The sequence below is a fragment of the Microtus pennsylvanicus genome, chromosome 3, assembly GCF_037038515.1.
Source record: "Microtus pennsylvanicus isolate mMicPen1 chromosome 3, mMicPen1.hap1, whole genome shotgun sequence".
In the NCBI taxonomy this organism is placed as follows: Eukaryota; Metazoa; Chordata; class Mammalia; order Rodentia; family Cricetidae; genus Microtus; species Microtus pennsylvanicus.
Window position 1 is genome coordinate 81,325,374 of NC_134581.1, and position 109,997 is coordinate 81,435,370.

The 109,997-nt window shown below is 38.2% G+C and overlaps 6 protein-coding genes across 8 annotated transcripts; 3 read left to right on the forward strand and 3 right to left on the reverse strand.

Annotated features, from left to right (window-relative positions):
• Positions 1–1,025: 1,025 nt before the first annotated feature.
• LOC142847115 (olfactory receptor 8G50) lies at positions 1,026–1,967 on the reverse strand. The gene has a single exon (XM_075967843.1). The coding sequence runs from the start codon at positions 1,962–1,964 to the stop codon at positions 1,026–1,028; it is 939 nt and encodes a 312-aa protein (XP_075823958.1). The 5' UTR covers positions 1,965–1,967.
• A 14,167-nt stretch (positions 1,968–16,134) lies between these two features.
• Positions 16,135–17,073, reverse strand: LOC142847116 (olfactory receptor 8G50-like). Its single transcript, XM_075967844.1, has one exon. The coding sequence runs from the start codon at positions 17,071–17,073 to the stop codon at positions 16,135–16,137; it is 939 nt and encodes a 312-aa protein (XP_075823959.1).
• Positions 17,074–25,521: 8,448 nt separating this feature from the next.
• LOC142846202 (von Willebrand factor A domain-containing protein 5A-like) lies at positions 25,522–58,866 on the forward strand. Of its 3 annotated transcripts, none has more exons than XM_075966315.1 (20): positions 25,522–25,554; positions 34,710–34,767; positions 34,876–35,078; positions 35,367–35,589; positions 35,701–35,876; positions 36,155–36,269; positions 38,811–38,977; positions 39,232–39,320; positions 39,511–39,655; positions 40,081–40,160; positions 45,542–45,656; positions 47,641–47,805; positions 48,075–48,175; positions 48,869–49,077; positions 50,692–50,751; positions 50,846–50,959; positions 51,075–51,191; positions 51,595–51,725; positions 57,929–58,055; positions 58,540–58,750. In XM_075966315.1, exons 2-20 carry the CDS (start codon positions 34,725–34,727, stop codon positions 58,617–58,619), a joined length of 2,460 nt encoding a protein of 819 aa, XP_075822430.1. In that variant the 5' UTR covers positions 25,522–25,554; positions 34,710–34,724; the 3' UTR covers positions 58,620–58,750. The 3 variants fall into 3 exon arrangements, with proteins under 3 accessions (XP_075822430.1, XP_075822429.1, XP_075822427.1); XM_075966314.1 differs by lacking the exon at positions 25,522–25,554 and adding an exon at positions 31,548–31,673 and having other exon boundaries at positions 58,540–58,866; XM_075966312.1 differs by lacking the exon at positions 25,522–25,554 and adding an exon at positions 33,624–33,720.
• Positions 58,867–70,376: 11,510 nt separating this feature from the next.
• Positions 70,377–71,312, forward strand: LOC142847117 (olfactory receptor 10D1B). The gene has a single exon (XM_075967846.1). It carries the CDS (start codon positions 70,377–70,379, stop codon positions 71,310–71,312), a length of 936 nt encoding a protein of 311 aa, XP_075823961.1.
• An 11,074-nt stretch (positions 71,313–82,386) lies between these two features.
• On the forward strand, positions 82,387–83,304 carry LOC142847118 (olfactory receptor 10N1-like). Its single transcript, XM_075967847.1, has one exon. It carries the CDS (start codon positions 82,387–82,389, stop codon positions 83,302–83,304), a length of 918 nt encoding a protein of 305 aa, XP_075823962.1.
• A 9,263-nt stretch (positions 83,305–92,567) lies between these two features.
• Positions 92,568–93,506, reverse strand: LOC142847119 (putative olfactory receptor 10D4). Its single transcript, XM_075967848.1, has one exon. The coding sequence runs from the start codon at positions 93,501–93,503 to the stop codon at positions 92,568–92,570; it is 936 nt and encodes a 311-aa protein (XP_075823963.1). The 5' UTR covers positions 93,504–93,506.
• Positions 93,507–109,997: the final 16,491 nt, after the last annotated feature.

The following is a 109,997-nucleotide window of genomic DNA, read 5'->3' on the forward strand; positions in this document are numbered from 1 at the left end:
ATCAGGAAACAGATTTTTGATTGAAAAAACATTTTTTCATACTATATATTCTGATCAGGCTTTTCTCCTCCTCATCCACTCCCCAGACCTTTCCCACCTCCCCATGCTTTCAATCTCACACCTTTTCTCTCCATGTCTATGAAAAAAAACAGTGAAATAAAACAAAGAAACTAACCAGAACAGAACAAAAACAAAGAAAAGACATAGCAGGAGAAACATTTTTGGAGACACACATAAATACACATATAAAAACTCCTTAAAATCACAAAATAGGAAATGATAATATACAAACAAATGTCAGTAAGGTAAAAAAAATGCCTAAACAAAGCAATCTGAGACAAAAGATTTCCAAAAATATCATAGAGTTTGCGTTGTGTTGGCCATTTATTTATCCTAGCATCAAACTTGTATTGAGGAATCTGGACAAATATGTGTCAATTTATCCAGCTAGTAATATGTAATGTGAGTCTGTCACACTTATATTATTTAATTCTCACTAAGAAAAATTACATACCTTTATTTTCCTATAATTTCTAATATAGATCTAAACAACTAATAAGACTAAAGTATCAAGCCTTGTGTTTTTGTTAAAATTATTTATTATAGTTATCAAACTTTCAGTGGTTGGGCAGTACACTTCACTGAAAAATTTTAGATAGTCAAGATATTGAGAATATAAAAAGAAATGACCAAATGAATTTATTCACAAAATAAAGAATCTTAGCTAAAAGAACACATTCTATACATATAAAGCAAAATGAACCATAAAATGCTTTGATGGATTAAAAATATATTTATAGGTCTTAAAGGTTACTCTCTGTAGGTGAACTATGTAACATTCAAGAATTGCCTTTTCCATGTGTAAGGAGTTATAAATCCATTTCTCCCTGAATCATCTTCTTTTTCATATCCAAACAATCACATACTAACAGTACACTCATGGATAGACACATGTTATTGTCTCTGGACTCCTTTCTGAGCAAAACTCCTAGATATGGTATGTTTTTGTTATGATGAATATTTCTTCATACGTGGAACTTCTTTTTTTGAAATAACTTATTTAGAGCAACTTTGACATCCCTGTTCCTCAGGCTGTAGATCATGGGATTCAGCATGGGCACAACAGTCGTATAAAACACAGAGGACACTTTGCCTTTGTCTTTGGAGCTGACTGAGAAGGGCTGTAGGTACATGAATGCCAGGGAACCAAAGAAGACAGCAACAGCAGAGAAGTGGGAGCTGCAGGTGCTGAAGGCTTTGAATCTGCCCTCAGTGGATTTGATACGGAGGATGCTAACTATGATGAAGATGTAAGAACCCAAGATGGTCAGGGTTGGAATAAAGATATTGAAAGCACTGAGACATAGAAGTACTACTTCATTGACAAAAGTACTGGTGCAGGCAATCTCCATCAATGGGAAAAGATCACAAAAGTAATGGTTTATTATATTAGTGTTACAGAAAACCACTCTTAGCATGCAGAGAGTATGAACTGCTGCACCGATGAAGCCCATACCATACACTCCACCAACTATCCAGGAACAGACTTGGTAAGACATAGTGACATTGTAGAGCAAGGGATTACAAATGGCAACATAGCGGTCATATGCCATGGCAGCTAACATGTGACATTCAGAAATAACAAAAGCAATAAAGAAATAGAGCTGAGTCATACATTCCTGGTAGGAGATGACATTCTTCTTTGCCACAAAGTTCACCAGCATTTTGGGGGTGATGATAGTGGAGTAGCAGAGATCAATGAAGGACAGACTGCTGAGGAAGAAGTACATGGGGGTGTGCAGGTGGGAGCTGAGCACAATCAGGATGATCATCCCCAGGTTCCCCAGCACTGTGAGCAGGTAGATTCCAAGGAACAGGAGGAACAGGGGAACTTGCAGCTCTGGTTTGTCTGTTAACCCAGCAAGGATGAACTCTGTCACTATGGATTGATTGCCTTCTGCCATTTTTTTTTCCTGAGAGTTCTATTTAAGAAGTGAAAAAAAAGGAATTATGTATTTGTTGTTTTTCCATACATTGAAATGTAATATAGAATTTAAATCTTTTGGGACAGATATTTCAATTTCTCTGACAAATCTTGTGCATGTTGGATGGCAAAAAAAAGTTTGTGACTTCAAAAATATGGAACAGGCAAACAAACAGCAGGTAGACATCTACATCCATCATTGCTGTATCACAGAACAGTATGTTTATAATTGGTCCCAAATCTCTGGAGAATATGTATGATTACTTTGATTTTATTTCCTCTGTACTCTATATACCTTACTAATATCATGCTCTATTGTATGGAGCTTTCATATTCAGATATGTATAACATCCACAAGAGAACCTAACTAATACAGCTAGAAGTCTGCCATGGTAACATATACAAGTAAAATAAAAGCTTTTTGTACTTTCATTTAGCATTGATTCAGAAGTTTTATTTCTGGCAATTAATCAGGAAATAGAAAGAAGACCCTTTTATGTGGAAATCAAATATGAAGTTGCATATTCTTATTAACAATGATGTCCTATACAGACAATTCTAACCCAGTAATATTTCTATTGAACTGGTGTATGAAGTCAATGATGTTGTAGAAGACAAGATTAATATGAAAACTCAAGAATTATAGAACTATCATAAACCTGTAAAATTCTTATGAATAAGTGAGAGGGATTTAGAGGAATTAAACAGCTAAGTAAATGAAATTCAAAGATTCAACATTGTAAAAAATGGAAAAACAATTCTAAAATGTCATATAAATTCAGTGCAATACTTGTAAAATCAAAACTGTGTTATTGTAGATACTGACATACAGACAATAGAATGCCTACAGAATATATGTGGCCCAGGAAAATCAGAGAGACTTTGAAAGACAGGAATAAAATGGGAGATTTTACTTTTTCCTAATTAGAAATTTTTTTAAGTGTTACAATATCAAGGTAGTATCATACTGACTTAAACACAGGTGCACTATGAAATGAAATTACTGGTCTCAAAATGAACATCTTTTAAAAAAATAGTTTAGTATAACTATTTTATGACATTTAAGCAGAAATAGTAATTTTATTTCAACATATGGCACCGAAATAATACATAACTCCTTTTAATCAATAAATTTATTTAAAAATGTGTACTGGAATAAATATAACAGCCAAATTTATAGCAATTATAACAATAATAATAAAAAAACACAAGCCAAAATTTTGCAAGGTTAGAATTGATGATAGTTCTTAAATAAAATGGCAAAGCAAAAACAATCATATAAAATTAATAAGCTGAGAATTATTAAAAATTAAAAGGTGCTTTGAAAGACATAACATATAACTTGACACATGAAATGCAAAGAAGTTCAAGGATTACATTTTAAGAAGTTATAGGTAGTGTACACAAAGAACTCACACAACATAACTATTAAAATGACAAATGATGTTATTTGTATTGCTCAGAAGATATTAAGATCCTCTATGCGATGCACACATGGCCAATAACCACCTGAAAAATCTCTGTGTTATCACTGCTTGTTAAGGAACTTCAAATCAAAACCATAATGGAAAAAATATTTCACACCAATTGGAAAATTTACAATAAAAAGATAGTAAGTGTAGTTGAGGGAGTAAAAATAATAATCATTCTTACACATTTCTCTTGGAATTTAAAAAAATGATGCACAGTATTTAGAAAGTGGCATTGCTTTAAAAAAACCTGTTGAATTAACGTGTACATAATAATTTCAGTGCTAAATACATACCCTCATGAACTAAAAATTTTCTGACATAAAAATTTGTATATTAGTATATAGAAAAGTGCTTATGAGAGTCCATGGTTGGAATCCATTCAAGTGTCATTCAACAATGAATGGACAGGTATGGTGTACTTTGACTATAAAATGGGGCACTCAGTTAATATGCCTGAAATCATGAGAGTTGTCTCATTGTGAGACTAAAGCATGCTACTTGAAATTAACCAGGCATGGGTAACCAAATATTATAGGACACAATTATCAGTGTCAAGAATAGGTTATTCACATGGATTGAAAGAGCTGTCTGCCAGGTGCTATGGGAAAGGAGACTGTCATGACCACTTTCGATAATGAGGCCTTAGTTGGGATGATAATAAAAAATGTTCTGTCATGGAACATGGTAATACCTGTATAGCTCCTTGATAATACTAAACACATTGACTTGTACAGTGGAAAATATGTATTTAATAGATACATGATACATATATGCATCATAATGTATGTATTATAATAGTGAGGTAGCAATTTGACACTGACTTATACTGTCTACTATAGCCTGCTGCTTTGTTACCCTCCTGGAAGCTATTTCCATCAAGACTTTGCCTCATGTCAAATATACCCATTTAAGTTTTCTCTAGGCTGTGACATCCCTCTCCCGTAAGTAACTAAAAGTGCTTTGATGATTCATATGCTAGCACAATCGCTGAGTATTTTGTTCTTTCTAAAATATAAAGAAGAAAACATAAGCTCTTGTGTTAATCTCTCTCTGTGTCTGTCTGTCTGTCTGTCTGTCTGTCTGTCTGTCTGTCTGTCTGTCTCTCTCTCTGTGTGTGTGTGTGTGTGTGTGTGTGCGTGCAGGCATGTGTAGGTCATAATGTGCTTATAGAGCTCAATCTTTAGACATGGTTCCTTGCCTTTCTCAAGACAAGGTCTCTTTGGCTAGACCATCCAAGGCTAACTGGTCCCATTAGCCTCTGTAGTTTCTTCTTTCTCTGTCTCCTTTTTTTTTCCCCAATGAGATGTTGCAATTGGCTATTATTATTTAAGGATGTTTTTTAGTGGGTTCTTGGGATCCTTACTCAATTCTTTAGGCTTATGTAGCAAGTTCGTCTACCCACTACAGAGTACTCTCAAACCCAGGCCTTTGAAACTATTAACTGATAATGAGTTCAAGACACAGGACACAAGATACATAATTTAAAATGTTTCTCCTATGGTATTTTATGAGAGGGGCAAAAAAGGACAAAAGCAAAACAAAACAGAGGAACTATTAAGTGGGTCCAGTAACAAAGATAGCTGAAGAGATTGTCAAAAAAAATTCAGATGAGGTCCTCAATAACTTACCTCACATCTATTCTTTTCTAACTGCCTGAATGACCATCTACTGCCAATGATTACCATCTCCAATGTTAGCTTGAAGAATGTCTAGAAATTAATGTTATTGGTTCATAAAAGCTTAATGTTCTAAGTGGTGTGTTGTCTTCATTCATGAACCTTTACCAGTTTTAATAATCAGATGGGTTTACCTCTATAAAAGAGCTTACATACACACACATAGGTATGCATTGAACATGTCCCCAAAGTTCTGTTAGGAATTTAATCTCTAATGCAACAGTGTGAAGAAGTGGAACCTTAGAGGAGACTTTACAAGATCATTTCTTAATAAGATGAAAGTAAGTTAGTTGTCATATTATAGGTGCCTAACATAAGAATGAGTTTGGACTCTAGTGCTATAGTGTATGTATCACTTTTCTTCCTTGTCTTCCACAACAGGAGGATCCCTCTGACACTGGACTTCCAAGCATCCAGGGATTAGAGATAAATGAATTTCTAATCATTACCAATTGCCTATTTTAATAGAATGTGGTACTGTGTTAATCAGCAGACAAGATACTGAAACATATCATTATACAATTCTGAGGATTTCACAAGCCAGATCAGTGCTTTTTCTGCCACCCCTGCCTCTCATAAGCTGTCTCAGCAAACACTAGTCCTCATCACAAGATCTGCATTTTCTCTTGCAAAGTCTTTGTGTCTTTGGCAGCAGTCAGGAATCCTGACTCCTAACAGTTAACTAAGTTAACTTGAGTCTGTTTCTTATATAATATTTTAGTCCCGTCCTGCAGCTTTGTGTTCTACTCTGCTAATGCCATCTGTCCAGTTGCATGCCTTGGAACTTGACAGAGAACCATCCTCCACTGAATCAGTCGATTAGTCTAACCTGAAACGATCCACTTTAGAGATGACTAGGTCATCAGCAAAATGCCTTAATGGTTTAATGAAATGAAATGTTAGTTATATTATCTTAATACTATTGAGTAGTGAATAGTGACTATATAATATACGTAATTTAATGCTTATAACAGTCTTGCAACACTGTCACAACAATTTTGGTAATCATATACATATCCTCTACCAAATTTTTACACGCATGCCTTTTTTCCATTCTCTCTCTCTCTCTCTCTCTCTCTCTCTCTCTCTCTCTCTCTCTGTCTCTCTCTCTGTCTCTCTCTGTCTCTCTGTCTCTGTCTCTCTGTCTCTCTCTCTCTCTCTTTCTCTCTTTCTCTCTCTCTCACCCTCTCTCTCTTTTTCTTCTGGCTGTTCAAGACAGGCTGTCATGGAACTCACTCTGTAGACCAGGCTGGTCTCAAACCCCAGAAATCTGCTTGCCTCTGCCTCTTGAAGGCTGGGATTAAGGCATTCACCACTACCTCCTGGTTGTTTGCTTTCTTTAAATGTGTTTAGAATGCTTATTAAGAGGAAATCTGCCTTAGGTTCTAAGTGTAATACATTACTATAAACTACCAGAAGTATATTATACAGAGAATCATACTGTATTCATGTAAAATTAGTAAGATTTAGTACTAATTGCACATGCCCTCCCTATGTGCCCCACATATCATTTCAGGAATCACCTTTATGTTATTTTCTTTGGATTTGACGTTTGTGCTTACCTTACATAAGTAAATAACTCCTCATTTCTTCTTTTTTACTGGATTATTTCACTTTGCATGGTGTCTTCTGAGTTTATCCATGCCATTTCAAATAAAATTACCTTTGGAAAATAAACATTGTGTTATTTTTCTCTCATGACAAACACGTGATTGGTAAGACATATTCAGTTCTTTGTTTCACTATGGTCTTGCTAGGTTAATGCAGTAAAAGGTTTAAACAATTCTGCAATATATTATTCAGTAGTTGATAAATCTACTTAGTACTGAATATGTACTAATGTACATGGCACAGTTGTATCTGTCCATAGAAATAAAAAACAGCATCTCCTAGTTATATGAACCTTGGAAACATCTAAAACTGTGTCTTAGGGTTAGAAAATATGAGTTATTATTAGGTAAGAATTTATATCTAAGTTTGCCTTGAAAATACATTTTATTAACAACTTAGCTGATATCATTCACAAATTTTATTATGAAATTTATAGACTATGATAACGAACACCTAATTACTATTTTAAGAAGTATTACTTGGGTATGAATGTGAACTGACACTAAAATAATTTAATGGTGATAAGCAGAAATGCTGTTCTGAGAATTCAGGCTGGAAATATATTGGTGGCATATGCTCCTCAAAATGTTCTAATATAGAAGTTTGAGGGGAAGCAGGAAGTCAGTACACCATGATGGCAGGTCCAAAGCAGTGTGGCTGCTAAGGTCTGCCTAGAAGGGGTTCAGTGGATGCTTTTCAAATGGAAACGAAGCTAGAAGGATTACCAGTAGACTAGGTCGACACAATTTTCAGGGATAACAAGTGTAAGAGGGTTTTGAGTTAATGCATATATTTATAAGAATAGCATGGAAAATAAATTAATCATTTCAAATGATTTATTTAAAGAAATAGGAGATCCAACATGACAAAAATAATAGGTACACAAGTTAAACAGCACTGGATGAACCATATTGTTTCATATGTGTATTTAATAACAGTTCTTTATAAATTGAAATTGTCCAGTAAAACCAGTCAAATAGATGTAACTTGTAACTTGTATCTATATATCAGTCACAAATTATTGTTACATTTATTGTATGTTACTTTGAATGCTATTTTGCTAACATTAAAGTTCATACAAATGGAATAAGTATAGGTAGAAAGGTGAAGATGGTCAGGTCATTCCTATATATCTGTGTGTTACTGGGAAATATGAGTGATCACCATCCGACAGCATGAAGAAATTGTGACATCTGTGATCTAGAGTTCATGGTGGGCCTCTGAAATTCTGAGCTAAACTGGAGTGAGGAGAACGCAATGTACATGTTCACCTTTCTTCACTTGGAAACCTGTCTCACTGTGAAATGTGAACTGGAGGCTCCGTTCTTTTTTGTGAATTTGCTCTTCATTTGGTGATGCTGATAATCCAAAGTAAAAGCATAAGTTTTCTACTTTTAAGGGATCAGAATACAAATCGCTAATTCTGAGTATTTCACATGCTCATACAAATCCACCATCCTGATTGCCCCACAGCTTCCCAAGGCACTTACCTGAATGATGTTATTGTCACATAGCATCTCATAGTGAGTTTTCATTAAAATATATGTAAAGGAAATTCTCTCAAGATTTCTTTCCACAAGGGATAAGTTGTTGTGAGACAAAAACAATTAAAGTTTCCTTTAGCATCCTTTTTATAACATTCCCATTGATTCCCATGTGTACAGTTCTTTCTTTTTTGTTGAAGTTGAAAAACAATTAAGGACTAGAACCTAAGGTCTTGAGATATGGTTGTCCGAGACTTTTACAACAATCTGAAAATAGTTTCTGAAATACAGGAGAACCAGAATCTAGTCTTTTTCAGTTTTATTAAGGTTTGGAGAAATACACAATGATTTGTGATTGTTATTAAATGTTGCTAACTAGGGGCTGGTGAATGACTCAGCAGCTAAGACAGCATACTGCTCTTGCAGAGGAACTGAGTTCACTTCCTAGCACCCATGTCAGGCACCTCACAGCTGCCTCTCACTCAAGCTCCAGAAAATCTCATGTCCTCTTCTGGCCTCTTTGGATATCCATACATTAATGTAGTGCACACAGAGATATAGAAACATAGTTGAAGTAAAATAAAATCTTAAAAAAACATTTTAAAAACATTATATATTGTTACTCACATATTTTCTTATTTTTTGACATTTAAAAAATATAACCACAGAGAAAGTGCAAGAAATAAACATGCTAATGTAAGCTGGAATGAGTATCAAGTGTAGGATTAAAGTAAAATCACTATAGATAATAGTTGAAAGGGTTGTTTTCATAAGGATACTGTTTGAAACATCGGTAACTAATGTACTATAACTGAAAACTAGACAGTAGACAGGAGCACAGGATGCTATGGAAATTAACTTCTATTAAATAACTAGGAGAAAATTTTCAAGAACAAAAATTTTCATGCGAAAACTTAATAGAAACTACATAAAGCATAGGGCCAAAATTACAATAATAAACAATAAAGTTAATATTGGCTGTTTGGGTTTTTAAAGGTATTTTGTTGATCTTTTGGTATTTTCATGCATCGTATTTGTAAATATTAATTTCTCTTTCCAAGCTCCTCTTAATCCACTTCGCTATGCCATCCTCACTCAACTTTGTGACCTCATTCAGATTTTACAATTCATTGAGTGCAATTTGTGCTACTTGTATGGTCACTCTTGTTTGTGGACCAACCACAGAAGCATGGCTGATTCTAAAGAAAAATCTCCCTCTCCAGCAACCAACAATTGCAATAGCTGCTCAGCTAGGGGTAGGATTCTGTGTACTCTCCACCAGTGCTGGGATTTTCTGTGACTTGAGCTTGTGTAGGTGTTGTACAAGCTGTCATAATTTCTATGGCTTCCTATATACAAATGTCCTTCAAAGGCTGTTTCCTTACAGTCATTCACCACATCTGGCTCTTTTACTCTTACCATGTTTTTTCTGATGTGATAGCTGAACATTTGGAGGGATTTTCACTATTGTGTGTGGTGATACTTTCTTTCTTTGTTATCTAGCAGCAAATAAAGCTTGACTGGAGATCAGAGAGCAGAGCTAAGCCACTAGGTTAGCCATAGAAGCAAGGCAGAGATGGCACACATTTTTAATCCCAGCACTTGGGAGATGGAGACAGAGGCGGGAATCTCTTTGAGTTCAAGGTCACCTTGTGCTACAAAAGAGGTGTCCCCAACTAGGTCCTTGGGCAGCTGAGGAGAGAGAGCCTGAAATGGCCCTATCCTATAGTCATACTAATGAATATCTTGCATATCACCATAGAACCTTCACCTGGCGATGGATGGAGATAGAGACAGGACCCACATTGGAACAATGGACTGAGCTCCCAAGCTCCAGAAATGAGGAACAGAAGGAGGGAGAACATGAGCAAGGAAGTCAAGACCGCGAGGGGGCACCCACCCACTGAGATGGTGGGGCTGATCAATTGGGAGCTCACCAAGGCCAGCTGGACTGGGACTGAAAAGGAATGGGATAAAACTGGACTCACTGAATATGGTGGACAATGAGGACTACTGAGAAGCCAAGGACAATGGCACTGAGTTTTGATCCTACCGCATGTATTGGCTTTGTTGGAGCCTAGCCTGTTTGGATGCTCACCTTCCTAAACCTGGATGGAAGGGGGAGGACCTTGGACTTTCCACAGGGCAGGGAACCCTGACTGCTCTTTGGACAGGAGAGGGAAGGGGAGGGGAACAGGGAGTGGGGAGTGGGAGGAGAGGGAGGGAAAAGGGAGGCAGAAGGAGGCAGAAACAATTCTTAGTTAAGGGAGCCACTTTAGGGTGGGCAAGAGACTTGACCCTAGAGGGGCTCCCAGGTGCCCAAGCTGAGGTCCCCAGTTAGTTCCTTGGGCAGCTGAGGATAGGGAACCTGAAATGACCCTATCCTATAGCAATACTGACGAATATCTTGCATATCATCATAGAACCTTCATCTGGTGATGGATGGAGATAGAGACAGAGACCCACACTGGAGCAATGGACTGAGATCCCAAGGTCCCAATGAGGAGCAGAAGGAGGGAGAACATGAGCAAGGAAGTCAGCACCACGAGGGGTGCACCCACCCACTGAGACAGTGGAGCTGATCTACTGGGAGCTCACCAAGGCCAGCTGGACTGTTACTGAAATAGCATGGGATAAAACTGGACTCTCTGAACATGGCGAACAATGAGGGCTGATGAGACGCCAAGGACAATGGCACGGGGTTTTGATCCTACTTCATGTGCTGGCTTGGTGGGAGCCTAGCCAGTTTGGATGTTCACCTTCCTTGATATGGGCGGAGGGGGGAGGACCTAGGACTTACCACTGGGCAGGGAACCCTGACTGCTCTTTGGACTGGAGAGGGAGGGGGAGAGGAGTGGGGGGAGGGGGAGAAGAGTGGGAGGAGGGGGAGAAGAGTGGGAGGAGGGGGAGGGAAATGGGAGGCTCGGAGGAGGTGGAATTTTTTTTTTATTCTCCTTTTATCAATAAAAAAAAGAAAAAAATTAAAAAAAAGATTGATCCAGTCTAAAAGAGAAACAGAGCCAGGCAGTGATCTCTCATGACTTTAATCCCAGCACAAGGAAGGTGGAGACAGGAAGGAATATGGCTGGGTGGAGAGAGTTTTATGAGGTGGGAGGACACATGAGCTCAAGCAATTTGTCTGAGGATTTGTGAAGACAGGATTTTGCTCCCTTTGGTTGAGGATTCAGTAGAGGTAAAAAAAAAGTCGCTATGGATTTTTATTATGAGGATCAATTAGAATTCATGCTATAGTTGTTCTATTTAGGGCTGAGGACTCTGCAATCACTTACTTTCTACACCCCAACTACTGTCAGTCTCGGTGTGCTTCAACATCTACTGCATCTGATGCTGAGAGATACACCAATTAATGGATTCTTAGCTTTGATAAGTGTGGCATTTAGGTGGTAGCAAGAGTTAAGACAGGGTATCATGTACATAGGAGATATCTTAATATTATTGTCCATACGTATAAAAATATTCTGAAATAAAATTGAATACCAGAACATTTGGCCTTTTTTCTTGAAGGGAAGGAAGAAAGGAAGAAATGAAATAACAAAGGAAAGAAGGAAGGAGGAAAAGAAGAAAAAGTCTTAGACCATTATTCCATATTTTCTGTGCCTCTACAACTATAGATAATTCTTTTTAATCATTATGCTTTTTATTGGCCCATAATTGAATAATTTAATTATTTATAGCACATTTATAATCCATTTGCAAATTAACAACAAATTTATATATATTATAATTTCTCTCAAGCACGCAGATGTCAAAAATGTGTATTTCTTCTCATTTTCTTCTATGAATGTATGTATTGTATTGATATGTGTTTATATCTGTGGGCATGTGTACACACCCATACATGCACTTGTAGAGGTCAGAGGGCACCAATGACTTCTATTGCTGTCTTCCATTTCCTTAAGTCAGGATCTCTCACTGAATCTGAAGCTTGGGATTGTATAAGAGTTTGGCTAGGCTGACTGGATATTTAGCCCTGGTGGTCCTCCTGTCTCTCTTCTCCCTGCATCAGAATTACAGTTGTACTGCCGCTCTCACGTTTTCTAAAATTGGGTGATGAACTCAGATCTACTCGCCTGTCCATCAATTCCTCTTATCGATTGCGGTATCTCAAGCCCCTCTGAAATTTCAATGTTTTACTGAAAATGATCACAAACTAAAGAAATTTGTGATTGGTCCTGGAGACACATGCCTCTAAGATGTCCTATTAGAAGGATGAATAACGGGTGCTGTGCACATGGAAACAGTCTGGAGTAGAGAAGTAGTTTACAGGATGCCTAGAAATAAACTAAGACTTTTTCTTAAAATAAAACTGTTGTCAAAATGTTTCTATAATCAGTCTACCAAAAGAATTCAGACACACAATTTGTAAATTGAAATATTTGCAGTATTCTACCTATCGAGCTTAAGATTTTTGTAGCTCAATAGTGTATGAAAATCACTTCTACTTTCAAGGTCATAAACACGGTTGCATTTTAGAAGATGAGGCTGAGATCACTTCACTGTACACAGAACATCCATTGTTTTTATGTAGAGCTTGGTGTTTTAGATTTGCCTTGCTGAATGGCATCCCTCTTTCTTCCCAATATATGTGAAAGGAACAATCATCACAGGTACAATTTTTATTATGGATTATGATTTTAATTGGAAATGTCTCCTACAGCTAATATCCTGATTAAGTTGTCATGGTCACTGCTTGTTTTGTGAGGTTCTGGAAATTTTGGAAGGAGGGGTGCAGCTGGAGGTAATAGGTCATAGCAGAATGGTCCTTTGGGACTGTATTGTTCCTATTCACTTTTTGTCTTGCTTTTTGCCTTCAGGAAGGCTCTGATACTGACCCATTTTGCTAGTGTAATGTCAAGAAATTTTGTATCAAAATGACAAACTCTGCATGAGTTTATTACCCCAAATTACCACAGTGTTTCATGATAGGATGTTAGGCTCCTTTTAATCATTAGTACTTTGATATTTATTATTCTGTAACTATATTTAATTGCACATATATGTTTATGATATATCTATCCCTCTATATCTATATTTATTTATAAATATATAATAAATACTCATAGACATATAAATCTTAATTTGTATAATTTGGTGGGATAAGAGAGGGGTATAAGAGGAAGAGCTAATTTTTGTATAGAAAATCAGGAAGGGTACTTCTTCTAATGTTCAAATAGGGGAATAAACTATTTTGTGTCATTACAATTTTTGATGGTGTACAGTGAAGCAAAGATGACACAACATGTCCCCATTATGTATTTGAAGCAAACTAAGCAGAAGTCAAGTACTGCTCTATACCTGTTAATAAACTAGAGTGAAGCTGGGTAACGAGGGAAAAGGAGGCCAACGCTGTGTTGTGGACACAGTGCAACACAGGGTAAGCATGGTGCTACTTGGAGAAGCCTCTATTTTCATCCATGATTCTTTAGACTTCGAAGCCTAAAGAAGTTAGCAGGGATATCATTTGAATGTAGCTTTAATATAATACAGAAATATACAGCTACCTTTATGACCAACTTACAAACCACATTCTCTAAAGGCAGATGCTTCCTGGTTTCTGCTAACTGCCTATGTGTTTGCATGATTTTGGCATGATAGGGAATTTCAAGAATTGTTTCTTGTATATTAATCACTGATGCCTCTTAGAGATGGAGTCTCATCAGCAAAATGCCAAATAATTTCATGGAATGAACTTTTATTTGATGATCTCTTAATATTAAAGTTAAAACGCTATAAAGTGGGTGGTAAATATTTATTATCTACAATATGATCAATTCATATGTGGTAAGTGACCCACATGCCATGTAATATATACAAACAAGTACGATAGGGATACAAAGAGACTTTTGTGGGATAACGGAAGAGACAAGATGAATAGAAGTCAAGGGTAAGAGGAAACCAAGGACCTTTATTCTGATTTTCAAAATAGAATGTTCTCTTGTTTCTACTTTTGTTGTTATACTATGAGGAGACATGATAGGAGGTGTCTTGTCACATATTTGAAGGAAAGCTGAAGATAAACCCACCAGTGTTCAGTGCCTACTACATGATTCAACTGAAATAACAAATGGAAGGCAATAGGTTTAAAAAGCCAATGCTGGGAATAAAAATAAAAGTTCCAGTGCTGTGCTTCTGGACACAAATTACAGTGAGCAGGGTACCATGTGCTATTTGGAAATCTCTGTGCTTGTCCTTGTAATGCAACATGTTTAAAGGCTTTGGTGCTCCCAGGAATCATGAAGTATAGAGGTTTCTAAATCAATAAGTAAGTGAATAGAATAAATGGGAATCTATTCTAGGCATACAAGAAAAGCCATGCTGCTGCTCCTGACATCTCCAGGAGATGTGAAAGATGAAGGCAACCAGGAGATACTGACACTTTCTGATGTGGGTGATGCCATCTGACACAGAAGCAAAGTTTATTGTTTGGATCTTAATTGGATAATGGTTGAAAAATAAAACTTATTGGTTAAAAGTTTCTTTCATGCAGGTCAGGAACTGATAGGAATAGTTAGCTGTGGGGGTATGAATACTATATGTTGTTAGACCAAAAAATTTCAAATTTTAATTTTTTCTATATGAAAAATAGCACAACAATGCACTTGTTAGAGACATCACTTCTGAAACGGATATTCTAAAATGCAGTCTTAGGAAAGTACAGTAGTTATTTCAATTAGAAAACAATACATTAAAATTTCAGAAAAACAAAGAAGCTGGCAAAGTCCTAAAACTGGATCAATAACTATGTCAAGAGTATTTGAACAGTTGCATAGTTTTATTCAATGTTTTTAGTATTATTTCATTGACAGTAGGAGCAATATTATTTTTAATATGTTTTATATTCCATAATACAGTTCTACATGCTAAGGAAGATTTAGAAGTGATAGTTTGAGTCATTTTTGCTTAGTCCACTTATTTTAGAGATCACTCTTTCAGATATAGTTGGTAATACACTTAATTGAGAAGGGTTTGATATACAAAAACCAAATAATAGAATCTTTTCTACTATATGTATTTATTCCCTTCAGTGAGAGACATTAATATCACCCCAAAAGAGCCATGTTCCACACACATAAAGCATAATGAACTATAAGAAGACTTTGGGATTGTTTTGAAACATAATTAGAGGTGTGGCTAGTTAACTACATGTTGATAGGCTCCACGGAATTCCAAAATGCTTCTTTCACTTATCTAAATAACTTGGGTCCAATAATTCCTGATATTTTTTCTCTCCCAAAGTTCAGGTGAAGAGAGGCAGAAGTGAGAATACAAGCAAAGAGATCATGACCGTGATGGGGATACCCACTGAAACAGATTACCTGAGCTAACGGGAACCTTTCAACTCCAGGCTGACAGAGAAGGAACCAGCATAGGATCAAGTAGACCCTCTAACTGTGGATGAATTTGTATGGCTGGGGAAGACTGCGGGGCCACTTGCAGTGAGACCAGGATTTATATATACTGCTTGTTCTGGATTTCTGGAACTCATTTCCTCTGGAAGGATACCTTATTCAATCTATGTATAGTGGGGAGGGCCATGGTACTTCCTCAAAGCAATGTCTTAAACTTTTTTGACTTCTCACGGGAAGCCTTACCCTTTCTTACGCATGGTTGGGGGATGGGATGGGGGTGAGAGGGGGCAATGTGAAGGGAGCGTGAGGAAGGAGGGAGTGGAAAATGGATTTGACATTTTGATAGTAAAATGAGAAAATATATTTTTTAAAAATAAATTTTTAAGAAAGAAAGAAAAAATAAAAGATGAAATAAAAAAAAGAAAATAACCATGTACTAATAAAAATTTCAGGATTTGACATGCATTGTTGTCTCAAGGTATTATTTCTTATCAAAACTATAGATATAAGGAATTTTTGCTAATGCAAAATATTATTTTACATCTGAATTGCCTTCTTTTGAAGCAACTTATTTAAAGCAAGCTTGACATCCTTATTCCTCAGGCTGTAGATTAGCGGGTTCAGCATGGGCACAACTGTGGTATAAAACAGAGAGAACACTTTCCCTTGCTCTTTGGAGCTGACTGATGATGGCTGAAAGTACACAACTGCTAAGGAGCCAAAGAAGACAGTCACAGCAGAGAAGTGGGAGCTGCAGGTGCTGAAGGCTTTGAACCTGCTCTCAGTGGATTTCATGCAGATGATCCGAGCAATGATAAAACTGTAAGAGCTCAAGATGGCCAGGGTTGGAACACAGAAATTGAACGTACTGAGGCACAGAATTACTACCTCATTGACAAATGTACTAGAGCAAGAAAGTTGCAGCAATGGAATAATATCACAGAAGAAATGATTTACTACATTAACCTTGCAGAAAAGCACCCGCAGCATGCAAACAGTGTGAATTGTGGCTTCGATAACACCTATACCATACACCCCACCTATCATCCAGGAACAGATTTGGTAGGACATGGTGACATTGTACATCAAGGGATTACAGATGGCAACATAGCGGTCATATGCCATGGCAGACAACATGTAACACTCAGATATAACAAAGATTAAGAAGAAGTAGAGCTGAATCATGCATTCAGGGTAGGTTATAACATTCCTTACTGTCACAAAGTTCACCAGCATTTTGGGAGTGATGACAGTGGAGTAACAGAGGTCAATGAAGGACAGACTGCTGAGGAAGAAGTACATGGGGCTGTGCAGGTGGGAGCTGAGCAAGATCAGGATGATCATCCCCAGGTTCCCCAGCACTGTGAGCAGGTAGATTCCAAGGAACAGGAGGAACAGGGGCAGCTGCAGCTCTGGTTGATCTGTTAAGCCCTTCAGAATGAACTCAGCCACTCTGGAGTGATTGCCTTCAGACATTTCCTCCTGGAAGTTCTTTGTAGGAGGTTAGAAAAAGGTTGTTTATCACTGTGCACTGGAGTGTGACATTGAATTCAAGTCTTTTTGCTCTGGTGTCTCCCATTTCTAACAGCTCTTCATGCGTGTTTTTATTTAAAGACTTTAACGTGAAATAAATATCTAGTATATTCATATCTACCTGTATTCCATGAATACCCCCAAAACTGATATAACAAATTCTATGGAGCTGTCCAATTTAGCATATCTATCTTGTAAGTATTGTTTCTTTATTCCTTTATTCTTATTTTATGTGCAATTGCATTTTGTCATGGCTGTCAAGTCCCCTAGAATTGGAATTACGGACAGTTGTGAGCTGCCATGTAGATGCTGGGAATTGAATCTGGGCCCTCTGGAAGAACACTCAGTGCTCTTAACCACCGAGCCATCTGTTCAGCCCATAAATACTGTTTTATATTAAAATATCAGCATCATTCTGGAAAACTCTCAAACAATACCTTTGAAAAACTTTTGCTATAAGTTAATAAGTAAATGAATCTTAAAATATTTATTTAATATTGTAAAATAGATTCTAGGTACAATAAGTTAAACAAGACACTGAATATAGTGTACCTCTAATTATAAAGGAAGAAATTAGACTTTCTCTACTGGTTAATAACATAAAGCTCTGTATAGGAATCTTAGTTAATATATGAAGAAATTTCAAGAAGTATTTAAATGATCAGCATACAGCAGTATAGAAAATGTAAAGGAAGCAACCACTAAACTCATTAGTAATTTAATAAATATTATAGTTTACTAATACATACATTGAATGAAAGAAATATAAAACATTTCACTGAGACTTGCAAAGATGTGTGGAAGGAATTTAAAGATATACAGAAAAAAATTTATTTTTAATAAGTCAGTGAAAATAACCTTGTGACAGTGGATACACTTTCCAGATTTAAACTTGACAATGTCCCTATCAATTTCATGATTTTAATTTAATTTACTTGCAGAGGTATCATTATACCTCTGTGAAATAATTGACTAAAAAAAAATCATAACATACTTAAAACAAGAGAATGAAACCCTAAACCTCCCTGTCTTGAATCTCACTATAATATTGTAATATTTTGCTTCATGTAGTACTTATTATAGAAAGATGTGGCAATTAGTGGAATGAGTTTGACATTCCAGAAGCAAGCTTATATCTATAAGCTGTGGATATAAGGGTTTATTACCAATCAAATTAAAATACCTTTTTATCATATGGTACTAGGATAATTAGATAGATCCTTGTTATTAATACTTAGATAGATACTTTCACACACCATTCAATCAGACTCAATTCAAAATGTGCTATTGCAACTAAATATAGCAGGCAAAGCTATATCAATACTGATGGAAAACACAACCACATTTTGAGCCAAATAAACTTCTGCGGCCTATGCACTAATGATTATACAATGTGGTTCTGTCATTGCTGCATGACACACATTAAGTCATGTCCTAAAACAAATGACTCAGGCTGTTTTCATTGGCCATGTGACCAGTCTTCCTCTGTTCCCTGCCTCTGGCAGTGTGTGCTGGAAAGCAAAGGTTCTTATCACACAAGCTCCTGCGTCATTGTAGACTTGATATTAGTCATGAGTGTTTGGTCCATCCCAACTGACTAATTGCCCTGAAGCCTACCACGTTCTCATAAATTCTGCTGCTTCCTGATCCTCTAATGCTACCTTTATGTTTTAATTCCTGTGACCATGGGGGAGGATCATAAACACTGTCCCCTATCAGTTGTCTTAGCCTCACTTTATCTGATACATTTTAGCAATGTGTGAGTCACCAGCATTGCTTGTATCTTAGTGTTACTGAAGCAGAAATGACATACAACAAGCTTAAAGTATTTAATTTGTTCAGATTGTACACATTCAAACACTCATGACACTATAATATTCAAGGTAATGAATATATGCAGCATTTCCAAATGGTTCTTTGTATGTTTTTATAGTTTATGGTGTTTAATTTGAGACCTACCCACTCAAGGTTTGATTGTGCAAATGTCAAATTGTTAACCCCAGGCATTGCATTAACAAAATGCATTTATAATTTACCTTCCCAACTTTAGTAAGACTTTTACATTAATTTTCCTGTCTCTCTGTCATCCATTCTATAGTAGATTTTTTGTATGCTTTTCTATGGATTTTACTGTAATCCTTACCGTATTTAAGTAGAATAATTTAATGCTTTTCCTTTTGTGCCTGGCTTAGTTCAGTTTGTACAGTATCTTCCTCATTTGTCCATGTTCATTCCAATGTAAGAATTCTTTTGGAGATTAAAACAAAATTATCTTATTTAAAAGTATTAAGTAATGCTGCACAACAACAATATAATCACTAAACTACATCTGCACATTAAATTTTTACTATATTTCAACAAATTCATCTAGAAAAAAAATGTTTCCATAGTTCTGCATTAACTTGACGAAATCTGTGTAATCTCTGTAGTCATCCTGGCTGCACTAACCACTTATGCTTTGTGTCTGAGAACAGAGGAAAACACATCACAGTTGTAGGGACCCAGGGAACTTCGAGAATTTGATCTAGAGTTGGAAGCTTTTCTTGAACAAAAGCATTTTATCACAATGGTAGATGATAGCCATCTGGGAACTATTATAAAAATTTATAGAAAATAAATATGAATACTATGAGGATGATGCTGCCTCAAGAAGATATTGTCACATTCAAAAGTGACAAACAGAAATGATGTTTCCAGTACTTAGTACAGAGAAAGGCATGACAAAGAGCCCTGCTCCTCCTCAGAATTCTACAGTCTAGAAGGGGAGAGAGGGAGTCAGTCTGATTGCTTAATATTGAAGTGTTGAAACTGCACTTTTCATGTTCAAAATATATGGTTCTATTGAGTCAGGCAGGAGTGGCTAATGCTTTTAATCCCAACACTTGGGAGGCAGAGGCTGATGGATCTCTGAGTTCAAGGCCAGCCTGGTCTACAAGAGCTAGTTCCAGGACAGGCTCCAAAGCTACAGAGAAACCCTGTTTCCAAAAACAAAAACAAAAAAGCATAAAAAGTGGTTCTATAAAAACATCAAAGTGTATAAAGAATTTACATGTTTGATTGATGAAAACAAGGTGTGTAAACAAGGGAAGAGCTAGAAATATAAAATATAGATTTTCTTAGTACCTTGTGCTAATTTTCAGGGGTGTTTTAGATAGAGCATTATTTGTTAAACATATCGAGGCAAATAGAATGCTTATTTTAAAGTTAGTTACAACTAGTATCTACCTGACCAGTAGCACAAAGAGGCTTGCATTTATTATGTTCCTTCCAAAGATATAGTACAGCTATTTAAATACATTTTTTGTTAACATAAAAACAAAGTCGACCACTAACCATAGATGGAAAGTTTTAGGTTTAAAGGTCTTGTTTTTGCTCTCTTCTGATATGTCTCATCAAAATATGAGTGACCATTTTCAGCTACTTCCTATAGTGTTTAGAGATTGGATTTCAGAAAATCTGTCTTGTTCCGATGTGAAACGGTGCTAGGAAACTTTAAATTCAGGTGCTCACCTTTTTCCTACATGGAAACTTCTGTCTCAGTCTGCTTTAGAGCCAGTGAACGTCACATGAAATAGCTCTGTAGTAGGTGATAATAATTCAAAATAACCCCCCCCCCACTCTCGTTTTTGTAGGGGATCAGGGCACAGCGTTCAAGTTCTAAACAATTCACACATTATAAATCAAGTGCCATGATTCATGCCCTATCTTCCCAAACCTCTGATTCGAATAAAGTTAAGGTAGTTTTGACATATAATAGGTGTCAGATAAGTAAATACAGATATCATAAATATATGACACACACATACACACAAATCCATAACACAAAGAAACTCTCTCAAGACTTTCTATCATTAGGATGAGCTGTGTAGGTAATGGGTGAGGTAAGAGCAATTAAAATTTCCTATTCTATCCCCATGTGGCACTCTTATTATCTCCCCCGTGTGCCATTTTCTCTGCTGTGAAATAGTAGCAATATTTTGGTTAACGCTAGAAACTAAGCCCTAGTGGACATGTCTGTATAAAGCACACATAACACTGACTTTCAAACTGAAAACAGTTTCTGAAATAATTGAAGGCATGTTGGTGTGTCTCTGCTTGGGGAAATATGACATAATTTTTTTTAAACTCTGTTTCTTTCATGTCTATTTATGTTTTTAAGGTTAAAGGAGCTCAGTGAAGGATTAAGTGAACATGCTGATTTTAGTAAATCTGGAAATAAATGGAGATTCAGGAATAAATACACAATGAGTTTTTGAAATTATTTTAGGGTACATGATAAATTACTTTCCACAATGGTACAGGATGAAGATTCTGAATGCTCTATAAGCAGAGACTATAAATGCACCAAGAAAACAATACACAATGAAGAATGGTAACTAGTTTTTTGAATTGGAGAGTTAAGGATAAGCAATGTGGCTTGTGAAGTAAATTGTACAGTAGTAAATAAGCATAGAAAATGTCTGTGTGAATTGTGTTTAGCTTGTTATCAACACAGAAATGAATTATTGATACGTGATTTAAAATGTGTCTGTAGAAAATGTTGCCTCATGTAGGGACTAGACAGTTGCAGGTCACTGGTGTCCTCAATAACCTAGCCAGAGGAAAGGCATCCATGCCCCCCTCCATCGCTGCAGTTCTGCTAAAGAAGGGGCAAGCAAGCCACAGGTCAACCAACTTTCTCGAGGCGATGGCTGGTGGGAAGAAATCCACGTCCTCTCTCCCATGCATTTCTGCCCGGTGCCTTGTGGTGTAGGTAGATGGGTCCCATGATGATGAGCAAATATGTGGATGAAAAATGGGAGAGAAAAAGAAGCAGAGTGGTTCACGTGCTGTCGAAAGACGGAGAAATGAGAAAATAAAGGCAGTGAAAAGTAGGCTGATGTTGGAGGCATACATGCCAAGTGGGGTCATACTGCTAAGTGCCTTGTCTGGGTCCCTGGTCCTACAGCAACTAAGAGAAGCAAAAAGGATTTATTTTTCTGGTTAGACTTTCAAAAAGAAAAAAAGAAAAAGAAGAAGTAAAAAAGAAGGAAGGAAGGAAGGAAGGAAGGAAGGAAGGAAGGAAGGGAAGAAAGAAAAAAGAAAGAAAATAAATGTGTAAGTATTTCTCTATAGAAGGTGAAAATATATACAAGCTTTCTACTTCCTTCTTCTCAGATAAGCAGAAGCCATGACACCAAGCCAAGAATTAGGACGCCTTCTCCTTTCTTAATAAAAGACTAGAGCAGTTTGAAGAAATGGATAACACTAGGCCTTTGAAAAATGAACCAACATGTTTAGATCATGTTTTTGTGGCAGGAAACAAAGAAAAGCTGAAATAAAATGTTTGAGTATGTAAGAGGGACATAGATTTAAGAGAAAGTTGTTTCCAGGAGTCAAGTTGCAGCAAGCATTGTTATAAAACAAATATGTTTATAGTAGGAAATAGCAAAAAATAGTTAGTATGAATCCACTGGGTTTATATAAATGAGTAAGGGTAGCAGACAGACCAATAATTCAGAAAGACTCATTTATCTAAATTTTTTCCTTCAAATAAATGGAGCAATTAGAAAAAAGAATTTATGCATCCCTGATTTAAGATTGTCTATTTATTTCATTATTTTCTTTTTGCTTATCTGTTTCCTCATTTGTTTGTGATAAGAAAAATCTTTATCTAATAGCACACTGTATTTTTAACCATAAGCGCTATAGCATTGTCATACAAGTGACACCTAGACTACATTCATATCTTCAGTTACAACTATATATTCATACAAGCACTTCATACTTCTCACTACCTCTTTGGCTTGGAGACACTGTTCTATGTTTTCCCGTTAAGATTTACTATTTTGGAGATCTCATATGAGTGATACAATGACGTGTTTCTTCTTTAGAGGCAGACTTATTGGATTGAGCATAATGTTGAAAGTGGCAAGAAATGTTACCAAAAACCAAATTATTTCAAGATTAATCCTGGAAGCAGATATAAATGCTAAAGCCTTAAAGACACTGTGAGAAAGCACAAGAGTAAATGACCACAAGATTTGAGTTAGTGATCCTTCTTAGATAGGATGCCAAAAACCAAATTTGCTGTATGAAATAGTAAAGGGAATACATAAAAAATGCTTTAAAAATGTACATTAACCTCTTGAATAATAGAGGCTATTGCCATTTCTCTTAATTGCATACCAATACTTGATAGTAAGACTTTATTTCTGAAGACATCACACACTTTGGTCCAATATCATGGAGAAATAGTCAATACTGAACAGAAAGCCTTCTTTTTACAGGTTAGCTCTCATACTATTAGGATATACTGTGTTGATGGATTGTGGAGTGTTCCTATTGCTGTGCTAAATGCCATAACCAATAGCTTACTTCATTTTACAGCTTTTAAGTCTACTATCTAGGGAAGTGAGAGAAGAAAATCAGGACAGGGATTTGGATGTGAACTAGAGAAGATGTCAAGAAAAAATGCTATTTGCTGGCTTTTCCCATGTTGCTTCTCAGCAGCTTTTTTTTTATAGTTCCTAGGACTATTGGGCCATGGGTAACATAACCTACAGTGAGCTGTGCCCTCCCAAATCTATCATCAGTCTATAAAATGGATAACAGGTTTGCCCCAAAAGTCAATCTGATGAGGAAACTTTCTCAGTTGACTCTAGCTTATGTCAAATTGACATAAAACTAGCCAGCACAGGTAGAATTGCCATCAGTAGTTTGACATAGCTGTGAACTATAATAATAACTGCCATGGAAAGATATGTCCATAGATTTCTTTGTTACATGGGTGCTTGGGAGTAATCAAGTGCTTTATGATTGGATTTAAGCCCTGTTCTCTAGTAGAAAACACATTCTTGGTACTGCAATCTGCCTCAGTAGTAAGCCTCTTACTATATTTTTGCAAAAAAACAAATATCAAACTACCAAATAAATTTCTAACTCTGTACCCGTAGAAAAGGTGCAGTCCTCAGTCCTCATTAGAGATGGTTCCTTGTGTAGAAGAAGGTGGTTAACACAGAAACTCACAACTGTTTAAATGTAGAGAGGGCGAGTCTGTGGAGTACTCAGGTACAAATGGAACTTCTATGTCACAAATCCTCTCCCAAAGCTCAGGACCATCATGGAAGAAGTTGCAAAATGATTCTAGGAGGCATCCATCAAGGAAAACAGGGACAAAAAGTTTTTCTAGATGTCACAAGACCTCAGTGCTCAGGTATTCAGAGCAGTTGTTGTTGCCTGCACAGTGTTAACAGGAAGTCAAATCAGTAAACATTTCAGAAGGATGGGGGAGGAGATCATGAGCCCTGACTCATAACTTAAGGATAATGACATAAAATTAAGAAACCAAGATCATGTTTTTCTCTATTCAGTTTCAATGCCAAATACATTGCCAAAAAATGAATTACATGTTTCTCAAAAAAACCCTTGATTATTTAAATTTATCAAGTATTTTATAGGAGAAGAGTAAACTTTGTTTTCACAATGAACACCATAAATAAAATCAACACAAATAAACACATGAATAAATGTAAAAGTTCTCATAATTTCATGTAGACTTTTACTTTATGTCATTATCCTTAATTAGAATCCTAGTTGTGCTTCCTGATTCTCTGGGTTCCACGCAAACCTTCATATCTGCTCTGCAGCCAACTTCAAGTTCTAAACTTTGATTCCACCAAACCAGAGTATGAGCTCTGCCAGCCTTGCTACCATCTGACTTCAGTACCCAGATACTGCAGACAACAGAGATCAGTTAGAGTGAAGAGAGGGAACAGCACAGGGTAAGACTGCTACACAGAGTCATTCTCTTTTACAATCAGACTGACACAAGAAAACAGTTCCATTGCTTATAAAAGAGAATCTATGTTCACACTGAGCTGTACTATATATTTGCGCATGTGTGTGTAAGCTTCATATCCATTTTAATCTATTATAACTTAAAACAGTCCAGGAGGTAATTATAACTTTTACCCTAATTTTATAGACACAGGAACAAAAATCAGGTTTAGCGATGAGGATGCTATTTCTGAGTAAGCTTGCTACAAACCTGCATAGCATTTTACATCATTTTTAGATAGTACAGTTGTAGTAATCAGTTTCAAAAAAACAAATTCACTGCCTCTGATTATCTTCAGTTATTTATCTGGGTAGATCCTGCAGAGGGAACAAAAGAGAAATTGCTCTGAATTTTAAATAAAACCTTTATCCTTCCATCAACACAGAAGCAGAAATTCATTACTTCATTGAGAATTTTCAGTCCATCCCTTCCTGATACAATAGTAACTTTACAACTGGTCCCTAGAAGGGGGTGGGTCTTTCTGGAAGATTGACTGTAGCTGCCTTTTTTTTTTTCCCAGCTGCTATAAGTAGAGAGGACTTGAGGAAGTAGGTGAAGACTCTGTTTGGCTTTCTGGGAAGAACCCTACCTGCTGCATCTAAAGGGTAAGAGCTCCTTATTATAGCCAAGCCCACAAGGAGTTTAAATGCGTTTAAGCTGGAAGCCCTAGAGTCTGGGGTGGTAATGGTGGGAAATGATCCTGGTGTGTGATGCGTGAAGATTTCTCTAGGTTAAAAGTTCATAAATGATCTCTATTTCAGGTTCAGATTCTCCCCCCCGCTCTCTCTCTTTCTCTCTCTCTCCCTTCTTCCCTCTCCCTCTTCTTCTCACCTTCCTCACAAAAATAGATATTTGTTGCATAGATTCAAGGTCATATTTTGGAGCATGGGCAATCTACCAGGGACCATTTCCCTGATGAAAAATGACTCTGCTGCTCCAAGTGACTTTCAATTGTATAGCTCTTCAGGTATGGGTTGTACTGTATGTGCCCCTACCAGATCTGTGCTGAAATATTGACTGGATTGATGGTGCATGTCTTGTACAGGTAACAAAACCTGCTTTAAGTTAATAATTACAGTGGCTTTGTCATGGACAGAAGACACCGACTTACAGTAGTCCTCTCTGACCTCTGGCTCTTAGAAACTCTCTGACACTTTTCTATGTTCTGTGAGCATTGGTTGCAATGTGATAGGTGTTGGGTGGCAGACAGGATGATATGGGGTGTCACTAAGATAATCACACCACAGTCATTTATTTACTCTCTACACTGCTGTGTGAGCTGCAAGAGAGAAACACATGAGCTGCCATGTTTGATGGTGTAACCGTTTCATGGGTTTCTTGTTTTTAATTTTTAAAATTTCTTTTAATTGAAAAAAATTTCCACCTCCTTCCAGCCTCCCATTTCCCTCACCTTCCCCCCATCCTTTCTCCCTACTCCACTCAGAAGAGCAGTCAGGGTTCCCTGCCCTGTGGGAAGTCCAAGGTCCCCCGCCCCCCCCCCCCACACCCAGGTTTAGGAAGGTGAGCATCCAAACTGGTTTGGCTCCAACAAAGTCAGTACATGCAGTAGGATCAAAACCCAGTGCCACTTTTCTTGGCTTCTCAGCAGCCCTCATTGTCCACCATGTTCAGAGAGTCCAGTTTTATCCCTTGCTTTTTCAGTCCCAGTCCAGCTGGCCTTGGTGAGCTCCCAATAGATCAACCCCACCATCTCAGTGGGTGGACACACCCTTGTGGTCCTGGCTTCCTTGCTCATGTTCTCCCTCCTTCTGCTCCTCATTGGGACCTTGGGAGCTCAGTCCAGTAATCCAATGTCGGGGTCTGTCTCTATATCCATCCATCACCAGATAAAGGTCTATGGTGATATGCAAGATATTCATCAGTATGGCTATAAGATAGGGCCATTTCAGGTTGCCTCTTCTCAGCTGCCCAAGGAACTAACTGGGGACATCTCCCTGGACACCTGGGAGCCCCTCTAGGGTCAAGTCTCTTGCCAACCCTAAGATGGCTCCCTTAATTAGGATATATACTTCCCTGCTCCCATATCCACCCTTTCTTTATCCCAACCATCCCATTCCCCCAAGTGCCCCCCATCCTCTGCTTCTCACTTTTCTCTCCCCATCTCCCCCTACCACCATCCCACTCCACCCCCAAGATCCCAATTTTTGCCCAGCAATCTTGTCTACTTCCAATATCTGGGAGGATAACTACATGTTTTTCTTTGGGTTCACCTTCTAACTTAGCTTCTCTAATTTCACAAATTATAGGCTCAATGTCCTTTATTTATGGCTAGAAGCCAATTATGAGCGAGTACATCCCATATTCATCTTTTTGGGTCTGGGTTACCTCACTCAGGATAATGTTTTCTATTTCCATCCATTTGCATGCAAAATTCAAAATGTTTTTTACCGCTGAGTAGTACTCTAATATGTATATATTCCACACTTTCTTCATCCATTCTTCCTTTGAAGGGCATCTAGGTTGTCTCCAGGTTCTGGTTATTACAAATAATGCTGCTATGAACATAGTTGAACAAATGTTTTTGTAATATGATAGGGAGTTTCTTGGGTATATTCCCAAGAGTGGTATTGTTGGGTCCTGGGGTAGGTTGATCCCGAATATCCTGAGAAAGCGCCATACTGATTTCCAACGTGGTTGCACAAGTTTGCATTCCCACCAGCAATGGATGAGTGTACCCCTTCCTCCACAGCCTCTCCAGCAAAGGCTATCATTGTTGTTTTTGACTTTAGCCATTCTGACAGGTGTAAGATGATATCTCAAAGTTGTTTTGATTTGCATTTCCCTGATGGCTAAGGAGGTTGAGCATGACCTTAAGTGTCTTTTGGCCATTTGAACTTCTTCTGTTGAGAAATCTCTGTTCAGATCCTTGCCCCATTTTTTTTTTCAAATTACCTAGCGTGTCTCAGACATTTATTTTATTTTATTATTTTTTTAATTTATTTATTTATTAAGGATTTCTGCACCGCAGCACAGACACTAAGGGCATCATTGAATAAATGGGACCTCCTGAGGCTGAGAAGCTTCTGTAAAGCAAAGGACACTGTCGCTAAGACACAAAGGCAACCCATTAACTGGGAGAAGATCTTCACCAACCCCGCAACTTACAAAGGTCTGATCTCCAAAATATATAAAGAACTCAAGAAACTAGACCGCAAAATTCTAATCAACCCAATTATAAAATGGGGCACTGAGCTGAACAGAGAATTCTCAACAGAAGAACTTCAAATGGCCAAAAGACACTTAAGGTCATGCTCAACTTCCTTAGCCATCAGGGAAATGCAAATCAAGACAACTTTAAGTTACCATCTTACACCTGTAAGAATGGCTAAAATAAAAAACACCAATGATAGCCTTTGCTGGAGAGGTTGTGGAGAAAGGGGTACACTCACCCATTGCTGGTGGGAATGCAAACTTGTGCAACCACTCTGGAAAGCAGTGTTTCGGTTTCTCAGGAAATTCGGGATCAACTAACCCATGCCCCATTTTTTAATTGGGTTAATTAGCCTTTTAAAGTCTAGTTTCTTGAGTTCTCTATATATTTTGGAGATCAGACCTTTTTCTGTTGCGGGGTTGGTGAAGATCTTTTCCCAGTCAGTAGGTTGCCTTTTTGTCTTAGTGACAGTGTCCTTTGCTTTACAGAAGCTTCTCAGTTTCAGGAGGTCCCATTTATTCAATGTTGCTGTTAATGTCTGTGCTGCTGGGGTTATACATAGGAAGCGATCTCCTGTGCTGGTATGTTGTAGAGTACTTCCCACTTCCTCTTCTATCAGGTTCAGTGTGTTCAGATTGATGTTTAGGTCTTTGATCCATTTGCACTTGAGATTTCTGCATGGTGATAGATATGGATTTATTTTCATTTTTCTACAGGTTTACATCCAGTTGTGCCAACATCATTTGTTGAAGATGCTTTCTTTCTTCCATTGTATACTTTTAGCTCCTTTATCGAAAATCAGGTGTTCATAGTATATAGGTTAAAATCCGGGTCTCCTATTCAATTCCATTGGTTGACTTTTCTGTTTTTATGCCAATACCATGCTGTTTTCAATACTGTACCTCTGTAATAGAGTTTGAAGTCAGGGATGGTAATGCCTCCAGAAGTTCCTTTATTGTATAAGATTGTTTTGGCTATCCTGGGTTTTTTGTTTTTCCATATAAAGTTGATTATTGTCCTCTCAAGATCTGTGAAGAATTTTATGGGACCTTGATGGGATTGCATTGAATCTATAAATTGCCTTTGGTAGAATTGCCATTTTTATTATGTTAGTCTTTCCAATCCAAGAGCAAGGGAGATCCTTCCATTTTCTGGTATCCTCTTCAATTTCTTTCTTCAAAGACTTAAAGTTCTTGTCAAATAGATCCTTCTCTTCCTTGGTTAGAGTTACCCCAAGATATTTTATGCTATTTGTGGCTATTGTGAAAGGTGATGCTTCTCTGATTTCCCTTTCTGCTTCCTTATCCTTTGTGTATAGGAGGGCAACTGATTTTTTGGAGTTGATCTTGTATCCTGCCACATTACTAAAGGTGTTTATCAGCTGTAGAAGTTCTTTGGTGGAGTTTTTGGGGTCGCTTATGTACACTATCATATCATCTGGAAATAATGAAAGTTTAACTTCTTCCTTTCCAATTTGAATCCCCTTGATCCTCTCATGTTGTCTTATTGCTATTGCTAGAACTTCAAGCACTATATTGAAGAGGTATGGAGAGAGTAGACAGCCTTGTCTTGTTCCTGATTTTAGTGTGATGGCTTTGAGTTTCTCTCTGTCTAATTTGATGTTTTCTGTCGGCTTGCTGTAAATAGCTTTTATTATATTTAGGTATGGCCCTGTATCCCTAATCTCTCCAATACCTTTTTCACAAAGGGGTGTTGAATTTTGTCAAATGCTTTTTCAGCATCTAATTAGATGATCATATGTTTTTTTCTTTCAGTTTATTTATATGATGGATTATATTGATAGATTTTCATATGTTGAACCAGCCCTGCCTCTCTGGGATGAAGCCTACTTGATCATAATGGATAATTTTTTGGATGTTTTCTTGGATTTGGCTTGCCAGTATTTTATTGAGAATTTTTGCGTCGATGTTCATGAGTGAGATTGGCCTGTAATTCTCGTTCTTGGTTGACTCTTTGTGTGGTTTTAGTATCAGGGTAACTGTAGCTCCATAAAAGTAATTGGCAATGACTCTTCTGTTTCTATATTGTGAAATACATTAAGGAGTATAAGTATATGTCTTTCTGGAAGTTCTGGTAGAATTCTGCATTGAAACCTTCTTGTCCTGGGCTTTTTTGGTAGGGAGATTTTTGATAACAGCTTCTAATTCTTAGCGACTAACAGGTCTATTTAGATTGTTCACCTGTTCCTGGCTTAACTTTGGTATATGGTATTTATCTAAAAAAGTGTGCATTTCTTTTACATTTTCCAATTTTGTAGCATACAGGATTTTGTAGTAAGACCTAATGATTCTCTGAATTTCCTCTGTGTCTGTGGTTATGTCCCCCTTTTCATTTCTGATCTTATTAATTTGTATATTCTCTCTCTGCCGTTTTATTAGCTTTGATAGGGGTTTATCAATCTTGTTAATTTTCTCCAGGAACCAGATTTTTGTTTCATTGATTCTTTGAATTGTTTTCTGTTGTTTCTATTTTGTTGATTTCAGCCCTTAGTTTGATTATTTCCAGTCTTCTACTCCTCCTAGGTGAGTCTGCTTCTTTTTTTTTCTAGACCTTTCAGGTGGGCTGTTAAGTCTCCAACTTGTGCTCTCTGCGTTTTCTTAAGTGGGCATTAGTGCTATGAACTTTCCTCTTAGCACTGATTTCATAGTGTCCCATAGGTTTGAGTATGTTGAGTCTTTATTTTCATTGAATTTAAGGAAGACGTTAATTTCTTTCTTTATTTCTTCCTTGATCCAGGTGTGGTTCAGTAGTTGAATGTTCAGTTTCCATGAGTTTGTAGGCTTTCTAGGGGTAGCATTGTTGTTGAATTCTAACTTTAATCCATGGTGATCTGATAAGACACAGGTGGTTACTAATTTTTTTTTGTAACTGTGGAAGTTTGCTTTGTTACCGAGTATGTGGTCAATTTTCGAGAAGGTTCCATGAGCTGCAGAGAAGAAGGTATATTCTTTCCTACATGGGTGGAATGATCTATAGATGTCTGTTAAGTCCATTTGATTCATTACATCCCTTTATTTTCTTATTTCTCTGTTAGGTTTCTGTCTGATTGACCTGTCCATTGGTGAGAGAGGAGTGTTGAAGTCTCCTACTATTAGTGTGTGTGGTTTGATGACTGCCTTGAGTTTTAGTAATGTTTCTTTTACATAAGTGGGCGCTTTTATATTAGGGGCATAGATGTTCAGGATTGAGACTTCATCCTGATGAATTGTTCCTCTTTTGAGTATAAGATGTGCCTCTCCATCTCTTCTGATTGATATTAGTTTGAAGCAAGTTCCCTAAATTTTCAGCAAAACACTTTCATCAACACAGAAGCAGAAACCTAATACTAGACTGAGAATTTTCAGTCCATCCCTTTATCGTACAATTGAAACTTTATAGCTAGTCCCTAGAAGGGGGCAGGTCTTCCTGGAAGTTTGACAGTAGCTGCTTTCACTTTCTTTTACAAGCTGCTATAAGCAAAGGGGATTTGAGGAAGTGGGTGCAGACTCTGCTCTGCTCTCTGGAGAGAACCCTACCTGGTGCATCTACAAGGTAAGAGCCTCTTATTCTAGGCAACCCCACAAAGAACTGTAAATGCCTTCCAGAAACTCATCCTGCTTTGTGATACCTGGAGATTTTTCTAAGTTGATAACACATAAATGATCTTAATTTCAGGTTCACGCCCTCCACTGCATCTCTTTCTTTCTCTTCTCCCTTAATCCCTCTTCCTCTACCTCACAAAATAGGTCTTTGTTGTCTGTCTCTTTGTTTGTTTTTGTTTTTCTTCTCAGTTTTAGGTATGTTTGTCCTAAGGATGTGGAGCTTTCCTTCTCCACCCACAGGCCGTGAACCTTCTATATTCACATCCAAGTGGTGGAACGTGTGCCTTTTGTGAATATCTGTCACAGAAGGCCTGGAATGAGAGGCTACGGTAATCAGTTTTCTGGATTTAAAGCACAGATTTCCTCACTCCCCAAAGCAGTAAACAGCCAGAATATGCAGGGTGTGGCCGGGTGACTCACCCCTGCCTGTACTTGAGCTGGTACTGACTGAGTTGTTAGCTCTATAGAGGCACCTAGTTTAGGACTGTAGCTTTAGTCACCTCTGGAGCCTGTCTTTCTTTTTCTCAAGGGCTTGGAACACTTGCCACAATTTGCAGATGAAGGAAATGGTTGGGAGAGGGTGAAAGACTCAGAGAGGGAAATTTGTTCTGAGGTTGGATTCGGAAATCAGTGTTTCATTGTAGGGGACCCTGGTCCTCCTCTCTCCCCTCTCGGTCTCCTCCAGAGGTCACTGCCAGCCTGAGATCTCTGCTCTCAGACACAGTCCATCCTGAAGCTGAGCTGCTTCTCAGTGAGTGTCCTGTTGTAAGCTTCCTGCTGCTGTCAGTAGAAATTCTTCTCCCCCTGCTCCAGGCCTACCTACAGGTTCCCAGGGAAAGTACTTCCCAGGGCTTGTTGTCCTCCTCTTTCTTGCGTAGCTGCTGCCTCTGTACTAATGACCAGATCTGAGCCTTTCTAATGCGGTCAGACACTTCCAATAGCTCAAAATAGCAGATGTAGAAAACAGCCCATTCTTTGACTGAAATATATAGGAAATCTCTAGGAAACACCACTGATATCAGAGGGTTGGTTTATAGAGAGACTAAGGAGGTGTCCCCAGCCTTCAGCCTGACCTAAGGCTTAGCTATGGAACTCAGGATGTTGTACAAGCTGACAATTTTCTTTTGCACTGAGCCATAACCACAGATTGAGAGACTTAAATAGTCATTAGGCTCAACCTGAAGGACCTAGCAACAGCCCTGCACATCTTTCAGAATTGCTGATTGGGATTACCAGGGATGGAAAGTTAATCCTTCCAGAAAGTTTTCCAGCCTGTAGATCTGAAAGAGAAGCCTGGAGTTCTAGGGGACTCGTCCTTGGCATCTGAACAAGAATGATGTGTGCTCCTTGTTGTGTATTTAGGGTCCTTAGGACAAATTTCCAGGGGAAACCACCCTTCTTACTGTTGGCCACTGTGGTCACATACAGTGACAACAGGGAGAATCAAACTAGCAAGGGGCCAGGTTTAGAAAGGCCCATAACAGCTTCCAGATTTATTTTGGACTATAATTCAGATTAGCCCAATCTCTAGACTCTGTGGATAAAATAATCGTGTAAATCATAACCTGGTAAAATTAATCCATCTCTTTTTCTTCATATTGAATTCAAGATTTGTATAAAACCATAATTCATGAAATATATTTAGGAAAGTCTGTTTTAAAAGAGAGAAAAATATTGTACATATGTTCTTTTTATATCTTAGAATATCTTTTAAAATGAATATTTTTAATTTATCTTTTGAAAATTTTATAGGTGTATATAATATATTTTATTATATCCCCTTGAGTCTCACCTTCCAGCTTCTCCTGACCAGTAAAAAGTCCCTCTCCCAAAAGCCTATTCTTTTATTTTTCTCAACATATTGAATCCCATAATGTTCCCAATATGTACATGAGTGCAGGGTCATCAACTGGAGTATGGGCTACCTACCATGGACCAAGTCCCTGGAGAAAAATGACTGCCCCATTTCAAGTAGTATCAAACACAAACCTCTTCAGGTAAGGACTGGATTGCATGCACCCCTCCCAGATCTATGCAGAAATATTAACTGGATTGATGGTATATGTCTTGTGCAGGTAAGAAAACCTGCTTTGAGTTTATGATTACAGTGGCCCTATCATGGACAGAAGACACCAACTTGCAGTAGTCCTCCTTGACCTTGGGCTCTTAGAAACTTACTGAAACTTCTCCCTGTTCTCTGAGCACTGGTTGCAATGTGAAAGGTGTTGGGGGGCAGACAGGATGATACAGATGACACCACGCCACTTATTTACTCTCTGTGTTGGACTAAAAAACAAAACAGCGGTTAGTTTCACTACTAAGACTTAAAGAAAAGTGACTAAGAGAAGCATAATGTAGAGTGCCGTTTGGATCACACAATTATTCATGGGAAGGACAGGGAATGGGTACTGAAGAGATTACTCCGTCTTTAAGAGCTCTGTTTTCTCTTCTGTAGAACCAAACTGCAGCTCCTAGGTTCTACATGCCAGCTCATAACCATCTGTAAATCCAGTCCGCGAGGATTCAATATCCTCTTCTGACCTCTGCTTTGTGTAATATGTTATGTGTAAGAGTATCTTCCTGCGCATGATGCACAGAAGTGCAGGAAAACACTCTTACATACAACATAAGAGTAAATAAAATATTAGAAATGCCTCTTATACTGGATTAAGAATGTTGAGGTTAAATTATCGGACCTGTCCAGGTTCCTGTGGACAGTTCACTTAATACTGTTTGTAAATATAGAATGGTGTTTGTAGCACTATAAGGTGATTTGAGGTGATTTTGGTGATTTCCTGTTAGTGGACACTTAGAGCCTCCCCACCTGAGAAGCATTAATCAGGAGAGTCACCACCAGAATCTCCCCTCCATGGATCCTTATTCCAACACTAAGAATTTGAAGCTGCTCCTGCAAGAGAGAACAGAAGCTGTATTATTGTTGCTGTAACTCTATCAAAATTCTCTTAAAGATGTGTCATTTCCACAGACACAGGCAGTCACAATGGAGCAGCACTGTGGTCTAATCACTGGCAACAAGGAACCAGGTAAGCCTGACTCGTAGTGATGAGGTCACTGGACCCAGCAAAACTCCTCATCTATGGTGCCAGTATAGTAAAGTTTGCTGATTTCCTATACATTTGTGTCTTCCCCAGTGCCACTGAAGAGCATCTCAGTAACCCTGTCCATCAATGACTTTGTGGCTAGTGTCTCTGCAACCTTAAATTATGAGAATGAGGAGAAAGTCCCCTTGGAGGCAATCTTTGTGTTCCCCATGGATGAAGACTCTGCTGTCTACAGCTTTGAAGCCTTGGTGGATGGGAAGAAAATTGTGGCTGAATTGCAGGAAAAGATGGAGGTCTGAAGGATGAGTTTGTTATGTCTTCCATCTTTCAAATTGCATTCTACTATTATCTTTTTTTCTACTACTATCTTTATAAACAATTCATAAGTACTGATGTTGACTGTTCTGTCTTTCTATCATGTCTAATTATGATTTGTCTAAATCAATAAGACAGAGACAATCGGGTAGAAGCTACTAAAATAAATTGTGCATAGTGCATAGAATCCATGACACTCCCTCTGAACAATTAGTATTTTCTTGAACCCTAGTGATTTTATTCAACTTACCTTGCCCTTGCTCTAGGCCCATAGCATCTATGAGGATGCCCTCTCCCAGGGCTACCAAGCTTACCTATTGGAAGAGGATGACTACTCCAGGGATGTCTTTTCTTGCAATGTGGGGAACCTTCAGCCTGGGGCCAAAGTGGCAGTGACCCTGAGGTATGTGCAGGAGCTGCCTCTGGAGACAGATGGGGCCCTGCGCTATGTGCTCCCAGCCATCTTAAATCCAAGATACCAGCTCTCTGGTAAGTCATTTCTGCCTTTGAAAGCTAGACATAGAAAGGCTCGGGAAATATACAAAATTAAGTTTGTCTTGGAAATTGTTGTCTTGGGAAAATTAATCTACTTTTTTATAGAACACTCAGTGGAGAGTTGCTTGAATATAAAGACTCCCATGGTCCCTTTGGAGGACCTTCCCTACACACTCAGCATGGTTGCCACCATCATTTCCCAGCATGGCATTGAGAGGGTCCAGTCCAACTGCTCCTTGAATCCTTTGCAGTACCTGGCTGATGACAAGACATCTGCTCAGGTGAACAGAAAGAGAACACTATTGTCAATCCCCTCTGTCTTCATTGTTGACTTGGTCATCGTTCATTCTTCCCACATCTTCCTTGCATCTTCTGACAATGCTTGGAGAGACACAATATCTACCTTCCTTGCTCTGGGTAAAGTGTAGACCCTTTTCCATACAGTCTTTCCTGTTACTTTTGATTGTGCTCCCGATGGAAGAAACCCAAATTCTAACCTTATCTCAGGAAGTGATCAGTTGCAGTTCTAACATGGCTTCTCTGCTGGTCTCCTTCTCAGGTTTCCTTGGCTGGAGGACACAAGTTTGACCGGGATGTGGAACTCCTGATTTACTACAATGAAGTGCACAGCCCCAGTGTAGCTGTGGAGATGGGGATGCAGGACATGAAGCCAGGTATTTTCTGTCTCCCACTTTGGTCCCTTTCTATGATGTAACTCCAAGTTAACCTGGGTTTTTCTACCTCCACACAAGATCAGAATATAGTCATTAAGATAATTGACTTTTCTCTCTCACATGGAATAATGATTGGGCTTCACAGGTAATCAGGTGATTATGGACCATAGGCTAATTTGCATAGATTACTAGGTAATTAGAGGGAAATATGACTAAATAATTAACAAGAAAATACACAAAACCCATTATTACCCTGTGGCAATGACTGGTCTTACAAAAATGACAAATAAATATAATCTTGTGACTACTTCTCATATGGGAGAATCAGTGATGTCCAAATCTGATGAAGTCTCATGCTTTACATTTTGTGGTGAGTTTACAGTGTCAAATGGTATTGAAACAAATTCGTTTGTTCCAACTGGTTTGAAACAATTAGTGTGCAAATAATAATATCCATTTTGATAATTCTAATATTTACAATATTTCTTCTCAAATAAATGTAGATGTCTATCTGACATGCAGGTGATATTGACTGATATTATAATCATATTATATCCAACATTACTAAGTGATGAAAAATGTAATTCCGTCACTACTTGTGTCTTCCCACCCACTATATAATGAGTTATAATGTCATTACTATGATAATGTACAACAAAAACTTTAGATTGAAAAATTTACATAGAAGGTCTCAAAATAATGGGATAGGAAAGTAGCTTTCAATACTAATATTACTATAAAATAATAGTTAGATTAGGAAAATAGCAGTATTATAATGCAGAAAATATGCAAATAGTAGTTCTTCATAGACAAATAATAATTTCACTTTAAGTAATTATGTTTTATTCTTTAGTTCACCACACCTGGATGTAATCTTGTTGCCGGTTCTTTCATTTTTGTCTTGGTAATAAGAGGAATGATCAAATTAAACACAGAGTTATCTTTAGGTCCTCTGTGTCCAGTAGAAATTGAACTTTGAAAAACAAAAATTACAAGAATCCAGCTCAAACTCTTTCTTTTGGCATTCTTGAATTTTTCATAGACCCAATTTAGCTTGTCAGTGAGTTTTGTTTCTTATGTACATCTAGTGTTTGTCACTTAGAACATTTCCTTATAAGTGCACTTATCTTTTATTAAAGCTGGCACAGCCCACGTAGGTGTTTTATCTCTTTGATTTTTCTAACCCATTCTGCACTGGGGTGCAGGCATCATCATACAACCCAACAAAGTTGCTGCAAATCTTTATTTGCAGGTTGGATATATAGAAGTTCATTGGGGGCCAGTTGTGTTTACAGTGTGACAGCTGGGCTTGGGCTTATGCTGCTGTAATTGTCAAAGCCCTGTGAGGACTTTACCAAGAAGCTGAGTTTCCATAGCCAACCACTGCACATATAACATTTTCAATATTTGCAAAGGTGACCTCACACTGAACCACACATAGGGGCTTTTTCTACTTCCCTCATTATTTGGCCAAATCTCTCTGAGGTCACTGAGGGGAATTCCAGCTTCCCTGGGATTCTTGTAACTTCCTCATCTCCCTGTAGCTCTTCTCTATCTGTTGCTGTTGATTTTCTTGGTCTCTGTTTTGGATTCTCATGAAGTATTTAAACTCAGAGTTGGTCTTCAGTCAGGAATGTTTTAATCCATGATATTGAACCTCATGATTCTGTGACTTACTATGTAATAGCTGCCATCCCTTGGTCTCATAAAGATTTTTCAACTCTTTTCTGTGATACGGTGTCCAGACAGGCTATCATGGGACATAACTGGTCATATTTTAGTCTTGATAATCTCTTCTATCTGTGATTTCTAAACCTTGTTTCCCAGGGCATGTATTTTGCCAGGTATATTCCTGTTCTCATACCCTTTGGAAATACAAGAGAAGCTTAAGAGACAGCTTGGCTCAGTAAAACCGTTAATATGATACCAACATGAGACATAGCACTCTAAACTAAATAATATGATAAACTTAAGGTATTAAATTGCACAAATTTAAAAGAAGAAAAATGTATAAAATTATAATTAACAGCTCAGTGTCAGTTAAGCCCTACCTTGAATTCTGTAAGCATATTGTATCATCCAAACTTACAACAACCCTATAGTACTAATTACTACCCTGTTGTTTCAGAAGATGAAACTGGGGACAAGAAGCAGAGATGCTCAATTATAAACAAGGAAGCTCTGACTTATGAAGCGAAACCATTTGAATTGGTTTGAAAGAACTAGCCTACACTATAAATGGAGAACTGTCTACTGCCTACATGGCCCTGTTCTAAAGAGTGTGGACATCCATTCCCATTATTCTCATGAGCATCTGGCTTCTCAGAAGAATGCTAGTGTCATGAAAACCACCTGTCTCTCAGTGTGGGGAGAAATGCACTTTACATATTCAAAATAACGCTACTCTTGCACACAGCACAAAAAGAATAAACTTTGTATGTGAGTTTTCTCAGTTCTGTATTGAATTGATGATTGGTTCTTGGAGACTTTAGAGCACCTGAATTTTCTTGTACCTTATAGGGTTTTCTCCTTTCTATACAGATAGTTTGATGGGAGCTCCTTCTGCAATGGTGAGCTTCTATCCAGACATCCCAGAAGTGGAGTTCTCAAAGGCCTGTGGAGAATTTGTGTTCCTCATGGACCGCTCAGGAAGTATGGGATGTCGCATGAACAACCAAAATTCTCAGCGACGCATAGAGGCTGCCAAGGTAAAGCCAGAATCTTCATCGTTCACTGTTCAGCAGTGCCATGTGAGGATGGTTGGAAAGGGCATGTGTATGGTCAAGTCATAGCTGTAGGTCCATTCTTCATCTGAGCAGTAACAAGCATGGCCACTCTAATCTCAGCCTTGAAATGAAAGGTGACAAAAGATGATGTCTTTTTATACCATTAGGAATCAGACCATGGTTTGGATGTTTGGTAGAGCTTTCTCTCACTCCATCTCCTCATCTCTCGCCCTCAGGAAACTCTGCTGCTGTTGCTGAAGAGTTTGCCTATGGGTTGTTATTTCAACATCTATGGATTTGGATCTTCCTATGAAAAATTCTTTCCGTAAGTTTGTGGGAAGACTATGGATTGTGAAATAGTGTACTTTAAAGGAGGGGCTGTAATTTTAATCTGACTAGTGCAGAGTAGTTATCAACACTGGGGGTTTCAGGAACAATTTTTGTGATAGTAATTTTGCAATAGGAATAGCAATGTGCACTATTGCCATGTGACTAGACATGCTTGTTTCTCTAAGGGAGAGTGTGAAGTACACTCAGAAAACAATGGAGAAGGCAGTGGAAAGGGTGAAGCATTTAAAAGCAGACCTAGGAGGCACTGAAATCTTGAAACCACTCTGCGATATTTACAAAGCTCCCTTCATTCCTGGACATTCCTTACAGGTGAGCTTTAGAACCAAGATGAGAGGAAAAAACTGTGAGATTTTCCACTAACCAGTTCTCCCAATATAATTGTGTAAATAGTGTGTAAATTTAAACCGTCTGCCATAGAATGAAGAGAAAACCGATCAGAGGCAGTGTTCTTCCTCTATTCCTTGAGGGCATGGAGTCTACAGTCTTTTGTGGTACCTCGAAAGTTTAAGATGCAAGGTTCATGGGGAGGATGTGAAACTTCCAGGGTGTGAAACTCTTCCCAGTAAAGAGTGTCTGTGGCCACATGTAAATGACAGTGGAGCACTAGGGTCCCCAGCCCCGTGTGAAGAAGTTACAAGGACTGGAAATAGTTGTGGACCATGAGGCCCAATGCTGTTGTCCTCTGATGAACTCAACAGAAACTTGATGAATGCATCTTTTTCTTTGTTTTTCAGCTCTTTGTCTTCACAGATGGAGAAGTTGACGACACATTTAGTGTCATTAAAACAGTTCAGTTAAACAGCAAGAAGCACAGGTATGGGGAGAGTGTGGTTTCTAAGTTTCTGACTGGACCGTAAGCAGCACCATATATAGCATGTTCCACACGATATCATGGGATCTCATGCTTCTAAAGGGACAAGTGACTCAAGGGCTTTCCAGTTAACTAGCTGATCCTTTAATTTCTATAAAATTTTAAAAAGTAGTTTTCCACTTAACACTGATACCACAATGTCAGTGTTCCTTATTTTTGCAAATCTCTAAAGGATATATTGATTGCATTTTCATTATAAAGATACTGGTAATTTAACATAGAAAGTTACTCAAATCATTGTTATCTGGGCAGATTAGTTATCACAGTGTGCTACCTGTGCATCCATCACAGGTCTGGAGCTAGGCAGTTATCAATCTTCTCTTGCTCTTTCCACAACTCACTTGTTTAAACCTAGCTCAAATAAAATTTGTATGGATTATGTGAAATTTCCTTGATTTGCCATCCTACTGAGTTTTGTGGTTTGTGTGTCTTTCCATATACCTCACCTTCTTCTTTCTTTATCTCACCAGTTTGTTTATATGTACACACAATCATATTCAAGTTACATAAGTGTGTTTTTCCATGAAGTAGCTCAGAATATTTTATATTGATTCTCATAATGACGGACTTTCTTCGGTCTCTGTAGTGACTGAATTACCTATCATGAGCCATCTACTGGAGATTTAATTTATATGGGAAAATATGAGTTAGCTAAAGACACGTGATACTGTGTATTTAGAAGGGATCTTGGACTCCAACTCTACAGAAAGCAAAGCAGAGTCACATGAACTGTACTGTTCTTTAAGTAAACAGAGTTGTCCAATTTCTGTGGAAAGGCAATTTCACACGCTGTAGTAATTTAAGTCAAATCAGCTTTACAAATGGATTCCAGTTGCTTCATTACCTCACAATTTGAGTGTTTATTTTCTTAAAATTTACCCAGTTTTGTGCATGGGAATTAAAGTTGCTCAGGGTTTAAAGTTTTATTTTTCTGATAGTTCTACTTCATTCAACTTTTAATATTTCATATTTAGAGTGTCATTTTGGTATTCTTTTAAATCTCCATACTACTGTTATTATTTTCTCTAGTAAATTTTCTTTTTTTTTACTGAGATGTATTTGATTTTATAGTTGAATATATTAATGACAATTTTCTTACTCTGTAGCTTACATTTTCACTATTAAGATTATTCCTCTACTTTGTTTTCTAAGAGGCTTCCCTATGCAGTTCTGACTGGTCTTTAGTAAGATCAGTCTGGCCTCAGTGGGTGTGTTTTCACCTGTCTTTTCTTCTAGAATTCTCGGGTTGCAGCCTTACTCAATTAATTTTCTGGTACCACACCTTACTCAAGTAATTGCCATTTTAATTTGTATTCCCTTAAGTTTCTCTTTGGAGTTATGAATTTTGCATGTGCTCTGTAAAGTTATTTTTTTCTATTCAAGTTATGTAGATAGTTTACCTTTCCTTTCAAATGATTTTACTCTATATTTTGGTTCTTTGTTAGTTCCACACATGTAATACACATTCTAGTTACTCTCTCTTCTCACCCTTTCCCATCTCCTCCACATCTCCATCAATCTTCCCTTTTCTACCTGTTCTTTTTTTTTGTTTATGTCTTTTTGTTTTATAGTGTGACCAATTTTGTTTAATCATTGCCATCTCTACTACCACTGGATTGGGGCTGTCCATTGAATCCTGGCAGGTTTACCCTTGGATATACAACTGAAGGCTATGAATACCCTTCTCACTGATACTTAGGATGTTATTCCCATAACGGTCATACAACTATTGCTTTAGTGAGTATATTGTCCTGACAAATAATATTATAGTTCATAGGGCTCACAGATGCTTAAGATCATAGATGCCTTTTCCCCTCAGCAACTTTTATAGTATCTTTTGATTTCTCTATATCATACAACCAAGGTGTATGGTGGCTTCAACATTAGGGTCTTAGGTAGACAACCATGAGCAATGGCAAGACTCGCTTTTGTTTTCTGGGCCTCCTTGAACAACAACTCATGAGTAGTTATACATTTCTCAGCTTTTGGGTTTTGTTTAGTAACCCATAGTTTCAAAGAGAAGCTTTTTCTGACAAATAGACTATCTCCCTTTCAGTTTTAAATTAAGAAACTCAGCACCAGATTCACCTGCAGTACCGAGCTTTGTCCAGGCACTCAACTCTGTTTGCATTTTGTTTTATTTTATTTTTATTTATTTATGAAAAAATTTCTGCCTCCTTCCCACCTCCCAATTCTTTCCCCCTCCCCCCACTTTTTTCTCCCTCCCCCCACTCCTCTCCCCCTCCCTCTCAAGTCTGAAGAGCAGTCAGGGTTCCCTGCCCTGTGGGAAGTCCAAGGTCCTCCCCCCTCCATCCAGGTCTAAAAAGGTGAGCATCCAAACAGACTAGGCTCCCACAAAGCCAGTACATGCAGTAGGATCAAAACCCAGTGCCATTGTCCTTGGCTTCTCCTCAGCCTTCATTGTCCACCATGTTCAGAGAGTCCGGTTTTATTCCATGCTTTTTCAGTCCCAGTCCAGCTGGCCTTGGTGAGCTCCCAATAGATCAACCCCACCATCTCAGTGGGTGGACACACCCCTCGCGGTCCCGACTTCCTTGCTCATGTTCTCCCTCCTTCTGCTCCTCATTGGGACCTTGGGAGCTCATTCCGGTGCTCTAATGTGGGTCTCTGTCTCTATTTCTATCCATCACCAGATAAAATTTCTGTGGTGATATACAAGATATTCATCAGTATGGCTATACAATAGGGCCATTTCAGGCTCCCTCTTCTCAGCTGCCCAAGGAACTAACTGGGGACATTTCGCTTGACACCTGGGAGCCCCTCTAGAGTTAAGTCTCTTCCCAACCCTAAGATGGCTCCCTTAATTAGGATATATACTTCCCTGCTCCCATATCCACCCTTCCTTTATCCCAATCATCCCATTTCCCAAGCTCTCCCCATCCTCCCCTTCTCACTTTTCTCTCCCTATTTCCCCTTACCCACATCCCACCCCACCCCCAAGTCCCCATTTTTGCCTGGCAGTCTTGTCTACTTCCAATATCCAGGAGAATGACTATATGTTTTTCTTTGGGTTCACCTTCTTACTTAGCTTCTCTAGGATCACAAATTATAGGTTCAATGTCCTTTATTTATGACTAGAAACCAATTATGAGTGAGTACATCCCATGTTCATCTTTTGGGGTCTGGGTTACCACACTCAGGATAGTGTTTTCTATTTCCACCCATTTGGAAGCAAAATTCAAGATGTCATTGTTTTTTACCACTGAGTAGTACTCTAATGTGTATATATTCCACACTTTCTTCATCCATTCTTCCATTGAAGAGCATCTAGGTTGAGATAGAGTCTTACCTCGAACTCTTTATTGCCAAACAAAATTTAAACTTTCACTTTTCCTGGTTTAAGTCCCAATAATCTAGGATTACCTACTGGCATCTATAATTTCTTCCTTTTAGAGTGTCTAAAATATACTTCCAGTTCATTTTGCTACAGATATTTGGTAATTTTATATTTTTTTTGTCACTGAATGTATTCGAAGACTACACCATGTGAATTAATCATCTCTCTGGTAATTCTTAATTTCCAGTGCACTAGAACATCTATTCTGCTAATTATCAAGATTTCCTTGCTTCCTTCTGTCCATTCACTCTCCCTCCCTCCCTTTCTCCCTTCCTTCCTTCCATTCTTTTCTTCTTAGTCATGATTTCACTATGCACATGTATGTACTAATGGAGTATGTATATTTGAGTAATAAATGATGATTGAATTCAACAAATGAATTTTATCCACATGTTGAGGTAGGTGGTGGTTTTATTCTTTATTATTTTATGTGGAAACAGTGAATATGGTTACATCTTAGTACCACCTTGCAATTTTGGGCAAACCCATCTCATTATTAATGAACAATATTTGCCACATCTTCTGGAATTCATTTGACCTGTGTAGCTTAGGACATTGAATATTTATCAATGAGAAGAAATCCCATGAACTTCAAATTATATTGTGAGGTTTTTCTACCCATGTACTTCTAGGATCAAAAAAATGAGATAGAAAACCTCCACTTTTCCTATTTTATGAAATTTTTCTGTCTTAATTTATTATTAGAAACGGACAATGTGCTATTCAGACATAGTGGACTTAGTAGATGTTTTAGGACTCTTGGTATTTAAATGGTATTTTCCTCTGATAGGTCTTCCTCTTTGATTTCTATGGGTGCTCAGACAAAGAATCAACAAACTTAATCCTGATAGAGTATGATGAATTTCATACCTGGGCCATTTCTTGCATATATCTACCTCTTAAGTTTTAGTATTTCTGCATTTTTCTATGAAAAGTTCTCAAGTGTTTTCAAGAATACCTTCTACTGACAAAGTTCAAAACTCTACAGTTTTGTACCTTCTCTGAAACTGCTTAGGTGTTCAGCCATCCACACTTGTCAAATGCTTCGATTAGTAAGTGGACAGGCTCATTTCCCTTTTCTTTTCTCCATTTCAAAGTCGCGGCTCATAAGTTCATATTCTCTTAACAGCAATTGGAGCTATTATCTTGGTAGTTGTCTGCTTCTACACGAATTTTTAAAATTACTGTTGATAGGTCTCTAGTTCACTCTGGCTTGGATAACCTAGTCTAGTATTTCTGTGAGTATAATTCACAGTGTTTTTTCTTGATCCTTGTATCTGAGTTCTTTAATGTCAGAATCTCTTAAGAAGCCACATATTTCACCTCTAGGTCTTCCACGTGACAAATGTTTGGAAATTCCACTAATCTGTCTGTTTTATCAATTAAATTAAAAATGCTAAAACCAATAGTGACAGCATTATAAGTTATTGAGAGGAAATAAAACTACAATATAAACTTTGACCCTCATGCTTACATATTGAAAACACTAATTTTAAGGCCCCATGTCATGAAATTTGGGGCTGATGGCTGACATTAAAGAAAATCACACAGATACTGAATGTATCAGCCAATGTGTCTGTGCATTACTTGACTATTTATATTTTCTAAAATGTTTACATTTTCATTTATTTTTTGACTACTATATATTTTACTAGAGGAAATTTATAGATTAAATAAATAAATATAGATAAATAAATAAAACTTTGGACAGATTTTGCAAAGTTTTTGAGTTCCAGATCTTCATTAACAAATGAAATGGAACCTTTCTTCATAGTAGACTTGTGACATTAAATTATATAACTCATTTAAGCATTTATTAAAACCCATAGAAAGAGGATCTGATTTCTAAATATGCCTTTGCACTGACTTTCAAGTAAGTATCTTTAGTCTTCTTGAGTTTTTGTCCATGTTAACTGGTAATTCTACAATGGAAAACCTGTCTCTAACCATCATTTCAATGTTGCAGATGTTTCTCTTTTGGTATTGGAGAAGGAGCCTCCACCAGTTTAATCAAAGGCATTGCCCGGGTATCAGGGGGCACTGCAGAGTTTATCACAGGCAAGGACAGGATGCAGACCAAGGTGAGAGTTGGCCAAGTGTCCAGAGTTGCATGTCCAGAGTGAGTATTAGGCGCAACAGGAACCCTGTTGCAAAGGCAGATGCTCCACTCTTCTGGAGGACACACTTTCATAAGTTCGGGGCTATCCACTAGTGAATCTACTTGGTACTTTGTTAGAAAGGGTTCATTACAACATCGAAAGACTGGCATCTAACTGTGGTAGCTGGAAATCCAGAGACAAGATAAATAAAAAGTTTGTGGTTTTTCTTTTCAAGACTAGAAAGAGAAGGTGGAAGCTTTGGCTGCTCTGCCTGAGTCTGTAGTCTATACTCTGAATAGATCAGGTAGAAATTTATTCTCCATGGAAAAGACAGAAAATCAACCCAATTATAAAATGGGGCACTGAACTGAACAGAGAATTCTCAACAGAAGAACTTCAAATGGCCAAAAGACACTTAAGGTCATGCTCAACTTCCTTAGCGATCAGGGAAATGCAAATCAAGACAACTTTAAGATACCATCTTACATCTGTCAGAATGGCTAAAATAAAAAACACCAATGATAGCCTTTGCTGGAGAGGTTGTACACTCATCCATTGCTGGTGGGAATGCAAACTTGTGCAACCACTTTGGAAAGCAGTGGGGCGGTTTCTCAGGAAATTCGGGATCAACTTACCCCTAGACCCAGCAATACCACTCTTGGGAATATACCCAAGAGAGGCCTTATCATACAACAAAAATATATGCTCTACTATGTTCATAGCAGCATTGTTTGTAATAGCCAGAACCTGGAAACAACCTAGATGCCCTTCAATAGAAGAATGGATGAAGAAAGTATGGAATATATACATATTAGAGTACTACTCAGCAGTAAAAAACAAGGGCTTCTTGAATTTTGCATGCAAATGGATGGAAATAGAAAACACTATCCTGAGTGAGGTAAGCCAGACCCAAAAAGAGGAGCATGGGATGTACTCACTCATATTTGGTTTCTAGCCATAAATAAAGGACATTGAGCCTATAGTTAGTGATCCTAGAGAAGCTAAATAAGGAGAACCCAAAGAAAAACATATAGGCATCCTCCTGAATATTAACCTTCATCAGGCGATGAAAGGAGACAGAGACAGAGACGCACATTGGAGCACTGGACATAAATCTCAAGGTCCAAATCAGGAGCAGAAGGAGAGAGAGCACGAGCAAGGAACTCAGGACCGCAAGGGGTGCACCCACACACTGAGACAATGGGGATGTTCTATTGGGAACTCACCAAGGCCAGCTGGCCTGGGTCTGAAAAAGCCTGGGATAAAACCGGACTTGCTGAACATGGTGGACAATGAGGACTACTGAGAACTCAAGAACAATGGCAATGGGTTTCTGATCCTACTGCACGCACTGGCTTTGTAGGAGCCTAGGCAGTTTGGATGCTCACCTTAGGAGACCTGGATAGAGGTGGGGGGTTCCTTGGACTTCCCACAGGGCAGGGAACCCTGATTGCTCTTTGGGCTGAGGAGGGAGGGGGACATGATTGGGGGAGGGGGAGGGAAATGGGAGGCGGTGGTGGGGAAGTGACAGAAATCTTTAGTAAATAAATAAATTAAAAAATAAAAAAAAGAATTAAAAAAAGAAAAAGAAAAAGAAAGGAAAAGATCGGCAGGTGTGAGGGTGATAGACTCAAAGGTATAAGTTCACATTCCTTGATTAGCATATGAAAAGCACTATATTTCTGATATTTCTAAGCTTCTTTTTCCATGTTGTTCCTATCCCTCTTCTGACTGACTTTTGCAGAAGTCTCCTTTCTTAAGTGTTGCCCTCATTTCCACTTACACTTTTACATCTCTCAAATGTTACTTTACCATACATATAATTAGAGAAAGAATTGCATTTTTCTTTCACCACTTGTGACTTGGTAAGACATACATTGCCTCCTTGGTCCTGCTAAATACTCAATGGATGACCACCATTATTATCTTTCTTGTGTATAATTCTGGCTCCTCTGTCTTCCAACAGGCTCTTGGGTCTCTGAAGTTTGCTCTAAACTCTTCAGTGAACGACATCTCTCTAAAATGGGATTTGCCAGCTGGCCTGTCAGCTAACATGCTTTCCCCAAAGCAGACTGTCATCTTTAGGGGTCAGAGGTTAATCATCTATGCCCAATTGACTGGGACTATGCCTGTGAGTAACTATTCTTGTTCATTCCTTTACTAAGTGAAACACCATGTCAGCAGTTTTATTAACACCAACGATTGCTTGAGGTTTTAGCAAGCAATATCAGTTTGCAGGCAGCCAGTGTCTCATCGTCTCCTTCATGCCAAGTCTATATTATCCCCTGTACTGCTTGATTCTTAGTGTGGCCTTGCTTTGAGCTGAGGCGCTTCCCCAGTGCTCACCATTTTCCTGAATGTATGTCTGTTTTGTCAATCCTGCTTGTCTCTTATTTGTAGAAAGTGGAGAGCTCAGGAGAAGTGTGCCTCAAGTATACCCTTCAAGGCAAGGTTCTTAAAAACAGGGTGACATTTTCCATACAGCCCAAGGCAAATACCAGGTAAGAATTAAGCTTTGCTTCTCAATCTCAATACATCCCCACCTCTCCCTTCTCTTCTCTTCTTCTCCTTTCATGTACTGACTTGATTAGATTTTCTATTGTGGTGAAGGGACCTTGATCATGGCATGGTGTCCTAGCTTTTCTTATAAAGGAAAACATTTAATAGTTCTGTCTTACAGTTCAGAGGTTTAGCCTGTTATTGTCATAACCGGAAGCATGGTGGCATGAAGGCAGACATGGAGTTGGAAGAGCCAAGAATTTTACATCTTGATCTGAGGCAGCAGGGAATGAATGCCACACTGGATTAAATAAGATGTTGCATAGGTTGCTTACATGGTCTTGAGCATCTGAGAGCTCAAAGACCACAAACATAGTGACACACTTCTACCAGCAAGGCCACACCAACAAGAAGACCACACCTCCCTATTGGCCAAGCATTCAAACACCTGAGTCTATGGGGTCATTTCTATTCAAACCACCACACTCGCTTTATTTTTTTCTCTGCCATTCATGATGTTTCTGTCACTCCTCTCACTGAAGTCTTCTATATCCTCTAAGCTCTTGTCTTCCTCATTCCTTCATCTGAAATCTTCTTCTAGCCATCCCTGCTATATACAGTCACTAGCTATTAAGAGTCCTTAGTACTTGATTTGCAGTTGCTTTTCTTTAATTTTCTCCAGTGTCTTCTTTCAGTTTCACTATTCATCGGTTGGCTGCAAAATCATTGATTCAGATCAAGGACTTGGGCTCCCATAAGACTTCAAAAGGAGAAGAGAAGGATGTGGTGAATATCAGCATTCAGTCTGGGGTCCTCAGCTCCTTCACAGCTTTCATTGCCATAAACAAGGAGCTCAATCAGCCAGTGCAGGGGCCTCTGTCTCCCAGAGTGATTCCAACACCAGGTTTGTATGATTCTTTGCCTACAATGGGATGTACAGTTAGGTCTCATAAGTTTTACCCAAATTTAAACTCATTTATAATGATTATCAGATATATAAGTACATTATATAAACAATGATAAGTTTTAGAAACTCATACATTTAAATTTAATAACATTTCTTAAATTTGTTGTTTTCTTCTTCCTTCTACACCTAGGATTTACACTGCCTTAAATATTCTAGAGAAATAGATTGTGTCCAACTGGGACAGAGATTTACTATAGACATGCGGAAGAATATCAGAACATGTTACAATGCAGAAACCTCATAAATATTGAATAATCAAATCTTTTAATTTGAATCTGACTTCTGTTTTGATGGTTAGTGAGTAGCCACACAGATAGTGACTATATTGCATCTGATGATGTTAGTGGTAGAAGAGGGGATTTAAGAAAGGAGGAGATCTGAAGGAGATAAAGGGGATTTTTAGGAAATGAAAAACAACAAAGCAAAATACACAAAATTATAGCATCATTTTTCTGGGATTGCAGAGGGTCCAGTTGCATTTGGTGCCTTTTTTCAGCAGGCAGAAGCTCTGAATTAGAATATTGGGTTTTTTGAATAATTTGCAGCAGGTTCATCAACATTGGCTTAAGAATGAAGTAGGTAGAGGGCTGAAGTGATTTCTAATGTAGGATTTTGATATATTTCTCATGATTAGAAATTATGGGTGTGATTGCAGATATTTATGATGGAAGAATTTGCTTGATTGAAGATTAAGTTAAATGAAATATAAAGTTTGAAGGATGCTGATGTATTTGAACAAAATGAAGAATTGGGGACTTAGAAAGTGCAGGTCCTGCCAAAAAGAATGGTTTTAAAACAAGAAACCCTAAGTTAAAGCACTATAAACATGGGTGTTATATTTTAAAAGTAAGATTAAAATATTTCTGATAGAAAATAATTCTGAATGCTACCAATGACTCGAGGGCAAGAGAGAGAGGGGGGTTCTATTAGAGCCATAATCACTGAATATGAGGAAGGCAAGATCTATGCATTAAGATGTTGCATAGGCTACTACGTAAGATTAAAGTTTTCACATTTATGGAAGAGCTTGGAGTGCACTGTCAGCACATAGTGTGTCTTTGGGTACTTTGGGTACTGGTAGGAGCTGACTTAGTAGTCAAGAGTTGATAGTAGTGAGGACATGTAAAAGATAACCAGGGTGAGAGAGAAGACAATATTCTTGGGCTGAGAAGATTTGCAATCTAATCTTGAACCTGGACACTTAGGGTACAGTTGTGCTTATTTTGAAAGGGACAGATGTAAAATAGCTTTGTGAGACAGAAAAAGATCTTTTCAAATTGAGGAATATCTGGAAGAATCCTTCAGCATTGAAGGTATGACACACAAGTAAGGGGTTTCAGAAACTCAATAGGAAGTACAAAGAGGGCTCAGAGGGTGAGTGTCTGTCTGTATTGGAGGAGACCACACAGGAGAATGGCTCATTGAGGTTAGTGAGTGAGACTGATATGGAGAGAAGGGTATATGTCTGAAATACATTTTTCTTTTTACAAAATTTGCTTGCTGGAAAACACAGTGGATGTTTCAGTCTCCATTGTGCTTTGTGTATTTTAGGTTTCGGTCTACCTGACCTCGGTGCATCAAAAGCCTCACATCCACGACTTGGACTGAAAGGTTAGCATCCCTAGAGTTCTATGAAGATACACTTCTACAGTTTGATGGAATTTCTTTCTTGAAAAAAATTCTCTGTAATATTTGTTTGTCACAGTTCCTGCATTTTGTCGACAATTCTTGAGTCTTAAAAATTCTGCCGAAATGAGGAGCAAGTCATGTTCTACCAGGGAAACTATCGTTGAAATGTCTTCAGACTGTCTCTTTCAAGGTACCCTTCATTCTGAAACTTTCTTTACCTAGGGGATGATTTATTAGATACTTCTACAGTTTGATGGAGTTTCTTTCTTGAAAAAAATTTCTCTGTAATTTTTTTTTTGTCACAGATTATTTATCTTGTCTATCATCGGAGATCAGTGAAGGTTCTGCCAGAATGATGGAAAATTCATATTCTTCTACCAAGAAAACTACTGTTCAAATCTCCTCAGATTGTGTCCCTGAAGGTGCTCTTCATTCTGGAACTTTCTTTACATAGGGGGTGACTTATTAGAGGCAGCATGAGGGACATGAGATATGATATTGCCATATTTTTTGCCAGTAAGAACCTAGCTTCATTAATTTACAATAACATTTCATATGTTTAAATGTTCTGTAGTCAAGCAACCTCTTTGTGTCCCCTTGGCAATCTCTGCCTACACAGTCCACCAGTCATCAGGGCCAGACCCCAGCAGATTCTGCTACCATTGTGTCTAGAACCCAGATCAACTGGCCACCCATCACAGATTAGAAATACTTGGTGGACTTCTTTCAGAAATCTCTCTATAGCCTCTTATTTCCGGAGACTTCCTCCAGTGGGCTGTGATCCATAAGTCCCCATACCATCTCTCTTTTATTTCTTTTACAAAGGTTTTGAAGAAAGTGTTTTTCTGCAGCTGATTTCACTTCAAAAGGCAAATGGCTCCTGGGAGCTGGGCAAGAATCTGACCAAGATTTTGGGCACTAATTTGGAAGACATCCAGGCTGCAAACCCTGCCAAGGTGAGATGCAAAGTGGAACAAAAGAAACGGTTTGAGCTTTGGGATGGTAGGATCATAATAGGGATCGGAATGAACGAGGGTCAGGCTGCGAAATAAGAAATAAACAATACAGATAATGCAAATTGAAATGAATGTGTGATATATAGAAGATGCAATTATTTCCACTTAAGCCAGAGCATAAGAAACATGGAATTAATGGCCTAGCTGCAGGAAAGCAAGATCAGACTCATGGATGTCAAAGGGAAAGTAAATGCTCTTCTGTGTTAATCATATTCCCCGAGACATAGTCGAAAAATAAACATTTTTATCTTCACACTATACCAGACAATTTTTAAACACTCATTATTATTACTATACTTATTTTCCTTATTGCAGTTAATTAAGGCAGGTTTTAATTTTGAAGCTATGTATAGATGAAGAAATCGAACATTAAGAAGCTGAACTCTCTCTGCACCAGTGAGTGCAGAACTAGAGTCAATGTTAAAATGCCCTCTCTTTAGAGATTCCAATAACAGCCCTAATATTGTTGTATTTGTGTTCTCAAATAAGCTGGATAAAGTACTCCTTCTTTAGAATTTTAAGATTGCCCTCTGGATCTTCTAATACTATTTGAAAAATAATCTCCTCTATAAAAGGCAGATCCCAAGCAATAAAAAAATAAATATACTTCTGAATTATTAAAGTATGAAACACAATTAATTAAACTTCACACATTCTATGGACATACTACTTGTACACTATCTTTTAGTCATAGATGGCTATCGAGTCTATGAAATATAGATAATACAAATGAGATATGAATTTGTTGTTCAATAGAGGCATCTATGCTGGAAAATACAAACTGACTTAAATATTTAGTGTAAAAATATAGGAATATTTCTTCAAAATTATTTCATGGTAACTTCTTGTCAAAATGATGTCTGTTTTAACAATAAAAAATCTTCTAATACTTATATAAGTAGATCACTAAGAAAAACTCAATTCAAGCATACAGGAGACCATGAATTCAATTCAATAAAATCATATAGTAAAGTAGGAAAATATCACATGTTATCTAAAGTTCAATTGAAAATTTGAAAATGATTTCTATATTTTATTATTTTTACTATTTTACACTCTGGCCACTGAATCTCCTCCCTCCTTGATCCCAGTTCTTCCCCTTCATCCCCTCTGACCCTCTCCATCCACTCCTCCTCAGTTTCTATTCAGAGAAAATATGGCATATCAAGTTGTAATAAGACTTAGGCACCTCCCATCCTATTAAGGCTTCATATGACAAATCAGTATGAGAAATAGAGCCCTAAGAGCTGGCAAAAGAACCAGAGACAGCCCCTGCTCCCACTGAAGATCAAGCTATATAACTGTCATATATATTAGCTTGTAGTCCTACGACAATCAATCCCATGCTGGCTCCCTAGATGTCAGTTCAGTCTCTGTAAGCTCCTATGATTCCAGGTTAGTTGATTCTTTTGTTTATTTATTTATTTATTAAAGATTTCTGTCTCCTCCCCGCCACCGCCTCCCATTTCCCTCCCCCTCCCCCAATCATGTCCCCCTCCCTTGTCAGCCCAAAGAGCAATCAGGGTTCCCTGCCCTGTGGGAAGTCCAAGGACCACCCACCTCCATCCAGGTCTAGTAAGATGAGCATCCAAACTGCCTAGGCTCCCCCAAAGCCAGTATGTGCAGTAGGATCAAAAACCCATTGCCACTGTTCTTGAGTTCTCAGTAGTCCTCATTGTCCGCTGTGTTCAACGAGTCCGGATTTATCCCATGCTTTTTCAGACCCAGGCCAGCTGGCCTTGGTGAGTTCCCGATAGAACATCCCCATTGGCTCAGTGTGTGGGTGCACCCGGGGACTGGTGGGGACAGGTTAGTTGATTCTGTGGGTTTGACTCCTTTGACTCAAAAAAAAAAAATCCTTCTTTCCAGTCTTTGGAAGGACTCTCCAAGCTCTGTCTAATGTTTGGCTGTTTATTTCTGCACCTATTTTCATCAGTTGCTGGATGAAGCCTCTCTGATGACAGTTGGGGAAGGCACCAATCTGTGAGCATAGCAGAATATCATTAGGCATCATTACATTGTTTTTTTTTCCAGTCCTGTTTGGTTCTATCCTAGGTCTTTGGGCTAGTTTGACTCTGGGTCCTGGCATTCCAGGCAGTGTCAGGGGTGAGATCATACTCATGGCATTGGTCTCAGGCTGTATCAGTCATTCGTTGGCCGCTCCCACAGTTCCAGTGCCACCTTTGCTCCAGCATATCTTGTAGGCGGGACAAATAGTAAGTTGAAGGTTGTGTGGTGTCACAATCCATCTACCGGAAGTTTTGATTGGTTACAGCTCAGGCTACATATCCCTTATTGCTAGGAGTCTTAGCTAGGGTGACCCTTGTAGATTCCTGAGAATTTCTCTTGTACCAAGTTTTGACCTGACTCCAAAATGCTCCCCCTTTCCAGTAATCCCTTTTAGTACTTTTCCCCTCTACCCATACCATATCCCTCCTGTCCCTTCTTGTTCTCACTCCCACCTGCCCCCAGTACACCTATGAAATAATCTATTCTATTTCCCCTTCCCAGGGAGTCCAAAGTGTCCCCAGATTCTTAGCATCTCTGAGTCCGTGAGTTATAGAATGGTTTTCCTTTTCATTATATCTAATATCCACTTATGAGTGAGTACAAATCCTATTTGTCTTTCTGGGTCTGGGTTGCCTCACTCCAAATGATTTTTTTCCTAGTTCAATCCATTTGCCAGCAAGTTTCTTGATGTGATTGTTTTTAACAGCTAAATAATACTCCATAGTGTAAATGTACACTTTCTTTATCCATTCTTTGCTTGAGGGTCATCTAGGTCATTTCCAGTTTCTTGTTATTATGAATAAAGCCGCTATGATCATAGCTGAGCAAGTATCACTGTGGTATGCAGCATCCTCTGCATATATGCAAAGAGTGATATAGCTGGATCTTGAGGTAGATCGATTCCCATTCTTTTTCTGAGAAAATGCCATATTGACTTCCAAAGTGGCTGTACAGTTTTGCACTCTCATCAGTAATGGTGGAGTATTTCCCTTGCTCCACATCCTCTTTAGCATAAGCTGTCACTTGTGTTTTTGGTCTTAGCTATTCTAACATGTGTAAGTTGGAATCTCCGAGCAGTTTTGAATTGTTTTACCATGGTGGCTAGGGATGTTGAACATTTTAAAAGTGTTTCTCAGCCATTTGAAATTCCTGTGTTGAGAATTCTCTATTCAGATCTGTACCTATTTTAAATGGATTATTTTGTTTGTTGATTTCTTATTTCTTGAGTTCTTTATATATTTGGGAAATCTACCCTTTGTCAGATATGAGGCTGGGAAAAATCTTTTCCTATTCCATAGGCTGCTGTTTTGTCTTATTTACAGTGTCCTTTGCCTTACAGAAGCTTTTCAGTATCATGAGATCCCATTTTTTTTAATTTCCAGTTTTAGTGCCCATATGGTTTGTGTTCTGTTGAAGGAGGTTTCTCTGGTGCCAGTGTGTTTAAGGTCAGGTTGGGTTCCATGGTCCTGCAGGGGGCCCTGTTGAAATCTGTGGCTCATGTTACCACTGAAGGCCATGTGGATATCCATGGTTTGTGCTGCCACCTAAATCAATGCTGATGTCCATGGGTATGGTTGCCTCCAGGGACCATATTAGTGTCTGTGGCCCATCTTGCCCTGAGGCCATATTGATATCCACACTGAAGTCTGTGGCACCTTCTAAAGTCTGAGACCATGTGAATGTCAGTGGTTGGTGCTGTCACCAGAAATCATGTGGAAATCCATGCCTTATGCTCCAGCTGACTGTAAAGGGCAAAGGAGCTCCTTTAACAGTGGTATTGATAACTGCAGACTCACAGTTGAGAATGAAAAACACAGAAAACTTCTGTGACAAAGTCTCTTCCTCCCCCAACCCAAACAAAAAGAAACAGCTTTGACAGGAGGCCATTGAGAAGAACTGTTTGTGAAACCACTAACAGTGGAACCAGTACTTATCCCTAGTGCATCAACTGGTTCCTTGGAGCCCATTCCCTAAGAAGGGATACCTTACTCAGCTTAGATACCTTGGTTCTTCCTCTAGTGATGTGACAGACTTTGTTGACTCTCCAAATGAGGAATTACTGTCTCTGAGGAGTAGATGAGAGTGCGTGGAGAGACGGTGAGAGGAGTAGAACTGGAGAGAGGGGGAACTGGGATTGGCTTGTAAAATAAGATTGTTTTAAAAGTAAAAATAAAAAAAGAATAAGAAAAAATTGTAATAAGGAGGCTGATGTGTAGCTCTCCATAATTGATGGCTTCTGACAGTGGCAGTGGGAAAGGTCTCAGTTTTCTTTAAAGGACTAGCCACTGGAAATGGAACCAAGTTCCAGTGAGTATACAGGCAATAGGAATTGGACTTGTTTATTTTCTTTTGGTGGTGATATCACAAGAGTGGGAGAGCAGACATGGGAGGATTTTGAAGTTAGTGTGATAGGAGGCTGCTTGTTTATTCCCAGCTGTTCAGCCCTAAAATATCCATACAGGAACTGTATTAATTAAATAACTGCTTGGCCTACTAGCTCTAGCTTCTTATTTGTTGGCTCTTACTTCTTAACAACCCATTTCTATTAATCTGTGTATCACCACATGACTATGGTTTGCCAGCAAGTTTCGGGCTAGTCTGTTGTAGGCGACAGCTACATGGCATCCCTTTGACTCTGTCTTCTTTTTTCCAGTATTCAGTTTAGTTTTCCCTGCCTACTTCTATTCTGCCCTGCCCAGGCCCAAGACAGTCCTTTATTAACCAATGATAGTCACAGCATACTGAGGGGAATGCCACATCAGAGGTGTATATGTAAAAACCCCCAAATAATAAATATAAATATTATGTTGGGGAAAAAAGAAAATACATTTAAAAAATCAGTATGATTTTTTTTCTTTTTTTTTTAACATGTTTTTATTGATAAAAGAAGAATAAAGAAAAAAAAAACAAATTTCCACCTCCTCCCAGCCTCCCCTTTCCCTCCCCCTCCTCCCACTCTTCTCCCTCTCCTCCCACTCTTCTCCCCCTCCTCCCACCCCTCTCCCCTTCCCCCCACTCCTCTCCCCCTCTCTCTCCAGTCCAAAAAGCAGTCAGGGTTCCCTGCCCTGTGGTAAGGACTAGGTCCTCCCCCCTCCGTCCATATCTAGGAAGGTGAACATCCAGACTGGCTAGGCTTTCACCAAGCCAGCAGATTGCGTAGGATCAAAACTGCGTGCCATTGTCCTTGGCGTCTCATCAGCCCTCATTGTTCGTCATGATCAGAGAGTCTAGTTTTATCCCATGCTTTTTTTGGTAATAGTCCAGCTGGCCTTGGTGAGCTCCCAGTAGATCAGCTCTACTGTCTCAGTGGGTGGGTGCACCCCTCGTGGTCCCGACTTCTTTGCTCATGTTCTCCCTCCTTCTGCTCCTCATTGGGACCTTGGGAGCTCAGTCCAGTGCTCCAGTGTGGGTCTCTGTCTCTATCTCCATCCCTCACCAGATGAAAGTTCTAAGATGATATGCAAGATATTCGTCAGTATTGCGCTAGGATAGGGGAGCACGGAACCACAATCCTTAGTTAAGGGACCCACTTTAGGGTGGGCAGGAGAATTGACCCTAGAGGGGCCCCCAGGAGCCCAAGCTGAGGTTCCCAGTTAGTTCCTTGGGCAGCTGAGGATAGGGAACCTGAAATCAGTATGATTTTTGCATCTAGTCCTTAGAAACTATTTTTGAAGTTTTATGCCCCTGGCTTAAGTGTTCCTCTTATGAAACAGATTAAAGCAAGTGGGAAAATTGACATGTAATGAGACTGTGTAGAGTAAAATAATAAGTGTTTAAAATGTCTCAAAGAGCAGGTTGCAACAGTAGTCTAGAATGCATTACCATGGTTTTGATATCGTCCTATCAACACACACATACGCGCGCGCGCGCACACACACACACACACACACACACACACACACACGAAGAGAGAGAGGCGGGGTGACTAAGACAGATACAGAAACACCACATACCTAGTACTTTTCTAAGTGGTATGGAATGTAATCCTGAGGCTTTATTAGTCTGTGTGGTAAGGAGGGGGTAGGGAATTATATATATCAGATTAAATTGATGAGGAAGTTGATAGTAAATCTACTTTCTCTTGAGTGGATTGCTATAATGCCTGGAGCATTACAAAAGTTTCTCTTTAAAAGGATGGAGACCCATCAGTGTGGGCCACAGTACTGGCTGTCCTCTGGCTGCATGGCAATGGCAAGGACTTGAAGTGTGAGTGGGAGCTTCTGGAAAGGAAGGCTGTGGCCTGGCTTCATGACCATGCAGGTAGGAGCACATCCCCCTCCTCTTTCCCAGATGTGTCTTAAGAACTATGTCTGTATGTGTGGCAGAGAGTGAGTGCTAGAGAGACCACATTGTTGCCTCTACCATCCTATCTTAGAGCATTGTCTGTTCCCTGTGATAATCCTTCCTTTTCAAGATTAGGATGAAATATGTATTTAGTGGATGGAACAAGCTGAGCAAAGGGAAGGAACATAGATGTACATACTTAGCCAAGCAAAATTAACCCTACAGATATAACCAGTATTCCTGGATGTTTATTGTATCCTTATTGCCTTGTTCCTGTGGACAGGATAGACTAAAGGAGAATCAGAACAAGAAAGGGGAAAGGCCAGGGGTAGTGCAGGAAGGTAAATCAGGGCTGAAGGGGATTAAAGGAATAGTTAAGGAAAGCTGAAGAAAACCCTCTCTTTCCTGTAAACCCTCTCTTTCCTGTCCCATAGATCTGACTCTTGTTTCCTCCTCACAGGTTCCTCCATCCCGATGCTCGTTCAAGCTGGCAGTAATCTCCTGAAGTTACCTGTGACCCCAGCTGTCTTTGGCTTCTGAGGATGCCACCCATGATCAAGCATGTTTCCTAGCTACTACCAATTCCCTCACTTTCTCTTTGGCTGAGATAGTTTTGGGTTCTATTTTTACCTTCTTTTTTCTTGCCATAACATTAAAGGACTTCCCCACAACCTTGCTTATCTATTTCAAGCACCTTTGGATCTCATCTTCTGCCCTCATCCCTTACTCTGCGAGAAGTGATTATGGTCCCCTAACATGTTTTCTTCAATACATCTTTTATTTTATTCATATGCAGAATGACATTTGAAGTTTTCCAGAGAAATTACAATTAAATAGGTGGCATAGTCTTGAGTAGCCCTGTAGCATTAATCCTGGGCAATGCTTAAATTAATAATCTGCATTATTGTTATCCACTCATTTTTGTTCTTTTATTATTGAGGATCATAGTAGTAACGTTTATGTTCACAAGAGCAGGAATTGGATGAAAGTTGAAAATCAATATCAATACAACAAATACAGCAATATAACAAAGAGACAGACCAAAGTCATATATTGCCCATTTCAGAACTGCTATGAAGATCGTGAATTGATTTCATTTATGTTTTCGACTATATTACATGTCTTTATTTCTGTTTCCTAAGTATTTTGGTTTAACCAATACTATGAGATTAGTGTTTCTACATAAGCTCTAAACACCTTGTAAGTTGGCTGTGAGTCCTCAGAGTTAGACTGTGCTATGAGATTCCTAGCCAGGCTCAAGGCAAGTGTTAGAAAAGAACATTTGCTATGGTTGAAAATAAAGAATAGCTAGGATTTAAAATTATCATGCCAATAAGTGTTCTTTCTTCTTTTCTGTCACTGTGACAAAATATTTGAGAAAATTAACTCAAGGTAGAAAAGATTTTGGATGGGGGATGACCTGCTGGGTAAATGACAAACATGAAAACCTGAGGACCCGAATTTGGATTCTTGGAGTCTATATAATAAAATGGATATGGTAGATCTGCCTCTAATCTCTGCATTTACAGACACAGAGAGAAGATTCCTGAAGCTCACTGGCCAGGCTGTCTAGATAATGAGTGATCTCCAAGCTCAGTGAGAACCTTATAATGGTATATTATTTGTGTTTATTAAAATAAAGTTTGCATAAAGATCGGAGTGCAAAGCAAGCCACACTAGTCAGCCATATAGGCCAGGAGGTGGTGGGGCACACTTTTAATCCCAGCATTAGAAAGGAATAGAAGATGGGATGACAGAATCTCAGGGTTTCAGTCTCAGTTCTTTTGGGAGAGCAGTGCAGTAGGAGGTTTGGTGGATTGCTCCTTTGGTCTGAGTATTTGTAGAGGTGAGACCTCTCTATTGGCTTGACTGCTTTGCTTTTCTGATCTCCAAATTGAACCTCAATATTTTTCTCTGGGTTTTTATTTTTTGTGTTACAGAAACTGTCTCCCAAGTAAGATGGAAGTGATAGAAGGAGATTTCCATTCTTTCCTTAGCAGTTATTTATGATAGCTGTGCTGTAGATTGCAAGTCACTTTTAGAGGTGAAAGTAAAGGAACAGTTAGCAGACAGCAGGTAGGCAGCAAAATATCATCAAATCTGGAACTTACAATGTTCCTCAGATGTGACTAGGTGAGCCTAGTTGATGAGGCCTACTAGAGTTCCTGACCTAGATTCCTAGGCACAACACAGCCGCCCCATGGTTGAGAATGGTAAGTAAAAAATCAAATTCAAAGTATCAGATAGACAGAAAAACATCATCAACTTAGGTGTTTACAATATCTGATAGAAAGGACCTGAGAGGCCGTGATGAATGTTAGGGTATAGTTCCTGATCCAAATGTTCCCAGGAGACCATTATATCAAAGAGCTTCCAGTGTCTTCTTCACACTTCTGGAATTTTTATATCTAATAGTAACCCTGATAGAAAATGATTTACAATATAACTATTCTCTCATGTTCACTGTTCTTAGTACCCTTAGCTGTTTTCTTTTCTTCCTTTTTCTGTATTTGTCTCAGCCTCAGGAGCCTAGACTGCTCTTGGACAAGGCGTCTTGGAGGACAGGAGTCAACTGTGAGACAAGGGCTGACCATCTTGTCTTTTTTTAAATCTTTATATTATATTTTTTAAAAAATCTATCTTTTCTCCTTTTACATACCAACGCCAGTTCCCACTCCCTCTCCTCCTCTTACATCTTCCACCTTCCCCCCACATCTACTCCTCAGAGAGAGAGTAAGGCTTCCCATGGGAAGTCAACAAACTCAAGCATGTTGCTCTGAGGAAGGACCAAGGCCCTGCCTACTATATCTCCAAAGAGAATGGCTTCCAAAACGTCAGTAAAAGCAGTAGGGATAAATCCTGCTCCCATTGCCAGTGGCCCGGCAGTCTGCCTCAGCCATGCAACTATCACCCATATTCAGAGGGCCTAGTTTGGTCCTATGCTGGTTCCTTCACTGTCAGGCTGCAGTGGTGAGCTGTTTCAGTGAGTATCCCTATAATGGTCTTGACTCTTTGATCATAATCTCACTTCTCCCACTCTTCGACTGGAGTTTTGGAGCTCTGCCCAGTGCTCTGCTGTGGATCTCTGCCTCTGTTTCTATCAGTTGCTGAATAAAGGCTCTATGATGACATTTAATATATTTGTCTATCTGAATGCAGGGCAAGGCCAGTGTGGGTACCCCTCCACCATTGCTTAGGGTCTTATCTAGGGTCATTCTTGTGGATTCTTGTGAATTTCTCTAGTGCTAAGTTTCTTGCTAACCTCATATGGCTCCCTCACAAAGATATCTCTTTCTTTGCTCTCCATCTTTGTTCTTCCCTCATCATCATTATCCCATTTCTTCAAGATCTTCTCCCCGTCCCCTTCTCCCATCTTCTGTCCCTTCTGTACTCCCTTCTCCCCCTACCCACATGCTCCCATTTTTCTCAAGAGGACTTGTTTATTTCCCCTTCCCAGAGGGAATCTATATATGTTTCTCTAAGGGTTCTCCTTGTTACTGAGTTTCTCTGAGGTTGTAATCTCTAGGCTCATTATCTTTTGCTTTACAGCTGGTATCCACATATTAGTAATTACATACCGTGCTCATCTTTCTGGGTTGCCTCACTCAGAATTTTTTTTCTAGTTCCATCCATTTGCATACAAATTTCAAGATGTCAGTGATTTTTTACCATTGAGTAGTACTCCATTGTGTAAATGTATCCCATTTTCTTTATCCATTCTTCAGACAGGGGCATCTAGATTGTTTCCATGTTTTGGCTATTATAAAAAATATTCCTATGAACATAGTTAACAAATGTCCTTGTAGTATGATTGAGCATCTTTTGGGTATATGCTGTGCTTGAGGTCCTTTAATTCCCAATTTTCTGAGAAACCACCATACTGATTTGCCACAAGGTGCATTCCCTTATTCTTTATCCTCTCCAGCATAAGCTATCATTGGTGTTTTTATTTTAGATATTCTGATAGATTTAAGATGGAATCTCAGAGTCGTTTTGATTTGCATTTCCCTGATGGCTAAAGATATTGAACATTTCCTTAAGTGGTCTTTCAGCCATTTGAGATTCTTCTATTGAAAATTCTTTGTTTAGATCTGTACCCTATTTTTTTAAATTAGATTATTTGATATTTTAATGTCTAATTTCTTGAGTTCTTTATATTTTTTGGAGTTCAGTCCTCTGTCTGATGTGAGGTTGGTGAAAATCTTTTCCCATTCAGTAGGCTGCCTTTTTGTCTTACTGACTCTTTTCTTTGCTTTACCTCAGTTTCAAGAGGTCCCATTTATTTATTGTTGCTCTCAGTGTCTGTGCTACTGGGGTTATATTTAGGAAGTGGTCTCCTATGTCCATGCATTGAAGGCTACTTCCTACTTTCTCTTCTATCAGGTTCAGTGTGGTTGTATTTATATTGAGGTCTTTAATCCATTTGGACTTGAGTTTTGTGTATGAGGATAGTTATGGATCTATTTTCATTCTTCTACATGTTGTCATCCAGTTATTCCAGCACTAGTTGTTGAAGATGATTTCATTCTTCCATTGTATAATTTTAGATTCTTTGTCAAAAATCAGGTGTTCTTTTGACTGTGAATGGTAGGTAATGCAGAGATTTCATGTAGCTAAAGGTCTGAGGATAAAAATGAGTGTTGGGCCATATGCAGGCCCTCTGGATCATCCTCAATAAAGCTCAGTGAACACTTCAGAAGAAGAAACAGAAAATATATAACACTCATAAGATGGGAAGGAATGCTGTAAAACATATCTTCTCAATATAACCTGACACTCATGAACTCATTAGAACTAGATATTTGTATAAGATTGTACTTTTCAACATTAAATCATGAATATGGGAAATTTCATGAGGTCTCACACTTACCTAAGGGACTATGAGTAGTCAATGGGTCATAGGAAATATGGCATGGTTTTCTTCAGTTCTGCAGTCACTGTTGTCTATTGCTGTATGAACACAAAGAATCACCTTCCACATATGCTGATGCAAGCAGCCATAGTTAAATTTAGTGGGTCACACAAAAAAGTAATATAAAAGTAAGAAGAAGAGGACTGCTGAGAGGAAGAGTTTCAGCAAGAGAGAATGGGATAGCTGGGAGAAAATGAAAATGATCAAATTCATTATGTGCTTTATTAAACTGTTATAGCAAAAAAAGAGTATAGTAGCATAAAAGTGAATGATTTTGAGGTAAAATTCAATGATGGAATATGCTGTGGGACAATGGTCTTATACTCTGTAAAGATTTGTCACTTGTATTGGTTTAATAAGATGCTGATTGGACAGTAGCCAGGCAGGATGTATAGGCAGAGCAACCAGAACAGGAATTCTAGGAAGAGGAAAGGTTCAGTTTACAGTCCTCACCCAGATGTGGAGGAAGCAAGATGAGAACGCCTCACTTGATGGAGGAAGGTCATTGGTTAAATAAAAAGAAGCTGCGTGGTTCTCATTGATTAGGAGATAGGTGGGAGGAGTAAACAGAACAAAACGCTGGGAGGAAGAGGAAGTGAGGTCAGACTCGACAGCTCTCCTCTCCAGAGCAGACACCTTCAGAGAGACGCCATGCTACCTGCTCCAGGGAAGACGCATGCTATGAAGCTCCGACCCAGGATGGACTTAGGCTAGAATCTTCCCGGTAAGACCGGTGCTATACAGATGATAAGAAATGGGCTAGTCCAGGTGGGAGAGTTAGCCTAGAAGATGCTAGGTAGAAATGAGCCAAGCAGTGTTTAAATGAATACAGTATCCGTGTAATTATTTCGGGGCATAAGCTAGCCGAAGCCGGCGGCTGGGGTGTTGGGGATGCAGCCCCGCTGTCCATATTACTACACTCACTGATAAAAGGTACCAAACCACATGATTAACACTGGCAAGAATTATAGGTTAATTTAAGATGAAAGATTTAGTTAATAAGAAAGCATGGGTAATAGGCCAAGGAGTTTTTTAATTATGTAGGCCTTTGTGTTTTCTTTGGGACTAAACAGCTGCGGGACTGGGCATGACAGAAACCTCTGTCAACAGGAATATATTAAAATGAGATAGTATGAGGGTATAACCATTAAGTAACAAGAGTGTCCCTCAAAGGAAAAAAGAACATAAAATATAAACTAAGTTTATAGCCTCTGACAACTTAAATAATGGAATTTATCTTTATGTTACATTTGGTGTGGCTGTGATTGTCTTGTTTGCTTATCAGTAGCCTATACTAAGAGTTTTGTAAGAAGGTCTGTAAGCTCTGATTCATTGTGTCATTTATCCTCCTTTTCTCAAGTCTAGTCTAGTTTGGGGGTTTTCAGGTTGTTATTGGTAAGTGTTACTAGACATCAGTGTGCTGTTGGCTCTCCATTCATTCATTGAGGCCAGGTTGTTTTCCATATCTTAACTACATCCCTTTGTTCCTTAGGTCAGTTGTGGCTGGCTCTTGTTACTCACACTACTTCTACAAATTAGGCCATAAACTGGGTGGGGTGAGTCAGAGTCTTGTCAACAATTCTGCTTCCCTTGGAAGCACTGAAGATACTTGCCTCTATATTCACCCCCTAGACCTTTGAGGAATTTGCACAGAGCAAACTCCTATTTCTGGGGTCTATACGGCCTCTCTGATCAAGACATTTTTTTAAGAAGGTGACTTCTCACAGTTTAAGTCTACTTTCGAAGATGTCTCATCTTTCCCTGAAATCTAGCTGGTGTAGGGGCAACTCCTAAAACATTGACTTTTCACAGTAGATTCTCATTGATTTTGGCTTTTCAACAATCAAATGTGGTTGTCAAACACCCAGAAGTCAGCTACACCAGAATTGAATAATAAAGTGTGGTTTAAAATTTAGCTGATGTGTAACACTTAGCTGAAGCCCAACAAGGACAATTGGTAAATGATCCTTGACTCTGTCAAGACTAAGTTTCCTAACTAGAAACTCAGGAGAGACTATAAGCAATTGTTCTGATAAAAGGAAAAAAATCTTTTCTGTTTAAGAAGATTTTTATAAATATACTTTTTTAAAGTTTTAGCTTCTACAAACATTTTTTGTGACATACTTTAACATTTTGATTGTATCCTAATCTCTACTTCCATTTTGGAACAAACTTTTTCCATAGAAGACAATTTCAATATAAAATCCTTTCTATAACCTAAAGTCATTACCTTTACTCTTAAACTTTTGAAATGTTATGGATAACTGTTTAAGATGATAATATAAATGATGTAGTTGAGTATTAACAAAAGGCAGCCAAGTAGAGGGACAGCATTTCAGATGAACTAATAATATGGGAATTGACATGTTTTCTACCGTGCACATAATATTGGAAGACCACATTTCCCATTTTGGAACATCTGTTTACAATGATATCATCACGATAATTTCATGTACGGATGATGAATAGAGTTGACAAATTAATTGCTCCCTCAGAGCTATCCCTGAACTCCACATAAGACTTAAGTGTTTTTTTTTTAAAGAAAAAAAGAACACTATGAGCTAGCAATCTAGGGCGAGAGTATTCTAATATTGATTGCATAAGCCTCAGGAGACCTGATTCATAAGTGGGTACGGAAGCTCCTTGACTCGAGGAAACTGTTCTGATCATAAATAGGAAATATAAGTTCTAGTCATTTAGTAAAATGACTTAGTAAAATGGCGTCAGGTTTCCAGGTCTACAGAACAAGTACTTGAACTTTTGCCAAGGTCTCAATATCAGCCTTTGCTTTTCACACTAACAGGTAACACACAAGACTTCCTGATCCTTAAGGAATGCATTTCCCTTAAATCAATAATGAGACAATGGGGATGTTCTATCGGGAACTCACCAAGGCCAGCTGGCCTGGGTCTGAAAAAGCATGAGATAAATCCGGACTAGCTGAACATAGCAGACAATGAAGAATACTGAGAACTCAAGAACAATCGCAGTGGGTTTTTGATCCTACTGCACGTACTGGCTCTGGGGGAGCCTAGGCTGTTTGGATGCTCACCTTACTAGACCTGGATAGAGGTGGGCGGTCCTTGGGCTTCCCACAGGTCAGGGAACCCTGATTGCTCTTTGAGCAGATGAGGGAGGGTGACTTGATCGGGGGAGGGGGAGGGAAATGGGAGGCGGTGGCAGGGAGGAGGCAGAAATCCTTAATAAATAAATAAATTAAAAAAAAAAGAAAAGAAAATCCAATGAGCCTATGGAGTCACAGAACATCATGATGGTCTCTGAGCATAAACAAAGACCAGAAACTTTGAAGGTCTTTCCTTAGCCAAGGAAGGATTTGGAGAGGTCACTGGAATTGGAACTTTTTAGATATGAATAGGATTTGTGAAAAATAAGTGCCCTCAGCCTCTCTTCAGAATGTTACTGTGTCTCTCCTTACAGTCTAAATTTTACTCAGTGGAATGTGTTGATTCTTGTTAGCCTGACTCCTATCTTTAGTGATATTCTTTTAGCAGCTCAGCTCTCAGCCTGTCTAGAATTTTTATGAACTTTAGATCAAAAGTTCCTGTATTGGAGTTTATATCAAGATATGATGTTTGAAAGGAAGAAAATGTATATTATGTGATTTCTAAGATGAAATAATATTTCAGTTAAAATCTAAAATTAAGATAGAAAATGAGGACCATGGAAATGAATCAGCCAGTAAAGATGCCTACCTGATCACCTGAATTCAATCCCCGAAAACAATAGAGTGGAGAGAGAGAAAGATAACTCCAATAGATTGTCCTTTGATCAGCACATGGCACCATGGTAGGTGCATGCGTATGTGCATGTGTGTGTGTACATGCAAACACACACAACACATGCACACACGCATGCACATACACACACACAGGCACACAATTTTAAAATAAAAAGGCTAAGAATTACTGGGGAAGAATGAGACATAACGTCTTCCTTCACTTTTGTATAAGGTGACCATAAAAGTCCTGTAGGAAGCGCTTCACTTCCAAGTGATAGAAAAGGCTTTCTCAGGAAGCAGAGACAAAAAGAGAACATATCTTACTAAAGATTACAAGGACAGATATGGAATAAAAAAAATAAAAGGGCTATTTTTGATGTATTTCAAAGTCAACTTTCTATCTGCAGATCTGGTTTACAATAGAAATATTTATGGATAAATATTTTTAAAATAATCAGGTTTTATGAATGACTTACCAGTCCTTGGAAAACAGTAAATATCTACTACATGGTATGTGACTGCATATGCAATGACCAGTGTTGTTACTTTCATTACTAATGGAGTAGTGAGTGGAAAGGTTCCCAGTCTTCTAAGTTGTCTACTCTGATTTTGACTTACATAACCCACCTGCTAGTCTGTCCCGTGTCTTTACTTAACACAGAGCACTGTATTTTCCATTTCAACACAATACCTTACCTTTTATATGTATCTTGCTTTTACTCTATCTTTGGTTAATACTTGAGTTGCCTTAATTCCATTTAGAACAGATAAAGGCTAAGAGTAAAGAGCACAGAAGTTCTGTTAGGTCTGGGGACCTTCTCTCAGCACTCTAGTTTTCAAATCTGCAGTGATGTAATTTAAGGAGGAGGTGATATAAGTACACATACTCCTTTTATATAGTAAAATTAAGGAATGAGTAGAAAGAGAGGCAGAAATAGACTTCCTTAGGGAAGAACATACCATATGGTTATCTAGTAACAAACTGTCAGCTCTGAAAGTACATGCATGTAACATGATATAGAATGAATACTTTGTATTTTAATGTGTATACATCTATGCATGAAACAACAGTGTAAAAAAGATGTTATGAATTTGAATTAGATCAAAGAGGGGTTAATGGTATGGTTTTGGAGGAGAAAGGGGGAAAGGGAAATGATGCTATTGTATTATGATTTAAAAATAAGAGAAGTAATAAAAAGGTGTATTGCCAACAGTGATGGCACTAGCTACCAAGTTTGACCTTTCAGTGGAATAAATATAAATTAGAGAGAAACATATCCCATGCACTATATTAAATTATCCTTTCTTCCATAGCAATTCAATAATTGTCATTTTAAAATGGATAAGGGTTTGGGCATGACAATGTTTGCCTTTAATGTCAGCATTCAAGGGACAAAAGCAGAAGGATCCCTGTGAGTCTGAGATGAAACTTAACTACATAAGAGTCAAGTCAACCAGGGCTATGTAGTGAGATCCTACCTTGAGAATACAGATAAAAAGTGAATTCTTGTTCATATCTAACATGAAACAATTAGAAAAGATAGTGGATATTCTGTCCTATATATCTACCTTCTTTCTCTACAGTTAGTCAATAGCATCGTGTGTACATCTGCATCAAGAATCCAGTGCATTACAGTGCAACAATGGAATTCAAAAAATATTTTACAAGATTATTTGAGTTTTGAAACTATATGAATTGCCAGTGAGTTGATAGGTATTGTGTCTTATTCAAAGTATCTGTACAAAGCAATTGATTTAATAAGTTAGTAATATGGGTACCTTGGGATTCTCTTTTTATTTATAGTTTATGCATACTAAACAGAGCTACTAGGTTTTTATATTTGAATTTGTTGATATCATTTAATTATTATTTATATAGGATCTTGTTTGGCATTCCTTTGTTTTTCTTGAAAAGAAAAGACCTAAGTTAGTAAAAAACAAAGTCTGCAAATAATTATAGAAAACCAGTACTAATGGAAAACACTTAAAAACTAAATTGTATCCCATCCAGAACAGTCACCCTGACAAGTTTGTGTTCTCATTGACAAAAGAAAATAGTAATGGACACTGAGGAGAACTTTAAGACCATTTATTGAGGAAGAGAAAGTGAGAGAGAAAGGAGTGGATAGAGAGAGGGAGGGAGGGAGAAAGGGAGAGAGGGAGGGAAGGAGAGAGAATCAAAGAAGGGTTAATAAAAAGTTTCACTTTCATTAAAGGAGAATTAAAGTAAGAAGAAACATAACAAAAAGACAAGGTGAGCAGATCAGGAGAGTAAGAACTGGGTGCTCAGGGCCTTTTTTATTTACGGTTTTTATTGTAGGAGATACAAAATTGCCTTTTTCCCACAGTGGTATGGGCTCTGGTCAAGAAAGCAATACTCATCCTTTCATGTTTCCTGAGAGAAATATTTAACATTAATATTCTCTTGTTTGAGTTTGTAGTCAGCTTTGAGTTATTTTGTGTGGTCCAGAACTCAGGAAGTATATGTGACTGAAAAGAATAACTACATTTATTGCTGTCAGCTTTCCCTTTTTCTCTCTTATCTTTGGGTCTGGAAGGAACAGCTATTTACATGTTATGTTATCAGTTTTATACTTTACATCTACGACCAGTGTACAGACACTGTCATAGGCTCATCTTAGTTCTTAGTTTTAAGCCACGTTTAGATATTTAATTCTTATTTAATGACCAATGCATGAAAATGAATTACAAGAAGCTTGGGGATTTTTCAATCCCCTTCCTTTTGAATTTTGTACCTCTTATCTCTTTGGAGGAGATTGACAATGAATATTTAAAAACAAGTACCCTAGTGGTGGAATTTGGGGGTATCTACAGTCGATATCTCATCCTCAGGTATGTCACATTTCATGTTATTACTGGGGCTCATGCTGACCTTCTTTAACACAAAAGCTTGCCTTAGAGACAGTCCCTCTGCTGTGTACTTGGGAAGCAGCCACACTCAACATTTGTAAAGAGGGTTTTTTTCATCCCCTCTCTTCTTTCTTAACATTCCCAGAAGGTATAGCTTCATAAAGTTAAGGATGACCTTACCTTAGAGTTTAATAATAGTTTTGCTGGGAACTTTCAGACAATTTAGAAATTTTATCATCATATAAGAACACATTGATGTTGACATATTGCTATTAGACTATGTATGTCTTATACTTTGTAAATGACTATAAAACACATTGTGTAAACTGTCTCAGTTACCATAGCTAAGAAGGAAATGTCATAATTTCTCAAACAATTTTTTCTTATTGCTTTGCAGAGGATAATGAATAGTGACACCAGGTTACTTACACACACCATCAAGATTCAACAGACATGTTCTCAGAATATAGACTTACGTAAAGCAGTGTCTAATTTGAGAATATTTGACCAGGTCTTGTAACTTCAGCTCTTGGAATAGAAGACAAATCATTGATATTCATGAAGCATCTCTTCCAAAGGCTTGGTAGACCAACTTTCAAATATGAATCTATAGTAACTGGTACTTTTATAGAAATCTTGTTTTTGCACATCAGTAGAAAACAATTTGCTGCTTCTTAAAGCATACTCAAATCTCTCATAAGAAACAGTTTCTTAATGGATATCAATGACCAGACTGCTGACTTTTAATCTTTGCAAGGTCAAACATTCTCAAAGTATGAAGAACCTTTCAGTGGTGACTCAGTTTATCCTTCTTGGCATCCCACACACAGAGGGTCTGGAGACCATTCTCTTTGCCCTGTTTTTGTCTTTCTACATCTTCACCCTGGTGGGGAATCTACTCATACTCCTTGCAATTGCCTTCTCCACTCGGCTTCACACTCCCATGTACTTCTTCCTCTGCCAGCTCTCTGTGTGTGACATATTTTTCCCTTCTGTGAGTTCTCCCAAGATGCTATTTTACCTTTCAGGAAATAGCCGAGTCATCTCCTATGCAGGCTGTGTGTCCCAGCTCTTCTTCTACCATTTCCTGGGTGGCACTGAGTGTTTCTTATACACTGTGATGGCCTATGACCGCTTTGTTGCCATATGCTACCCTCTACGCTACTCAGTAATTATGAGCAATAGAGTATGTGCCTTTCTGGCTATGGGAACATCAATTTTTGGCTGTATTCATTCAACATTTCTAACTACTCTCACCTTCCAGCTACCCTATTGTGGCCCCAAAGAGGTGGACTATTATTTCTGTGATATCCCTGTGGTGATGAAATTGGCTTGTGCAGACACATCAGCCCTGGAGATGGTGGGATTCATCAGTGTGGGTCTCATGCCCCTTAGTTGCTTCTTCTTCATCCTCACCTCCTACAGTTGTATAGTCCGCTCCATCCTACAGATCCGCTCCACTGAGGGCCGACACAGAGCCTTCTCCACCTGCAGTGCCCACCTCACTGCCATCTTGCTCTTTTACATGCCAGTGATTTTTATATATCTAAGGCCAACACCAAGCCCTTGGCTGGATGCAACCGTTCAGGTCCTAAACAACCTGGTCACCCCTATGCTAAATCCATTGATCTACAGCCTCCGGAATAAGGAGGTAAAATCATCACTGTGGACTCTTCTACACCCACAGTGCTTCATACCTGAACAATTGTAAAGAAACATCAGTAGTGAGTACTTAGGTATCCTTCAGCTTTAATGGAATAGATTTAGAGACTATTTGAAACTATTTTGTGTTTAAGAACATGGATATTACTATCTTAAATTTACACTATTACAGACTAAGTTGCAAAGAATTGGCATCTAGAGAGAAGTGGTGAATTAACCCTCCAGGACCAGGTACCTGACTCAGATCTACCTGTATTCTCAAGTGAACATTGCAGGTAAGAGTGAGCACTCCTTCTGTAGACAGAACAATGTGAGCCTGCCACTTGTCCACTTTTCTTTCCATCCTACTTTTGAATAGCATTAGATATTTAATCAATTTATTCACTTAAGGGCTACAAAAGGTTGAGAGAAGTGATTTTATTTGTCAGTAATCATGTTACATTGAACCAAATGACATTGCATTAAAACAGGGCTTAAAGGAATGGTTAAGCAGATCTTATGGTTAAAATCAAGGAAAGTATCACTTATATACTTTTCAGCTTGTACCTTCTTGGACTTAGGGGTTGACTTTGGTCTATCGTCTAGCATTTTAATTTTGTTTTCAGATAAAATGAACTGCTAATGAGACATATGCTATTCAGTCTAACAAGCTACTAGTTGTATGACTGAATTCATTAGCAACTTGATTATATGCAGTGGGAATAAAGCATCTGTGTTGCTCATTCTAACAATGGCAAAGAAAAGAGAAAAACACAGGTAAGAAGGTGATAGAAGACAAAGGAGCACAGAGAGACAATTGTCTTCTGCTTGCTTCTGTCAGAGTCAGAGAATAGGCACAGAACCTACCAGGCTAATCCAGCAACTCTATCTTTGTTTGAAGACCTTGAAGCTACTTTGGCAAGAGTTCCCGGAAAGCAGAGCAGCTTTTGCAGGGTCCTAATCTCAAGCTCCTTAACACTCTCTTTTAATGCTGTTTTCAAATAAACAAGAGACTAAAGAGGTTTCATATTATTTGTTTAGTCCATGGCAAGCCGTCCTCAATGTTCTCAGGATCTGCTCTTCCATTTCTCCAATGTCTAGTCTTAGCTGCTCAGACAGTCATAACAATCTATGATGCAAGGGGAGGAGCCTGGTCCTGCCACAATTTGATGTGTCATACTTTGTTCAAGCACATGGGAGGCCTGCCTCTTTCTGAATAAAGATGAAGAAAAAGTAGATGGGGAGGGGGAACGAGAAAGTACGGGGAGGGGATGGAAGGAGAGAAGGGAAGGGAAACTGCCATCAGAATGTGAAATGAATGAGAAATGTTAAATTAAATAAAATAAAAAGGAATAAAAGATGGGGTCTTGCTTCTTTAAAAGAATAAACTCAGAGAGATGCCATTTGATGAGTAACTTCATGCTTAACTAGAAAGAGAAAGGTTGAAGAAGTCCTGGTGTTTGATAGCTGTGAGGTCAGTTGGGAAAATCAAGCAGCTAAGCAATCATTAGAATAGGCCTGCATTAGTGTTAGTTAACCCTCCTTGCATTCCCTCTTCTACCCTGTAAATCCCGCCCCTATTGCATTTAACTTTTTCTTGATCCATTATTTCCCCTTTCCCCTTTATTCCACTGTTTTCTTTTTCTCTCCCTTGAAAGTCCCCACTCATGACCCCTTATGAATTTTCTAGCATACATCCTACATACCTATCTAAAGACTCAAAGCTAACATTCACAGATGAGAGAAAATATGGCAATCTTCTTTCTGTGTTTGAATTATCTCTCACTGAATAATTGTTATGAGATATTTTTATTTAACTGCTAATTTTATAACTTTTAAATATCTGAATAATTCTTCATTGTTTTCAGTGTATCACATCTTACTTTCCATTATTCATTCAATGACAGATATCTAGGCTATCCCTCTTTCTTGTGAAACAAAGCTGTAATAAACATGGATGAGCAGGTGTCCCTGTTGTAGGACACAGAGTCCTTTGGGTATATGTTCAAGAATGCTATAGGTTGCTCCTGTGCTAGATCTATTTCTACTTGTGAGAAACCTCAACACTGGCTGCCACAGTGGCTGCACCAATAGCAATGGGTAAATGTCCTCTTCCCTCACAACTGAATTAGCATTTTTAATCATTTTGTTCTTGTTGTTTTGGGATTTTTGCTGTTGTTTTGTTTCATTTGTTTATATTTTACATCATTCTTACTGAGTTAATCATTGTAAAAAATTCAAATTTGTATTTCCCTGATGACTGAGTATTTTAAAAAATAATTTTCAGCCATTTGTATTTCAAGCCTTGGGGCCTCTCTGTATAATTCTATGCCTCATTATTTAGTTACGTTCTTTTGTTTTTCATTTGTTTTATTGATGTTTAGGCAATGATTTTAATTCTAAGTATGTTCTTGATACTAATCCTTTCTCAGCGGTAGAATTGCTAAAGTGTTTTCATTTTTCTCATGATGCCTGTGTTGGCTAGTAATGTTAACTTCAACACAAGCTAGAGACATCTGAGGGGAAAGAATCTCATTTGAGAAAATGCCTTCGTAAGCTTAGGCAAGCCTAGAGGTTTGTTGTTAATTAGAGATTGATGTATGAGGGCCCAGACAGTCTTGGGTGCTGTCAGCCCTAGAGTGGTGACTTCTATTGCCTCATAATAGCAGTTTCAGCAAGCTATGGCCAAAAGCCAGAAAGCAGCTATCCTCTCTGACCTTGCATCAACCCCTATCTCCAAGTTCCTGCCCTGCTGGAGTTCCTGCCCTGTCTGTCTCTAGTTTTAATGGTGGGATGGGAGTGTAAGTGCAATAAACCCTTCCCTCCCCAGGTTTCTTTTGGTCATTTTGTTTCATCTCAGCAGTGGAAACTTCAAAACTGAGACACTGCCTCTTAACTTAAATGATCGTGTCCTTTGCTTTATCAAAGCTTTTTAGTTTCTTGTGGTCCCATTTGACACATTTTAATTCCTTGGTGCCAGGGCCCTGTTCAGAAAGTCCATTGCTGTGCCTGTAAATGCAAGCATATTCTTTATTTTTCCTCTATCAGTTCAGGGTATCATTTTAACATAGTCATGAAGCATTTGTACATATGTGTTTCCCAGGTATTGTTTCTAATCATTCTCATTCACTATATATGAAAGTCTCCTTTCCTGGCAGTGGCTAGAGAAAAAAAGTATATTAAGACCCCCTTTCAAATTTAAAATAGATTATTCTCTCTTAAAATACATTCCAATCAGAGTTTTCCTTCCCTCCACTCCTTCTTTCCGCTCCCAGATCAACTCTTCTTCTGTTTCCCTCTTCAGAAAGGGACAGAACTCCAAGAGATAGCAGCCCAAAAGAACAAATCAAGATACAATACAAGGCAAAAACTCTCTTGTCAAGGCTGGATAAGTCAATCCAATAGGAGGAAAACAATCTGAAGAATAGAAAAAAAAGCCAGAGACACACCCTTTCCCACTGATAGGAGTCCCACAAAAACACCAAGCTATCAGCCATAACATATACCTAGATGACCAATTGCAGAACATTGCAGTCCCTCGGCTTGCAGTTCCGCCTTTGTGAGCCCATGTGAACATTGCTTAGTTGATTCAGTGGGCCATGTTTCCGTGGTGCCCTTCATCCCCTTTGAATCTTACAGTCGTTCCTCACCATCTTCAATGAGATGCCCCAATTTCCCTTGCTCTACATTCTTTTCAACACGAGCTGTCACTTATGTTATTGATCTTAGCCATTCTGACAGGTGTAAGGTAGAATCGTAAAGATAGTTCTAATTTTCATTTCCCTGATGGCTAAGGATGTTGAACATTTCTCTGTTTCTCAGTATATATTCCTCTGTTTAATTATTCCTTAGATCTGTATTCTATTTTTAATTAGATTATTTGGTTTTTAATATCTAGTTTCTTGAATTATTTATATATTTTGGATATTAGACCTCCAGATATGGAGTTGGTCAAAATCTTTTCCCATTCCAAAGGTCGCCTCTTTTTCTAATTGACACTGTCCTTTGCTTTATAGATGATTTTCAGTTTTCTGAGGTCCCATTTATTAATTGTCTCATGAGTTTCATTTATTAATTTTGATATTAGTGCCTGTGGAATTGTTCTTCTCTTTCCTTTTTGTCCAGTGTATGTTACTGGCCTCTTTATCAAAAGCCAGGTCTCTATAGGTATACGGATTTATGTCTGGCCCTTCAATTAGATTCCATTTGCCAACATGTTCTTTTTCATGCTAATACTCTGTGAGTTTTATTTTTATAGCTCTGTAGTACAACTACAAATCAGGGATCATGATACCTCCAGCAGTTCTTTTATTGTTCAGGATTGGGTTCTTTGTTTTTCCATATGAAGTTAAGAATTGTCCTTTCAAGGAATGTAAAAAAAAAAATGTGTTGGAATTTTGATGGGGATTTCCTTTATCTGGAGATTGCTTTCATATGCATGAGTGACACTGGAAATTCCAGTGGGGAACTCATCTAGCTGATAAACACTTCCATCAAAATGGTTAGATACAAGTTTAACTAAAAAATAAATAAATAAAATAAAATAAGGAGCCCTCCTATACACAAATGACAAATGTACTAAGAAAGAAATCAGGGAAACAAAACCCTTTACCGTAGCCTCAAATACTATAAAATACCTTGTGGTAACTCTAAGCAAGTGAAAAACTTGTACAGTAAATCATCAAGTCTTTAAACGCCAAAATTGGAGAAGATATCAGAAGATGAGAAGATCTCTTATACCCATGGATTAATGGAATCAACATATTAAAAATATAACAGTCAGATACCATAAACAACATGAATTGGTAATAAAATATACTGCATTTACACAATGAAATATTATTCATCTGTTTAAGAAAAACCAAAAACACTGAAATCATAAAATCCCACCTAAATGGTTGGTTCTAGGAAAAAAAAATCATATGGAATGAGGTAATCACGATGCCAAAAGTAAAATATTGAATAAATTATATTTTATATGAATAATAACCTTTAAGGCTTTGGTAGGCATGCTATAATCCACATGCCCACAGAGATAAGGTACAAAGAAAGGGATTATGGGGGACGGAAGTATCGCTCAAAGAAGGAGAAATAGAATGTATAGTTATGAAGAGACAGAAGGGGCACCAAAATAAAAGGATTAAAGAAACAAGAGGCCAGAAGCAGAATGATGAAGGGAATAAAGAGAGGGAAAACTAAAACTAAGCACCATCTGAGAGGTTATATGGAAACCTGCTGCAATACAAGCTCCTTGAAATATACACATCTGTGGGATAAAACTACTTGAAATCACCAAATATTGAGGACAACAAAGCTCCAGCAGTACATATCTCACCACCAAGTAAACCTCTAGTGCCAGGAATGGGTTCTACCTAATTTTGTTGTTCGCCAAAGAGGCTCCATGGAAACCCCCAAACATTGTTAGTACATATATATATATATATATATATATATATATATATATATATATATGAATATTCATATATATCCCTAAATACATAAATACAGCCTGCTCAGTCTGTATAAAGCTTCATATATATATATATGCTTTCAGGATTGAGACTTATAATGAAAGAAAACCTAAGTGGAGCCAAGTCCACAACTATCAATTTTAACATTACTAGCCTGCCCTAGAACTGTTATGATATCAATAACAAGTCAAATTTCAAAGGAAATTAGAGGCCACAAGAGATTAGGGAATGATGCAAATTTGAAAAACAATAGATTTGGCATAGCAACTTGCAGAGGTTCCCAGGGAACAGGTGGTCCAATGAGGCATTTACACAGCAGAGAAAGTGGGGTGGTCACAAGGGGTTCACACACTCTTTGTCAATTTCTCTAGGGATTATCTTCCTTATTGAACCGTTGTGGAATAAGTGTTGAATCACTCCTTGAGCTCAGAAGACTTCTACTCTTGGGTCTTATAACATAAATGAGGTTCTGGAGGGACCATGACATCATTTAAAATCCTATAAACACAGAGGATCTTTTCCCTTGCACTAACAGCACACCATCCTGTCACCAATGGTGTAGTACACTCTGTTGTGCATTGTCCTGAATAAAAAAGAGGCCACTTGTGATTTTTAAGTTAAAAAAAAAAAGAAATCTCAAACCCAATGCTGGCATCATGGGAGGGGAACACTTAGTGTGGTGAGAGTCCCTTCTCTTTTGGAAGAAGGGAAAGATTAACTCCCTCATTGAGCTGTTATTATCTGTAACGAAGTAAGTGTTTAAATCTTCTTCCCTTCCTTCTTTTAAGTTTTGTTTTTCACACTATGGAAGTCCTGGGATGCAAGGATTTATAGGTAAGTCCTTATTTTGGGCTTCCTTATCCGTCAAGGTAATGATCAGTGTCCTGGTGCCACTTAGCGTCTTACCACATGGAGGAAAGAGGACTTTTACCGGATCATTATTCATTGTTAATTAATCACCTTTTATGTTCCACAGTACTACAAAAGATTGCCATTATAGAACTTAGTTAAATATTTTCCTTCAAAGGGAAAAAATAATAACCTTTACCAAAGATACATAAGACAAATGCTCAGGCCTGTCTTCCTAATTTTCTGAAAGATGGATGCATTCATTCATAAAAGTCTGCCTTTTTCCTTATTACCTGAAATACAGTATTTTCAAAAGCTTGTTTTCTAGTTACATATCTTCAGGCATTATTCTTTCTTTCTGGGTAATCTCATTCTGGATTAACATACTCACTTTTGTTTCAGTCAGTCACCTTCGCAAATGCTTTAGTAACAGACTCCCACCTTGCCATGAAACCGTGGGACTCACTATGTAGTGTGATCCTGTGTGTAAGAACATTTCAAGATCATCACCGCATTAAATCTTTCCAGCGACTCTGTGAAGTGAGTTTTGTTCCACTTTAGTGAAGTTCGTTAAGTAGATGTTTAGTGTAAATCAGGTGTGACTTACAACAGCACTTCATATGTTCATTGCAATACCCATGCAGTCACAAAGAATGTTATAGTAGCATACACTAAATAAATAAATAAAAATAAAAATATCAAACATCAGTATCAGGTGACACAGAGCAGAAGCAAGTGAGAAAAAAGTAATGGTCACTCAATGGTCAGACATGGATTTCCCTTTTTACTCTCATGGTGTTGCTTTGAACAGTCACAACATCCCATTTTACTCTCAAAAATCTGCTGGAAATGGCAAATTTAACTGTGGAATTTGGCTTGGGTTTCTGATGTACAATTTTGTCCTTGCTTAAGATGAGAACCTGAGTATAAAAGTTATAAATCATGGACCTGTAGTTATATAATCAAGAATCAGAATTGTTCCAGTTCTTATTCTCAGCAGCCATCCAAAAACTGGGTATGATGATGCACACCTGAAATCCCAGCATTAGTAGGTGGAGCATGGTGACAAGGTGATTCTGAGGGCTTGATGGCCATCGAATCATAACACCAAGCTCTCGTCAGTGAAAGACCTTGTCTCAAAAATTTAAGGTAGAGAGACATAGTCAAGGTAACTGAAGTTGATCCTTGGCCTCCGTATGTGCACACACAGGCCACATGCAAACACACCACACCTCCTACCCTCCCCCCTCCACCACACGAGAATTTTAAAATCAGGGTTTTATAATTCTGGTTAAGTTACTTTGACTAGACCTTTTTTAAAAAATCTTTCTGAAAAAAAGTGCTTTAATTTTGAGTTCTGTCTTTTATGAAATTATATCCAATCTAACGCCGAGTTTTCCTAAGTTGCTACTTGACTCACCATTTTTTTATAGACGTATGTGATTCTTATGAGCTGGCCTAGTGGTGAGTATAGAATCAGTGAGAAGCTTTGGGGTTTTATGTGTTTATTTTTAAATTATGCTTGAATTTGTAAGGGAAAATGTTACAAAACGCTGGCAATCAGCATCTCCGTTTGCAAACTGTGCTATTTTCCTAAGGCTTTATTCTGTTTGATTTGTAATCTTAGCATGAATCTTGTATATGCTGCTTTACAATTGGCTGCATGGTGGCTTACGCTTTCTCTTGCACATCAGTGATATGAGTGTCATTTATACCACCCAGTGTTGGAATGTTTTGAGAGGCTAGTTTCATGTGAGCTGTAGGGGATACTATCTGCACTTAAGCCCGTGTCCCCATTCTTCTTATTACTTGCTATATTTCTCAACAAATTTCAGCTATCTCTATAAGGGAACAAAGGGTTTCTTAAAGAGGCATTCCTACTTTGTGGTGTTCATGCCAATATTAAACCAGTGTGTTCCCTCCTGATCCCTTGCCTTGGGTGGAGATGTAAAATAACATTCCTGGACCCTTCTACACTACAAATGGCTAGAATGGTTAACATTTAAAGTAAACCTGCTCTCCTTAAATTCTTATTTCTTCTCATTACTTCCCCTTTTCCTTCTGGCAGCATCAGAATTCCATCATATCCAAGGCAAATCATATTTTTATTTTTAACAGGGATTTTGGGAGAGTGATATTATCCGAGATCACCAATAATATGCATAAAACTCAATAATCATTACACATTAAGCACTCTATAGAGAATAACTCTAAAAGTTTTCAATGGTATTTTTTCATTTTATCATGGTTTTCAATGATACTCTCTTCCCCACTGTGTCCTACATTTTCATGGTTCATATTATTCATTACATTTCAACATCTTCTATACATTTTTGTTAATATTATTTCCCTGAAATGCATTCATACACATACACTGCAATTTTGCTGTTTGCCCTTTATGCTTACTGAGACTAAATTAAGTCGTCCTGAAAACTCTAATGATGTTTATATATGGATATGGCTGTTCCAGAACTCTGGAACAACCAGTGACCATGACCTCTTCTCTACAATGCTGCATATACCCAAACTGAATTCAATCCCAGATGATGTTCCATGAGAAATAGTAAAATTTTTAAAGAGTAAACAGGAAGAAGATTAACTTTCTTCTAACAAGAACCCTAACATATTCATGATTCAGTTACTTCAATGCAATAAACATTCATTATAGACTTCACACAATAGCAAAAATAAATTACAGTAATATTTTAATAATTTATTAAGTAAAATGAACACTAAATGTAGCTTAAGTGCTCTGTGTATGTATGTAGGGATTTCAGATATGTATGTATTTCCGATACTTTTACACTAATTTCTATTCATACTTTTTCCCTTTTTTCATGTTGTTATGTAAATTGTCAATAATAGTGATGTTCTCATGTGGATGTCCTCAGGAAATTCCATTTTCTTCCGTTTACTCTTCACCCTACTTACAATTATCAAATTTTTCCCTTTACCAATGACAATGATTACTTGCCAGCAACTATGAAGATGTTTGGGCATTCAGACTGCCTCTCTTCTTGCTCAAGAATCAAATGCCTCACAAGGTGAAGAGTGTCTTAATATTATCCAGTAGGTATGGAATCTGGGGACAGAAGATGAATGCTGTGGTTCTGAAGTTCATTGTTTCAAAGTCCTGGATATGATTCCAGGGTAAAAGTAATCATTTCTGAGTCTTCAGAAATTTGGTATCAAAACAAGTAGGTAACACCACAATTATGTTACAGAGCTGTAGTAATAACTGTGATAGACAAGGTGTCTTCCTGGAATACATAGTCCAGCTCTGTCCACATTGAAATTTCCAATTTGTCATTCAGGGATGCATCCACTGAGCAAAGACAAAAGTTGCAGCTCTTCAGTAAACACTTTCCTAGACTAGATTTAGATAAAAAATTGCAGCCTTTATTTTAGGGACCTCAAGCTTTTTAGATGCTGGACTAAGTCTCACCATAACATCATATATGGATGGTGAGGGTATTGACTTATCATTTCCAAGATTTTAAAGACAATTTTTTACACAGTAATCATTAATTGTAAGAAAAGAACAGACAAAAATGAACACAAGAGTTAGACACTATAGCAATGATCACTGGATAAATTCTACATAATTTATATCTCATGAAGATGTGTAAGGTAAAAATGCAACGTGAAACACGGTCTGCTCCTGTCTGAGTTCCAAGAACACTGAAAGGAAAGCATTTTAACAGCCTTCTTATCACACTTACCAAGAAGTACATTTGGGTTCTCAGCATATTCAGTTGCCTATTTCTATTCAAACTAAACAAAGCAAATTAGGACATAGAGACTGAATGACAGTACAAGGGGATGTATGTAACAAAAGAGTACATTCTACATGTCCTCTGCTGAACATTCTTTCGTTATTTAGCGTTATCCAACTATGTCCTAATATCTACTGGGAATATTGGGCCAGACTAAACATGCTTACCCTAATTTCTTTGGAAAATTAAGCATTTACAAACATTAAGTTTCCAAGAAGTCCAGACTTTTTGTTTTAATGCAATAACCTTTCAGAATTTAATATACAATGATTATTAACATTGTAAAATATTTTATATTTCTTTATTTACATAGCATGTAATTCCACTAAAATCTAAAACCCACAAAATGCACCATAGCTGCTAAATTCTAGGGAATTTAACAATCTAATAATAGTGAAAAGTTTCACTCTAAGTTCATTTCATGCAAATGAGCCTTCTCATATGAGTAAATGTCCCAACCAACCTACACACAATGCATGTATGCATCAATCTACATTTATACACAAATATATGTATGTGTGTGTGAAATTAGAATAGGTAAATACTACACAAATTGTACTCTTATGATAACTCATAGTTCAAATTAGAAGGGGGCAACCTGAATTCAACTTTAATGAACATTTAGTATGGTCCGAGCTCAGCCATCTCTTTCAAAAGCTGTCACTGAGTGTAATTGAGTAATTTAAAATGCTCTAAAAGGAAAGAGGAGGAACAATTTTCCAGGTTGGATTTTCATTCTGTATTAATTCTGAATAAAGAATTATGGGAATTAGCTAAACCATGTCACTCTTCTATTTGGAACTCTGTCATCTTACCTCATCCATTGCTTCTGCATGTTAAGGCTTTACTTTATTCGTATTCATGCTTGAGAGGAAATAAATCTCTAATATGAAGTCTGTGTTAGTATTATGTTTTATAGCACACAAATGACCTTGAAATAACTCCCATTGTTATTTCTAAGGAAAAATTATTAAAAACCATGACAATAAATCAACCTCTACATTCATATTTTCATGTTTAGGAAAATCCAAAATAAGCTTCCTGGACCATGGGAAATCAAACATTGCTGGATGAATTTGTTCTATTGGGAATACCTCAGACACAAGGACTGGAGACTCTACTCTTTGTTGTGTTCTTATTCATCTACATCTTCACATTGCTTGGAAATTTACTCATTTTCACAGCAATTGTTTCCTCATCTACCCTTCACACCCCTATGTATTTCTTCTTGGGACTTCTATCCATTTTTGACATGTTATTCCCATCAGTAACCTGTCCCAAGATGCTATTTTATCTCTCTGGTCAGAGCCCAGCCATCTCTTACAAAGGCTGTGCCGCCCAGCTCTTCTTCTATCACTTTCTGGGTTGTACTGAAGGTTGCCTCTATTCTGTGATGGCTTATGATCGCTATGTTGCCATCTGTCACCCACTGAGATACATGCTCATCATGAAACCTGGAGTGTGCCTGAGTTTGGTCACAGTATCCTGGTTGGTTGGTGGTCTTCAGTCCAGCATTCTGACATCCTTTACTTTTCAGTTAACTTACTGTGGGCCCAATCATGTCCACCATTACTTCTGTGACCTTCCTGCAGTTTTGCCTTTGGCTTGCTCTGATAGCAGACTGGCTCAGAAGGTGGGTTCCATTAATGTTGGCTTTCTGGCTCTGATGCTTCTCTTCAGTGTTTGTGTCTCTTATGCACATATTGGAATTGCTATTCTGAGAATCTGTTCAGCAGAGGGCAGGCAGAAAGCATTCTCCACCTGCAGTGCCCACCTCACTGCCATCCTCTGTGCCTATGGACCTGTCATCATTATCTACCTGCAGCGCACACCAAACCCTCTGCTTGGTGCTGTGGTGCAAATATTAAACAATATTGTCTCACCCATGCTAAACTCTTTAATCTATTCACTGAGGAACAAGGAAGTAAAGAGGTCCTTAAGAAGGGTGTTTCACAGTTTAGCTTAGGTGTTTAAAAATTAAATATGGAGTTCATAATTAATTTTTTAAATTATTCTGTTACCATTAATCTCCTGTTTCATTCTTTTAAACAAACAAACCCATAAGAGAAAACATTTATAGTATTTTCTAATTTTTTTGTCTCTATCATCACAAATGTCTCAAAATTAATTCTATAACTATTCTTATTTGCCATTCTTTTCTGGGTAAGTAATCTGTAGCCTCATAAAATGTCAAAAGATGTTTTTCTTGTCTTGATACATGACTTTCAATTTTGTAATTAAAATTGAAAAGACCTTTGACTCTTCTTTTACTTCTCTATGTGTCAAGTCTAGCCCCACTTCAGCTTCTGTTGTGCTTGGCATGCACTTCTGCTTCATACCTTTTAGCCTTTCCCAGTCGCATTTTATAGATTCTTAAGTTATATTTTTAGAACACTAATTGTTCTTCAGACACTGAGGTGATATTTTTATATATACCACCTTACTTAATTTTCATTTGATGTCCATAAAGTAAAGTTTACACATCCCTAAAAGTACTTTAAGGATACGGTCCTCAAGATACCAAACCAGCTTACTTTATCATTCACAATCACAGCTTTAGTTAAAAGAAAGGTGACTGCACAATGCTTGATGTTTGATGACAAGTACTTTACCTATTGAGTCTTATCTTTGGCCTTCACACTTTCACCCACTCAAGTCAATTAAAAAATAAGTAAATAAAGTAAGGATTTAAACACACACACCTTTTTAAGTCCTTAGAAATAAAGCCTCCTTAAATAACTTGCCTGCCAATGTGCCACTCAATGGTAGCTCTAAAGCCCTTTATGACAGAAAAGAGTGGGCCAAAAGATAACTGGGAATGATCACAGACACAGGTCTTTTTAATGCATTGACTCTATCATCGCCAGTCATTCTGCTCTACTTTTGGCACCATTTGGAGGTGGGGTAAAGTCTTTTTCTCTGTGCCATATTCAGATAAAACAAGGACTGACCCAAGTCCTTTTCGAGACTCCTTTGCCATGATTTTATCCCTACACTATGCTGTCAGTGCATTATATTACTATCAGCCTAAACCATTGGACAGGTTTCTCACCCAGTGATATGGAATAGGTCCTACTTGTTCAGTTATTATGCTTATTAATTAATTTTCTCTCCAAGCAGCATTTTATTAACTTTGCCTCTACGAACTCTGGAGGTGAGAAAAATTTCTCAATTAAAAAAAAAATCAGAGACCGAGGGGAAAACAAGGACATTTGTGGTATTTCAAATGAGAATGAGCTCTATTAGCTCATATATTAAGCTTTGTCCTTGCTTGGGGGGGGGACTGTTTTTGAAGGATTAGGAAGTATGGTCCTGCTGGAGGAAGTCTCTCACTAGGTCCTGGGTTTTGAGGTACAATTCCTGGTGCTCACTCCTGACTCATGGGTGTAGATCAAGGTGGGAGCTCACAGCTATTCCTTAGCTTATCCATCACGGACTCCAATCTTCTGAAACCATAAGCCAAATAAAACTTTTTCTTTTACAAGTTCCTTTGGTCATTGTATTTTTATCCCAGCAATCGAAAAAAAAAAAAACTATGAAAATTCTATTTACTGAGGATTTCAATCCAGTCCATGCCAGATCTTAATTTTCATGGCATCACTTGTGGGATTTGTTTCCATTTTTATTTTCCCAAATCTCTAAACTTTTTCAACCATAATATAAAACAAGACAAAACAAAAATAAAAAAAAACCACCCAGTATCAAATGTGCGAAAAAATTTCCCTTAAATGAAGTAATAAGACAATGAAACCCATCTAGATGGAAAAAGGGTGACATAGGGTACAACCTAATGATTATATATCTCTCCTAGAATTACTCACAGTCATCTAAACCACAGAAAATCTTAGTTCTACATTTTTATTTATATATCATACATTACATTTATTGTTCTTATTGTTGGATTCTGGTGGGAGAACCCACTGTACCATCTCATCTGGAAAAGTTGAGACATTCAACCATAATTTTATAGACAATGGGATGCCCAAAGGACATGTCCAATTAAGAGTTCATTGAGTTACTCAATACCATTTAACAACCCAAACTGTGATAAAAGAGCATAATTATCATCACAGAATAGAAGCATTCTGGAATATTAAATTGCAGATAGAGAACACAAATATGCAAATATATATAAATTAGAATGGAATACATGTCTTTTATTTAACTTCTACTTTCTAGGGAGATCCAAGTGTTACCCCTTGAGTCCTCTATTACTTAACCTCGCCAGGACTGTGAATTATAGAATTGTTATCCTTTATCTTATAGCTCATATCCACTTATGTGTTAGTACATACCATGTTTGACTTTCTGAATCTGGGTTATCTCACTCTGGAATCTAGTTCTTTCACTGTGCTTTCAAATTTTATGAAGTCATTGTTTTTAACAGCTGTACCACACTTTGAATACTCATTCTTTGGTTGAGACATTTCTGGGTTGTTTCAAGTTTCTGGATATTATGTATAAAGCTCAACTATTGTGAACAGAACTGAGCAAGTGTCCTTATGATGTGACTGAACATCTTTTGGGCATATACCCGAGAGTAGGATCGCTGAGTCTTGACGTATATTGGTTCCTAATTTTCTAAAAACTGCCATAGTAATTTCCAAAATGACTGTACAAGTTTGTTCTCCTACCAGCAATGGAGGAGTGTTCCTCATGCCCCACATCCTCTCCAACAGAAGCTGTCACTTGTGTTTTTGGTCTTAGCCATTCTGACATGTGTCAGATGGAATCTGAGAGTTATTGTGAATCTCTGGTGGCTAAGGATGTTGAACATATCTTTAAGTGTTTCATAACCATTTGAGATTCTTCTGTTGAGAATTATCTATTTAGATCTATAGCCCATTTTTAAATTAGATTATTTGGTTTGTTGATTTCTAGGTTTGTTTTTTGGGTTCTTCACATACTTTAGAGATTAGCCTTGTGCCTGATGTGGAGTTTGTTAAAATCATTTCCCATTCTGTATGTAGCCATTTTGTCCTATTGACTGTGAGTGTTCTTTGCCTTACAGAAGCTTTTCAGTTTCATGAGGTTCCAATTATGATTTGTCTTCTTGTTTTGTTTTGGTTTATTTTTTTGAGACAAGGTTTATCTGTAGCTTTGGAGCCTATCCTGGAACTAGTTTGTGTAGACCATGCTGCCCTTCAACTCACAGAGATCCACCTACCTCTGTCTCCCAAATGCTGGGATTAAGGCATGCGCCACCACTGCCCAAATCCCAATTATTATTTGTTAATCTTAGTGTCTGTACTATTAGTATTCTAGTCAGGAAGTTGTCTTCTGTGTTGATGAGTTCAAGGCTATTTCAAACTCTCTCTTCTATCAAGTTCAACATATCTGGATTTATGTTGAGGTCATTGATTCAACTGGACTTGAGTTTTCTGTAGGGTGATATATATGGATCTGTTTACATTCATCTACATCCAGTTAGACCAGCATATGCTGAAGATGCTTTCTTTTTTTTCCCTTGTTTAATTTGGATTCTTTGTTGAAAATCAGGTGTCTATAGGTGTATAGATTTATACCTGGGTCTTTTATTTGATTACATTAATCCACCTATCTGTTTTTATACCAATACCGTGCAGTTTTTATTACTATAACTCTGTAGTAGATCTTGAAATAATGAATGGTGATACTTCCACAAGTCTTTTTATTGTACAGTATTGTTTTAACTATCCTGGGCATTTTGTTTTTCTGTATGAAGTTGAGTATTGTTCTTTCAAGGTCTATAAAGAATTGTGTTATAATTTTAATGGGGATTGCATTAAATGTATAGATTGCTTTTGATAAGATGGTCATTTTTCTAAGTTAATCCTACCTATTTATGAGCATGAAAGATTTTTCCTTTTTCTCATATGTCCTCCAATTTCTTTCTTCAAAGACTTGGAGTTCTTGTTATACAGGATTTTCTGAGTGGGCTAGAGGGAGGTGGGAATCAGAACATGTGGGATCAGGTGGGAAGGTGTAGAGGGAAAACACAGAAGGAGCCAACAGGAAAGGAGTGAATTTCAGGGTCAGGTAAAACCCTGGTGCAAGGCAAACTCCTAGCAATTTGCAAGGATTACCACAGATAAGGCTCCCAGCAACTGGGAAGAAGTAGCTTCCAACTGACCATCTTTTGTGACCAGGTAAGACTTCCAGTAAATGGCTTAGCGAACCAACCCAGCTATATAACCTCTGACCTATAGTCTGTCCTGCCTATGGGATGTGCTGACATCAGTGCCTGGCCCAACTGTCAACAGAGAGTCTTCATACAATGACTAATGGAAACAAATGCAGATATGTATAGCCAATCATTCAGCCAAACTTGGTAATCCTGTTGGAAAGAGGGTGGAAGGATTGCAGGAGCCAGAGAGGTCAAGGAAGTCACAAGAATATCCACAGAATCAACTAACCTGGGCTCCCAGGAGCCCATAGAGACTGAACTGACAACCATGGAGCTTACAAAGGACTGACCTAGGCCTTCTTCAAAAAAGTGGCAGCTGTGTAGCTTTGTATTCTTGTGGTACTCATAATAGTGGGAACAGGAGCTATCTCTGACTCTTTTGTTGGCTTTTGCGACCCTATTTTTCATAGTGAGTTGCATTGCCAGCCTTAATGCGTGGGGAGGTGTATGCTGCACCTTAGCCTTACTGGAACTCAACTTGTCATGTTTTGTTGATGTCCATGGGAGGAGGAGTGGGTAGGGGGTGCAGAGCACATTTGGAGCGGAAGGTCTTGGAAGGACAGGAGGGAGGGGAAACTGTTGGGATACAAAATAGATAATAAATAAATAAATATAGAAAATAATGGGATGAGCCGGGCGGTGGTGGCTCATGCCTTTAATCCCAGCACTCGGGAGACAGAGGAAGGTGGATCTCTGTGAGTTCGAGACCAGCCTGGTCTACAAAAGCTAGCTCCAGGACAGGCTCCAAAACTACAGAGAAACCCTGTCTTGAAAAAAAAAAGAAAAAAATATAGAAAAGAGTGGGATGTATGAAATCTGAAATATTTATCATTATTTTGTTATCCCTTTCTAAATATGTATTGATTTGACTCTGAGAAAATAAAACTTAGGACACATTAAAGATTTCTTATGCATAAAAACATGTTAGTTAGAAACATACATGTTCATAAATTAGTATTTAAATTTTTCCTTTTCAGAAATAAAAGAAAAAACAATAAGAAAAAGTAAATAATTTGACAGAAATTCAACCTGAGTCATAAATGTCATTTCTTTAGCAGGTAGAAAGAACAAAACATCAAATCAATCTACATTTCACTTTTATATCCATATAAATGATTTCTTATACAGAGGTATGTTTGAAATAGTGTTCTCATAAATGATCAGTCATGTGATCACATACGGGGAACTTTCACTACTATCCCTAAATGTTCTCCTTTAATTGCTTTATGATACCTTGTAATATTTTATAAGCTTTTCTCATATAGAAAAAAATAAATACATAAGAATGGGACCTAGTAAGGCTGATTATTAAAGCTAAATATTTGAGAGGAAAAATGACAGCAATTTTCTAGAGAGAGAAATTTGCCCATGACATACAGATTTATGTTGTGGCATTATAATCCTGTTATATGATACATTTCTCCAAACTCATTTGTGATAAAATACCCTGGTTCCACTGAGAGGTGATGAATTATTTTCATTTGTTGTCCTTTTCTACCAACTCACACTCCCCGAGTACACACAGGTAATGTTTGTTGAGGATTTGGGGGAAGTAGTCACTAATAATGAGAATTGAAATATGATTTTCAGAGTGCATTCAATCACAAGATGCTAAAGAACATTGTAATCAGATTTCTCAGACCTCTCCTTTTTATTCCTTTCTTCCTGACCAAGTCTCTTTAAATTTCCTAGTTTGATATGATTATTTGCCCACAAATATTATTCTGCTCATCATAACTGCTGTTTCCACAGTAACTACAGCTAACTCTTCATATTTTCTCTCTAGTCTAATACTAAAACTCGGTGGTGATTGAACTATGGTAAATACACTTAACCTCATAATAGACCACTGGTATTTTGTGTAATCAGATGCTCTGGTGACTCCTAAACTTCGTCACACACAGATGTCACAGTCACTTACTGTTGGAGTTCTTCATACATGCATCCAGGTGGCACATGTGCATCTACATACATTTACATACATTAATAAATAAGTAAAATTTTAGATATTATTGAGAACATATAATACTGTTCCAGGCAAACATGGGCTACCCAAGAAGTGCCATGTTAGGGTTCCCAAAGCAGAACCTTACCCCCCTCAAACAACTCATTTCAGTTTGCATAAAACTCCAGATTCTGCCCACTTTGACTGTAGGTGAAATAAGTCTTTCCAGATGTTGGAGTATTTGGCTACTGTATTCCTCCCAGGAATTTTTTCTGACCTGTAATTTTTAACTACAGGTGTGATGGAGAGGTTGATTTGTTAGTTCTTCTTACAGTATTTGTTAATAGTAAAAGTACTAAATCTTTGACAAAACCTAAGAGTGACACCCAGGTAAAATTACTTTCAGTTGAATGCTCGGAGCAATTTGGTTCCTGAGCTGTTTAATTAACCTATGTTCATTTCTTTTGGGATAATTTTAGGGTGTATACATCTTTGAAAAAAAAGAGATTAATTCCTGGAACATCATTGTTAATTAATATGCTGAGTCAACACTGCTGTAATTTAATGAAAATTCAATAGTATATAGAATATTTCTTCAATATTCACCAGGTGAAGACATTTTGTTAAGTGCTTAACATTTTCAGATCATCACTAATTTAATAACAACTGGGAATGATTGGGAGTACATAAAAATCTCCCAAATGACATTTTTGGTTCTGTGAGGCATCATCATTACAAATGCTGCTCAATGGCTTAATGAATACCACTAAATCCTTAGGGTATCCACATAAAGAAGGTATTGTTTCGCAAAACAGATAGTGAGGAAATTGGAGCCCAAGAAGGTGAAGGAACAGGCCAAAGACATAATAGTCAATATGACTGTGGAACCCCCACCACCAATTTTCCATATTACTAGCTCGAATTCTCATGGAGGAGAACTCAACACCCCAGAGAAACACACACTATCTGGTAGAATCCATAGGAGAGTTAAATGGAGCATTCTCAAACATTATTTGAAGGTAACAAAGTGTGATTAAGAAACCATAAGTTGGTTGATTTCACTCCTTTGCCAGTGAATAGGAATACCTTCAGAACTGTGTGTTTACATACCATGGGAACACAAAATAGGGTTCACTTCGCAGAGGACACTTAAATGTTGTACAGCATCTGGAATCGATGGATAATTATTAGTGAGAAATATAACTCAATGTAGTCCAAAAAGATAGCTGAAGGCAGACTTGCCTATCCAACGAGTTGATGGAGATGACTAAGAGCAGGATGTGTGAACAGTCACTTAGAGAAGCGGGAATGACTTAAAGGCAGCTGCGTCATAGAAAAGCCCATCCCAGCCTGGATCGCTGCATCCTAGGGGGACGCGGGAGCATCTAGTTCTGAGAGTCTCTTCTAACCATTGCTTATTTATTTATTAATGTAAAACTCAGCAAAAGGTAGCATAAGTCCTCTGCATTTCAACATTCATGGAAAAAAATGAACTTGAAGTTTTATTTGCTGTCACTTGAAGGAACGTTATGAAACTGAGAAGAAAACATAGAAATCATGTATGCCGAGGTTTTAGCTAGGCATCTTTCTGCTGGCTTCCTCACCTCTGATTGCTAAAACTAAATAAACTTCAGTATTTACTGGGGGACTTGAAAAAAATAAAAGGTTAGTCTTATAGAAAATAAAGTTTGATGATAAATAAAATATTTTACCCTGCTTCCTCTCAGCAGCATCTCAGCTAATGCTCCTATTTTATTGGCATAACATCATAGTGTATTGTCAGGCAAACACAGGGAAGATTCCCGAAGCCGGCAGCAAGCTTCAGTGAGGTTCTACAAATGAAACTTTTCTATTTATTTCTTGGTATTTTGAAGCATAGTGATTAGATAGAGGTAAATGACTTTTAGATGTTACTATAAAAAGAGAAGAAACACACGTTATCCCTTGGAAAGTTTACAAAGACTACCTGATTTAGAAACATAACATGCATAAATGTAGTTCAATTTAATTGCTCTTTTTGTTTGATTTAAGCAACACTTAAAACAACAAAGGAGATTTCCTGACTACCCATTGAGAAGTAATTCACATCTGTGCCTTTTAAGGGGTAAAATTACAGAACAAGAAACAGGATTAAGTTCAGTAAGAAGATGTGCACAAGAAGTAAGTATGAAATCACATAAGATTGTATGCTTGGAAGAGTTCACCATAAATATAACTTGAATTAGTTTGAATTTATGAATTTCTGGTAGAAAATTGAACTTACCTTCTCTTTTTTGGAAAATATATGTGTAGTAATATGGGGCGGCGGCGGGGCTGCGTCCCCCAACACCCCAGCCGCCGGCTCGGCTAGCTTATGCCCCGAAATAATTACACGGACACTGTATTCATTTAAACACTGCTTTGGCCCACTCCTATCTAGCCTCTTCTAGGCTAATTCTCACATATTAATTTAGCCCATTTCTAATCATCTGTGTAGCGCCCCTAGGTGCGCTTACCGGGAAGATTCTAGCCTAAGTCCATCCTGGGTCGGAGCTTCATAGCGTGCGTCTTCCCTGGAGCAGGTAGCATGGCGTCTTTCCTGCGTCTGCTCCGGAGAGGAGAGCTGCGGAGTCTGACCTCACTTCCTCTTCCTCCCAGCGTTCTGTTCTGTTTACTCCACCCACCTAAGGGTGGGCCTATCCAATGGGCCTAGCAGTTTCTTTATTGTTTAGCCAATGAAATCAACAGATTGATATATGACACTCCCACATCATATATGAAATTCTGCTTTAGTCTATTTGAGAGAGTAAGTGTATCTCTTAATCCTTTAAAGGATCATATGACTAACAAATACTTGTGAGAAAAGGAGAGCTTGGAGAAAATCCACAGAACATAAAAATCAACACAGGACTTTCTAAGACACTTTATCCCTTATATTTCATTATAAAACATAAGGAAATATAAAATAAATATGTGTCTTCAAACAACGAAGAATGTGGTAAACTGATGTAATGTACATTTCATTTTAAAATGCCTTGGAAGCTATAGATGTCAATTTATCTTGAGATATAAGTTGTTGAGGCAAATCTGAGCTATCAAATTGTGATTCAAACATTGTTAAGCAAATATTTAGACATTTTTATTTATTTCCCAGACTGAGATTTCTCTTAAGAAATATGTTCCTCAGGGCTGATTTCACATCCTTATTCCTCAGGCTGTAGATTAGTGGGTTGAGTGTGGGTGTCACAAGATTGTTTAAAATTTGAATTATTGCACCAAGCAATGGACTGGGACTGGGCTGTAGGTAGATGATGATGACTGGTCCATAAGCACAGATGATGGCAGTGAGGTGGGCACTGCAGGTGGAAAACGCTTTCTGCCTCCCTTCTTTTGAGCGGATTTTTGAGATGGAGATCCCAATTCGAGTGTAGGACACAAGTATTAGGAAAAAGCAAATAAGAGATAAAAGACCAACATTTGTAAAACCTACCCGCTGTGCTAGAGAAGGGTCCTCACAGGCCAGCAGTAACACGGCAGGCATGTCACAGAAGTAATAATCCACCTCACTGGGTCCACAGTAGGGCAACTGGAAAGTGAGGGAAGTTAAGATAATGGCGTGCACACAGCCACTCATCCAGGTCCCTGTGGCCAAGGCACAGCACACTCTGTGGTTCATGATGACTGTGTATCTCAGAGGAAAGCATATGGCAACAAAGCGGTCATAGGCCATCACTGTGTACAGGAAGCACTCTGTGCAACCCAGACAGTGATAGAAGAAGAGTTGTACAACACAGCCCTGGAAAGAGATTCCTCGACCCTGTCCTGAAAGATATGACAACATTTTTGGAGCTGTAGTGGAACAGAAACCCAAGTCAAAGATGGAGAGGTTTCCCAAGAAAAAGTACATGGGAGTGTGGAGTTGCTGGGAGGATATGACCGCAGTAAGGATGAGGAAGTTTCCAAGGAGGGCACAGGCATACAGGGCTGAGAAGAGGAGGAGCAGGACCTTCTCCAGGCCTTCTGTCTCAGGGATGCCCAGCAAGGTGAATTCTGTCACCATAGTGTGGTTTGTCATGTTTATAGAAGAATCAAATCCTGGGAAATTGTGAGAGTTAAAAAGACAGTGGTATTTACTGAGCTATGATCTAGACAGAACTGCCTCTCCCAATGATGGGATATATTCTGTCAGCTAGGCACCAAATTGCAGATTGTGTTTCTAACAATGTTACTCAAAAGGTAACTCTTAGAGCAATTGCAGATGGTGTCTTAACAATCTCACCCAGAAAGTAGCTTCCAATGCTGGTCCCTTCTCTTCTTATGTTCATATAAATGATCCTATTCCACCATACAGATGTTCATGATAATTCCAAAATGAAGAAAAGCACCCTATAATTGCTCTTGTAGGGACGATAGTAAAAAGAAAGGGGTAGAAGAGGGACAAAAAAGAGTGTGGAGTTAGCAAAATCAAGATGCATTATGTATACCTTTAAATTTTTCCAAGAAAATTTTAGTTAATGAAAAGTTATGCTTTCAATCACATTGCACACTGCACACAGGATCTAGGACCAAGAGTAATGAGAACCAGAGCCTACACAAGTATTTATGAAAAAATTACAACAAAATGAATATACTTCATGATTTTAAACTTGAAGTCTGAATATTACTGAATCCAGAAGCTGAATGAATGCACTACATTTCTCTTACACAGAAGTATGAATGTTTGCTTATTCATCTTGAGAAAACTGAGGATTTGTGATTTTACATGGTATAATTCTAAGGATTGTATGAAGAAAAGTTTAGAATAATATAGTGACTGAAGTCTCCGTAGGTCTAGCTTCTTGTATAATAGTGGAACTTTGCCTCATTCTCTTTCTTAGATACATACTATACAAGTACATACATGAACACAGACACACACATAGTCAAACAGACACATGCACATACACACATTTTAGTCCAAACCTCACAATTCATATTGTGTTCCATTGTTAAAAGATATTTGTTAACATATGTTACAAGAGGTAAACTAAGTAGGTGGAGTTCAAAAATGTCACCTAATAAGTGTATTATTGTCCAAGTGTATGGAAGGAAAGATCAGAGTGCAGAGAGTGAAGTCACAGATATTTTAAATGGTATGAAGTTCTACTGCTTTTCACCAAGAAAGGTGCATCTATTTTATAGGTTCATCTCTGAACATAAGCATGTATCATCATCTGCCAACTCACTTTAACTCTCTTCAAGACTGTTGAATCATAAGAAACAACAAGGAAAAACTGCCTACAGAAAGGCCTTGGCATTCCGTGTAGAACAAAGCAGCTACTGTTGCCACTACCTTAGGCTGCAAAGTCTAACTCTGGAACCATATTTGAGTTAAACAGAAGGTGTGGGCATAGAAAACACTCCTTTCCAGTTGTTGTATTTTGAAATTTTCTGACATATTTTTATATATTTTTTCAGTTTTCCAGTACAGTATTATCCTAAAATTACAGATTAGCAGCCAGGCAGTAGTGGCGCACGCCTTTAATCCCAGCACTCAGGAGGCAGAGGCAGGCAGATCTTTGTGAGTTCGAGGCCAGCCTGGTCTACAAGAGCTAGTTCCTAGACAGGCTCCAAAGCTACAGAGAAACCCTTTCTCAAAAAACCAAAAAAAAAAATTACAGATTAGCTCATAAAATCTATTGCCTATAAATCTGCCCTCTTCCCCCATATTATATCCCTAGTGACTGAGAGACTGAGCACTCTGCTAAAGGTGAAGGAGACATTGAGCACTTACTAAGCCAATAGAAAGCCTAATATGATGGATGTTGTTACTGAGTGTCGTTTCCCTCTGTACCTGCAGCAGAAGAAAGGAGTCTCACCATCCTTCAGTCTGTAAATTGGAATTGATAATTATTCCTCCTCATTTATTCAGTTTCTAGTAGAATGCTGCACATCTAAGTGTGCTGCAGCTCCCTGGCAGCAATTTCCTGTTTGTTTCCAGGAACTGCAATAATTCACAATACAAGAAATTTTAAATAATTGTGATCTTCCTTTGGGTATTAATCCCAAGAGGAAGGAGTCTTATGCAGAAAACATCTCATTAACTCCTTGGCTTAATTGTGCTCTGTTTGGCGGGAGTATTTCGACATCTCTATCCATTTTTCACTGCTATACAAAGTTTACAGCCACTGACTATGGTATAAAGGGCAGACGTTTACTTAGCTCACAGATCTGGAGGTCAGAATAATGTATAATTAAAAAAATTACAGATGAAAATAATAACAGGAAAATGTGTGTGACCCCAATAAACAACCTCCTTCTTGCTCTTCTTATTCTGAAAAAAAAAGGAAATTATTTTTATTTGTAGTCCTATTAGACATGAAGTAAGACAACAAGGCTCAGAGGGAGAATTAGCTGGATAAGAACAACTGATATTTAGGACATTTCCACAGTAGATGGGAAGGTTTTCCGTTAAAGGATAAGTTGGGAAACTCATGGGCTAAGGGATGTATTCATGAGGGCAACATCAGAGATAAAGCAGACAGTGAGACGCAGGAGTGGGAACTGCTGTAACTTCTTAGAACTGCATTTGTAACCTAGGGTCAGTGACTGCCAATATTTCATGATTGTAGAGATCTGCCAGAAGTACCTGGGTGATATGGTTATGACTAAGTACATGATCAGCATATCAAAGGAGTGTGGAAAGGATCTTGTCTAGTTCCAGAGCATAATGTGGTACTCAGTTTTAACCAGATGATTGTGGAGAGGCAATACGCTTGGAAACACTCCCAGAAGAAGTGGTCCTTGGCAAATCAATTTCAAATGATGTAAGTGGCATTCTGCCAGGAACTGCATCAATTATGATGTGGTTGGCATCATCCTCATTGCCTTTGACACGGGATGAGGTAGGTTTGAGTTTCACCAAAATTCTATCTGTTCTAATTCAAAGATAGAGTAGAGACAGTAAAAAAAAATCACATTAAGAGAAAAGACATGTAATGGTGATCTCCCATGGGATGCAATCCATATATATAATGAAATACCTATATCAAAACTTAAAATTCTTAGCTCTCGTTCTTTCTTCTCCAGTATCCCAGTGCAGTCCACCACAGCTTGAGATTGCTGCCCTTTTGAAATATTAGGAGCTCTTACCTGACAGCTCTGCTGTAGAAATATTTGGACACTAAATTGGTGTGGGAGAATTGTCTATATTCTGTGAATTATGTTTTAAATAAATGCTGGTTGGCCAGTATCCAGGCAGGAAGTATAGGAGGGATGACCAGACAAGAAGTTGAGGTGGGACAATGGGAACAGGAGTATTCTGGGAAGAAGGAAACTCCCTCCACAGTCCTGTCCAGATACCGAAGAAGCAGGATGTGAGCTGTCCTGCTGGAAAAAATACTGAGCCATGTGGCTAACACAGATAAGAACATGGGTTAATATAAGTTATAAGAGCTAATACAAAGTGTGAGCTAATGGGCTAAAGTGAATAGATTAATGAGTTCAGCATGGGTGAGACAATATTGTTTAATATTTGCACCTCAGCACCAAGCAGAGGGTTTGCTGTGTGCTGCAGGTAGATGATGATGACAGGTCCATAGGCACAGAGGATGGCAGTGAGGTGACTGCAGGTGGAGAATGCTTGTTGCCTGCCCTCTGTTGGGCATTCTCAGGATGGCAATCCCAATGTGTGCATAAGAGACACAAGCACTGAAGAGACGCATCAGAGACAGAAAGCCAAAGTTAATGGAACTCAGGGAACTCACTTTCTGTGTCAGTCTGCTATCAGTGCAAACCAAAGGCAAAACTTCAGGAAGGTCACAGCTGGAGTGCACAAAACAGAACCCAGACTACATGAACTGAAAGGTAAAGATATCTCGATGCCAGCTGAAGACATCCTACAATGAATCAGTTACTCCCATTTTCAATTGTTGCTCTTTCCTGTTTATTCTCAGTCCCTGGGTGTGTGCACAGAGGTTGCTGTTGGGGTCTTGGGGTGGGGAGTCTTTCATGCTAATCAGAATTGAAATATCATGCACATTGTGGATTCAGACACAGACCATTGAAGAATAAAAAAAAAAGTGGGGTGATGTGGGAGTCCCCTCTGTATGCTGTGATTACCTTTAATGAATAAAGAAATTCCCTTGGCCTGTTGATAGGGCAGAACTTATGTAGGTGGGGAAAACTGGACTGAATGCTGGGAGAAGGAAGGCGGAGAGAAACACCATCAGCTACCAGAGACAGACACTTGGAATTTTACCTGGTAAACCACAGCTTCATGGCTATACACAGATTAATAGAAATAGGTTAAATTAAAATTTAAGAGTTAGTCATTAAGGATCTAGAGCTAATTGGCCAAGCAGTGATTTATAATACAGTTTCTGAGTGTGGTTATTTAAGGACTAAGCTAGCCAGGCAGCCAGCAAGAACAAACAGCTTCCCCTGATCCTATCAAGTTAGCCTGAAGAAGAAGAAGAAGAAGAAGAAGAAGAAGAAGAAGAAGAAGAAGAAGAAGAAGAAGAAGAAGAAGAAGAAGAAGAAGAAGAAGAAGAAGAAGAAGAAGAAAGAGGAGGAGGAGGAGGAGGAGGAGGAGGAGGAGGAGGAGAAGAAGAAGAGGAAGAAGAAGAAGAAGAAGAAGAAGAAGAAGAAGAAGAAGAGGAAGAGGAAGAGGAAGAGGAAGAGGAAGAGGAAGAAGAAGAAGAAGAAGAAGAAGAAGAAGAAGAAGAAGAAGAAGAAGAAGAAGAAGAAGAAGAAGAAGAAGCTCTACCACAGACAATGTTAGCAATTTTCTGAGACCTATCATTTTTATTCCTTCATTCTTGACCAACTTTTTTTAAATTTTCTAGTCTGAGATGTTTATTTGCCAGTGAATATCATTCTGTTCATCATAACTACTGTTTCCACCACAGCTATAGCTAACTCCCCATATGTTCTCTCTAGTATGATGAACTAAATCTCAGTGTTGATTGAACTATGGTAAAGTATCTTTTACCTCATAACAGTTCATGTTAGTGAAGTGACCACAGGGACTTTGTGTAATTAGATGCTCTGATCACTCCTAAGCTTTGTCATACACAGGCTTCATGGTCTCTTTCATTTGGAGTTCTTTTCACATATACCCACATAGCACATGTATCCATAAATTTATAAACATCTGCTGAAAAATAAGTAATAAAACTTTTAGGTATGATTGAGAACACAGAATACTGTTTCAGGCAAACATAGGATATCCAGAAAGTGACGTATTAAGATACCTAAAGCAGAAATGTTTCTTAAAAACCAACACATTTTAATTTCGATAAAACTCTTGGTTCTGTTTCCATTTGCTGTATGTAGGTGAAGCAGGTCTTTCCAAATACCTGGATTTTCAGTGAAAAAATATGTCTTGGTAGTTTTTCCATATTTACAGGTACGATAAGGAGGCTTATATTTTTATTTCCCTTTACAATATTTGTTAATAGTAGAGCAATAAAACCTTTGACAAAACCCAATAATGATTCCCAAACCAAACTACTTTCAGTTGAATATTCTGAGAATGTTCCTGAGCTGTTTTGTTAGCTGTTTTGAGGGCAGCAAAGTGTGGCTAAGAAACCACAAGAAGGTTGGTTTTACTTTTATGCAGGTTAATAGAAATACTGTAGAGCTGTGTGCTTGCATTCCATGGGAGCACAAAAGAAATGCTGTTCACTCTACAGAGTACACTGAAGAGGGAGTTGTGCAGCATCTGAAGTCCATGGAGAACTGTTAGTGAGAAACACAACCTGATACTAGTCCAGAAAGATAACTGACGGCCAACTTGCCTATCCAATGAGTTGGTGGGGGATGACTGAGAGTGGGATGCATGAGCAGTCACTTACAGAGCAAATGACTTAAGGGCAGCTGCGTCATAGAAAAGCCCATCCCAGCCTGGATAGTGAAACGTGAAAACTGCATTCTGGAGCTCCTAGGCGGACTTGTATGCAGCTAGCTCTGCTGGACTGAGAGTCTTTTCTTACCTCTGCTTGTTTATTTATTAATGTAACCTTGGGAATGAGGTGGCATAAGTCATATACACTTCAGATTCCTTGGGAAAATGAACTTGAAGGTTTTATTTGCTTTTACTTTTGGAATTTTTATGAAACTAATGAAAAACCCCGGAAATTATATGTACTGAGGGACTTAATCAACCACCTCTCTACTGGCTTCCTAACCCTGGCTGCTAAAATTTAATATATTTCAGTCCCTTTCTCAGAACTTGAAAGAATTAAGTTGTAATCATGTTTCTGTATAATTTTTATATTTCTATTTAATTTCTACATAATATGCATATTCTATATATATTTATATAATTATGTACATATTTATATATGTGTTTCTATAAAGGTTGATGTTAATTGAAAGAGAATGTTTTATTCTACTAATTTTCAGTAGCATCTCGGCTTATGGGCTTATTCTATTGGCAAAAAAAAAATTACATAGCAACTTGTTGCCAGGCAACCACAGGACATTTTCCTGAAACAGCTAGCAAGCTATTTCACAGCAGGCCTCCCTATTGGCATCATTCCATAAAAGAACATAAATACATTATCAAATAAGTATTTCTCACACATCCAAACATGCATTATCTCATCTATCTCCTCCATTAAATTATGTCTGGGCAGGATATTTACTCTATCATGGTAAATGAACTACAAAATAATATAGCATGCCAATTTCATTAAACTATAAATGTATTCATTACAATTATGAATATTCCTATTTTAGAAAAGATATTAAGAGGTAAATATGAATTATACTCTAGTTATATCTTAAAGAAGTGTAAGTTCTGAATATCTTCCTCTACAGTTCCACATTGACCTTAATATGATGTTTACAAGTCTTAACTAAGTCATGCATGGTTCACTGTTCCAGCTGTCTTAAAAATCAGGTCTGGTAAAAACTAAGTCTTCAGAGCCTATTTTAACCCCACTCATTTTCAAGCAAATTTTACAGGTCACTCCTATTGTCTGGGCCAAGACCAATTTACAAAGGGTCCTCCAGACAACACCAATACCTCCAGTTGCTGGGACTTCATCATTGGTACCAATGTTCCTGGCTCAAAAGGACACATACCAACTAAAATCTGCTTTTAAAAGTGCATACCTGTTCTCCTTATTCACCAGTGCCTCTCCTGTACAACCCAGGCACTTCTCTGTCCCATTCTTTCTGGCAGTTAATGACCCCTCCCATGGCTAGTCCCATTCATAGGGCCAATAATATCAGTATATTTTTTTCTCCTAGTCACTTGCCTTCTCATCTCCCACAAGGAACAGATGCCTGAGGTCTCCAGAAAGGTAGTAAACCAGATGCCTCTCCAGCTGCACCTCTTGCTGAGTGTGAGCCAATCAACTCACAACTCTCCTTCTCCCATGTCACCCCATACCTGCAGGAAGTAGCCAGACTTGAGCTGGTGACCCCTTTATCCAAGGAGTCTGGATTGTTTTATTGTGTCACTGCAGCCCCTGAAATTGATTTTGAAATGTTGAGTGGAAAGCTCCATTTCAAGCCCCCTCCCCTGGGAATTACCTCAGTCCAAACCCCACCTTCGAGAAAGCCTGTCAAATGGTGGTGACCCTTCCCCGGAGAGGGTCAAGACCATTCTCACAAGCTATTTAAACTGCCCTCCAGAGAATAAACATGAGGCCTCTTCAGTTTTTCTTCCCACTCTCTGTGGTTTCCTGGTCTTTCTCCCTGGGGAGCCTGAAGGACTTCCTGGGAGCGCTGGCATCCACTTTATCCTGGCCTTTTCTAATTCAGTTTGATTTGGTCTGATTTGGATTTTTATGTCAGAGGAGAGGTTTGTTGGGCCAAAAAAGATTTACAGTTCCCTGTTCTGTAAGATAGTCAGGATCTAGGAAACACAAGTACAAAAAATAAATATGATTTAAAAAAGAGAGAAAAAATGAATATGAGTAGTTGCCAAGCATAAAGTGAACTCTATACAGTTCTGTTCTGGTTTTATGGTGTGTGTGTGTGCTCATGCATGCATGCGTGCATGTGTGCATTTACTTGATTACAGTTTGATGGGGTTTTTGGACTATATACAGGCAATAAATCAATGTCTAGACCATTTGCATTTGACAAATTCAGAGAAAATACTTCATATCTATCTTATCTTGGTGAGTCCAAAGATATATACCTAATTTACTTTCTGTTGTAACTTGCCTTCTGTATCTGGTAAACTATAACTATAGCTATCTAATCTTCAACTCCCTCAGAGACACAAAAAGGAAATAAGATTAGATGATTAAGCAGGGATGTGAGTAATGACAGAAATAGCTGGCTGCTATGACAGTCACCCAAAGTTCCTCTGCAATGTTGTGACATTTTTCTTTGGCCTACAGACCCAGTATATTAGACAGACATTTATATCCTGCTTGTCTAATTAGGACAGCATAATGTCAATAGTCGAGGCAGGGGTATTTTCCTGCCCAGTGGCTTACTTTTGTCAAAAAGAAAGTAAACTCCATGTGGAGTTTTGTCGATGCCCATTGTCTTTTCTGAGGTAGATTGTTGCTGCCAGGAGCAGACCTGTCTCATTGTCATAAAAAAAGAACCTATATTATTAAAACATCTTAAATGCCGTATTCTGTAGATCTCTGAAGTGTTTGAAGATGACCTATCTATCTAAATTATAACTTTGCTTGTCCTTAAAAACATACCGAATGTTACTTAAACTTCAATTATACTAGGTGATTAACTGCTCACCTATATTTTTTTATTATCCTAAACATTTGGTAATAATAATTTTGAATGACTTGAAATTTGTATTACATTGTTAAATGAGCTATATGGGTACAATAGCTTGAACAAGATTAGAAACATATGTACAATGTGCTTTAACAAAATTAATCTCAAATTTGTATCAATGTACAAAATTTGTATACAATATATAAAAGTAAAACCAATGTAAAACATTTAGAGCTAATAGTTGCTTTCATAAAGTAATTCAATAATCTACCTTTTTATTTTATCATATCTATATCCTCCCTTTTTCTTTTCAGAGTAGATTCAATAATCTACCTTTCTATTTTACCATTATTTATATCCCCCTTTTTCTTTCTTTTTTCCCTTCTCTCTCTCTCTCTCTCTCTCTCTCTCTCTCTCTCTCTCTCTCTCTCTCTCTCTCTTCTTTCCTTCATGGTTTTTCTAGACAAGGTTTCTCAGTAGCTATGGAGCCTGTCCTGGAACTCACTGTGTAGAACAGGCTGACCTTGACTCACAGAGATCTGTCTGCTTCTTCCTCCAGAGTGATGGCATTAAAGCTCTGTGCCATCACCACCTGGTCTTTTATTATTATTATCATTATTATTATTCAAAACAAGAACCTTGAATCTAATTCCTTTTTTTGCTTTTATCCCCCTGACCATTGTCCATAACAACATGCAAGCAACACATTAAACAAAGACAAAAATCCATAATCCATCTTTTAGGGGAAGGTAGGCATAGTTTTCTAGGCTACTTACTGCTGATTGGGGACATAATCTTATGGGAACCCAAAGAAAAATTAGGATTATGGCTAAATGCTAATGAAAGTATTCTGTGAGGCTGAATCACTTCAGCCAACAGTCTTGAAGCTGTTCTGGATGTAGAACTTAGAGGAAATTACAACAAATGTACTCTGAAATGTTGGATCATCTGGTTTATTTTTTTCCCATTGAAGATTATTTACGGGGGTTTTCTTTGATCAAACTTTATTTTTCTTAACTCAGAATGAATCCACAGCCACTCAAACCTTATTTTTCTTTACCAAGAATGAATCCACAGAAACTCATTTCCTGTGGAAACAAAAGCAAAACTTCTTTTCTAAAGTAACGTATCTTTTGTCTTAAATTTTGAAGTCAAGTCATTTTGATCAAACCTTATTCTTCTTAATCAAGAATGAATTTACAGACTCTCATTTCCTATGGAAACAAAAAACAAAACTTCTTTTCTAAAATAATATATCTTTTGACTTAAATTTTGTAGTCAAGGCATTTTGATCAAACTTTATTTTTCTTAATCAGAATGGAACCACAGCCTCTCACTTCCTGTAGAAACAAAAGCAAAACCTCTTTTCCAAAGTACCATATCTTTTGAATTAAATTTTGAAGTCAAGACATTTCTAAAGTATATAAATATAATTAATCCAGCAACATTTATAATCAAAAGTCGTTTAGCAGCTCTTGGTCCTTTTTCGGCAGTCAAATAATTCAAAGAAAGCACAATAACATACACCATCCAGATTATCTGTGTATTTCTCATCTTTACATGAAAGCTAATCTGGGACAGATGGAAGCTGGGAGCATTAGTTTTTCTCCTGAACCCAGGTACCTAGGTTTGGGTTCTGATTCTTACAGCTGTAACTCCAATCCCAGCCCTGGACTGGGCTGGTGGCTAAAAAGCCTCAGATAAATGGCTTTTCTGTAAACTCATGCCACAAAAAGTTGGGTGGCAAATAAAGCACGGTTAATAAAAGGTCAGTGTCAGAAACAGAGGTTTATCCTGAAGATCAAGAAAGTAAAACAGCTTTGTCTACTTCCCATAGCCAGGAGGAAAATTATATGTTTTTCTTTGGGTTCACCTTCTTATTTAGCTTCTTTAGGATCACCAATTATAGACTCCGTGACCTTTATTTATGGCTAGAATCCAATTATGAGTGAGTACATCCCATGTTCATCTTTTTGGGTCTGGGTTACCTCACTCAGGATAGTGTTTTCTATTTCCATCCATTTGCATGCAAAATTCGAGAAGTCATTTTTTTTTTTTTTTTTACCGCAGCGTAGTACTCTAATGTGTATATATTCCAGACTTTCTTCATCCATTCTTCCATTGAAGGACATCTCGGTTGTTTCCAGGTTCTGGCTATTACAAATAATACTGCTATGAATATAGTTGAACAAATGCTTTTGTCATATGATAGGGCATCTCTTGGGTATATTCCCAAGAGTGGTATTGCTGGTTCTAGGGGCAGGTTGATCCCGAATTTCCTGAGAAACTGCCACACTGCTTTCCAAAGTGGTTGCACAAGTTTGCATTCCCACCAGCAACGGATGAGTGTACCCTTGGGATCTTGGGAGTGGGGTGGGGTGGGATGGGGGTAAGGGGAGATGGGGAGAGAAAAATGAGAAGGGGAGGATGGGGGAACTTGGGGAAACAGGATGATTGGGATAAAGGAAGGTTGGATAGGGGAGCAGGGAAGCACAAATCTTAGTTAAGGGAGCCACCTTAGGGTTGGCAAGAGACTTGACCTAGAGTGACTCCCAGGAGCCCAAGGCGATGTCCCCAGTTAGTTCCCTGGGCAGCTGAGGATAGGGAACCTGAAATGACCCTATCCTATAGCAATACTGACGAATATCTTGCATATCACTATAGAACCTTCATCTGGTATTGGATGGAGATAGAGACAGAGACCCACATTGGAGCACCGGACTGAGCTCCCAAGGTCCCAATGAGGAGCAGAAGGAGGGAGAACATGAGCAAGGAAGTCCGGACCACGAGGGGTGCACCCAACCACTGAGACAGTGGGGCAGATCTATTGGGAGCTCACCAAGGCCAGCTGGACAGTGACTGAAAAAGCATGGGATAAAATCGGACTCTCTGAACATGGTGAACAATGAGGGCTGATGAGAAGCTAAGGACAATGGCACGGGGTTTTGATTCTACTTCATGTTCTGGCTTTGTGGGAGCCTAGCCAGTTTGGATGTTCACCTTCCTAGACATGGACGGAGGGGGGAGGACCTTGGACTTTCCACAGGGCAGGGAACCCTGACTGCTCTTTGCACTGGGGAGGGAGGGGGAGAAGAGGAGGAGAGGAAGAGAAGGGTGGGAGGAGGGAGAGGGAAATGGGAAGCTGGGAGGAGGTGGAAACTTTTTTTTTTCTTTTTCTCAATAAAAAATCAAAAAAAAAAAAAAAGAAAGTAAAACAGCTCTTACTTAGATCTCAGTCTGAAATGGCAATCCTGCCTCCTGGAATCTCAAAATAAGATTGTGAGTTGAGAGCTGTTTCATCCTGCTTTATAATTCTCTCTAGGGGCTGGGATTAAAGGTGTGCACCACCCCAATGTGATTAAAGGCACGCAACACCCAGTTTCTGTGGCAACTAGTGTGGCTACTGTGATTAAAAATGTGTGTCATTGAGGCTACTGGGTTTAAAGGTGTGTGTTACTACAACCTGGACTGTAAGGCTGACCAGCAGAACTGTTTTACCCTCAGATCTTCAGGAAGTCTTTATTTATTATACTACAATTGAAATGCTACTACTATTACTGGAGTGGAACAGCTGAACCAGAAAGTATGGGTCTAAGAAACATCATCTTCCCCTCACCTGAGATGGGTGGTGGCCCAGACTGAGACCTGCATAGTTATCATCCAGACCTACATCCTGGACCTTGGGTTAGCCCACCCTAATATCTACCCCTTCTGTGGCCTGCTGGAGTGCCTGAATGCTCTGGTCCTGAGGAAGTATGGACATTAACTGCAGGATTTTATGACTCATGGCAACAGCAGGATATCCAAGAGGAATTATGGTATCAGAGGCCTTGAACCAGACCTAAGACTCATTTCAATGAATATCTTGCAGATAGGGCCGATTGGACAAAATGGTGTGAGAAAGACACCAGGTGGCTTTTTTGTTGTTTGGTTTTTTTTGTTTGTTTGTTTTGGAGACCATGCTGAATCAGTGAGCAGCAGTTATGGAGGGACTGGGAAGTAAGTGGGATTAGGGTACATGATGTGAAATTCCCAAAGAATCAATAAAAAAATTATGGTTTTTTTGTTTGTTTTTGTTTTTTAAAGGCCATGTGTAACAAAAATGGCAGGATCAAATGAATAATCTGTGAGATCCCTAGGTGCTGGGCATATAGCTACAGGATTTAGTGTCTGTCCTGTTGAGTTTTAGTCTTTCTTCCGTCTAATCCCTTTTGTGTTCTTCCTTCTCTTCATTTTGGAATTTGAATGTTTCTTGTGCCTCTATAAATAGCAACTTTGTCATTTTGGACTCATAAGGGCTTACTTTCTGGAGCCTAGACAGAGATCATCATCACAGCAGGGGCTTGATCTTTTGACCAATGTGGAAACTGAGTGCAGGGGGAATAAGATGGGAGAAATTAAGCCTTGTCATTTTCTGTTTCTGCTCTCTGCCAATCAAGAAGTGAATACCACCTATGACATATCACTGGCACATGGTTTATTTATGATTGCATTACAGGCCCATACACACAGAATCAAGTGATGTTTCAATGTAGACTCTATAACTATAAGCTCAAACAAATTCACCACCCTCCTTAATATGTGTTGTCAGGTATTGTGATCACAGATATGGAAAGACAAGTAATGCAAGTGGCCCAAGAACATAGTTAAGGACAGAGATGGATGATGGGATCCTTGAGGCGAGACTCTGAGAACTTTGGGTAAATTGTTACTCTTATATTCCTATATCACCTAGTTCAGAAAATCAGTAACAGTTAAAACAGTACCCAAAGAGCTTGAGAGTGAAGTATGAAGACTTGATAATCTTGTGAGTTGTGTGACTTTGTAGTATAGATATTGGCAGACTAAAATTGTTAGTGGAACATACACAAAAGCTATTTTCCAATACATGATGTCAGTAAGACAAAATTTAGCAGTGTTTCAAAGGGCCTGATATGAACCTACTCATCCTAGGATTATAACAACTCTGCACTCAATGTTGAGGTTTTTATCCTGGAATCCAGAAAACTCTGACATGGACCCTATTGCTGGCATTTCTGTAATACACCCTGGTTTAGTCCCTTGTTTCCTACATACTAAAAACTAAAATAAATAAATAAATCCTGTTAGTTTCCTGAGAAACTGCCACACTGATTTCCAAAGTGGTTGTACAACTTTGCATTCCCACCAAAAATGGATGAGTGTTCCTCTTACTCCACAATCTCTCCAGCATAAGCTATCATTGCTGTTTTTTATTTTAGCCATTCTGACAGGTGTAAGATGGTATCTCAAAGTTGTTTTGATTTGCATTTCCCTGATCCACTAAGGAGGTTGAGCATGACCTTAAGTGTCTTTTGGCCATTTGAATGTCTTCTGTTGAGAATTCTCTGTTCATTTTAGTACCCCATTTTTTTAATTGGGTTAATTAGAGCTTTAATGTCTAGTCTCTACCTCAGGATCCTCCGATTCCACTCTTGGGAATATACCCCAAAGAAGCCCAATCATACTACAAAAGCATTTGTTCAACTATGTTCATAGCAGCACTATTTGTAAAAGCCAGAACCTGGAAACTACCTAGATTCCCCTCAATAGAAGAATGGATAAAGAAGGTATAGTACATATACACTGTAGAGTTTTACTCAGCGGTAAAAAACAATGACATCTTGAATTTTGTATGCAAATGGATGGAAATAGAAAACACTTTACTGAGTGAAATAACCCAGACAAAAAAAGAGGAATATGGTATGTACTCACTCATAAGTGGTTTCTAGCCATGAACAAAGGACACTGAGCCTGTAGATTGTGATCCTAGAGAAGCTAAATAAGAAGGTGAATCCTAAGAAAAACATACATTTATCCTCCTAGATATTGGAAGTAGACAAGATTGCCGGGCAAAAGTTGGGAACAGAGAGGTGGGTGTGGGTTGGGGGAAAGTATAGATGGGGAGAGAGAAGGCAAAAGAGGAGGATTGGTGAGAGCTTAGGGGGATGGGATGGTTGTGATGGAGGAAGGGTGGATATGGGAGAAGGAAAGAAGACATTTTAACTAAGGAAGCCATTTTAGGGTTGGCAAGAGACTTGGCTCTAGAGGGGTTCCCAGGTGTCCAAGGGAATTTCACCAGCTAGGTTCTTGGGCAGCAGAGAAGAGGGTGCCTGAACTGGTTTTCTCCCACTGACACACTGATGAATATCTTGCATATCACCATAGAACCTTCATTTGGTGATGGATGGAGATAGAGACAGAAACTCACATTGGAGCACTGGACTGAGCTCCCAAGGTCCAGGTGAAGAGCTGAAGGAGGGAGAACATAAGCAAGGAAGTCAGGAACGTGAGGGGTGCGTCCACCTACAGAGAAGGTGGGACTGATCTGATGGGAGCTCACCGAGGGGAGCTGGACTGGGACTGAAGGAGCATGTGATCAAACCGGACTTTCTGAATGTGGCTGACAATGAGGGCAGACTGAGAAGCCAATGATAATGACACCGGATTTTGATTCTACTGTATGTACTGCCTTTTTGGGAGCCTAGTCTGTTTGGATGCACACCTTCCTAGACCTGGATGGAGGGGGAAAGGCCTTGGACTTCCCACAGGGCAGGGCACCCTGACTTTTTTTAGGACTGGAGAGTGAGGGGGAAGAGAAGTGAGGGGAAGAGGAGGGAAAGTGGGAGGATGGGAAGAGGTGGAAATTTTTAATAAATAAATAAATTAATTAATCAAAAAAATAAAAATCCTGTTATTCATTTACCAGTATTTTTTACTAGAATTATACTCAGTATTTGTCTCTGACTGGCACCAGGCAAGTGTCAGATAAATTGTTTTTATCTGATAGTTAACTAGGATTATATGTAAAGGAGAGAGCAATAATATTCTTCCATCCCATTATTATTTAACATTTGACAACAATTCCTCTATCTATACTCCCATTTATCCAATCAGTCCAAAATTTTGAGATACTCAATGCATTTACAATTAGTATTTTCGTCTTTGTAGGGGCAATAAATGCTACCTAGCCCAAGAGAAACCTCACAATTTGGTATATTTTTCATTTCTCTAAAAAGGATATGTCTTTCCCTAATGAAAGATTTTGTCTGCTTCCTCTCATAAGTCAGGCTCACAGCTCAACAAAGTGGGTATGAGCTTTACTAAGCTTGACAGAATGTTTTGTTGACGGAAAGAAGTGAGGTGAGCCCTTCAGGAGAGCTAGTTCTCGGTAGAAGTCCAATTAATAAGTGAAATATAATTGATTACATTGGGACTTCATTATTCAGTAACTCTATTATGTGTGGTCTCTGAATCCCAATCATTTTGCTTAGCACATTCTATATCATGATGATGTAAAAAGTGGTATACAGGCAATAGGAACTACATATCACAGTGTGAATTTTCATCTTCTTACAAAGTGAGTGTAATGCTCTATCACAATATAAGACAATGGAAGCTATACCGAATTCTCAGTCATACAATCTCTACCGTAACTTAACTAAGGCTGTATCCTATACTGTGTTTCAGCATTCTAAAATAGTACATCCATCTTTTATCGTGACTACAATATATCCATCAGAGAGCATGCATTTAATTATAAAAATAGACCTTGCACTGGATGATTCTTGGTAGATAAAATTTAGAGTAAATGTTCTGGGAACATGTAAAGTAGGCACAGTTACATTGTGAGGAAACAAATTTAAAGAGTTAGAAGAATAACAAATACTTGAAGAATAGTGGTGGTTATAGAGAAATCATATAACACAAAAATTGGCACAGGAGGTCTAGCTGGTAGCCACCCCTGGGAGACCTCTGTTTCTTTGAGGCCAGGCTGGTCTACATGGCTTGAACAGCCAAGGCTATACAAAGAAATCCTGTCTGCCTCCCCGCACCAAAATAAAAGGAAAATCAACACTGGATC

Bases quoted from the DNA above. Each gene is read 5' to 3' on its own strand.
- LOC142847117 (XM_075967846.1), top strand. From the start codon at position 70,377: ATGAAGAACCTTTCAGTGGTGACTCAGTTTATCCTTCTTGGCATCCCA.
- LOC142847116 (XM_075967844.1), bottom strand. From the start codon at position 17,073: ATGTCTGAAGGCAATCACTCCAGAGTGGCTGAGTTCATTCTGAAGGGC.
- LOC142847119 (XM_075967848.1), bottom strand. From the start codon at position 93,503: ATGACAAACCACACTATGGTGACAGAATTCACCTTGCTGGGCATCCCT.
- LOC142847115 (XM_075967843.1), bottom strand. From the start codon at position 1,964: ATGGCAGAAGGCAATCAATCCATAGTGACAGAGTTCATCCTTGCTGGG.
- LOC142847118 (XM_075967847.1), top strand. From the start codon at position 82,387: ATGGGAAATCAAACATTGCTGGATGAATTTGTTCTATTGGGAATACCT.
- LOC142846202 (XM_075966312.1), top strand. From the start codon at position 33,640: ATGGGCTACCTACCATGGACCAAGTCCCTGGAGAAAAATGACTGCCCC. The intron at 34,768-34,875 runs GTAAGCCTGACT...TGTCTTCCCCAG, and splicing joins CACTGGCAACAAGGAACCAG to TGCCACTGAAGAGCATCTCA. The intron at 50,960-51,074 runs GTACCCTTCATT...TTTTTGTCACAG, and splicing joins TTCAGACTGTCTCTTTCAAG to ATTATTTATCTTGTCTATCA.